The 120,356-nt window shown below is 31.8% G+C and overlaps 3 protein-coding genes across 14 annotated transcripts; 2 read left to right on the forward strand and 1 right to left on the reverse strand.

Moving 5' to 3' along the window:
• Positions 1 to 16,224: 16,224 nt before the first annotated feature.
• Positions 16,225 to 36,071, forward strand: LOC129953423 (microtubule-associated serine/threonine-protein kinase 4). 3 transcript variants are annotated; one of them, XM_056066652.1, is made up of 9 exons: positions 16,225 to 17,261; positions 26,899 to 27,851; positions 28,011 to 28,393; positions 29,312 to 29,934; positions 29,995 to 31,586; positions 31,670 to 31,917; positions 31,969 to 32,659; positions 32,720 to 33,300; positions 33,600 to 36,071. In XM_056066652.1, the coding sequence occupies exons 2-9, from the start codon at positions 27,329 to 27,331 to the stop codon at positions 35,040 to 35,042; spliced, it is 6,084 nt and encodes a 2,027-aa protein (XP_055922627.1). In that variant the 5' UTR covers positions 16,225 to 17,261; positions 26,899 to 27,328; the 3' UTR covers positions 35,043 to 36,071. The 3 variants fall into 3 exon arrangements, with proteins under 3 accessions (XP_055922627.1, XP_055922625.1, XP_055922626.1); XM_056066650.1 differs by having other exon boundaries at positions 16,226 to 17,261; positions 29,306 to 29,934; XM_056066651.1 differs by having other exon boundaries at positions 16,226 to 16,484; positions 29,306 to 29,934.
• A 7,475-nt stretch (positions 36,072 to 43,546) lies between these two features.
• LOC129953310 (ceramide glucosyltransferase) lies at positions 43,547 to 60,498 on the reverse strand. 2 transcript variants are annotated; one of them, XM_056066389.1, is made up of 7 exons: positions 60,374 to 60,498; positions 59,527 to 59,772; positions 51,444 to 51,585; positions 45,451 to 45,655; positions 45,268 to 45,380; positions 43,959 to 44,414; positions 43,547 to 43,890 (listed from the first exon to the last, which is right to left on the reverse strand). In XM_056066389.1, the coding sequence occupies exons 2-7, from the start codon at positions 59,622 to 59,624 to the stop codon at positions 43,678 to 43,680; spliced, it is 1,227 nt and encodes a 408-aa protein (XP_055922364.1). In that variant the 5' UTR covers positions 59,625 to 59,772; positions 60,374 to 60,498; the 3' UTR covers positions 43,547 to 43,677. The 2 variants fall into 2 exon arrangements, with proteins under 2 accessions (XP_055922364.1, XP_055922363.1); XM_056066388.1 differs by having other exon boundaries at positions 59,863 to 60,456.
• A 6,417-nt stretch (positions 60,499 to 66,915) lies between these two features.
• Positions 66,916 to 119,603, forward strand: LOC129953329 (uncharacterized). 9 transcript variants are annotated; one of them, XM_056066430.1, is made up of 19 exons: positions 66,916 to 67,079; positions 67,470 to 67,576; positions 69,302 to 69,545; positions 69,612 to 69,750; positions 77,201 to 77,756; positions 85,683 to 87,615; positions 88,246 to 88,418; positions 88,625 to 92,468; positions 92,528 to 92,659; positions 94,470 to 94,532; positions 95,894 to 97,858; positions 99,617 to 100,650; positions 100,716 to 100,809; positions 101,310 to 101,982; positions 103,786 to 103,907; positions 104,255 to 105,991; positions 116,991 to 117,162; positions 117,276 to 117,709; positions 117,863 to 119,603. In XM_056066430.1, the coding sequence occupies exons 5-19, from the start codon at positions 77,389 to 77,391 to the stop codon at positions 118,394 to 118,396; spliced, it is 13,278 nt and encodes a 4,425-aa protein (XP_055922405.1). In that variant the 5' UTR covers positions 66,916 to 67,079; positions 67,470 to 67,576; positions 69,302 to 69,545; positions 69,612 to 69,750; positions 77,201 to 77,388; the 3' UTR covers positions 118,397 to 119,603. The 9 variants fall into 9 exon arrangements, with proteins under 9 accessions (XP_055922405.1, XP_055922400.1, XP_055922399.1 ...); XM_056066425.1 differs by having other exon boundaries at positions 67,374 to 67,576; positions 117,276 to 119,603; XM_056066424.1 differs by having other exon boundaries at positions 117,276 to 119,603.
• The last annotated feature ends 753 nt before the right edge of the window (positions 119,604 to 120,356 follow it).

The following is a 120,356-nucleotide window of genomic DNA, read 5'->3' on the forward strand; positions in this document are numbered from 1 at the left end:
TTTTTACAAAAAAACAAAAACCTAAACAAAAAAATTAATAAAAGTTGGTAAAATTGATTTTGACTAAAATATCTTTAAACTACGTTTATCTTTTAAAAAATATTGTTGTTAACACTCAGTAAAATTTTAAAGAAAATCTATTTTATTACAAAAAAAAAATAAAAACCTAGCAAAAAAACAATACTAAAACTTGGTAAAAATTTACTTACGACTCAAAACGCTTTTCAAAAATTAAAATTAAAATTATTGTCTTCAAACTCTTTTCATTTCACAGAAAATATTGTTTTCGATATTCAGTAGTTTTTTTTTTATAAAAATCCAACAGTCCGTTTTTTCATACAAAGAAATAAAATCTACATAAAATAATAATAAATAAGATATGCTACTAAAGTTGGTAAAAATTTGTTTTCAACTAATAATCTATTTTACAAAACTAGATCTATAAACTTAACTATTTCTTTATAAAAAAAAATATTTTTGGTAATTTAAATATTTTTAAGAATAATTCAGATAACAACTTTTTTAACCCAACCCGAAGACCTACAAACTTTTAAGCAAGACAAACCGACAAACGGTATGGGAAGTTAACAGTGCGGGTCGCATCCCAGCCTCTTTTTTTAATTGCTATGGTAAGAAAACCCCCCACTCAGTGTTTTTTTGAGAGTCCTTTCTGCATTTTTTTGCATTATAATCTGTATAGCAAAATTTATTGGTATATTTTTAAATTTTTGAAAATAAACTTATTTCGCAGGCATATTTTAGATTCCTAAAATATCGGTACTAGTTTTAAATTGGTTATTTGGAATATAGGACCAATAACTTCGTGCGAGCCAGTCAAGCATTTTATTTTATGTAATTTTCTTAGATTTTTCACTTCGAAAATGTTCAAAAGTCCTCAACTTAAAGTGCGTCTGATTATTAATTTCTTCAATTTATTGCTTTTTTGCTTAATAGCAAAAAGAGATGGGATTTTATGATTTAAGCTAAGATATTAAAATAGGTTCTTGTCTTTATGTACTATTATAAGAACTGGAAATATATTGCCCAAATGGAATTGAAATGTCACCCAGAAAAGAATAGCTTAAATCCTTAAATGATGGGACTGCATATAACCTAGATGCGTTATAACAACTTTTCCTACTCATACTTAAACTTAAAGATGAAAAGCTAACGTAAGAAAAACAAAATATTGCTCCCGCTGGGATTTTATCGATTAACGAATACAAACATTGTGTGGGCAAAGCCAAGCTATTTAATAAATAACCTTTTCATGAACATTGACAACAAATGCATCACCAAATAGAATTACGAAACAGTTTATTGTTCTTAAACTACAAAAAATGTCAAATGTTTTAATAGAATACAAAATGTTTGCATATATGTATGTGCAAAGAATAAACATTATCCCTTGAGCTGTCTGAACCATTAGTTATTTCATATTGAGTTCGATGTGGGCAGAAATACGTTAACGTGGGGTTAAGCGTGATTGAATTTTCATAATATAAATAGCATCACGCTCTTAAATCACATTGGAATATCCTGCTAACGTTTCTTTTACATTTGTTTGGTTTAAAAACCTGTACGTATATTTGAAACCTGGATGTTTTAATAGTTAGGAAACAACGTACATACGTGCTACAGAAAATACATAGTTTTTTGATGAACAATTTATGAAAAGTCTTGTTTGTTTGATAGCGAAATTTTTAGTCGAAAACCTATTTTTACCAATTTTAATAGCAATTCTTTAAAATTTATATTTCTTATTAATAAACAAAAACAGATTGGATTTTCCTGAGAAGCAGATCTTGTGTTAACAACAAAATTTAGCATTGAATGAAATCGTTTTGAAGAGATCATCTTATTCACGAGATATAGAGAACGGAAATCATTTTTTTCCAACATTGCATACTATTTTTTGTAGATTTGAATTTTTATAAAAAAAAAATACTATTATATTTTTATACAAACTTTACTGAATGTTGAAAACAATAAGTATTTTTTATAAGATGAAATTATTTGAAAATAACCTTTGATTTGTAAAAAGATATTTAAATATTCAAAATCGATTTCCAGCAAGTGTGTTCTTTTAGGGTTTTATTTTTCGTAAAAAACTGTCATTTTGATTTTTCCCAATCTTTTATTAGGTGTCGATAAAGTATAAAAAATAATTTCTTTGAACGAAGAATACCGTTTTTGACATTTCGTAAAATTTTGAGATTCGGTTCTCGATATCTTGACTTCAAAATGATGTCATTGGGTGGTAAATTTTTCAGAAAAATCAAATCTGTATTTGTTTATGAATAAGAAATAAAAAATTAAATATTTGTTTTCGACTAAAAATCTCGTCAATAGAAAATGATTTTTTAATACAAATTTTTCATCAAATGTTTTTGGTAGCTTATAGTTAATTTTTTTAGAAAACTTCAACTGACAACTTTTTTAACCAAGCACAAAAACCTATTGATATATATTTTGTCTAAGTCTTAAGTAAAACTAATCGACAGGTGGGATGGGAAGTTAGTCAGAAGTGTGCGACGCATCGCAACGTCTTCTATGTCCTTGTAACGACTTCATGATTTGCAACCCAAGAAATATATACTATTCATACCCTACCAAATTCTATTAAATTGAACCATAAAATAAGATTCTTTTCTAATTATAATGATTTAATATTGAATAATAAACATACGATTGAATAATAAACATACGATCCAGTTATTAAATTGCATCTAAATGTCCTTCTTATACTGATACCAGCAACAACAAAAATTTAGCATGCGCACATATAAGTTTGTTGTTGTTAAAAAATATCTGCTCAAGCCAATTAAATCCACAAAATTCAATTCCAAATTCATTATAAAATTGTTAATCGTTGAAGTCAGATCCCAAGGTATTTTTCAAACTGCTAATTCTTCAAAAAATTAAAATAAAGTAATTTGTGATATTAACTTCGAAGAAAATTAACTGAAAATTAAATTTCATAGAAGCATACATACATATGTACATACACATAGCCCAAAAAGTCTCCGTAGAGCAGCTTTCTTCTTGTTGATTCTGGGATAAAACATTCAATATAACAATAACTACTTTGGTGTTTACATTAATTTCTAGTACTTTTTTTCAAAAAACACTAAAACTAGGCTCTTATACGAAGATTTTTTGGACTGAGTGTATGTATCTTACTGCATGCAAGTGCATTAATACATGTCTATACTTATGGGTCTTCAAAATTTTAAAAATAGCTTGAAATCCTTTATTGCTAAAGTCAAAACATATAGTTGATTTTTAATTAAAAATAACTATATTCCCGTCCCGCTTAAAACTAATCATTAACAGAAATTAATAATTGTGTTTAGTAAAATAATTCTTAATTTACTTTTTTTGTTTCAGAAACGAAACTGTTTTTTTTTTTATAAAAGTTTTGATGTCCTGCTTTTAAATTTTACTTCAAGAATGCTCCATCTGTAAAGTTCCTTTCGGTTGAAGGTATGTATGTATATAAACTCGTGAGGTAGTTTTGGATTTTCGACAGCATTGGCACAAAATTGTAATCAACCTTTTAACAATTTACTAGTTTGCAATTTCCTAAATATTTAGGAATTTACTAACGAATCCAAACATTGTAAATCTTTGCTAACAGTTGATTGCTAACTGGCTTTTATTAAAAAACGAACATCCAAACATGTCTAAAAAAAGACAGTTCGTGAAAATAAAAATAGGAACTATGCTTAAAGGGACCTATTAATCGGATTTCCCAACTGCTGCCTGGACCATTCCATCGACTGTTCTTCTAAGAATACAGATGTCATATGGATTTGGGAAATTCCTAAAAGTTAAAGTATCCATACCGTGTTTTTAACTTTAGCAAATTGTTGAAAGATGGTTAGATGTATGAAATGTAATGTAGATATAAATCATTTAAAAATAGCTAAGTAAATAGCCTAGTAAATAGCTATAAAGAGATTTATAAATTTACAAAATCGGTTAAAATTTTGCGCCATTTAATTTAAAAATGAATTTAAATTTATTGTTTTTGTTTAAAATTAAATTTATCATAAATCACATTTTATAATTTAAAATAATTTGTAAAATTTGTTTATTTCACAATGTTTGACATAAACCAATAATTTTTAAGTATCGAAATAGTTTCTAGGCTATCAAATATACTGCAAACAACCTTAATACTCTCAGCAATTATTGAATAGTTAAACAGTTTTGGCAATGGTTCTCAAAACGAGGTTGTCTGCAAATACATTTCTAAGACATTTGATAACCTATAGAGTAAAATACCAGATAATATCAGTTCACCAGTTCTTCATTTATTCCAGTCAATATTTGTTGGTCCCAATTGATAATTCCAGGCCTTGTGCGGTATAGTTATGGATAATAGACGTTAAGATGCTAAAACGGATGCCCACGCACCCTGGTTGCCATAGTAAGATTACATTTTTTTTAAACCCTCTTATACTATTAAGGCCCTTGAATCTTTTCGGCTTGACAATCTCTATAAGGTTTTTTTTTTGTTAAAATTGAAATGAAAAGCATCTGAAACGAAACAGAAAATTTTACAAAAATTATAATTATAAGTGGAATTTTAGTCAAATTCGATCTTAAATAATCATTCCAAGCAACATGAAATCCTATGAATTTTGTTTTGTTCGTTAAAGTCCTTTGTTAACTTGATCATAACTGTAATACAATTAAACCTAAATTAAGGCACTTAACCAAAACTTTAAGTATGAAGTAATGATGAATGAAATTTTAAGCAGTAAATATCACCTATTTTCACGATTTTTCCCATTAAAATCTAAAAAAACAATGTTTCAACTTTTCGGAGTTTTCACTACGTTTATTGAACGTACAAACAGTTTGCCCTACATTATGAAAACGAAAGGATATTTCAAGACTTATATTCATACGAAACACAAAATTCAGGAAGAGTCTTAATCAGAGAGACTGAAGTTATGATCGGAACTAGAACAAATCAAACAAATTTAAAATTAACAAATTAGCTTGTTTGTCAAACAAAAATAAAATTATAATTTTAGTTCCAAGGATAACCTTACATGTTGTAAACAATATTCAAAAATGTCATGTGATTTGGTTCGCCATGCCGAAAAAAGTCGTTTCGAGAGAAATAAGTTTGAAGTTTGAGGTACAGATATTTATAAAAATTGAATTTTGAATACTTAATCTGCGATTTCAGCACTATATAGGATCCATTCGGAACTTGAAAATGTATGAAATGAAAATTTCAAAGAACTTGTATATTCTTTCGAAATATCGGGGAAAAACAATCGATTTAAGAGGAGTTTAAAATTAATTTACATATATTTATTTTTCATTGTAATTATAATAATTATTAGAATAAATCATATCAAGAACATGTGTAAGTGTTTGCGTTTATCACCGTCTTCAACTTAAGAAACATTTTTTTTTGTTAAATATGGCAACTTTTTCTGTTTAAGGCTTATGTTTTTTAAATATGAAATATTTTTGAACCTTTAAGTTTAGAAACCAATCTAAAGGCAATTAGTATAGTCTTAAAAACGTTCATGTTTAAAAACTGTAGAGAAATAAACAAAACATAGCAATGAAATTAAAAACAGATTTTTTAGCCAATTTTTTGTCTGGTCTAGTTGCGTCTTAATATAGCTTATTGAAGATCTTAAACTGGCGATTTATATAAAACGCATCCATCGCCTTTTTGTTTAGTTACAAAATATATTCTTTTCTGCTTTAAAAGGTTTATTTAAAAACTACATTAATCCTACAATTTAGTTAACATTTTAAAAAGAATATATTTTGATTTTTTAATTTAACATACCTGTCTTCAAAACTAGTGCCTTCGACTGAAAAAATATATAAATTTACATACAAATCTACTACAATTTATAAGCAACTTAATACAAAGTTTGGTATCCTTTTCTTCTTGTCCAATATATGCAGTTTAAAGGAATTACCGAGGACTTGAATGACATTTGTAATCTGGCAAAATGTCAACAAAACAACAACAAATTACTTGTCAAAAAGTGGATGAACTCAATTCAATAAATATTGCTTGTCGATCTCTAGAGCAACACACATATGAAATTTATCAGGCAAATCCACCCATTCAAAGGAGTCACCAAAAGTTTTCGGCGGTTAGTGCTGTTTCGCCAAAACAAGTTTGTGAAAGCATCCTAATCCAAGACACCCAAGACAGTTGGGTAGTAAATCAATTTGAAAAAATAAATTTAGAACAACAGGGAAAACATTTTATTCAAGATCAAATAAAAGAAACATATATTAAATGCGAAAAAGATTGTACAATCTTAAACCAAAATATACTAAGATACGATACTTATCAAGATAAAGATGATGTTAGAGCAAAATCGGGTTATTCGACTGAAGAAGATGGAACTATATCGATGAACACAACAGCGTCAATTTCTTCATCTATGGCTGCTTGGTACCCTAATAATGAATTTCGCAACAGCAAACGTCCAGGTTCGGAGAGCGATAACAATTCTCTTGCGGTGGAGCTCTCTGATGACGAAAGCTTTAAGCAAATGGAAACACCATCAAAATCGTATTATAACAGTTTAGAAGATACCAATTATAAATATGACGTTGAGGATCGTAATGATGATGAAGATCATTCAACGGAAGGTTTAGTACATTCTCATTTACATAGAAGTCATCACAAACGAGCAAAATTATCGAATTCATTTAGAAATCGAAAAGAAATTGAAGCCTCGGCAAGTACGTCACAAAAGAACTTTACACACTATCGAAAAGGACGTAAACAAAAGTGGCAGCAACAGCAACAGGAGTCGAGTGATGAGTCGGCTACACCAAGTAAATTACAGTACCGCCGCAATGAAAAAGGCGATCCGTCATCTACATTCAATCGAAACCCACGAACAAGTTTAACGAGAGTACCGCATTTAGATAATAACTTCAAATTCAAAGCACATCAACTAACTATTCGAAAGCCCCATTATCAACTCAATCGTTCAGAGCAGCTCAATTCTACGTTTGGGTCGATTCGTCAGAATTTTGTTGTTAAATACCTACAACCTATGCAACTACCAATACACAACAATATTCCAATATTACCTGCTGCAAGGCCATCTATGTGGCCTGTTGCTCCAATCTATATCCCAGCCAATGCCCACATGTTTTTTACTTTGGGCCAACCACATCATCATCCACACTCAAATATTCATCATTCACACTCAAATATGCATCATCCACAACAACCACCGCAAATAGCTGGTAATTCAATGTCAATTTCTGCGTCCAATGTTACTGGAAACGTGATTGGGAATCCTATGGCCGTTGCTTCTACCCCTACCACTAGCAGACAATGCCAAGCTCCAATAATTCACTCAGAGTTAACCTGGCTCCACCAAGAACTTATATGTCCCCCAACAGAAATCGGTCCTGATGGCCAACCCATTAAAGTAAGAGTCAAAAGACGACCCCTACCTCATTGGATGGCTGCTGCGGTCGAAAATTGTGATAGCGCAATGGTAGAGCTAAGGTCAGCTCATCATACTTCTAGAGAGCAACTTTATCGTACGATTGTTCAGGAAGAATATGGATTTGTTTCGCAGGATTAATCCTTCAACCTTATTGAATTTTTGAAAACAATTATATAGGTATCTTAGAAAGAGCTCCTCAACTCCTTGGCCCTCGTTTTGATGGTCTAACACTAAAACGACAATGTTTTGGTGACACTGACACCGACAGAAGTAGAATCGAGCTAAAGTCATTTTTCAATCACTGAATCGAATAATTAATATAATGTATTTGTAGTTTGTTATTGTATATTGTATTATTGTATGTATTACAGAATTTTGGTAGGTTAACAATGCATACAATTATAATTTAAGTAGAAGACGTTGGATATAAACATTTATCTCAATTAATTAATATTAAAATTAAAATATAATAATCCAGCTAATTATATTATATAAACAAATTAAGAAGAATTTAAAAAAAAATTATTGATTGAGTGACTTTGGTAGGTGCTCGAAATATAACATAACAAAATAATATATAATAAAGAATTAATTTAAAAAAATAATTTAAAATTTACTAATGTGAATTCCCTCATATAAATAAATAAATAATGACGAAGTATGTTTTAAAGTTTTGAATGTATAGAAGTCAAGTCAGTCAAATAAATTTAAAAAAAGTAAAAACTATGCGTAACTTATTGTGTTGGATTTTCTTGTTAAAATATTAATTAATTAAAATTTAAAATGTTTAATGAAGTTATATTTCAAAACATTGTATTATAACTTTAATATAAGTAATTGTATAAACAATTTTCAAGAACAATTATAAGTAATTAAATCAAGTCAACAATAAAGAGAATAATTTTGAATTGTATTTACAAATTTATTTAAATGTTGTTTGGTATTATTTATAAAAATAAATGTAAAAAACAAATTAAAAATAAGAACGTTTTTAGATATAATAAATAATGTAAGCTGTTTTCACCAACCTTGATACCCTCAAAATCAGTGCTTTAAAATATTGAAATAATAAAGTATTTTTTGTATGATGGATACCGCTCTCCAATTATCATTGACTTTATTTAACTTCCCATCCGATTTGTCGAATTGAAACTATTGACATTTTTCGACTAGAATCTAAATAAAAGTTTTTAGAGATGTCTGTGTGTGCGATTGTACGTATGGAAGTACTTTCGGAAAGCTTTTTTCATATCTTAAGAACTAAAAGAGATATCGGATTCAAATAAATGTTTGCTATAAATGCAATAAAGCAGAAAGATGCAGAAGGGACTTCCAACAAAATTAAGTGGTTCGTTTTTTTTTTTTAGTATATCAGTTATTTGAAAGGGTGAAAATTTGGGTTGACCACAAATATCTCACGAACCAATCAAACTAGCGATTTGAATTAAATTCTTTAATATTAATTGAGACATGGCACCAAACTAGTATCTTTGGAAAAAAATCAATCAACTTTTTGAGTTAAAATCTACACAAAATTGGTTAAAATTGATGTCCGATATTTGATGTCACCTTTTACGAATGAAGACGTTGACGCCAACATGATTTCATTCTGTGCTTACGAAAGGTTATAGTATTAGAAAAATCACACCTGTACCTATAATCAATACAAAAATTCTACTTAAATTGATAAAAATTGTTGTTTAACTAAAAATCTTGTTAGCAAAAACAGATCTTGAAATCAAACTTACTTTGTATCATATGTCAAATATTTTTGCATACTTTTAGTAATTTTTTTAAAACTAAATAACGATTTTTTATACAAAACACGAAAACATACAAAAAAACAAATTAGAAATGGTTTTCGATTAAGTATGAGAACAAAAAAAGATATTTATATTAAAGTTGTATGCAAGTCGACCGGAGGGTACGGATGGGAAGTTATCGGTATGGGTTGCATCCCTTTTTTTTTATTTATTTATCGAATCATTAAGGTATATGAATGGAAAAGTAACATAATTAAAATACACTAATACAATCATTTAATCAGCAAAAACAAAAAATCTCATCCAACCATAAGATATATCTACACTAAACCGTAATTCATCTGCTTTTTACTTCCAACCTATATGAAATATGTATGTACATATGTATACATGACAAGTAGTGCATTTTTATTAAATTTACTCTTAATTTGAATTTTCTTAAATTGGTTTGTTTTAATTTAAAAAAAAATGTATTGCTCCAGAAGATTACCCCCATGAAACCGTTATTATGTTTTCGGTTTGGATTTACAAAACATACAAAAATTTTATTTTCCATCACATTTTTTACGAAAATCATATTAACGATACTCAAAGTTGGTAAAAATTGAAATTCGACTCAAATATCTTTTCAAAAATTTGAGATTATGGCTTCCAACATATTTTCACTTATAAGAAATATTTTTTTTAACATTCTGAAAAATGTTGAGAAAAATCGAATTGACAGTTTTCTTACAAAAAATAAAAACCTAAACACAAAAATAAATAAAAGTTTAGTAAAAATTGATTTTCGGCTCAAATATCTTTTCAAAACTTTGAGATGTTGGCTTTAAACTACTTTTATCTTTAAAGAAATATTGTTGTCAACATTCAATACAATTTTACAAGTTTCTTACAAAAAATAAAATCCTGACAAAAAAACAATTCTAAAACTTGGTAAAAATTTACTTACGACTCAAATAGCTTTTCAAAAATTAAAAATATTGTCTTTAAACTCTTTTTATTTCACAGAAAATATTGTTTTCGATATTTAGTAGTTTTTTTTATAAAAATCCAACAGTCCGTTACTTCATACAAAAAAATAAAATCTACAAAAAATAGTACGCAAATTTGGAAAAATTGATGTTCGGTTCTATCTCTCAAATTAATTTCATTCATCCAATTTGTAAAAATTTAAGATATGCTACTAAAGTTGGTAAAAATTCGTTTTCGACTAAAAATCTATTTAACAAAACTAGATGTTCAAACTGAACTATTTCTTTACAAAAAAAATATTTTTGGTAATTTAAAAATTTTTAAGAATAATTCAACTAACAACTTTTTTAACCCAACACTAAAACCTACAAACTTTAAAGCAAGACAAATAGACAGACGGGATGGGTCGTTATCAGTGTGGGTCGCATCCCAGCCTCTTTTTCTTTTTTATTTACAAACCATACAACGATATGATAGTACAAGTTAGGTTTCTTTGGGGTTTCAGTTTTTTCGTAGGGCAATTTTATTGGGTTCCTTTCTGCCTTTGCCATGCATGCTGAACAGGTGTTTATAATTTTATTAATTAGATTTTCCAGGTTAGGTGTATAATATGCACGTTTTATTTCTAAATATGTTCTTTCAATACCTGTGTGGTTATAGTTCTTAAAAATGTATAAGTAATATTGTACTACATATATTATTTTCTTTTTCCATATATCATCAAATTTTTTAAATAGTTTATTAATTTCAACGTACATGCAATTTAAAACTTTTCTATCTACTTCTTTTATTACATTTATAAATTCTTCTTCTTTAAATTCTCTTCGTGTGAAAGTAATTCTTCTTTTTCCAACATTATTCATTATTTCTTAGATCATTTTCATTGATTTCAAGTATTATTTGTCGATTTAATAAATTAATAAGTTTTTACCAATAGGAATGAGAAATTGACTATATTGTCTTCTAATTTGTTTCTGGAAAGTGCATCTGCTACTTATTTGTTTTATTTTCCATCGCTGAAATTTGCTATTTGGTTCCTTTAAACTGTGTAACCATACAAGAAGTCGATGATCTGTTTTAATTATAAGTTGTTTACCGTATAAGTCATGTATAAATTGTTTGGTTGCCCAAACTATTGCTAATAATTGTTTTTCTATTGTTCTGTAACTGCACTCATGTTGGTTTAAGGTTCTAGAGGCGAATGAAAGGGGACCATGTGATGGGCTTGAAATTGCGCCAATTGCAAAATTTTATCCATCAGTTGTAAATGTAAATTCATTTGAAAAATCGGGATGTCTATTTACTAGATCTTTTGTCATTAAATTTTTAAATGTATTAAAAATTTCAAAATTTGTTTACGTTTTTTTTTAGGCTACTAGTAATTAAATGATTTTAAGAGAGGTCCGTAACTACGTCATTACGTTCGGGAAGCTTTTCTCTTTTTCCATATCTCAAGAATCAGAGAAGATATCGACTTCAAATATATTTTGGTTACACAATTAATAATAATGCAGAAAGGAATCTCAAAAAAATTGAATGGAGTATTAATCCAAAAATGTAGTACCCATGGCATGACAGTTAGTGCGATGGACTTCTAGCTTTAAGATAGGTTTAAGATTGAATAAATAAAAATGAATTTGGAAAAAAAAAAAAAAAGTGCGATGGACTGTCATGCTAGAGGTCTTGGGTTCGATCCCAGCCTATGCCACCTAAAGTTTTTTTCACGGGTATTGCTTCTTGCGAGGAATTAACAAATTCTCCAAGAGTAATTCTTGTCATGTGTAGGTCCCTTCCATCCCTGACAACATTACTCGCACACAGGAATGGTTGAGAATTGTCAGTCACTAGGCCCTAGTTCTCAAACTGCGCCACCCAATTTTTTTTATTAATCCAAAATGTCTCACGAACTAGTACCGCTATCAACTTGAATTAAATTCTATATCGCATATTATGACGTGATACCGAACTAACATAATTTTGATTATTAAATAATCAAACACATTATAAATTATTAAAAACCACAAATAAAATAAAATTGGAAGCAGAATAACGTTTTGACATGTGGTATCATTTTGAGAAAAATCGAATAGACAGTTTTTTTACAAACAACAAAAAAATTATAAAAAAAAAACATTACTTGACAAAAATTGAGCAAATATATTTTCAAAAATAAATATATTATTTACAAACTTATTTTATCTTATAAAAATACTGTTTTAGTAAAACTTTTTTTTTTAATTGAAATTTTAACAAAAATATCAAAAAACAAAGCGTCCACAGATTTTTCTCCAAACCCACCTCTATCACCTCCTACTCTCACCTCCCCGTGGTGAAAACCGGTTGCCCAGTATCTTAACTAGATATTGGGTCCCAACCCCAGTGGAAAGTTGATGGGGGTAGCAAACTAGAGAGGTGGGGTGTTTCCACTGTCATTTCATCCAGACAGCAGCGGACGTTAGGTTGAACTACTAAGTGAACACCTTATGGGGCTACTACGACATATTCGAAGCCCAGGCCTGTAAGAAGTTGTTATGCCGGCGCTCGCTCTTGGAGCTAAATCAAGGACCTGGTTCTTCAGGTTGAAGTTCTTGCGTCAGGGTAACTTCCTAACCGCATATTGAAAACCCAGTTGCGGATTTACTGTTGATAACCCAAGCAATCGAATTAAGGGCAACAAACTTCGGTCTTTTAACAGACCACGAACTTGCAAAGACGAAAGTGGAAACATCATAGTGGAACCGCACTATCATGAGAACATGAAAGGACCACTTCTGCAGACTGTATAACGGCCAGGAAAGTCTTGGAATCAACACTCACAGGACAGCGCAGTAGAGGAAGACCGCTGATCAGGAGGTGGCGGGCACAAGTGGAAAGTGAACTCACCCAACTTGGAGCGCAAAACTGGAGACATCTAGCTAGGGACCGAGCTAGATGGGTGAGGGTCAAGTTCACACAGGACTGTAGCCTCCCCTTAAACAAGTAAGTAAGTATTTACTGATTTGTCGGAAATTACTCACAGAATTTTGTTTCAGAAAGAAGTTAACTGTAAAGGTTATATAACGTTAAAAATGTATTTTTTTGAAAACGTATGGTAGCTATAACTGTGTCCGAAATACTTCACCAATATTACTTCATTCTTCTCTTAACATAAAAATTCAATAAATTTAAGTTAACATTATATACTTATACATATTGAAACAACTTAAAAACATGAAATTTTAGTGACCCATTGTTTATGGACTTTATGTTTTTCTATGGAATTCTTATAAGCATTACATCAGTTTTCTTTTTAACTAAATTACCCAAAAAAAACATACATATACGAACAATATAACAAAATACAGGATACTTTTCAGCCCAAAGGATTGAATTTGTTATCCCTATATTCTTCATTAGATTTAATACATTTTTCCTTATCAACCAATGTTGCAACAAAATTGTCCATTTTAGGTCAGGTAAGCACTATACAATTCATTCCTCGTATTTTAGTAATTTCTAAACAGTCTCGTGAATTTATCATTAATTCGTGGTAAATTGACTTTAGCAGTGGTGAATTGATTTTAGTAGTGGTGAATTGAATTAAGCAGTGGTGAATTGACTTTAGCAGTGGTAAATTTGTATAATGCTTAACGTTTTAGCTCATAGGCAAACCAGACTGATAGATTGGTTTCCGGTCTTTATTACCGCGTTTACAAGGAGAATTGAATCCGAATTGAATCAGGATTTAGCGCCGTATGGACCTGGATCGGATCGAAATAGGATTACTCGATCCGATCCCACTGAATGAGGTGAATCGAATCGAAAATTTGTTTGTAAACCTGAATCGGGGAATCCAGTTATTGGTGTGTAAAATCTTGCTTGTGTGCGTGCGATAAGTTTTTTCTATCTTGTTTGTTCTAAGCAAAAATAGTCCATTTAAATGGAGTATTTTTGGTTATAAGCTGAATTTAATTTAGCGCTCGTCTTTGTGTTGAGAGCATTGTTTTAAAATTTGAAAATTATTCATGTAGCAGTACGCACACAAATACAACCCAAATGTCATTTCGATTCCATTTGAATTCGATTCCTCGATTCAGTGCCACCATATACCTGGATCGAAATCTCAATTCGATTCGATTCGATTCCTCGATCTCCTCTTGTAACCAGGGTAATATATAATATATATATATAGAGCTGAGTAAAAATACTCCATTTACCAAAATGGACATTTTTCGTTCGTCCCACTCTCCAAAAGCTGTTTGTTTACATTGTTTTATTTGTCATTCTGACAGTTAGGGCTAGCGGCACTTTGCAAAGCAACATCAAAATGGGGAGTTTTAATTTTTTTTTTAGATTTTTCTCTTTACTCTTTTTCTATGAAAAAGTCAGTTTTTAGCCTTTCATTTGGTGCAAGAGCAAGTTTTTGAATTCTACTAAATTTTCGTTAATAAACAGCCCAAACATTTTTTTCGCAAGTGATTAAAATCAATTATTATTAAACTAATTAATCCAAGTGTATTAATAGTTCTTTTCTCTTCAATTTAAGCTTGCAACTATTTTTCAAATTAATTTTTTATTAATAAATATTAAATTTAAAGAAAGAGTTATAAGCGAAAAATACCTTGTCTGTAACATTCTTGATTGATGGAAGCATACATGTATGTGCTATCAAAAAACTATGTAAAATATCAAAGGAACACAAATGTGTTTAAAAAACACATTTGACATTTATCATAAAAGGGAAACGTCAAAAATCATTTTGAATTCATGCACAACTCGTTCAAAAGATCATGTAATCGACATGAATGTTTATTATTGACGTACAGAAGCTTTTTTTGTGAATTCCCACAGTCTTACGCGAAATATAATTTTCATTCATGTTAAGTTACCAAAGTTCAAGTTTACTTATTATTCTTTACATGGTATGTTTAGTAAAAATGCTGCTAACAATAAAAAAAAATGAGTTCTACGTATATGTTTTTGTTTTTCCTAAAATAATAAATACTACCGTAGATTACATTATTTCATAAAACAGAACAAAGAAGAAAATATACATAAATAATCGTTTTCAGATATGAAGCATAGATTAGTGTAGACAAATATTTTTGAGAAAGAAAATATTATTTTAGGTATGTTTATTAAACAAATTGCCGCTGCAGCTAACCTTCATCAACTTTTTGGAAACTAGTAGCAGCCAATTATCTCATATCATATTTAATTGTTTACATTGTAAAATGTCTAGAAAATTTCATTTGCTACAAATTTCGTTATTTTAAAAATTATTTAAAATTTAAAAATGATCAGATACTTTTATATGATTTTTTTTTTCAATTAAAAAAACTTTTGTGTTTACTTTCACTTCATGAAAAATGATTAAAAAATAAGATGTTCCCGAAATGTTTACTTCATCCAAGTCGTCATTTTCCAATGACTTACTACATTAAGCCCATTCATATGGTTTTCGGCTTTATTTTTAGTTTTCAAATTGGTTTTAAGTAAATATAGATGTTTTCTACTTACCTAGCTATTAAATGCATTTCCACACCACTTAGGAACAAAATACAACACTAATAAATATGTATTTGGTCAATTTCATTCTCTTTACTATACATTTACAAAATTTATTTGGACTGAAATTAAAAAGCTATACAAATCTTCTAACTTAAGCACATGTCAGCACTTTAAATTCTGTTGGTCAGGATTGTTTCGTTTTTGAACGCTGCCATAAAACTTTCGAAATGAAGCAATCTGATGGGCCCTAAGACTAAATGCGAGAATGTGTTTGGTTTTTGCATCATTTCACGCACACTTTCTCACATTTAGTCCTCAGTAGCTTGTAGGCAAATCGAAATGTCAGTCTGAAATTCCCATCCTGTTAAATGGGGTATTTTTGGAAAAGAGTGTCTTGCTTGATGAAAGAGAGAAATAGAGCGTCTTAATTGCTATATACCAACCTAACTAAACTCAAACTCAAATCGTTTCACATTTACATGAGGTCGAATAATAATTAAAATTAATTTTATTCTATTAACGGGAAAAAAACTACTGTAGACTGCACTGTAGAGTATAGACTAGTCGGCAAGTCTATAAGAAATTAAAGCATCTGGTTATCATATAATTTTTAGTTTTCACTTTTCATTTTCAGTGTTCGGGAAAAAACTGGAATCGTGATAAAATAACATCGGTTATGCAAAATTAAATAGTTTCTTTTTTCTGCTCTTGGCAGTTAACACAGTAATACCTAAAAATCGATGAAAAGAAATGAAACGAAAAGCAATAACTTTTCTAAAAAAAAATAATGGTAATTACTATTTGTTGGCAGACATATTTTATCTTGAAAAAAGTTTATAAATATAGAAGGCTTGGTTGTTGTCTACCCTCTTCTACAGCAACCTCCTTGTTTTGTGACTAACAAAAATAATAAGCTTCGTTGTTTGCATTGCATATATTATATTATGTTTTTTTTTTTTATTAATTGAATTTTCAAGTCATACGTCGTCGTTTACATCTGAGACTCGAACATTTTATTCAAAAGAAATAATGAAAATCGTGTTCAATTGAATTAATATTCATCTACTGTGCTAAACTGTGAGATTATATTATGTTATTTTACAACTTCAACCTCATCAATGAAAATCTATCTAGCATGTTTAACAATTGAGTAATAAAACAAACAAAATAAAAATCAAATGTCTGAATCATGAGGAAAAAGTACAATCTACAATGGAATTAATGTCTTTCAATCGGTTTTCGAATGTTTGTTCTCTTTCCAACATCATCATTTTTTTGCAACAAAGAAGTAAGGAACAAAATAAAAACACTGTGTCTTTTATTTAGTAATAATAAAAATTAAAAGTACTGTTAGTCAGTGATTTTTTAACTTATGGCAAAGTGTAGAAGGCAGATACCGTGGATTACAATCATTAGCCATGTCGCGACTAGTAATATCACCTTCAACATCAACACCTTTCTATTATGTTTAACTAAATTTTGATGTGCGAAGCAAAAGATTATGATTATGAATTTGTAATAAATTATTAGTAGAGCGCGATTAATGGTGAATGCAAAAGAATGTATGGTAAGTTTTCCTATGTCAAGTTTATTAGAAAACATGTATTCCTAAAGAATCACATATAATAATAACAATAAGTAAAGCTTATTGTGCACATTAAAATTCTTCTCGATCGATAGTTTCGTTTTGTAAAATGCTGCTGCGCATGGTATCTACCCACCTAAATTAATTCCTTTTTTCAAATGATTAATTTGAAATATTATCGACTCAATATTTACTATATATTTTAAATAATTGAATAAATACAAAAGCCACAAACAGGAGTAGATGCCTGCACATGTATGTTATATACCACAGACAAACACCCAAGTTATTCTTGTTATTAATTTTTTTTTTGGAAGTAAAGAGGCTATTTGAAAGGGGGGGTTTTCAAAAAACATACTATATATGGATTTTTGGGTTTTTATTTAAAAATCAAGAGGACCTGTGTAAGCTAAAGGGCATAACACTTTGCCAATTTGTTTTTAGTTTGCTCTAAGAAACTTTTGACAATCAATCGGTTTTAATTCAAACTTAATTTTTAGGGACAATTGTAGCTCATATGGTGTGGTAATCACTTCCTTCACTGCTAAATAAATTCTAGTGTGAAGAATTTACCCGAGGATACACTCCTTTTACATTTTAGAAAAGTAATTCTCCTGTGCAATGCAATACATTTCTGTTTATGGAAATAAGATTAATGCATCTTACTACAATAAGCCCAAGAGACTTTAAACTAAGAGTGGATGAAAACAAGCAGAAAACAACACCACGCGCTTGTTGACTTGCATTGAGCCACAAACCATCCACATTTGACAGCCTTTAATTAAAAGAAACAATTACCTACAGTTCATTATTTAAATAACAATTCTAAAAGAAATTTGCTTAAAATTACACGTCCATCAAGTTAAGTTATGAACAACCGCTTTTAAGTTCAAGAAAAAATAAACTCTAGAATAATAAACGATATTTCCTTCATTTTTGTATTTAGATTAAATAAATTATTATTTGTTAATTAATAATTCAATTGTTGTTTTTCAATTCTCGTTGTAAATACATTAATAAATCTTTGGCGCAAGGTTAAAACGTCTTAAGTCAAAAAATTGCATTTTTGGTATTTAATTTGTTTGCCTCTTTAGTTTAATAATAACAAATTGACTTTACAACAACTGCTAAATATTGTATACTTAGTCCTTAGATAATGAGACAGAAAAATTCATATTTGTTTTGATACTAACGTCTTAAGTTAATATAGTCTAAATAAAGTTCTTTTTCCTAGCGTCAAAGGATTATGAAATATAAACAACTTTTATAGTTGGTAGGTAAAAAAGTGTTAAAATGTTATACAAATTAAAATAGGGTTCTTCCATACAATGAAGTTAATTCTAAATTTAAAAGAAGAAACAGAGCGTTTAATTGATATTAAAAGATACATCGCTCATAAATAATTTCAAAAAAACAGCAAAATCGCATACCCCTTGTTAAAAATATATACATGCAAGGTTTCAGGCATATCAAGTTTGCATTCTGGATTTTGTCCATATTACATAACTAATTATCTGTATCATTTTTAAATAAATGTAACAGTCAGAGACAGGATTGTTTACAAAATGAAAACAAATGTGTTAGCTTGACATCGTAGAGTTATGGTGAGCAAAATCGGAAATACTTACAAAACAAAAAAATAACGAGTTGCATTCAGACCTCGAAGTCGAAAAGTTTGATCATTAATAAGACCAACGTCATAAGCAACTAGAAAAAGATTTGACTTTTATAATGTTCCATCAATAATTGACAAGGACATGTGTTTGAATAATAATTTTTGTTTGTTTTCAAAAAAGAAAAAAGAAACATTTTTAAAAAGTTACTTGCAAAACCCCAGAGTCTCAGAAAAGTTATATCACAATAATATAGGTGTCCATTCTTTGATTTGGTATGTCAACTCACTTTTCTGAAAAGTTACTCCTTCCGAATAACAGGGGGATGTATACCACCATTTTGATACTATTTTTTCTAGTTTTGGTCCAACCTTACCTCTAAGATTATGGTAGACTTTATTTACATATTTTACTATTTACTTATCATTTTAAGAAAAAGCATTTTACTTATTCTTGAACAGCCGTATTCTGTAAACTGTAACATCTACATCATTTTTTTGCCTTTAAATCTTAGAACTTAATTGAATTCTTCTTCAGGGTAGTCAATACTAATAAGCGAAATGGTCGCGTTGGGCGCTTAGTGTTGAAAATTTGGACTATTAATTAGACAAACATCATAAACAAGTAACCGATCAGAAAGTATCGGCTTAAACGCAAGGTCTATTATTATTCAAATGACAAAGTTACTGGACAACTATTGCTTTATATTGGCTTAAAGATTCCACTTCCCCATTGCTAAAGATTTTTGCTTTATAAAATGTTGGATTCATTTTCTCACCAGACAATCTTTCTTAAATGGTGGTCTTTTCGTTTTCCTTTTAAGCTCATAACCTCGAACTCAAATTGTTTTTTTTTCGGGTGTGTCCCATTCAAAAGTTTGTTGACCACAAATATCGCTTTAACCAATAGCACTAGCGACTGATTTGGTATTTGATCTGTCAACGTTAGTGCTCCTTTTTAAAAATTAAAATTTAATAGTTCTTTTTTTTTATTTAATCAGTTTTATTGAAAAAAAGTATCTTAAATAATACATGAACATTTTATTAAAAAAAAAGTGCTGCACAACTAAATATATATTTTTTACATTTAAAATTTGTCTCAAATCTCTATGAGCAATAACAAAAGAAAAGTAACCGAACTTTCACCGAAATCAGAAATAACTCGCTGTCACAAAAAAACAATCTAGCATAAAAGAAATGAATACCGAAGTAGTCAAATTATCTGTTCAAGAATTCAACACATTGCTAGACAATAAGTTAAAAAATTTAGCAACTAAAACGAATATTTCATCACTTGTGACAGAAATTGCTTCTCTCAAAGCCACAAATGCACGTTTAAATGAAAAAACTCATCGAAATGACGAATAGATGTGAGCTTCTGGAATAACAAATTGAGCTGCTGTCACGTAAGGCCAACAAAAACACCATAGTTGTGCATATTCCCTTAAAAGAAAACACCAATGTAGATGACTCAGCTTAACAAACTTGGAAGAGTCTTCTCAATCTAAAGGAAAATGATAATTTCCTTGTAAACAAGACGCGGGAATTCACTAATAGCAGAAAAAAGATGCACGGTACTCTTTGACCTTGACTCTACAAACACTGTACAAGAGATTCTGCGCGGCTCAAATATTATAAAAGGGACTGGAAAATTCATGAAACTAGCCTAAATAACTTACAACTAACTTAATGGTCCCAAACGGACACTAATGCCTTTCGGCCCTAAAATCTATTTTACTTCAATTTATATTTTATTTATTTTTGTATTTATTAGAAAAATTGAAAAAAAAAACTAAAATCGATATCCTTTTTTATTTTTACTTAAAAACTACTTAAAATAAGGTCCTTAATATGAAACTTAAAGCTAACTTAATCCACCTATTCTACCTATAAACTACTTAAAACTAGAACAACCCCAGCAGCAAATCTAACTATCTAACCTTTTTGTTTTTCATATTTTATTTTGGTTTTATTTTTTATTCCATGTTTTTTTTTTAATGTTTATTTTTTTGTGTATATTTATTTTGTATATTTTTTTTGTGCCACTATACCTATTCTACTTAAAACTAAACCCCTTAGACTATAAAACAAGTATGTAAGCCGGCCAAGGCTTAAAACCAAATCCCGACTACCCACTATCAAGTGCCGATTGAAGCCACCAAAACTGGTTCTCCTGCTTCACCCTATCAGTTCGGACACAGCCCTACTGAACCGAAGGAGCTCTGCTCAGCCTTGTGCCATGACGTCCCGATTGTACCGGAGTCGCCTATCCACGGTTCGTCGTCTGACGTGGTAGATTAACGGAACTGCCAATCTATCCTGTATCAGACCGCATCTATCTAAAAAGAGGAATGCCTCTGGTGGAATGAAGCCGCTCAAGCGTGCACTTTTCCAAATACTCGTCGTTCTGAAAAATTAAATTGTTGGTCGAAGACATAGCTCTTGCAATGTGACCTCGAACGAGTTTTATCAAGAAATTGTCAATTCTGTTGATTCGTTGTACAGGACTTCGTTGGAATAGTAATGCACGTAAGAAGATTCGGCTGTTCGATTTAAGCCGGTACAACGTCGTAAACACTGCCTCTCGAACACCCGAAACTTCTCCATCTGGGAAGGAGCAACGTTAAACTACACAGGACAACCATAAACGATCATCGGCCGTATGAGGGCCATGTAGCAAATTACCTTCACTCTGGGGTCAAGCCGACTGCTAAAAACAGCCGTTTCTTCAGAGAGAAGGCTCCTCTGGCCCTGGTCAGAGCAGCATTTATATGTCTGTCGAAATATAAATACTGATCTAACCAGATACCTACCACTACACTAATGGCTGCCCGTGAAGATCAACGATGACCATCTTGCACCAATTCTTGCACGCATCCCTAGCCAACGGAGTCCGGAACAGAATCGTCTCCGACTTCTGGACATTTATTTTCAGTCCAGTCAGTATCAATATCGCTGAATCTTGTCGAAATCACGCTGCAAGAGAATTCTAATAACGTCAACCTTTCGGGCCGTTCTGTACGCAATTAGATCGTCGGCGTACGCAATTGCCTTTGTAAGACTACCTATCAGGTCGCTGGTGTTAAAGCTGAAGAGAATCGGCGAATTCACCGCTCCCTGTTAAAGACAATTTTTAATTGAGAATGTTGTGTTAGAAGTTACATTGCCACTTTTGACAACAAACTTTCTACCGTTAAGCATATCATAAAATATATACAATAATGGTTTGCTTATGCCAAGCCTGCTCAGTTTTAGGTAAAGGCCCTCTAACCATACGGTGTCAAAGGCCTTTTCCAAATCAACAAGAACAGCACCTGTGCATTGTTGTTTTGATTTATTTCATTGGATATTAGAAACGAGTTTAGACGCAGCATGAATTGTGTCATGACCCGCCTTGAACCCGAACTGTTTATCCGGAATTATTTTGTTGTCCGCAGCCCACTTAGTTAGAGCCCTATTGATTATCTTTTCGAAAACTTTGCTGATACTCGGAAGAAGACTTATCGACCGAAGATTTACAGTCCAAGGCACTAACCATCACGCTGCGGGTACTACTATCGCAAGAAAAGGCAGTCTTTATTCGAAATAAAAAGCAAATTATTCGGATTGAATCCTACTGCTAAAATTACAATTAAAGTGGATAAAATGCAAATAAACAACAACACGTTTGTTTACCAATTCGATCGCGGATTAGCGTGGGAGGACATCAAACTAAGTGCTCTTTACCCTCAGCTGCGCTTCCACCGGTGTACATTAATCAGGAATAGGAGAACAGTGCCGTCTGCCAAACAACAAGTAGTAGTAGATTTATTAATTAAAGTATTTTAAGCTAAAATGTAGGTGGAATTAAAAACAAGATAATGCTAGCCGATTTTTTTTAATTTAATTCAAGAATAGTTGGAACGTTTTTATAAGAAGAAAGACAAAATGAAATTTCTAAATATTTTAAGGACTTTAATAGCAGCTATATTTCGCCTGTAAGAAATAATATTCACGGTAGAGCAAGTGGGGGAATATTGTTTGGTATTAAATGAAATAAAATTAGTTAAGTTTAGAATAGTAAATTAGTTTTCCAGATAGATGGTAACACAACCCACAAAACTCACTTTATTGTCCCATTATATTTAAACTGTAATAATTAGTAGAACGATTATGAAGAATTTTACAATTTTTTAAATAATTTTAAATCCAAAAATGTAATATTGATCGGTGATTTCAATGCCAGAATTGGGCTTTTTCAAAATTCAAGCATCGAAGAATTGAATACTCAAACGGATTTATTCTCAACTAGAAACTCTAAAGATGAAAAACTGAATTGAAACGGGAGAAGGTTAATTGAATTACTTGAAAGCTTTGATTTTTGGGTCTTGAAACGAGAAGTCATGATTGTGGTGAACTGACCTTTGTAAGTGGGCAGGGAAGTCCAGTTATCGATCTGTGTGCAGTGAATGGTGATTGGCTTCAGGCTGTTAATGATTTTGAAGTAATATTTGCAACTTTTACGTCTCATTTACAAATTCTGTTCATGCAAGAAACACATCGCCTAAGCTATGAAAAAATCCCAAGACTTAAATGGATACTTCAGGAAGAAGAGAGATTTCGAGAAAGATTAAACCTTCACGTCGGTTCGCTGCCACCCCAAAGCCCCTCTTCAATTGACCAAATAGGAGAACAAATAAGCGAAATTGTTAGATCATCTGCTTCCCGTATTAGTAGTCACAAGCAGCTGCAACCCAGAAATAAATGGTTTGATTCCGAATGTATGAGGCTCAGAAAAAAATCTTTTGCTTTACTTAATTTATTTAGAAGATTTAATTTGGAGGTCTGCGAAGCTAAAAAGTTAAATTACATATTAAATTTAGCGACCAGCTTAGAAAGGTGTAAGGAATCAAACAATTTTTGGTATAATGTACGGGAGGTGGGTGGAAACAATCGCATGTCTACAAGAGTGTTACAAGCTGAAGTTCTGGCATCCATTTCCGATCCTTGTTGACATGTCAAGATGAGTTGTACTCGTTTCATTATGCTTGCCCAGGCACAGCTGATGATTTGCTTGGTTCTGTAATAGTCCTTGATGAACTGGAACTTGCTCTTTTCAATATGAAAAACAATAATTCCCCAGGAATTGATAGCATTCCCGTTGAATTTCTTAAAAACTAACCTTTAGATTGCAAGGTGGTTCTGTGGGTTGTTTCGCGAACAGAAGCATCGCCATTTAAGGAATGGACTCAACTTGGCCGGTTGCATAATGTTTCTCTTGAACTGACTAAGTTTAATATAGATAACTGGCAAGAAATCTTTTCGAATGTTATCGCAAAAATTTATGAAAATATATACTTTCAACATCTAAATAGAGCTCCAGTATCGACAACAAGAGAAATTTATAGAAATCTTAGCCACTCCTTAAATACTAATACGACAAATTATTTCAATTATAGACTTTCTGCGAGATCTATAAGTACAATTTACAGAGCAAGGGTTGCAATATTGAACTTGAATTATATTCCGCATCGGTCAGATCTACCTCTCCTTTGCAATTATTGTAACATAAATGTAGTACCCGTGGCATGATGGTTAGTGCGTTGGACTGTCATGCCAGAGGTCTAGTCTTCGATCCCTGCCTATGCCACCTAAAGTCTTTTCACGGGTACTTCCTCTTGCGAGGAATTGACAAATTCTCCAAGAGTAACTCTTGTCATGAAAAAGTGCTTTCTCAAATTAGCCGTTCGGATTCGGCATATAAACAGTAGGTCCCCTCCATTCCTGACAACATTACTCGCACACAAGAATGGTTGAGAGTTGTAAGTCACTAGGCCCTAGTTCGCCAAGGACTGTTGCGCCACCCAATTTATTTATTTTTAAATGAGCGTGACGATATTTACCATTTCATAGCTATTTGTCCGATACTTCCAAAAAATAACATTAACTTTTAACTAAATAGTTCAGTCATGACTGTTTTTAAAGATATTTGACTTCCAAATTAACTTTAACTTTTAAATAAAAAACTTCAAGTTATACTTGAAGTTAATATAAAAAGAAATTAGACTGCAGTTTCTTTGGCGCAACATTTCAAACGATTTAGCACAATTTCTTTTGAGAAAGCCCAACATTGAATTCGCTTTAGAAATAACATTATCCATATGCCCAGAGATAAAGTAAATCAGAAATTAAAATTTGTACAAATAATTACACTATGTTTTGTTCTTCACTCATGAACAATTCACATAAGAAATAAATATTTTTATTTTCCAATGAAATGGAAATTTGTATGCCTTTCCCAGGAGTAAATATTATCAAAATGTCATTCATGTATTCTAAAAATAAGTCAAAATTAAAAATAAAGTTTTCAAAACTTCTGTTTTGCATTTATTTTTCCCTGAAATTTGTATCCATATGGTTTAGAGTTGATAAGTCACTAGTTCTCAACGGACTGTTGCGCCAACTAATTTATTTATTTTATATTTCTATCTAAAAAAATAAATTGGGTGGCGCAACAGTCCGTTTGAGAACTAGGGCCTAGTGACTGACAACTCTTAACCATTCCTGTGTGCTAGTACTGTTGTCAGGGATGGAAGGGACCTACAGTTTTAAGCCGAATCCGAACGGCAAATTTGAGAAAGCACTTTTCAGGTGGCATAGGCAGAGATCAAACCCAAGACCTCTCGCGTGACAGTCAAACGCATTAACCATCATGCCACGAGTACTACATTTATATTCTTATCTATGTTGAAAAAAAAACATAAGATAAACATACTTTCTTTTTTTCTAATACGCGGTGAAAGTTCGAAATTGATGAAATTCAACAACAAAAAATACTTTGTGGGAATAACTAAGGAAGTATTCCACTTCATAATTGCAATAGGTAGAAATCACAGAAATATTGGAAGTAGTGCATTTATCAAAAAAAATATTCGAAGATTTCCTTCCAAAAATGATAAACATAACTTTTTCTTCAAGTTTTGCATTTCCCTCATGTATGTAGTTGTTTCGTTGATAACAAATATACAAACATACTTCCAAAATTATTTGTAATTAATAATTTACAAGCTATTAATTATGTGGAAAATACCTTTTTTTATGTTTAACTTTCAACTAAGAAGAATTTTTTGTGACAGTGTATTTTTCGCTTATTACATTTTTGAAAATTCTAAAAAACCTTCTCCGGATTGACAAACTTTGACTGCACACTTATGAATTGCAATGCAATTGCATTTAAATTGATAAAAAAAAGAGATTGATATAAATGAAAGGAATCATATTTAATCGATAATTTAATTCAATTCAGCGAATTGTGGCTAAGTGATAAGCTAATTTTTCGAATACAGCATAAAAATGATTTTTGGATACGAGTTCTAAAATTTAAAGACAATATTCCTGATTGAAATTATTATTATGAAACAAACAACAATTGTAAGAAGAAAAACCTGAAAAAAACATTAATCTTCTTTTTTTAAAAATTGTATTTGTTGTTGGATCTTACTTTTTCTGATAGACATAATATCAAAACAAAAAAGGCACTATTTAAGAAATCTTAATAGTCTTAATAGTAAGTTCTTGTATAATGTTTTTTAACTATTGCTTTTTAATAAAACTAATTGTGTTTAGAAAGCATTAGAATAAATATTCAACCACTGATATTTGGTTCTTATTTATTTATTATTCTTAATATTATCTATATACTCTGCTTGGAGAAATAAACAAATCAAGGACACTGTTCTTGTCTAAAAATGTGTTGCTCAGGATAACCCCTTTAATATTTGAGCTTTTTGAGGCTATGAAAACGTGCACAGTTTGGTCTTTTTCAATTTTTTTTTGCTTGTTGTTTCGCATTTTATTTTTTAACTTTTTTAAGACAATTTTTGTTTTTAATTATTTTGTTTTGGTTTTATTTCGTCTTTGATTGTAACTCTTTCGATAGTTTCGTTTTTGAAATATCTCTCTTTTTTCATTGCTTTTTATTGCTCATACAAATGTTTTTAAAGACAATTTTATTTGATTAATTTTCAGGAGCGCAAAGTACGTAAACAGAAAGATCTCTATGCATATAAGAACATCTATACTAGAATATCCGCGTATCTCCAGAATAAAAAATATTAATCTTAAAATGAAACCACTTGAAAACAAGTTGTTTGTGTTCAAAGTAAGAACGAATTCTATACCTGATGGTCAGCAAGCTCAGAAATTTTAAATAATTACTGCAAGAAAATATTTCAAAAGAACTAGTCGTAGTAAAACAAATAAATGTGCTACATTTGAAAATATTTACTAACTTGCAGTAAACTTTGTTACAACCTTTACTCAAGACATATTTGTATGAAGAAAAATAAACTTTGTTATAATAAAATTACAAACCTGAATTAAATAAATTTAAAGTAGAAAAACAATTGGATCTCAGTAGAATAAAACATAGAACTAAACATCGTTTCATAAAATTAAAATGAGTGGAAGTAAAGAACAAAGACCGCTTACAGGCAAGGCACAATGTAGTAGTAATTCCAATAACGGTGGAACTACTATGAATTCCAAGTCTTCCTCAAATAGTCCTGTCCATATGCGACATTTTAATTCACCACTGGCAAGAATGCGCCCGCAATCTAATTATTCAGCTAGAGTACTAGTATTTGATGACTCTGATCAAGAGAAGCCATCACCGCCATCGAAAAGTTTGGCAGATAGTTCTGGAACATTAACTGGGACCTCACCATCGTCATCATGTGCATTTGCGGGTAACAAGAAAGGTAGCAGTACACTAGGAACTAAACCTTACATTGGCTCAAGTATAGACTCAGAAGCATTGCCTTCCAAATCGAAAGATCTAACGTCCTCGTTAAGAAATTTGGCAAAATCATCATCGAGTGGATTATCGGGAAGTTCGCTTTCACTACCTGGTCGGGATTATAGCGCTATTTTGCGTAAAATTTCATACCAACATCAATATTCCCTTCGTTCTTCGTCAAATGGTAAATATACAAAAACATTTAGTTTTTCTTTATTTGGGCAAATTTATAAATTGTTTTTAGCTAAAATTTTTCAAATTTAAAATCACGAACAAAAAAATAATAAATATGAAGCCAAAAAATTTTGAACGGTTTAATAGTTTATTCTTTTTACATTTATAGATACCTCCAACCTTACTCGAGTTCGAAACTTAAGCTTAGGCAAATCTGCACCAAATTTGTCAAGTTCTTACTTCAAAGAACAATCTTCAGGAAATGTTAGAAAACATAATGCCGTATCTATACGTTCTGGAGCTAGTTCTTGCAGTAGTGGAGTAGCCCATCATCGCCTTAGTTTGGTGCCTGGCGTTGGTAACACATCACCAAGATCTCATTCTCCATTTTCTGCAAGTCCCATAGATAGTCCGCGAATAAATTCACCAATGCAATTTGCGTTTGCTCCTATTAAAAGAATATCAAGTTGTCGGGGAGATGGTCGACGTTGGTCAGTAGCATCTTTACCATCATCTGGATATGGTACAACGCCTGGTAGTTCAAATCTTTCGGTGAGAAATTATTTTATATATTTTTTAATAATTTTGTCAAGTGTTTTTGATGTTTAAGACTATTTTAGTGAAGTGTAAAAGTTGACCTAGAATTCTTAACCCTATTAAAACCGAAACAAAATAGAATCCAATTATATTATATATAAACAAGAAGGCCCAACAGTCCGTTGAGAACTAAGGCCTAGTGACTTACAACTCTCAACCATTCCTGTGTGCGGGACCTACAGTTTTAAACCAAATCCGAACGGCTACTTTGAAACTGCACTTTTTACGACAAGAATTACTCTTGGAGGATTTGTCAATTTCTCGCAAGAGGCAATACCCGTGAAAAAAAAACTTTAGATGGCACAGGCAAGGATTGAACTCAAGACCTCTGGCATAACTGTTCAACTTGATTGTGCTACTACAAGGCTGTAGCCATCTTCAGAATCTATGGAAAGTTTAGAAATAAAACAAAAAGTTAATGGCAATTATCTGTTACTGAAATTGATTTAATTTATAAATACTCTTATATTCCAGTTCTAACTTTTTGTAGTGCAAACTATATGTTTTGTAGATTCTGAAGATTTCACTTAGTGCAAAAATAAATCCACCGAGATGAAAAACCTTTAAAGTGTTCTATTTTAGAATAATTTTTCTGGCTCCAACATTGCTACATAAAAAACTGATGTTATTTATTCTTAGGTCGTGCTATGAAAAATTTATAATTTTAAATTTATCTGTTATTCAGCTAAAAATAAATTGTCGTTAATCTTTTTCACAATCGTGTAAACATTCAAGGAATGTTGCAATAATAAATTCAAAGAGAAAACTTCACTTACTAACTTTAACCCATTTGTTCTACTATTACCACATTATTTTTTATTCTTCATTCATCATTTGAGAGCATAATTCAATAAAATATTTTCTTAGTCACAGTGCTCCAGCCAAGAACGTTTGCATCAGCTGCCAAATATTCCTACCAGTGATGAACTTCGAATCCTCACACATCAATTTTCGAACGATATAAATGCGTTGCCATCGGTACACTGCAATCATACCGAACTTTGTCAACATCATCATCATTTACATCATCATCATAATCCAGCATCGTTTCATTGTACAAAGCCACACGGATTAAAAGTTTGTGTTGTTGGAGGTAATCAGGTTCCAATAACATGCACAAGTACTCCAGTGAATGCTAATGCATCGAAGCAGAGTAGTATTGCTTCTGGAGGAAGTATTTGCTGCAGTCCACAAAATATTTCCAAGAACTCACCTAATGATTTTACATCAACTCCTGTTGCCATCAATGGTGCTAACAACAACAGTGGCTCACTTAAAGATGGCAGAATATCGCCATATCATCGACCTCGTTCAAGAAGTTTATCTAGCCCCAGCCGATCTCCAGTCATTGACAACGAAATCGCGATGATGAATACTCTTTATAAGGAACGCTTTCCTAAAGCAACGCAGCAAATGGAAGAGCGTCTAAAACATTTTATTAATGAAAATAAAAGTGCAGCGTGCAATAGTTTTCGTGATTCTCAGCCCATTGTTAGGTAATTTTAATTTTCTTCGTATGATTGTAAAAATAAGATAAAAATAATTTCTTTTTACAGATTTGTTCATCATCAAGTTTTAGAAATGGCACGAGATTGTTTGCATAAATCTGAAGGAAAACTCGTTACAAGACGATATTTCTATGAAATGAGTGAAAACTTAGAACGCCTTTTATTAGAAACTAAGGAAAAATCACCTGAAGCTGCTGTTGAACTTACAGGAGTGATTAAGAAACTTCTTCTTATCATTTCACGTCCTGCTAGGCTTTTAGAATGTCTGGAGTTCGATCCGGAAGAGTTTTATCATTGGTTAGAAGCAGCTGAGGGTCAGGTAAAGGCAATGCAAGGCATTAAGGCAGACATTCCACAGTATATAATTCAAAAACTTGGATTGAATCGCCATGCGATTGCGGAGCTTCAACCCGATTATAATGATTCATTTCGAGATTGGACACCTGAAGTTGCTTGTACTCCTCCCACCGTCGCAAATAACCACGCCATTATACCTAATGTAAAAGGTGCAAACAATCGGTCTTTTACAGAACAGAATGACAATGCAGCAGCAGTTGGTGTGGTTCCAGAAGTGCAATCCAATTCAAAATGTGCAACAGTTAATGTTTTGGGTGCTTCTTCAGTCTCTTTAACTACTGCAGCTAGATCGACTACGACAAATCCAGCCGGTCAAATTCAGCAACAGCAGCAGCAAAAATTAGCACAAAACATCCCAAACGAACACGACTTTGACATTGTAAAACTTATTTCAAATGGAGCTTACGGAGCTGTGTACCTTGTTAAACACAAACAGACACGACAACGTTTTGCGATGAAAAAAATCAACAAAAACAATCTTATTCTAAGAAATCAAGTTGAACAAGTATTTGCCGAAAGGGATATACTCAGTTTTGCTGATAATCCATTTGTCGTTAGTATGTATTGCAGCTTCGAAACAAAGAAACATCTTTGCTTGGTAATGGAATATGTTGAAGGGGGTGATTGTGCAACATTATTAAAAAACATAGGTCCTCTTCCACCTGATATGGCTCGGTTCTATTTTGCTGAAACCGTTTTGGCAGTTGAATACTTACATAGTTATGGAATCGTACATCGAGATCTAAAGCCTGATAATTTGCTTATTACTGCTCTTGGTCATATCAAACTAACTGATTTTGGTCTTTCGAAAATGGGTTTAATGTCATTGGCAACTAATTTATACGAAGGCTATATTGATAGTGAGACTAGACAATTTTCTGATAAACAAGTTTATGGCACTCCGGAGTACATTGCTCCTGAGGTAATCCTCAGACAGGGCTATGGGAAACCAGTTGATTGGTGGTCAATGGGTATTATTTTGTATGAGTTCATAATCGGATGTGTTCCATTTTTTGGTGAAACTCCTGAAGAACTATTTGCACATACCGTAAACGACGATATTGAATGGCCTAATACAGACGATTGGACAGTTCAGCCTGAATCGAAAGATCTTATTACTCAGTTGCTTCAACAAAATCCACGTGATCGTTTAGGAACTGGTGGAGCTCACGAGGTAAAAGAGCATTTGTATTTTGATGGTCTGGATTGGAATTCGTTGCTTAGACAGAAAGCAGAGTTTGTGCCGCAGTTATCTAACGAAGACGATACCAGTTATTTTGACAGTAAATTTCATGTTTAGCTTACTTCAATATTCAATTCTGATTGAGATTTTACTTTTATTTTTGATGTATTTTGTGTTGTGCAGCCCGAATGGATCGTTACAATCATGATTTAGGAGGAGAGGATACTGACGACACAGACGATGCACCCCTATTTGGTTCTTTCAGTTCTTATACCCCACAGTATCGGAAGCAACATTACTCTTGGACCCGATTAGCATCGAATAACACTTCCGACGAAGGGGGCTCCGGCCGTTGCGATGAAAGTGGTAGTGACACTGTAAGTTCGAAAAATTCCAAGCCATTAACAACTCCAGAACTTCGAAATATTGATGTAAGTAAATTATTTTTGTAACAGAATTTTTAATACATATTTCTTTTTCAGCTTTCATCTCGTTGTTTAAAAGTTCCATCGACCCCCGATGCTGATTATCTCCCCGAACTATTGAACAAAGTATGTGGTGAAGATGTTAGAATAGTGAATCAATATCTCCGCCAACAGTCTTTGCCTTCTTCATCATTTATACAACAACAATCTCTGTCCTCACCATTACAATCTGCAATGTCAACAAACCCACAAAATGAGATTTGCAATAATCTTTCATTAGCTGAACAAAAACCAACGACAACGGGCCCAGACAATGTGCAAGGTCCAAGCATTCCTAATGAAAATCCAACTAAGCAAAATGTAGCTGTTACTGAAGTAATAAAAATATCTGCCCGCCGTTTAGAGAAGATGGCATCTCTTAACATTCCAGAGAATCGAAAATTGATCGATGCGCATCAAGTGTCTTCTATGGGTGCTCGCAGCACTCCTGAATCTTCACAAACAGATAGTGATGATCTTTCGCCACAAATATACCGTAAGCGAAAAACCATATATGGCCGTGATATTCTTCCACGCTTTTCAATTTCAATTGAAGATGAAGCAAGTGGATCATCATCAGAAAATACACAAGATCAATCACCACTTGCTTGCGAATTACGTAATGCCGATTCTTTCAGCAACAAGCATCGTTCGCGTTCGATTGTTAAGTCTGCATCGGCGCTTGGGCTCTCTTTCATGGTTTCTAATGGTAAAATACATTATCTATTGTTCTTTTCTTTTTTTTTTTAAATCTTATTTTATTGTTTAGAATCGCAAATTGCGCAACAGCTAAGTGGAGGAGTACAGTCGCCTGTTGGAAGTGGCGAAGGAGGAGGTGGCAGTTCAAGTACAGCCAGCTCAAGGGACACATCACCGTGTCGAGAACTATCACCTTTAGTAACAAATCTAAAGCCACCTATAATAATTCGACGAGGGCCAAGAGGATTTGGTTTTACTGTTCATACGATACGTGTCTTTTATGGCGATACCGATTTTTATACAATGCATCATTTAGTAATGGCCGTTGATGAAGGAAGTCCAGCTTTTGAAGCTGGTCTGCGGCCCGCCGACTTAATAACACACGTAAATGGTGAAGCTGTCCAGGGTCTATTTCATACTCAAGTATTACAATTACTTTTGAGTGGAGGTGAGCATGTAACAGTACGTGCGACTCCGCTTGAACACACTAGCATACAAAGCGGAGGTCGTAAACGTGATTTGTTCCAAAGTAAATTAGCAAAAAAAGGCGTAAATCGACAAAAAAAGCAAAAAAAGGAGCACGAGAAAAAACGAAAATCGTCGTTATTTCGACGAATAAGTAATAAACGTGCTTCGGCTGAAATTCAGCAGGTAAGAGTTTAATGTTTTCATTTTTCATGTGTTAAGTATTTGTATGACAGTATTGTATAGTAGCTTTTGATAAAGAAATTAAAATAGCTTTTAATTTAAATTGAATTTATATAGTTCTGATGACACCCTTTTTAAATATTTCTCGTGTAATTTTTTAATAAAAAAAAAAAACATTTTAAAAAAATCTAAAATTTGCTTTACGAAAATGTTAGTCTTATAAATATTTCTTTAGAATTTATAGTGTATGTTTTCTCGATCACTACTAATTTCGCCTTTTAACAATTTTTTTCTGATTTTAGATTGCTGCTGGTATATCGTCTCCAACTATGGTAACACAATCTCGGTCTTTTCAATCGTTTTGCAATCGGCCAGCTGAAGCGCCTATACCAACCCCACCAAATACCAGATTGAGTCTGTCGCCAATGGAAACACAATTCTGTGCTTCAGCATCCAATTCCTCACAGTCGAGTTCACCATCGTCTTCTTGCTCCAATACTCCTGTAGGAAGTAGTGTTGCTGCATCTGTTAATGGGGCTACTGTTGTGGTTGGATCGACTGTGGCTACGTCTGGTGCTCAACTTTACCAACGACCATCTACACTCCATGGACTCAAGCACAAATTACACACCAATGCATGTGCCACTACAAAAAATATCCATTCAAGTGCTGTTTCAGTTACGAATCGTCGAAAGTCAGTTGGACATATTCCTCTTTCTCCATTGGCACGCACACCTTCCCCATCACCTCTTCCCTTATCACCCACACGTTCACCTTCCCCTCTTGCATTTCCTGTTGGACATCAGCCAGGTGCTTCAAACACAACACAATCTTATAGTCCGGGTGGTCTGCCAAGTGCAAATTTGAATGCTGGCCAAGTTTCAGCTACTAAAAAAGGCTTCGCACGTACTAAAAGCTCCGAGCCAAGTTCACCGCTTTTGCGACGGGCATTATCACCCGACCGCTTGCATCCCCGAAGTGCAGAAAATAAATGCACTCTCATATCACCCCTGTGCTGCTCACCTACTGTCAAAAATCAACGTTCAATTGTTGGTGCATGGAGATCAAATAGTAGTGGGGCTGGTGGAGGGGTTGGAACAGTCGTGAATTTAGGATCGATTGTCACTCCTGTTGCTGCAGCAGGTTTTATTCATCCTCAAACTTTAACTATACATTCTAACAGCAGCACTGTGCCACCGGTCGTATCAAGCTCTTCCGCATCGTCTTCATCTGCTATAACATCCACTGCTGCAATAGCTAATGTATCATGCGCTGTCAACACCACCAACTCCTTGGAAAAGTACGTTGAAAATTTTAAATTTTTCCAAGAACCTGATCAACATCTGCACACCGAATACCAAGAACAAAAACCAACACAGAGTACAGTACTTTCTTTGACATTTCAACCACCTGGAGAAATGCTTCCAAGAATTGCCGAAGAAAAGGATTCGCCAACGAATTCAACCACCGATACTGTTGCCGGACTGCAACAACGCGTTGATGAAGCAACAATTACAGAGAAGAAAACTTCAAGCTCGAAGATAGACAAAGCACATGTATTAACAACAGAAAAAACTGTTTCAACCAGTTGTAGAAATCCTCCAACTGCTCCAATAGAAGCGGCTGCTATTCAAACATCACAAATACCAATTACATCTTATGGCACATCGTCTAATCAAAAACTTACACGAAATTTGAGTAATAAAAAAAATTCGAATGCCAAAAACAAGGAAGCACGCAAATAGATTTCTCTGTTCTCTCGCAATGTTATTATTATAAATAAGAAACATTCGTTTTTATACAGCTTGTTTTGAAAATATGCAATGTGTTTTACCTTCAAAAAAACACCTGCAAATCATCTCAATCATGTTTTGTTTTTAAAAAAAGTCAAAATATAATTTTCTAAATTCAAAATACACGTTTTTTTGCAGTCTTTTTTTCTGAAATTAAAAGTTCTGAAAGTTTAGCTAATAGTTTATGAATATTCGTTAAACTTAATATTTTAAGTTGTAACAGTTTGGTTAGCTATAAGGTTAATCATGAATTCTATCGGTATCGGAAACTTACGAACCCCGAAAAACCGTATCACGATATCCGTTCGTAAAGCGAAAATATATGAGATTTTCACTACGAACGTTTTTGATAATAGTTTGTTTTCGGGATTTATGAGAGTTGCCGATTACGATAAAATTCGTCAAAGGGCTGTATATCCTACAAGATTGAGATTTTTTGCGAGCATTGTTTTGAATTATATGAACCAGTCTTACATACACTATGAATATAATAGACTTACTAAATTTTCTATCGCTCATCTATGATTTTAAACTTTTAACCGGAATACAAAAAAAATATAAAAATGTACGCAGTAATGCAATCCAAAATTAATTAAATTCATTATTAATAAAATTCATGAATTAAATTAAATTCATGCTAATGTTCCAATTTTTTTAATAGTATACACAATGTTGACATAAATAAATGAAACTAGAATTCAACTTTCGTCCAATTAGATAAACTGAAAATATCTAATATGCCATATTTAAAACCTTTGCAATGCGATAAATATAACTTTTTGTCTTAATACTTCTCTCCTTTAGATTAAATTAAAATAAAATGTATAAATTCTTTGTATATACTTAAAATAAATGCCAGGCGTTTATTATACGGTCTGCTCTCACAGAGTTTGCTTTTGGAAAGTGGAAACTAATTTTAATTAGAAGTTATAACAAAATAAAAAGCTTATGAATGATTAAAATGCCTGTTCAAAAATAATATTTTTATATTTTTTTTATTGAAACCATAGTTTAAGATTGCACCTTTAGTCCCTCTTCATGACTTATGGAGTATGTGCTCATTGCATTGAGGTTAAACGAAAACACCCCTGTAAACAGCATTTGATTGGAATTAACCGTTAAATTGTATCTCATTAATGTATTGTTTAGCACGAGCAATTAATTAATTTTTCGTGTTGAATAAAAACCCGCAACGCTTTCTATAATCAACACTGGTTTCCTACTATACATTTTGATTCTTCTACTCCGAACCTATTTTTTGAATCTACTTTTAAAAAAAATGTACTTATAAAGTTAAACAAAAGGGAAGGCCTGAACGCCCATATTTCTAAGCTCGCTTCAAGTAGCTTGAAAACAATACTTTGTTCAGCCAATCTCCTGGTGTTGGTGTGGGTCTGTGTCTTCCTGACCCTCTTCCTTCTTTGTACAGTTGTTCTCCTGTCTACAACTTCTTATTAAATAAATGGTTATGCTGACGATATTTTCGTACTCGTTTTTAAACTCAGATCCTTCTTCACACTTGGAACAACATGTGACTAGGTCATTAAATTCTGACCTAAGCAGCATTGTACAATTAGGAATAATCGGCCATATCGAGGATTTCCTCCGAATCGGAGACATTTTGCTTCAAGGTAGTTGTCCGATCAGCTGATCGGACATTCTCTCCGACAAAATTCAACGCATGCGATGCTTTGCGAAGAAGTACTTGTTTTGTTTTATACTTGACAGATACAAACATACAATTTTCCGAAGTCCTCCGACAAGTTCTTGTTGCGGAAAGTGTTTTCTTTTTTTAAAAAATAGTTTTAAGAACCAAAGACAAATACCATGAAGGCTTGGGGTATTTTTGTTTTCAAATATATACATTTATTTTTAATAAATGTTTATGCATCAAAGTTGTGTTGAACTATTTCATTTCGAATTGTAGCTGCTTGGCTTCGAAGCAAATTAGTCTGAATTTCATGAATTTCTTCTTCCGTATTTTTTAAATCTTCATGCTCGAAAATTTCATAACTTGAATCCTATTTTCTTTATTTTGCGCCCTAATCTCATTTGATTCAGCGTCCAAAAATAAACCAACACTATCCGTTTCTTATTATTATTGCTTGAATAAAGTCAAATAAATAAATAAAACTTATGTTTCAACAGTTTTTTTTTTTCAATTTATTCTTTTTCTTTGACACTTCAAATGGAAACAAAAACATATGTTTGAAATAGGGAGGGGATTTAATTCGATAATTTTGATTTAAAAATCGTTGCATCTAATTAAATGTCTTAAAAATGCTAGCGCATTATAATTGAAAAAATTACTTTTTATAAGCAATATATTACATTCTGCCACCAATTTTGTATGGTTTAAAACGCTTATTGTCTTTATTTTATAACATATTATCGAGAATATATCGCATTTTCGATATATCGGTTAATTTACACATCTCTGCCTGAAATTTAAATCCATCGCATTGCGTCGTCTCATGTCCGTAAAATTTCTTCCGATGACAGCTACCTCAAACCGGAATTCCATATCCGAAAAGGGATGCGTTGCGAAGAAAGTTCCGCTCCGACGGTTACCTCGATAGGGCCGAACAGTAATAAGTCTCAAAAACTCAGTATCGGAAAGTTATAACCCAGTTGACATTATTCACAATGAAACTGACCTTGGTAAGATGTTTGGGTTTTCTGCGGCGATGAATAAAATTTCTCTACTTCAATTAACAAAACCTCTATACGTCTAAAACTTGGTACAGCAACTTTCTTTTGTAAGCCTATTGGGCAGCGTTCAAACAAGAGCTTTAAAATGACCAGTGATAGTAACATCATCAACTCAATTTCATCACTTGTACATCTTTCTTATGCTTCATGCCTCCCCATACTTTCCCGTATATTTTAACAGGCTATGCTCTATTTAAAAAGACCCCTTCATTAGTCCGCAACACTCGCGCTTTTACCCACCAGCTTTATGAAACTAAAAGATGTATTCCTCGCATTAAGCATAACAATAGGGTTTCCCAATTATCTCGCGAATTAGCCCAAGGTTAACTTGGGTTAGACCAAAAAAAAGTTTTTCTTTTGCAGAAGAAAGAATTTTTGATTTCTAAAATGTCAATAATTTATGCTATATCAAAGACCTCTTATCTACAATTTCAAACTGAAACCTTCGACCATTGTATATAAAACTTTTTTATATTTATTTTACACAAAGCTTACACGCTATTATTAATTGTTTCCGCCACAGCTATGTTTCCACAGTTTTTGTGCTACGGCCATTGCCTTGACAAATCCTACTAGAGTAATTCTTGATATGAACAGTGCTTCCTTTTCCTTTCTAGCATTATAAAATTATGTAGCGATTAAAATTTGGTAACTAGACGTTGAATTGTTGATGTGGCAGGTAAATGATCGCGCCGTAATAAATAGTCTTGATGTTTTTAAAGTTTTGGTGACTAAATTTGAATTTTAGTACATAATGATGCTTACTTTTTAATAGGATAAAAACTAAATCTCAAATGAACAATTTTTTCGAGATTTTTGTTTTCTAGATTGCGGTTTATGGAATTTCTCGGTAAGCCCATTACAAATAGCATTAGAATCTGTTCATTCCGGTCACACAAAACTTCGAAATTCCGAAAACTCAAAATCCTGAAAATTAAACTAATTTTGTGTATGAGTGAAATGCATTCATATTTTTCAAATGAGATTTATAATAATTTAATTAAAGTATTACAATGAATAATAGTTTTTGGATTATAAATTGGATACATGATGACAGGAAAACATTGGACCGAAACAATTTGTTTCTTTTTTTAATGTTGAAGTTAAAACTTACCCCTCATAATTTTAATTGAAATTACAGTTCCATAGTTAAGACATATTTACATTTGCGCTGAAAACTTTAAATTTCGAAAATGGGTGTACAATTTTACTGTTAGCTAAAACCGGACTTTAAATAAAAAGGAGTAAGATTGTAAACATAGAATAGAGTAGAAAAGTACTGACATTTGTTAGAAAAATACATCCATTTGGCTCAATAGAGTCCAATGACAAGTGTCAAATTAAATAGGTTGTGTTACGCATAGCCTCTGCTTCGCGTTTGTATGTAAAATTCAATCTTGCTTTTAATGAATTTAGAAAACAAGACGTAAGGGTTACCAAATTATCTCCCATACTGCCACGCTATTGTTTGTGTCATAGGCACAGAAGTACAAAATATATAAAATCTTAAACGAATACTGTTTCTCATGAATACCTCCTATCTTTTATTATATATTTCTTTTACGATCTTTCGCACCATCATTAATTAATCGGTATTAATTATACAAAATTTACAGTTACAATTTTATTGACTCTTAATATTTATTTTTTTTTAGCTTACAAAAATCTTACATTCGTAAAATTGGCAAGAGAAAAAAAATTAGAGATATAAAATCACAGCATAAGTTTATTTTTGTGTCATATCGAGCCCTTCCCGCCATTTTATCGTAAGCAACATTTTCAATCAAAAAGAAAACTTAATTATTAAAATCTGCTAATAACACATAGAGCCTTAAAGGCTATTGTCATCTCTTAAGTTAAGCAAAATTAATAATTTCCAAAACTGACTATGGGTACAAGTTATTTCAAGAAACAGCAGTAAGCTTTTAATTTGTCGTTTATGATAAAATTTATTTTGGTGCTTACGATAAATTTGCGGGAAGGGCTCGATATGATGATAAGTTATTAAATCAGTTGGACTGTAATTAAACATTTTGTTAACTTTTTTAAGAATATAAATCAACAGCTTTGCTTCTTAGAAACACATATTAAATATACCTTAACTGTTTAGCTCAACTATTTACATTCTTTTTGAATAATATTTTAGACTTTTCTTAGTAACATAAAGTCATACAATAAAATATTTCAGCAACGTAATCTTTTTTTTATAGCAGATTCCATGATATAAAGGAGCCTTTTGTGATGGGCATATAATTAGAAGACAAAATTGAATTTGTATGAACCGAATATTTATCTTATTTTTAAGATATGATTACCTACTTGAGAATTATTTAAGTGTTGAGTTGCGAAGCCTCTTTGTTTAAGAAGCTCCAGGAGTTCTTTGCGCGACACAATTTTTTTTTAATGAGAAATGTAAAAATGAAAAATTATTTTATATTTTTTTGATGGATTTCTATCAGTTAAGTTTTATTGAAGGCGATTTAAGAGCTTAATCCTTCACTAAATTAATAATTTATGTGCAATAATAAACTGTTGTACTAAAATATATAATCTTTGATGTTCCTAATTCGAACATTGGATAACCTTGAAAGAATATAATTCTAGACCCTGTAATATTAAGAAAAACCTTATATATTATTAAACAAAAATACCATTCAATTAATGCGAGTAAACTTTGTTCAAAGTATGTATATACATACAATCTGTGTACTTGACAGGGACGCCAAAAGCTCAGATTTCAGCTCGGCTTACTCAGTTGAGCCGAATTGTGAAGTGAGTTAAACTGTAGAGTTAGATAAGCTGTTAGGTGGGCTAAGTTTAAGTTACACCTAACGGTGAGTGAGAGACCATTCTGAATATAGCTATATTTGGTTAAGAAAAATTAATTTAAAAAAAAAAAACAATTTCGAGTGTTTTTTGCTTTTGAGTGTACATGCATTATTTGATATACAGTGGTGCAAAAATAACTAATTCTAATCATTTCTTCACACAAAAAAAAATCAGTTCTCTTTCTGCTGCTATTGTGCAGTATGCTTTTGGTTTCATAAACCTGTAAATTTTTTAATGTCGTCAATTTAAATCAGCTTACAAAAGATTATTTGAAATCTAAGCTTGGAAAAATATTAGATACAGTGATGAAATATTGAAGAAGTAATATTATTTAACGGTAAATCTTTGGTACTACATTTTCGCAAAAAGCCACACGTTTCGAAAAAAATTAAAACGTCTATTAGCATTTGCCACAGACATGGACAAAAACCATTAGCGTTTTGGAAAAAACGTATTCTGGAGGGATGGATCAAAATTTAATATGTTTGGATCTGATGGTCAAATATTTGTAAGACGCCCAGTTAACAAAGTACTCGATCATTAGTAATCAAAACGATCAAGCATGGTGGTGGAAATGTGATGGTTTGGGGAGACTTTTCGTGGTATGGCGTTGATCCACTTGTACGCATCGATGCCTGAATGGATTAGCATATGCATAACATATTGGAAAACGAGCCATATGCTTTTAATCATCTGCCAGTAAGATGCATCTTTCAACAGGATAATGATCCTAAAAACACTTTACGTTTAGTGAAGTTTTGGTTTAAGGAACAAAACATCAATTTTTTAAGCTGGCCAGCACAAAGCTCTGATCTGTATCCAATCGAAAACTTATGAGCTGACGTTGAGAGAAGTTTGGGAGTCAAAACTTTCAAAAACTCAAATGAGTTGTTCAAAAACACGCTGTCAAGATTTGGTAGTTAACCGGTGTTACCCTACAAAATATTTATTTTTTAAATCGAACAAAGTTATTTTGAAGTAGAAAATATAGTTTATTTTACTTTTATTTGTATTTTTCTTTTTCAGTGAACTGATGTTTATAATTTTTGTACACACTTTTATTTATTCTTTTAGAATAAAGTGCTATTTATGTTATAATTTTTATTTTTTTAGTAACTTTTTCATAAAAGTATATATATAAATTAACATCGTTTTTGTTAGTTGTTGATATTTATTTAGTTTAGGTTATCTACCTTTTGTAAATAAAAAAGTAAAAAAAAAAATATGTTTCTAATTATTTTTCTACCATTGTAGGTATCTACAAAAATATATATTTAAGGTCTTATGTTTATTATTGATTGATGGAATTAATTAAACAAAAAAAAAACATATGTAATGATTAAAGTTAGAAAAAATATAATTAAAACCATTTATTTCTATAAATATATATGAAGCGAAAATAGTACTTCCTATATTCCAGTGATATGACACTTTTGGTTTGACTTTTTCTTCCTATATTCCAGTGATTTGACACTTTTGGTTTGACAGCTTTCCACAAATGTTGTTTTGTTTTGATTGAATTTGTGAAATATGCGTTGATTTATCCAGTAAAGAATGTTAAATTTAACAAATAGAATCAATTATAGTGTATATTTATTCTGAAAGGGAGGAATTTAAGGAATCCCCGGAATCCTCAAGATTACGGGTGTCCAAGAGAATGAATGAATTTTAAAATTTTATTGTGGATTAATTACAAGAAAATTAAAACAAAGCTAACTCACATTTTTATATATTTACAATCAAGAAAAAAATCCACGAAATCGAACATTGAATAATAAAAACACTTTCGGCTGTAAATGCGCCAAAAAAAGCTGTAAGATTTCATCTCGCCAATAAACATTATGACATTATAAAATAGCAAACTCGCTACCAAAACGATTTGCCGCGAATCCCATAATCAGGCCCCTGCAAAAACCACCTCAAGTACATTAAGCAAGGAAAAAAACTTACTCATACAGCAATGACTAGTTTGCACGACGTTGATTTTTACTTGAAATACGAACTTAAGACCAAAGCACATTTATTGCCTTTATAATTATATAAGCAGTACTTTGGCCATTAATAATTGTTTATTAGAAAATCATTTGTCTATTTTACCGATTCCGTAAAGAATTCTCTTTGCAAGTTGGTACTTCCTAAATACTATATATATTTTTCTATATAGGGTATCGAAAATGTACGATACCTGAACATGCTTCTAAAGTCAATCCATAGCAAAACATAAATCTTTGACTTAACTCATTTTTACATGATTCATCTTTTATTAAATCACATTGTAGCTCAGTTCATTTTCTTTAACGCAAATGACGTTACAGCTCAGCTAACTTTTGAGCTAGCTCTAAAAAAAAACAAGAATGTGAGCTGAGTGCCACCCACTTTTAGGCTTGCTTGTAACTCTGGTTTCTAGTAAATTGTTCACAGATGTATAAACAAACTTGTAGTTATACTGTTTTTTTTTTTCTTATTTATTTCAAACTGAAAATCTATTGTGACTTTTTTAATCATTTCTCGATTTTCATTTTTAATTTACAATTATGAACCTACATATTTCGATATCTTTTTAAAATTTGTATTTAAGAATTATAATATTTGCCGAGTAGTTTTATTGAATTTTAAATCTATGCTTATATCACTCTCGAATTTTAGTTATTTATTATTATTCATTTAGATGTTTATTCAATTTGCATAGCTATTTTTTTAAGTATTTAATTACTTTATTATAATTTCACAAAACATATGAAATACTTAAAGTACCTTTGGATGTTTTTGTTTGCCTTGTGATAAAAATATTTAAACAAAATTGTTTTTTTTTACATACAAATCAAGCAAACGAATGGATAGGCGCAAAAACGAATTTATTAAAATAATCAAACCTAAGATACTGACGAATATGTAAGAAAAAAATGAATTACTCATTCAGTCAATCAATTCAGAATCACACTCCCATACATTTTATTTTATAAAACTTAACAATTTTTAGTTTAATTTAAATCTCTAGTTATATATACTCGTTTAATAAAAAAAATGTTCTTTCTGTCATTTAGTGCTACGAAATGTTATTTAGAAATCCAATACTACTAGAGCAACTACTGCTAAGAGGCAACTCCTTGGCAATGCCTCCCCATTCGAGTTTATAAATACGAGTTCTCCATCGTATCGCCGGGTTCCACAAGGCTTGTAGAAATAGATAGGGTCCACTGATCTCCCGAAATAACCAACCGATCACAAATTCGAATTTGTGAAAGGGTAACGACCCGTTCTAAAAACAGAAACCAAAAAATTAAGCTTGAGACATAGTGCCGACAAAAATAGTGGGTTATTTCTTACCTGAACAACAGACAATAGTATATAGTCGGAAAGGAACCACGTTAAAATGTGTACAAGGTAAAAAACTAATGAATCATAATTGAAAAGCACATTTACAGACCAGGAAGCAAAGGCTCCTACTACCATGCACTCGGATAGTGGCTCTAGCAGTATTGTGGTTGGAACCATTGCAACACGTAGTTTTGCCCATCGTGTCAGACGTGCTTGGAAATTGCTTATATCACAAATACCGCTATTTTGCCATGCTGGCTGGTTACTTATCCGCATTTTCCATCCATGATCGGTAAAACATTTCGCAATAAAAAAATCTTCGGCTAGGTAACATCCAAACTTTTGTAGACCCCCAACTTGATCCATGACATTCTTGCGAAACAAACACGACATACCTGTGTGACAATTTATGCCAAGCATGTCGGCACTCAGGTAGATGCGCGCTTGTACCGTTCCAAAATATATCTAAAAAGATAAAATGTATCTATTATAAAATAAAATACTTCAAAGATAAAAATATTTAAATTTAAACAAATGTTCGTTATTGCTGTTTGCAATTTCGCTAGGAATGCACCAAAAGTATTAACATTTAGCTGTAAGATAACAATGGTGGCCTACAATGGTGTAACGCGCAAGTATTGAATAAACAAATTGTTTAATTTTCACATAACTTTTGAACAAATCCGCAAAGCTTTGATATTTTCAAATGTTGCGATATTCTGTAAAAGGTTAAAACTTTTGGGCGGCGAGTAATGAGTCTCTTCTATTTTATTTCTGAGAGTATTCTTTTAATTCTTTAACTCTATCTTTCAAATCATTACAAATTCTTCACATGACAAAAATATGACTAGCAGAATCAACGTTTTATTTAGGTATGAAGTGTAATGTTAATTAAACTAACAGGACAAATTTTCATAGCGTTGTTAATTTCTTGATATACATAAAATACTTTTTGGTAAATTTCCCACTTAGTACAGTCATATACTTCATGAAATTCTTTCTTTTCTTGTGATAATTGTAAAATAATTTTTTGTATTTTATAGAATACAAAACTGCAAAAGAAACACGACTTTCTTATATGCTTTGCAATATACAATCATCTAGATATCAGGCAAAGTTATGTATATACATTCTGGAAGTACAATATCTAGTATACAAAAAAAATGTCTGATCCGCGAGTGACATAATATATTTAAGATCTGAATTATTCCGAATTGAACTTAGGCAAGAAAATACTATTCTTAATTTGGAGATAAGATGCTGGAACTATTCACAGATAAATGAAGACATAAATTTATTAAATATTTAAAATATGTACTTTTTCAAATGTTGCTGCAAATCCATCACGGTCGCAGGTAAATGGCATTTGATGAACAAGTCCTGTTTTCTCTGTCATGTTTTGAACCATATCCAGAAGGGTATCATTTTTCACTAAAAAAAAGAAGAAAGACATCGAATATTTTAGTTTGAAAGTATTCAATTTATATAAAACAAAACCTACTTTTTATACCGCTATCTGAAATCATGATGAACTCATGTTTAGCTGCTGCATAACCTGGAAACATGTTATTTATTTTTGGATTAACGCCAACTTTGGAACCCCCAATAAAAAGATTAGCTTCTACCGATGGATATTTGGTCATTAAACGTTCAACAATAAGCACAACTGGATCGCATTTTTCTTCAACACAGAATAGAAGCTCATACTATGAAAAGTGAAATTATATAGATGCCATTAGTCAAAAGCATTAAAATTTAAAGCTGACATAGAAAAAATTATAATTTAATGAACATTAATAAATAAAAATAAATAAATTAGGCGGTGCAACAGTCCGTACAGAGCCAGGGCGTAGTGACTTACAACTCTCAACCATTGCTGTGCGCGAGTATAACTGCAGGGATGGAGGGGATCTACAGTTTATATGCCAAACCGAACAGCTTATTTGGAAAAAAAAACACTTCCCATGACAAGAAATACTCTTGTACCACATTTGTGGAGCATTCTCATATATCTTACATTTGACATTTCCCTAAAGAAATAAAGCGAACGATTTTGTCGCATGAAATTGCTCTTTTATCCCAAGACACTACTTCCAAAACGTACTTCAATTTTAAAAATTTACCCATAAATCAAATCAATTAAATGCCATTTAATTGCTGAAAGAACCTCAGTTTATTATTTTTTTTTTGTTTCGCTATAAGAAGCGATTTATCTGGTCCCGTGCTTTGAGTTATACTAAGGATCTAGCACTCCAGGTTGGGAGCAGTGCCGTCGGGGTCTTCCTGGCCACATAAAAAAAACTTTAGTTGCGAAGCACCAATAAGCCTCGGATACGAACGGATTTACTGTTGACAACCCCCGCAAACGAAATAAGGACAACGAACTTCGGATCTATACATTGAATGTCCTTTAACAGACCACGTGCAGCCGAGCTCTTCGAACAGAAGAGGAATACCAGCTTCTAAGATGGAAAAAAGAGAGCATGAGAAGCGCGCCATCGAGGAGATAGAGGTATGTCACAACAGGAATAAGGTTCGTAAATTTTACCGAAATTTAAATCACCTCCCAAGGGTACCAGCCACGAACCAAAGCCTGTAAGGACGATCAGGCGAACATTGTTGTAGAACCGCAGTCTATGTTGAGAATATGGAAAGACCACTTCTCCAAATTATATAACCGCGATGACGAACCGAATTCCTCTGTAAGGGAGATATTCTTGTTTTGGCATCCCTTTCAAACTTATCCATTTGTGCAGAATGACGATGGAGAATGCACGCTGGTCTATCAAGGTCGGAGAAGATGTCACCGATGCATTTGATGTTAAGAAACGTTTTATACAAGGCGATGCACTGTCATTCGACTTCTTCAACATCGTTCCGGAAAAAATTGTGCAAAACTCAACCGTGAACACTAGATGCACAATCTTCCAAAGGTCCACTCAATTATTCGGCTACGCAAATGATATTGACATAATTGGAAGATCAAAGCGTGGTGTCAGTGGAGCGTTTTTGAGCATTGCGAGGTAATTGAGGACTTTGTCAACCTAGCACCGCTATAAACGGAGACAACGACAAGCGCTGAAATCAAACGAAGAATAACTCTTGTATATCGCTATTTCTTTGAACTTAGAAGGCAATTCGTCACTGGAGCATCTAAAATCACTATCTATAAGACACTCATCATCCCGGGTCTCATTTATGGAGCTGAGGCCTGGACCCTGGCAAAGAAATATGAGAGCGTCTTAGGGTGCTCGAGAGAAAAATTCTTCGGGTGATTTTTGGTCCCGTCTGCATAGATGGTGAATGGAAAAGATATAATGACGAACTGTACGAGCTGTTCAGTAACACTGACCTAGTTAACAGAATTAAAGTCCAACGATTTAGATATCTAGGTCATGTAGAGCGAATGGACATCAACGCTCCAGCCCGAACTCTTTAAATGCAATCCCGAGGGACGGCACAGTAGAGGAAGACCGCAACTCAAATGGCGCACGCAGGTGAATAAAGACTTCAACCAACTTAGCGTGTGAAACTGGAGACAGCTAGCTAGGGACCGAGACGCATTTTGGTTGATGCCCAGGTCCACTACGGACTGTGCGCCACCCTCAGTCAATAAGTAAGAAAGAAATACAAAAATATTTGTTGTTGAAAGAAGCCAAATGGAGACAACAAATTTAGAGAAAATTGAAACAAAAAATATCGGTTCGAATTTTCGATATTTGACCACAAACTTTGTACGGGGACTATTGTCATTTTTTGTCTTAAAAAATTAACGCCTAACGGCATCGGCTTAAAACCTTAGTTTCCAAATTTAAAGTTAATCGACGCAATGATTTGGGCTGCAGGGGCGAGGACAGACAGACGGACGGATTCGGGGGATCCACTTTTTTCCAACCATCGTAATGTCCTGTTTGAAATTACATTACTCGACGTTTGTCCCTAGAATCTAAATAAAATATTTTTATTTTTTTGGTTAACACAACATATATCACGAACCAATAACGCTAATATTATTAATACAAAAAGTCGATCACCGTTCTTTTTATAAATAAAAAAAACTTTACAAAATAACTATCACCCCAAATATTTTACGAACAAAAACTGATTTTATCTACAAAATAATTGTATACAACGAAAAATAATGTTTTGGACATGATTTTATTTTCTTAGAAAAACACAATCTGTATTTTTAATAAAAGAAACAACAACTTTCACGAAATGCTACTAAATTGGTAAAAAATGGGTTTCGACGAAATCTCGTTTAAAAAATTGATTTTGAAATCAAAACATTTGCTAAACCGGTAATCGGACTCATACACCCATTTAAGTTTTCGTGTTATTTCTCCTCTGATTTTATGAAATTCATATGAAAAAACATAGTAGTTGATTTTATGTATGCGTGAAAACACGTCAATGTTAACAAATGGGTTTTGGAGGGTCATACGCACGAAGGATTTATATAGTGTTTTTGATGGTAACTGTGATCCTGTGATGCTTTATATTTTTATATTATTCATTTTGTTATTCTTATCTTAGAGCTTGAACTGTGCAAACGTGCCCAAACAATAATAACTGCATTTTATAATAAATAGTCACGTATTCTTTCTTTAAAAGCGGGTGCACAATTTCGCCAATACGAGATTTTATAGATTCATGTTTTTTACCGTTGATTTACATGTACCCAAGTCTATTTGAGTATTTTTTTTTTGAACCAAGTAGAGTAGAGTTAAATTCTTCAAAAACTCATATCTTGAAATAAAGTTTAAGATTTGGAATGAAAAAAGGATAATTCATCACTAATTTTTAAGGATATTTACCTACAGCTTAAAAAAAGAACCTAAATCCGAATATCTTATTTTATGCAGAATGGAGAAGGATATTTAAGCTTATGTTTTATATTTAGGAAATATACCCTTCTACATATTTTCCACACACTATACTATACACACTATTTAATTTAAATTTTTAAATGATATCCTGTTGACATTTACAGTTCAATTGCAACCAAAATAAGCAAAATGTGTGCCAAATTTATTGTCAAATGGCATTAAAGAAGATTATTAAGTTTATTTTTAATAAAAATATTAATGGCTTAAAGATTAAGTGAATTTTCAAACCATTTTCAATTATTGGAGAATAAAACTCCAGCGCTATATGACTCGGATTGATCCAATAAATATTCTGAAATAGGACGAAATCACATAAAATCACACTCCGCTTCAACCGAATACGTGCAAACATTTTCCAAAATGCATTTTACTTTTTTCCCAAATATTGAGAGTTTTTGTGTCATCTGTCGAGCTAACCATTACATTAAGATGGTAAGAAAAAATTAAAAAAATAAATATCTAAATAAAACTGCTAGTCACATTTTTTGTGTACAATTCTTACAGATAAAACATAAAGAGATGTAAAAAGAACTGTTAACAGCAGCTCGAAGACAACGAATTTTAAGGTGTTAATCTGATTATTGTGATACTGTTGCAAAATTAAAACAAAAAACTGGCGTGAACGCCAAGTCTCTCAATAGTTTAAGAGTTATTAAAATTTGAGCCATCTCAAACGAATTAAACTTAAGAAAAAACCGCTAGTTGAAAAACAACGAAAAGTTGTGCTATTAGAGTTTTTCAAAATCCAAATCATCTGGAAAGAGAATGGTATCAAGTGGTTTTTTTCAGACGATAAATAAAAAAGGTTTTAAAAGCTTCATCACAACTGTGAAGAAGGTTTTGTTATATTAAACGCGTCCGATATTATGGAACAGTGCGAATTCAGTTGAAGCATAGAGTAAAAATGTTCGGGACTATCTTCCAAAAGCTTAAGGGTGAGATTACAAAAACAAGAAAGGGCCAAACACACAAAATATTTTCAATGAGATATTATATTTGTACTAAGAACCAACCATATCAAGTAAGAAGTAAGTCTTTGTCGACATTCAAGTCAAACGATAAGCTACCACCAGTCCGATGTCCAAAATGCAGCGTCAACATTAGGAAGTCAAGTAGTGGGTACCATGCCCACGCTTTGGATATCCGACGAAACATAAGGGAAAATGTGCCGAAACCATCAGCAATTTTCAATCGTAAGCGAATTGCCGTGTGTTGTTTATTTTTTCTTTAAAGAACTGTGTTTGAAACGTAAGTATGCTGTTGTATTTAGCTATTGTAAAGATAGGGCATCGCTGATAGACAACGACAAATATCTAGTGTCCATACTCCAGTCTGGAGTCTGAACATATCTATTTCTATCCGTCGTTCGTAAAGTGGGTGAATATTCTTATAGTCATATCAGGTGTTATCATGTCGTGTCGCATGTGTTCCTGCGTAATCTCTGCAGAAAAGTATATCGCATCATACCTGAACAGTGGGTTACGATTTCTTTCCACGCTATGTAGCTGGTCTATGCACAGGAATCTATCTTAACTGCGTATAGTGCTAAGTTAACATGGAATGTGCGTTGTATTTTGTATTTTATTTGTATTTTATTTATTTCAAAAATCGGTTGAAAGGTAGGATATGAAGGTTATAAAGTGTTGTAAGCCTTCACATTAATTTCAGAATTTAAATAGAAATTATATAAATCATATTTATATAAAGGAAAAAAAATTTAGCATCTATTTGCATATTTATATAAAGAAAAGGAAATTAAACATCAATTATTTGCCAAATAGTTGAAAAGTAAAAATTTAAATCTACTTATGCTTCTTATTCTTCGCATAGCGATGGGCAGAGAGTTCCAAAGGCGTACAATATGAATACAAAATTGACGCTCAGTATTTAGAAAATTGTATCGGGGTAATATAAAAGCAAAGGACCTTGTTGAATGAGGGAAATTCAGCATAAAGATGAATTAAAAAATGTTTAGCAACTTGTGGTAACTCATTTATGTAAAGTGAAAAGAGGATCGGTCCAAGGATAGATCCCTGTGGCACTCCACTCAAAACATTGAAAAATGTGGACGAGTATCCATTGGCCACCACGCATTGTTGCCTTCCGCTGAGATACGAAACAACAAGCTTACAGGACTCTAGAGAAAACCCAAAGTTATAAAAAAAAATATAAATCTCACAACTTATATTACTGATTAAATGTAGGTTTATTTATTTTCAGGTTTTTTTTCACAACCAGAAATTTAATCGGGGATCTTTTTATATATTAAATACATAACAAATGGTAGTCATTTTTTTTTGACGAAAAGGCGTTTTGGAGGTAAGAACATTCCCACATAAATGAATTATGTGGTTTATTAACCACTTGATGCTTTAAAGACAACATTGCTAACTTTTCTAAAATTTGAATGTTACTGAGCTGCAAGTTACTTTGACAATTTTAAATTTTGAAAAGATGCTGGACCTGATGACATAACTCCTTTTCAAATAAGAGTGCAAATACTTTTACTCATACTCATTTAGAAATACATTTTCTTATTTTTTTAATATTATATCGTATATATCGTTTTTATAGACATTCAAATTTTTAGCAGCGAGATACTTACAAGTGGATAGTCCATAGTGAAAAAAGTTTCTAAATTGTGTTCCAAGTTTGGATCAGTGCCCATTAATGGCTTAAGAATGGAAACACCCGGAAGCGGTTTTTCTGGAGGATAGTTGCAGGATTTCCTTTGGAATTTGTATTTTCTGAAATATAAATTAAATAACTTTTAATAATGTCATTACATACAAAATAAAAACTATGTATTTTTAATCTTGTTATGAAGAGGGGAGTATTTCAGGGTAATTTTTCGTATGGTTGAAATCCGTAAAATTTTTGCTTGCGATATATAGGAAATTTTATTGACAGAGATATAGCACATCTAACGGAACAAACATTGAAACAATTTTTTTTTCATGGTAAATGTTTTTTTAATGTTTTATTGTTGTTTTATGTTGGCAGCAATTGAAACAACATCTACAAATTTAAATTAGCACGTTATCACCTACGGGTTTTTGTTGTTGACTTTTTTTGTCTTTTACAGCTAAGTAAGGTATGGCGCAGTTATTTTGTTTGTCATACATTTTCATAAGTTATGCAAAAAAACTTGTTCACAGTTTAATGGGTCGATGATACGAAGATAAACCGCTTTGGACATCGGCCTAGAGATCAAGCATACAATCCAAAGTATACTTTGATGACAGCCAAAAACGGAGGAGCCTGCCTGATGTTTTGTGAAGCTTTTTTCTTCTTGGCGTGGGTCCGTTGGTAAGAATAAATGGTACGATGGATAAATTTTCTATTTTTGAACATATTAAGCAACAATATTGAGCCATTTGCATCTGAGTCAATGCGAGTTAATTGGAATTTTATGCATGATAATTACCCAAAACATGCAGCAAATATCGTGAAGAAGTGGCGAACCAATGAATCTATCAACGTTTTGAATTAGTTGGCGCAAAGTCCAGAAATTAACCCTATAGAAAATCTATGGAAAGATGTTATGGTAAAGAACCGGCATCAAAAATTCAGTTAACATTTGGATTGAAATTTAAGAAGCGTGGAATTCCATTCCCCAGAGTAAGTTGATGGAAAGTTCAAGCTTACGAAAACTTTCCATATTGATAAGATACTCGGGAGTCGGAATATAATTATTTAACGGGAGCGAAATGTAAGCTCTTTAAGGAGGATAACATACAAATCAAGATTTTCAGGGGCATGCTTTATATGAAATTTTTATAAGTCTTGTTCTCTTGTTTCGAAGCATTTTAAACTCTTTCGTACACCATTGATGACATAAACTGCGATATGTTTAAGGGACCGATGTCTTTTATACAGGGTCCGGCAAAAAGATATCTCATATTTTAAAAGGCAATGACATACATATAAACAATTTAACAGAAAAAATTTATTGAATTTTTTAAATTAAATACTATGCCATTTTACATTAAATAATAATTACTTAGTTTTAAACATTACCATTTTATCTATAAATAGCTTTAAATATAAACGTCTAAGAATATGGGAGGTTTTTTGCCGGAACCTGTACAGGTTTTCAATATAAAACTGCTAAAGCAATTCCTCGGAAGAACAGAACCCGTGAAAAAACTTATAGGTAGCGCAGGCAACGATTGAAACCAAGGCTTCTGAAATGTTAGTCATACATATTAATCATCACGCCACGGGTACCTTAAGAAAGAGAGAATAAGAAACGAGACATCATCAAGCGCTGATATAACGATAGAATTTTCGCGAACTGACACTTCTTTGTGTACGTGAGCTTAAAACTTATAAAATAAAGATACAAGAAATATGAAAAAATGTTGAATCCTATTGGCGGTGGTTCCCCTTAAAGGTTATTAAATATGTTGTAATGATGAATTTAATTTTCAGATATGTTACAGATAATTCATTAAATAAAAACGACAGTGTGGCACGAACTTGCTTAAAGTTCAGTTAATTAGTTCTTGAGAAAACATAAGAACAATATAAAGGTTCTGTGGGAGGAATCTTAAGAAAAGAGAGCAAAGAAAAAAATTGAGAAAGTTTATAAAAAATCTATCGGTTTAATTTTAATAAAAACCCTCATGCGAATCGGCTCAAAACCTAAATTTCCAAGTTTTAACTCAACTGTCCCAATGGTTTGTTCAGTAGGGGCGAGGATAGACAAACGGACGGAATTGGGATATTTACTTTTTTTCGACTAGTGTCTACTATCGTAATGTCATGTTTGATGAAGATCTAGAGTTCGACCTTTTTTACGAATGCAAGACATATACATATTTCCTATATGTCGAAAGTATAAAAAAGATCTACTCAGAATATATGACCCTTTCATTAAAAAATATTAACAAAATTTGAAAAATATATTCCTATACATATTCAAATTTAAAAAAGTAGTTTATTGAGTATATTTGATAACGTATAAATAACTGCTCATTTATATTAACGTGTAACAAAAATTTGGCTTCGTTATACCTCATACCTAAGAAGTTTTATCGAGCAGCACACTTTATCTTGCTTATCTTCATTATAAACCAAATTCCGTGTTTTACTATGGAAAAACAATTGCCAATTGAAAACGACTATCTCTCAGATTGCAGTTTTTTCGGAAATTAATGTTATACCAAAAATCAGGGAAGGAATCTTGACATAATATTTGAGGCTCACTCCCATCGTCTATCAACATTGAATCGCTTTCATTCTCAATTTTCTCTTACTAAAGCCTCACAATCCACGAAGAATCAGATTGCATTTATTACACTTCCACAGACCAAAATTCACCAAATTGAATAAACTTTAATGTCAACTCCATATAGTAGATCTGAATTTGTCCCCCTATCTCGTAAGAACAACTTCTCATCTCCTTCTTGGTAAAACATAAAAATTGTGCAAATTTAGGAACAGACGTATCAAACTTTGGAAAATCTACTTTTCGTTAACGTCTTTCTATGACTCTATATGTGGGTTTTTAAATGATTGGTCTCAAACTTCGTTCACGTAAGTTTAAAAAAGGGATTTAACTATTGATAAAATAAATTTAAGATAATTTCAGTCGTAAACAGACAATTATTAATGGAAGACAAAATATTTTTAGCAATTGTTAGTCGGTTTTCTAACAAATTTTTGTCTAATATTAGGACAAAATCAGCCAACCGCATAAACTGTCAATTTTCACATTAAAGAAAGTTGGCAATTGTCACCTAATTGGATGAGAGTTCTACCAATATTGAAAGATCTTCCATCAGCTGTGTGAAGTCAGAACACCGTACTCAAATTGTTTCAACCGTGTATGTCCTATTCGTGTGTCCACCATTTGTTCAGGTTTGTCCACCCCTTAGAGAAAACTAATCAAGCTCCTTTTATTTAAAGGAACTTACCCAATATTAATAATGACGATCATGTCCGTCAAGTAACTATTACTACTTTAAAATTTTAGGAAACTATCAGTTTGATTAAAAAAAGTTCACTCTTTAATAAAACACTGCCACCTAAACTATGTTAGAAATTTGAAATTATTTTGTTTTTATAAAATTTTTGTAATACATTTTTAAAAGTAAAAAAAAAAAACAATTACATTTCGGGACCCACTTTTTCGACTTCTCTACCATCTTAATGTCATGATTAAAATATCGAGATCGAAAAAAACTTGACATATAGTTCCTATTTATATGTCGCAAGTAAAAACTGAAACAAAATATTTGTCACCGTAACCAAAAATGATATTACTCGAAAATAATTGTATGCATCAAAAAATAAGATTTTCGATATCCAGTAAAATTTTAGGAAAAATTAAAGTAATTTTTTTTAGAACAGAATCAAAACACGACTCGAATATTCTATATAAGTTACAAATCTAATAAAAAAAGGATCAAATATTTCTATATAAATTTTATCTAAACATTAGATCGTTTAGTCCCTGCCATTGTAATTATATTTTAATTATCTTGTTAATAAATAATAATAATAACAAAAAAATGTTTTTTTTTTTTAACATTTAGAAAAAGTTTTAGATAAACCATCGTCAGTTTTTTTTGTGTAACAAATAGAATCTACAAAAGCTAGCAAACAATAAAGATAAAAATTGATGTTCGATTCGAATGGTCTTGAAAACAAAAGAAGGTATTGACTTCAAAATCATTTCGTTTTACACAAAATATTATTACCCGTGTTTTGTTGGGAAATCTATCCATAGTAACGTAGGATTTTACACGAATAACAAAAACAATATCCATAGTGAGAATAACACCGATAAAAGTTAGAGTAGAATCTCACTATGGATAGGTTTTTGACATTTATACGAGCCTCGAATGGATCTTATGTGAGATTTCGTTCTCAAATGTTGATACGATTGATATTGCATTTGTATCTCGATGGCTATGTTCGTTGAGTTGTTCTGCATTAAGAATCATGTGTGTTTTCCACGAATCTATTACTGTTGATATTATTTAGTTTTGTTAGTTTAATTGGACTAACTGGTCTTATTTTGCATGAAAAAACAATAGAAAAGATATTTATGTTTTGCTATGTTTCCAAAAAAGGTTTATATCAGTTTAGAATAGATAAATCTCAACTCGATTCAGGTATATAAAGAATTGAGGCGAGCTTCAAGCTCGCTTCAACACCACATGTTAATGTAGTAGTCTACGAACAAACCCCCTTTTTGAAGTTTTTATTATTATTTTGATAGATCTGCTTTCAGTTGTATCAATTTTTAAATACAAACATCTGGCCACTGCGGATCCTTTTTGTTGGGAATTTCTCACTTTACTACATATGAAATGCGAACAAAACGCAAGTATTGTTAAACAAGTAGATTTTTTTTATCAAATAAAAACTTAAAAAAAAAATATACTAAAAATTGGATTTCAACTGAAGTATCTTAGGAACAAAAACAGAATTATTTTATCATATGCAAAATATTATTGTCAACTAACAGGTAGTTTTTATAAAAATCCAATTGACTTCTTTTTTATGAGACCAGATAATATTGACTCCAAATTAAAATTGCAAGCTTATATTATATCAACGAGCCTAGCAGCGGATACTTTTGGCTCAATTTATCAACTTATTATATAATTTTAATATAATTATGCTTGCGTAAGTCATTAAATTTTAAAGAATTACATAGATTGATTTGCTATTAAATAAGTTATTGATTATGGGTTGCAATACAGAGCAGTGTTCAAAATTTGGGTGAGGTCCAATCTGGTATTACAGGACGCATAAAGAGGTGGAGTATTTTTATTAAGGAGGTGCTGAGAATAGGCTGATGTGTGTCTTATTCTTACAAAGTTAGAGATTTTGCATTTGGAGATGTTTGTCGCGTAAACGGGGAAGATTTTATCTGTGTTGACTTTCTTGTAGTGATGGCAATATAAGCTCCATTGGTGTTTTATGTTGATTTTTGATGTTTTTTGTATATTTTTTAGCAAATCTTATTTGTTGTGGGTATTGAAACAGAATACTGGTGGTCGAATTAGGTGCAATATCAGCAAACTCATTTGCCCGATTCCTCACATGTCCAGGGGTCCACATTAACTTTATATTATTTGGCGATTTAATGAGTTGTATCTGATTTCAGTAACGATTTCAGTGTTGTTGTTGGGGTTTTGTATGGCGTGAATAACAGACATGCTATCGGAACATTTTATAATGGCAAATACTTCTGCGGAGAAAATTAAGGCGAATTCGGGGAGATGACCAATGCTGGCTAGGGATCCATTTTCATGTGTCACAGCGAATGATGTGTTTTCTGTTGACTTCAAACCATCAGTAAAGATGAAATTCCACCCAAACGAACTATGTAGTTTTGTCTTCCATTTCCAGGGCATTAGAGGTGTCTCTAATATGCCATCTTTTTCTGGCCATCCCTATATTTTCTTGGTCGTTTTCACTATCTGTGTCACTATCGCTGAACCATAATTCTATTTCACTCATTTTAAGCAAATAAATATTCAAATTTAATAATATTCGATTTAATAAAACACAGAACAAACAAATTACTATTTCAAGAACAAACCCAATAAAGAACTGTAAAATCTGAAATATTCACAATAAAGACAATATATTTCTGAGTTGATTCACAATAGCGCATTGGTCCACAATACCAAACTTGAAAACCAATCGAAGCAATCAAAACTCTTCGATTTGATTAATGATCGACAGCGACAATCGGGGCCTATATCTCTTCTCTTCTCAATGCTGGGTAGTCCTGCTTCTGGATATTCGTTATGGATGTAGTAAGGAACGCGTTGATACTTCTTGCTGAGTCCTGGTAAACAGGTTGTATTTTTTTTTAAATTGTTTTAGGACAGTGTCCATATATATACAACCCATAGTCAATTTTGCTTAAAATTAATTGTTTTTAATTTGACATTAACTTTTATAATTGTATTTTAAGCAAATAAAATATGTTGTTTTTTTGTTTATCCTATCGAGTTTTTAAAATATGCCGCTTTTAAAATGTTAAAATTAATTAATACAGACTCTTTAAGGCTTAGTTTCGAAACCAGACTTTAATTTTGACTATTTGCTCAAGTTTTAAAAATACCGATTTTCAACATTATTTTTATATTTTTAATATATATTTCAAAAAAATTAATAGAATTGTATAAACAATAGATTCATTATAGAACAAAACGTACTTTTAAACCGTTTTGCCTCCCCTGTTGAAAAACATTTTTTCATGAATGGCTGGCTAAGCGTTTCTTTCAGATTTTTGTAAGACAGGTAAAATCCAACAACTTCTAAAGATTTTGCAATTTTTAAGGGAAATAATAAAAAAAGCCTCAAAAAGCCTTATGCATATAGCATGCAAATATTATAAAAATTAATCCGTTTGCATACGCCAAAGGAAAAAATAGGTCTTATTTGCAGACAAAATATAGGTCTTGGAGTTCATCCTTGGTTTGAAGGTATGCTAAAAAAATATAGGATATATTATGAATTGTTCAATAACTTTTGAATTAAGGGAGGACAAACAACGGTTTTTGGTGGCAATCTTCGAGGGCGGATGGACAAATGATGCTGTAAGTTGATTTTTGAGGGTTTTACACAACTTTGAATTTTTACAAAGGTTAACATTTTTGTTTATTTGCTGGATAGCCATAATGTCTCGATAGAGAGTTCCTAAAGAAAAATAAATGGTTTATAACTATTTTCCTGGGGGTGCACAACCGATTTTATTAGATGAACAAACGGTGGATAAAGGAATGAGACATACCAAATTATAACATTTTCAGTTCAGGGTTCTAACTTCACACATCTATAGCTCTTAGAAAGATCAAGAACCTAGTAACTTTACAACATTCAATTATTCCTTTATGCAAGAAATTCGTAACTGTGAATCCGTAGCACTTTCCATGACAATTGCTCACACAAGGTAGAAACCGTTAGGTGTGTCATATGACACATAATTTTGTTCAACACAAATGGAATGTGTACTGCTTTTTGAAGGTGAATCACTTCACCAATCAATATTAAAATCACCAATGATAGAGATTTCGTTAATCACGTTATCAGCAACTCTATATAGCCTATTTAAACCACTATTAATGACCTTTTGCCAAATCTTTGCAGTGAATTCAACAGTTCTATATTTATTTAGGATCCTTTCTATTTTTTTAAATTTGAAATTAATCAACACCTTGGAAGCTTAGAAATAAAAGCCAATCGGCCTTACTACAAAAAAAGTGCCTCTAATTTTGAATTTTGTGGCAATATTTTGTTTGCTGCCATTCCTAGTACGAATGTTTACCGACTGTGCATGAGATAAGGCGGAATATTTAAAGAATTACAAAACTTTTTTATAGTGAAGCATGATCTTTTGCACCCTATAACAGCAGTTTTTGTTTGGATGTTATAAAAAGATCAAGTATTTCTTAAAAGATGCTTACAAAACATTCCAAAAGAAGTGATTTATCTTAAATTTAGACAAAACTATAACCAAACCAATTGAAGAATTGAAATAAGTTCCATTTCTATGTCCAACTAGTATAATTAACACCGCCAACTAGGGCTTTCAAAAAAAAAATAAACAAATAAGAATACAAATTAAGTTATATTATGAACGACAACTTAATTCTGGAATACAAAATATTAAATACGAATAAACAAACCAAATGATGAAAAAAAATTGCACTTACCCATAAGTAATGGCTAATATATGAATACACCAAGTTCCGCACCAAAATACAAAAAAGAAAAATGCAAAACCATAAAGTGTAGTAATAATTGGTGACATCTTTTGTTATATATTCCCTTTGAGTTTAGTTTTAGGTTCACTGGGTAAGCGGGTTCCTTTATATCTGAGTTAAAATGTATTTTCTAATTCAAATTTCATGTTTTGTTTACGATTTATGTTTCATTTACATAAAGATCCGCAATCAAATCTATTAAAAAAAAAATTAACAAAAGAATTACATGCGGCATTTGAAGAAAGCATGGAACACACGGGTGATTACGATAACAATGATATTAACCAGCGATTTTGATAAAAAAGCGGCAACCATTAGCTTGGCTCACAAGACCCGATTCTCTTTTTATATGATATAAGAATCAGGAAGATATAAAGCTGATATTAGGAAGAGCTATCTTATCTGGCACATATTGGGTCTGATAAGATTTTTTTCACTCCCAGCTTTCATTAGTTTATGTACACTTTTTGATGGAATTATGACACTGACCATTATGCCAAGGTACAAATTAGTTTACTGTATCACAGATATAAAATCATTGTTGAAAGATTTCCTTTCTTTATTTTATACTTTTTTATAAACACTTTGTTCAACTGTTTGTCACAATGGCTCAAGAATATAAATTGGGTTTTTTATTTTTTCTTCGTACCCGAAGTGTCACAATACACAACACAATTTTTAGTAGGCAATGCGATCACACATCATATATTACAGAAAAAAATAACGCGTATCGAAGGTTAAGGATAAAATAAATCTTCAAGTTCTATACAAGTCAAATATCTGTGTAAAGATATACCTTACAAAACAAACAATCCAAAAAAGATTTTTTTATTGTTAAGCGTACTCAATGGAGTATGAAAATGGAATATTGCACCCACGAATAGTGTAGACCAAAAACACTTTAACACAAAGATAAAACACCTCGCCTGTCATATCAGTTTGACAGCAAGCTTTGGAGAACTCAATCAAATGGGGTAAGCATCTTGCACAGAAGCTACGCCCCAAAAACACTCGCTACGAACTGCGAACTGTGGATCTGGAGGTTCGCATATTTTAACTTTTCTTTCACATTAGCTTTATTTCTATTCGCAACGAGCGACGAATTGTGAATTTAAAGTTCCCCTTTTCAACAAACAAAACAAAAGTGGTATAATTTTGAGGTTAAGTTGAGCGCGAACAATTTATTATTTGCAGTGTGGATGGTATGTGGAACGCGAATAGAGTTTGACAGTGACAGTTCGTTACAACCACACTGCGGTTCGTTACTACCAAATTGTTTGTACAAAATTGTCTAGCTTTAGACAACAAAATGCAAATTTTATTACCATAACATACAAAAGTGTCAATTGGTTTCTTATAATTTAAATATGTTTTTGTTTAAATTTGACTGTTCGTCCATTCGTTCATACATTGTTCGTAGTCACGGTCAAGGCCCTTTAGATCCGTCAAACATAAAAATGTCCCTTGTTTTTGCAAAGTAATAGATTTTTTTTATATAAGATATAAAATCTATACATCTGGGTTCTTCGGCAGATCACCCCTCTTTGCATTAATACAATGTTTATATGTCAGCTTAATTTTATTTGACTCTGTAAAGGAGGTTGAAAATATACATTCCAAAAAAGAAGCAAGTGGGCCTTCCTAATAACCAAGCACTAATGTTGACAACAGAAAAGTAAAAGTCAATATAAAGTTAGCAGCTTAAACATACAAATGTCAAACCCCAAGCTACTTAAGTAGTATTCACATGAGCGCGACCAACGAACGACGAATGAATTACAAAATGTGGCTTTATATGCGTTTGAAAACATATTTCCACACAATTTTTTAACAAAACGATAGCAATATAGTTTCTATTTGATTTATGATGCCTGCTTTTACTTTTCAATATCATATATCAATAAATTTAATAAAACAAATTTATTCGTTAGAAAAAAAATTGAAGTTGATACGAACTGTCAAACTTTTTTCGGGTTCCACAATATCCACACTCACAACGAATAAAATAATCGCGCGTACTTAACCTAAAAAAAATCATTCTTGTCTTGGTTCATTAGCGACGAATTAAAAACTCTCATGTGTTTTTAATAATCTGAAATACTCGCTCATTTTTTTACCACACCACAATACATTCCCCATGTAGAACATGTGGAACGAACTGTTTAAGCACTATTCACATGAGCACGACCAACGACCATCGAATGAACGAATATTTGTCAAATTTGACATTTCTTTCACATGAGAGTTTTTAATTCGTCGCGAATGAAGCTGAGTGAGTGAGTGTGGATAATGTAGAACGCGAATAAAGTTTGACAGTTCGTATCAACAACAATTTTTTTCGTGATAAATAAAGTTATTAATACATGGTATTGCAAAAGTAAAAGTATGGATCATAAATCAAATAGAAACTATTTTGTTATCGTTTTGTTAGGAATTTGTCTGAAAATATGTCTTTAAACGCATATATAAACTCACATTTTGTAAGTCATTCGTAGTTCGTTGGTCGCACTCATGTGAATGCTGCTTATGTTGGAAACTGGACTGCAGCCACTCTTTGTGCGAAAATTTTGAATGCAGATTGATTATGTGCTCAAAATCATGAATATGGAAAATTACCGGTTAACGAAGATAGTGGCACGTCAAACTATTTGAGGGAGGTCAGTATGGTATGCAAAATGGATGAAACTTGCTAGGGACAGTTACACGGACCTTAACATAGATAACTTTCAATCCATGGAAAGAATCATTGTACCACCTAATTGCAAAAGTGGATGATATGTTATGGGGAATATACCTTAATGAAGCAACTGGGTCTCTCCACAGAGCAATTAACAGTCAACTCAAAAACAATTTGGTGGCAAAATTGTTATTGTAGAGGAGATTTCGATGATGGTAGAGGTGCGTAGTGAACTCTAACATTTTAACTTCATTCCACATATGGAGAATTTACCAATATTATGCTCCTTATGTAATCTACAAAGTGAAAGAAGACGTATTTCACTTCATGGGTAAATGTCCAATTCTTCTTGAATGAAAATGAAATTGTATCATTATTGAACGAAGGCAACGTTAAAAAACTGTATATGTACTGCAAACTGGTCCTTAAATATAGGGAAAGAATTGTTAATAAGAGTTTTTGAAGATAATATTTAATTTCAATAATAAACTACAAAAAAAAATAAATCATGTAACTAATTTGTTAATTTCTATATTATATTTCATAAAAAATAAGTTTCCAATTTATGTTTTGTCAACTAGGCAGACGGCAGAATGCCTTGCTTTTTTGATTTTTGTAAACAATGCAAATTATTTAAGACGAGCAATAAAAATCTATCTAATCTAAAATCTTAAAAAAATCTACAAATGTCAAAAATCTGCCTAGCATAAAGTCAAAAGTAAAATTGCATCCATTTGCACTTCAACTTCGCAGAGCAGATGTGTTTTTGTGTCCGACGGCTAATAAAGGAAAGAGTAAAGGTTCTTTTTACACTCGTTGGGTGTCTTCGGCTACGAAGAATTGAAATCCTCGTTAGTCGAGGCATTTGGCAGACAGGTCTATAAAGCTATGGAAAATCGAAAAATACGTGCGGGAGAAACATGCGTCAAATTTGTCATCACTATGAGAGCGATTGCGTCAAAAGTCGATGTTCATGAAGCTCAGTTGATTTTATTCATCATTGACGGATTCAATGACGACAGCCCAAACATTGCTATTATAAACGATTGCAGATCACATAAAGAAATTCTGTCACGACTGGATCGATATGAGCAGAAGAGATTTTCCAACCCGCAGTCCAAAACAACCTTCGCTGTCACCGCCAATACCAGTAAGTCAAAGGCTCCAGTCACTTTTCGATGTAATTTGTTATAATTGCAGCAAATTTGGGCACAACAAAAGCAATTGCCCCAAACCAACAAGACCAGCCAATGAGTGTTTCAATTGCAATGGGGTTGGCCACTTGCATTACAACTGCCCAAAATCCCAACAACAGCACCAAATGATTTTCGCCGCCGTCACCGAATCCTGAAAAGGAAGATGATTGTATCAATGCTATGCAAATGGTAAGTGTTGCTTTTGAAATTGAATACATTGAAATTATTACATCTCACAATAATCATAAACAATTTTGCTTGTTTTTGCTTCGCATTTATTAAAAACCTTACCTGAAAATAGAATAATAACTTGGTCTGACTTGTGTGAAAACTGAAAGAGTAATGGCTGAAACACAAACATGCTTCAGTTTTGACTTCGTCTGCGTTTTATTGGGCCTGCTTTGAGGTTGCTTTGAATGACACTTCCAATTTGACATTTCTAAAATGGCACTTCTGTCACTAGCAGCTGTTTTTTTTCGAAATAAAAAAAATATGAGTTTGGGTTTCAGTCATTATGTGTGATAGTGACGCTATAGATATGGAGTGTCAGACTCGCGTTCAAAAAATTAAAGATCCTAACCAGCAGAATGTCACATGCTGATATAATCTTTAATCGGTTCTTTTAAATCTCAAGAAGTGTCTAGTATCCGGATACTAAAGTAGTATTCACATGAGCGCGACCAACGAACGACGAATGAATTACAAAATGTGAGTTTATATACGTTTGACGACATATTTCCACACAAATTTTTTACAAAACGATAGCAATATAGTTTCTATTTCATTTATGATGCATACTTTTACTTTTCATTATAATGTATTAATAAATTTAAGCAAACAAATTTATTCGTCGCGAAAAAAATTATAGTTGATACGAACTGTCAAACTTTATTCGCGTTCCACATTATCCACACTCGCAACGAATAAAATAATCGCGCGTACTTAACCACTTAACCTAAAAAATCATTTTTGTTTTGGTTTCGGTGGTGAATGATGTTCGGCTGTGGCTTCATTCGCGACGAATTAAAAACTCTCATGTGAAAGAAACGTCAAAATCGACGAATATTCGTTCATTCGTTGGTCGTTGGTCGTGCTCATGTGAATAGTACTTAACTTAGTGCCTTAAAATTTTTTTAAATGTTTAAAAAATGTTAAATTAGGTGGGGCGGAGAAGTCCGGCGTCTATTTGGGGAATATTTTTTCCAGATAATTGTTGAACTATACCAATATTATCATTCTTATGCCAAACTCTGTCGAAAATACTTTGCATGTCAAAAAAGACCTTACCTGTGGATGATTTTGTAATTTTCATCCCTTTCAGTTCATGGTTTGTTGGATGATTTCTTCTGAACCTCAACTCTTCTCGTAGAAGAAGATTTTGGTCTTAATCAAATCTATGCACCAGATTAAATTAACTTTTCGAAAGCTTTTTTACAAAAACAAATTGGTAAATTGGGCCCTTACGTGAGAATTCTATATCTGGTTAAGATGGTTTTAATGATGTTTAAATGGTAGACAAGAGGACAAAAGCGTCCGCAAAGTTTTTCTCAACCACCTCTACCTATCTACCTATCTACCTCCTTGCGGTGAACATAGGGTGCCTGGTATTTCAACTGGAGATAGAGTTCTAACCCCGGGGTAAAATTGTTGGAGACATCAAACGCAATAGAATGGGAGAGATGTTTCCACTAAGGCACCGTGGCGTCTACAGTTCCAGTAAAGTTGAACTACTTCTTTTAGAGCTTGTGCGACATATTCGGAGCTCAGGCCTGTAAGGTGCGGTTTATCCGACTCCCCGTCGCTGGTAGTTAAGGACTTTGACTACCTAGGTACAGCTTTAAAAACAGACAAATACTCCAGCGCTGAAATCAAACAAAGAATAAATCTTTCAAATCACTGCTTCTTTGGACTTAGAAGGCAATTGAGTAGTAAATCCTCTCTGGAGCATCTTAAATCACCATCCATAAGATACTCATCATCCCGGTTCTCATTTATGGCGCTGACGCCTGGACCTGGTCAAAGAAAGATGAGAGCGTCTTAGGATGCTTCGGGAGAAAAATTCTTCTGGTGATTTTTGGTCCCGTCTGCATAGATGGTGAATGGAGGAGAAGATATAATGATGAACTGTACGAGCTGTTTAGTGACACTGACCTAGTTAACAGAATTAAAGTCCAAGGACTTAAATGGCCAGGTCATGTAGAGCGAATGGACATCAACGCTCCAGCCCGAAGGGTCTTCGAATCCAATCCCGAGATACGGTGCAGTAGAGGAAGACCGTGACTTAGGTGACGTACGCAGGTGGGTGAAGACATCAACCAACTGGGCGAACAGAACTGAAGGCAGCAGCTCAGGACGAGCTGCCTGGAGTTGCATGTTGGTTGAGGCCTTTCTTTTCCTTTTATTTTTTCGAATGTCTTAAAGTTTTTAATATCATATGTCCCATGAAGTTTCACCCTGCAGCAAATGATATTATAGATGCATTTGCTGCAGGGTGAAACTTCATGGAAACCAGTTTGTGTTCCATATCATCCCGAAAGAACTTTTAACTTTCCAGATCAATTGGCCACCGATAGGTTGACTGTCTCATCACTCAATGCAGATTAAATAAATGTCAATAAGTCGTTGCAAGTAACTTCTCTATTTAAGTTTTGTTTCTTATTTTATTACCTTTTAAACACTGTCATGAATCATTGACACATTCTTGGAAACCTTATCCCAGCTAACTGGCTGATTAAAGTTGGAAAGTACGAAAACAAAACACAGCGCTACAGTACCAAGTTAAAGCCGAAGTTGAACCGCTAGTTGGGTGAACCTCTGCTTTTGACTTCATGTAGATTTTTGACATTGGCTTATATTTATAGTTTAGTGAACTAGTTGAAAACTTTTCACTTGATATTGTGAACATTCAATTTTTGTCATGCTTCACTATTGTGGACGTTCTCTTCTTCAAAATAGAGGTTTTAGTAACAGCTTCTGTTTCAAGCGTTTTTTAAGCTAAATACAAGCATTAACCCATATGCTCAGGCTGTTGAATTGGACAGTTTATGTATCTGAAATTTCTTTGAATTTTCTCAGATATATTGATATAAAGGTAGAAAAAAAAAATATAAACATAATTCTCTATTCATTACGACTTATCAATCAAATTAGCTTTGATTTCCTATTCCTCCTCTTGCAATAGACAATTCTCTAAAAATCGAATCACAAAAATTCTGTTCAAACAGCTGAAGTAAGACATTTTATTCTTGGGAGAATACGGAAATCTCTGAAAACATAGAATTATAAACTGTTCAAATGTGTGCGTCTGTAAGTTTCGCGTGTCATATTATGACGTTTCAGCTTATAGGCAAACCAGAATGACAGCTAGTTTTCGGGTGTTAATATGGACATATGGAGTATGTTTCATCTTTATGTTGAGTGTCTTTGGTATGATGTGTGGTTAGCTCCTATTGATTTTATATTGAATGCAGTTTTATTTTTTCTCTAGCCTAAGGTATCAGGCCTGTGACATGTGAGCCTTTGAGTTTTCGACGAGAGTGATCAGGGAACTTACATTGATTTAGTTTATTTTTTAATTTCGTCTCGGTACTTCAATAAACACTTAACACTCCAGCTCAAGAACCCGTTCGGTAATGAAAATTTTTAATCGTGAAAGAAAAGTTAAATCATAAATTATTGCAAGTTAATAAAACTGACAGAAGCAATAAGCAAATAATAATAATAAAGAAAGTCCCTCATATTTGTAAATCCAGAACATTGTTATGTCTCTATCTATTGGTCATTATATTCGCTTTCTTTTTCTTCCTCAAATAAATTGTGTTTTTGTTGTTGAATGTGATTTTGTAATTAAACCTATTTTTGACCATATTTTTCCTTTTTTTATTTTATAGTATATTTTGATCCTTTAATTGTTTTTTTTTTAGTATGTTTCTTGGTTTTATATTTTGAGAACTAGTTATTGTTTTAAATGCACTTGTTTTGAGTCAACTTCCTTTTAATCGAATCAACAACTCTTGCAGTAAATAAAAAACAAAATAAAAATGGACAGCTAAATCACTAGGAAATAGAATTTATTATTATGAGAAAGAAGACAAATATACAGTATTTTGACGAAGCAGTGCGATTGGTAAGCGAAAATAATTAAATTCCTCAAAAATAATATTATCGTACATCCGTTTAAAAATCCAAGCTTAATATTTATAATCTTGTGTTTTATTCTGATAAGACATCATAAATTTTTGATTTAATTATTTTAAATTTCCTTACTAGCTTGTTGATTATGAAGATATGGTAAATTATCAATTTGCAGTGTAAAGTCTTACATTATTTTCGACCAGGAATCACCGAAAGAACTTTTTTCCAAATGCATAATTTATATTAGTGTGTTCTTTCTTTTTGTAAACAAAATATGATATTATTTTATCAACAGAATCTACTATTTTGTGTTTTTTTTTTGTATTACGTAGAAGCCTTATGATCTATCACTTTTAATATGTGAACATATTGCAAAGAAAATCTAAAAAGAAGATTAGACCTGTAGAATAGCAAGTTTGTGTGAGGTGTTCCACAACGATAAGTTCAACCGTAATATCCATGTAACATGGGTTTGGCTACGTCGAAATTCTCTCCGGAGATTCCGCAGATGGATTCTGTTGTTGTTATGATAACCATCCCAATTGGTGTCTCTAAGTCAACAACGCTTACTTTCTTTGAGCTGTTTCTGAATGAACTGTAGTCAGCTGCGTTATCAAAAGGGATAACAACGCAACAAGTCTTTCCAAAATAACCTTGGTTAACAACCAGATGCGTCACCTGAGGTGTTAACATGAAACCAATTTTTCCTGCATAATTTGACTTATCTGTAGGATTTGCATACAATTTTGGCAGTTTTTAATTCTAGCAAATCATTTAGGTTTAGTCGACCATTGACATTTTTGAAAATGTATTTACATTTATTTCTAGAAGCGTAAGGCTGCATCTAAACAATAAGCTTTGTAAGAAAATTTATATTTTTTGTTGACACTTTGATTGAATATTTATTGCAATAACAAAATAAGCAAGATCTTACAGAAACATCAATATTTAGCTATTATTAGCAAGTTTTTAATAATTTTTTAATTATTAAAAAAATATTTAATATTTGAAATAGAAATGGTAACTCTATATTTATATTTACTATTTTATATCGACATATTTAAATGTGGCTTATCGTTCAATTGAAATAAGCCCTTCAATTTATTTTATGTGTTTGATCTAAATGTACTTTATTAAACCTTAAGAAGAAATAATTCTGCTTATTTAATATAAAAGGATGGTATTCAAAGCGGAGTTTCTCGTGGACAAATCAGTTATGAAGTGCGCTACTTCCCAAACATATGTATGTTAGGCCAGTTCAAACACATACGTGACATATAAACTGAATGACATTTAAGCAGGCCTTCCTTATACGATTGACAAAATGCTACCCTTATATGAATTCAGATGTTTAATAGATATCGGGTCGGTATAAATCTCGTTGATTGGTACAAAATTATGCACTTTCAAAATGTTCTGATACTTTCCACCGTTAGCAGCTATAGAAATTGTAACTTAATTCCATTGCAGAAGCTATACAAAATCCTTTTAATGTAATTACATATGTTTATCAAGATAGTTTTTTTTGTTTTAATTTTTCGCCCAAAACCAACGTTCTTCTTATGGTCCGAACAGACATTTACAAAAGAAGTAATTTATTTACTTTGTTTCCAAAAATATTGCTTACTTTTCCCTGTGTATCAAATCAGTTTTAAAAAATACAATCATTTTTTATTTATTCTTAATTCCCTTTTCCTTCTTTTCTTTGTCTTTTCAGAATTTATATAGCTTACAGTAAATTTATATCAATAATAATGACAAATCCAAATATGATGGGTTAATTTTTACATATATAAGAATTTTTATAATTTGACGAGCACGAGGAATATTGTATAACTATGCATACAACTTGATGTTAATGATAACTTTCAAAACTAAAATTTAAATAATTAATTGCTAACAAATTGACAAAAATATAATAATACGCATATATAACTGGAGAAAATTAAACCTTAATTGTTGTGAGTATATTGCAATTCCATATGTTTAGATTTATTTTTTAAATTATAATTTGTTTATTTATACAGAAACCTAATTAGAAGAAGCTCTAGCAACCATTGGGCAACATTTGTGTGAACTTATTCAGCGACAAGAGGATGTCACTGAGCTCCCCAACAATGCTACCGACAATTACCAATCATCTTCCAAAGGAACCCCTTCCAAATGGTAAGCGAATTTGTTTATTTGTTCAGTTAAATTTATTCGTTCTTTTTATTTTCTGTCCCTTTAGTTTGATTTATATTCTTTTATTATGCTTTCTTATTTCAATATCATATATATTTTCAACTTATCTGAAAAGCAATGCTTTTGTCTTTTTAACTTAAATCAGATATAGTAACGCGCAAAATTGATCAAATGCTTGCACTCATTTTAAAATCTATAAAATTGATAAAATTTGTCTTTACTACAAAGAATGCAAAACTTAGTCTTAATGTTTGTTCCAAAAGATTTATATTTTTAAAACCGAACTTCTAGTAGTTCACTTGAAAAGTAAATGTTCACTGTACGCATATATTTTTCATTTACTTGAAATGAAACGTGCCAAATTGCGCAAGTGCAAAACATTGCATTTTTATTATTTTGCGTGTTTTTTTTTATAATAAGCGCACAATCCAGGGGATACTCTTATTATGTAGACACAGTGTGAGCAAAGGGGGAGAGGTGTTGAAAGGAGGTGTCGGTGCACATTGGTTTTGAATTCCTGAATATTACAATGGCTGGGAATGACAGTGTGTTGTAAGGTGTTAGATTATGCTTTAAAATAAGATTATCAGTTAATAATAATCGTACATTTAAGATACAGTTAGGAATGAGATCCAAATTTCATCAAAACCATTCCCTGAAAATTTTAGTTCTTTTTATCAATATTTTATACTCGCCCATTGCATTTTAAGTTGTCGTATAAGAAATGCACGTCAACTTTGATCTTTTTTCATCTCGCCCAGTGAAGCGTTTTACTCAGAATTGAACGCGCCATTGCGGTTTATCTTAAACTCTCACCAAAGGCGTGGTAAGGCTGGGTGTACCGTTTTTTTTTTTCGAAATTTAATTTCCTACAAAAAATCCTCAGCAACATTATCGCTAGTATCTAAACACTACAAACTTAACGAAAAAATATCAAAATGTGTGTGTATTTTACAAGGTAAATCTTATAGTTCCGCGGGCGAGTATTTAATTTAAGGGCTTAAATTGTTCAGGTAATTGTTTATTTTTGTTTTAAGATTTCATACCAATTTTCATTATGGGACTGTTAAAAAAATATTTCCTTAATACATGTATTAATAACATTTTTTTTTCGTGGGACAAAGAGCAATTAATGTATTTAAGTTTTCTATTAGCGCATTTTGCGTGTTAAACATTTATTTTTTGTTTGGACAGTTATTAAATGTATCGAAAATGATAAAAACTTTGGGTTATTATACTTTTTATGCGTCCTTCTAATTTTGCTCTAAAAGGATGCAATTTTAGTGTAAGAAATATTTCTTGTCACTGGTAGCTTAAGTGATTTTGAGGTTTTTTTAGGGCTGACAAATTTTGATAAGTTTCATATAAAATTCTCATATGTGAATATAGAGTTGAAGTTCTGTTAATAAAAACTTTAACTAAATTAAAACCACAAAAACACTGGGTAAGAAGTAAGAAGAAGAATTAATCTTGTTCAAAATTTTCAATAAGAAGTTTTATGTTAATAGGAAAAAAACAAGTACTTTATTTATAAAATAAACATCGTCCTCATTAATATCCCCAATCGCGACCATACAAATTGAATGTCATATTAAGATAGTGCGATAAGAGAGTATTTTCAACAATCATTCTTGAATTTCTAGAGTTCCAATGATTTGTAGAGAAAATTCTGATTATTTGTTGGCATCTTGTGATTGACCAGCTTGAGTTCTTCAGCATCTGATGTTTTGATACATTTTTAACCGACGAGGTACATTTTTTCGATTCTTCACATTATTAATTCGTCGCACAGCTCAAATTTTTTAACCAGTTTCTCTGTTGTGGGCTGAGAAAATGCTTCAAGACGACTTTTGTCTTGTGGATTGTGACTTCTTAATGTTCATCAGTTTAATAATTACAATACATTGTTGAAGCGTTTATTGTTCCATTAAATTCAAAAGAGTAGGTTTTACTTCTCAAATGTGAAAATATGACAGTTTCAAAATTGACGGCTTACCAAATTGTAAGCTATTCAATATGAAATCTCTTATTGAAAAACATTTATAACATTCATCAGTTAACGATTATGAATTTTAAGATAACTTAATATTCTTTCTTTAAGTAATCTATAATCTCTATTATCAATATTCAGTCTAAACATTTTCAGTAATTTTAAATTTATTTGAAAAATCCTGATCCTTGTTCCACATGAACCTTAGAAACGCTCAACCGTTTATGCTAATACGTTTTTAACAGAAAAGGCAAAACGGTTTAAAAATATTTTCTATTTGGAACCGTGTGTAAAGACCGATATATGATATGTTTGTATGACCCCATTTTTCATCTGTTTATATGTAAGACTTTTAATAGTATGTCCCTATAATCGAAAGAAGCCCTTTTTCAGTTATTACACTGTACACGCCAGTTCTATCACAAATATATCAAAACTTACTGCCGAGAGTAATATCCCCAGGGCTGCAGTTGGTTTATTTCTTTAGAAGAAGTAGTTTCTATACATGGTATTCTTTGAATTGTTCATGCTTTCAAAATTGGTGATCGTTTCAAGGGCGGTGGCAAGCTCTTACTATGGCTCGGTACATGCACAGAATGGTCTTGGAACTTGCAACCCTTCCCTTCTTCTTCCAAAAATTCTTTTATAGGTATTGGAATTTATAAAATCATAGACAAGAATTTACTTTGAAAGGAATAAATATTTCTATTTTTTAAGTAAAAAAATAAATAAACATCAAGAATATACATAAAATAATACCTAACACATTTTTTTTAACGTCATTATGTTGTTCTATGTATATATTCTTGATCTTTCTTTTCACCAAAAATGTATAGAATACATCCAATTTTACTACATTGTGTTTGTGAAAGAATTTAGGGCTTGTTGTTAAAGGTAACATCTAAGTTCAAAAATGCTGCATTTTTTGAAGTGAATTGATTTTCCCACTTCACAACTTCATAAAATGCGGTTTTAACTGTTTAGTTTTCATGTAACCATCTTGCACAGTCATTTGTGGAATCAATGTCATTATAAAGATTAGGCCAGGCTGCTCTTTTGCATAAATAGTTGTTTTTTTTGTATATATTCTTACTGATTTTGAATTGGTCCCAATCAGCAGGTTGTTGTATTGGTTAAATATCTCCCTTGTTTTTTTCCTGGTTATACTAAGTTCATTGGACTAACAACCGGGGTTGAGCTTTCATAGTTATTTCAACATAAAGGTTTTACTTGCGAATTATAGGAACTTTATGACAAGCATTGTATTCGTAAAAAGTGGGTCCCCCGATTCCGCCTGTCTTCTCCCCTTTAGCCCAAACCATTGCGTCGATTGACTATACATTTGGAAAATAAGCTTTTAAGCTAATTCGCGTTAGGGTACAAAATGTTTTGCCAAAAAGCGAACATTTGAATTATCTCAGAATCGAGGTGATAGACTTTTTTAAAACTTTCTCTAAATTTGGCTTCTTTCCATGAAAATATTTTTGTAAGAAAGGTATCCGCCTTAGAACCGTTATTTTGTTTTAAGTTATCTATATGATCATCAAAATTTTCAAATTTAAATTTTTCGATTTTAAACTAATATTAAACATTTTTATTTCGAAATACTTTGTCTCGAAAATGAGTCGTTAGTTTTTTTACGAAATTGAAATGTTAAACATATAGTAGCTCACTAAAAATATATTTAAATTACAAACATTTGTGTATAAAAAATGACGTTTTTCAAATAAAAATTTGGAAAAATAACGGGTTTTTGAGAAATAAATGGCATTTAAATTTTTGAAAACAAACTTTTTTTTGTTAGTACATTTTAAAATTTAAAAATACAGGAAATATATTTGAACAGACTTTTTGGATTCATGAGCAAGTTCGTGCGATCTAGCAGTGCACATTATTTTGTATTCAATACCTTGAAAAATATACCAATTCATTATAAATGTATGCATGAACATCGTATTGTGTTAGTTTTGGTCTCATTTTATTGAAATTTAAAACAGCTTTAAAATTATATACTGATTACTTAGATATTATACTCTTGGCCACGGCTTCATAGAATTATGTGCATTTCTGTTCATATAAACTATAGCTTTTTTTCCATACTTTTTTCTTAAACTGAACTGACCTTTGCATGTTTTTTGGATCACAGCAATAAGACTTTTCAACGATATTTGTATATATTATCGTTATTGTATAAGAAATACACGGAAGGTATAAGTTAATTAGGAGTTACAGCAAAAGACATTTACTAAGCATGTGAAAAGTTTATTTAATTATAAATTTTTTTTAACAATTCCAAAAGTCGTATTATTTAATTTTTTTTATGTTAGCCATTAAATTTTGTGAACTGTTAGAAACAATTTTTTAAGAAAAGTGACATAAAAATACCCAACTTTTTTAAAAATTGAAAATTGTGAAAAGAAATATTATTTTTTTTAAATTTCTTTATATAAATCTTTAAGATTATGAAATACTTAACATAAAACTCAACACAATTATTAGTATCCGTTTTCATAAATTTTCACTCTTCCATCTCCATGACTTGCCAATCCACATTTTAAAAGTATTTTTAAGGAGTTATCTAACGTTTTTTTCGTCAAATGGTGGTTAGTTACGTTTGTTGGGACTTTGAGTCTGGGGGGTCAATTTTGAAAGAAATCTTAAGTGTTGCACCTTCAAAGTGAGAATTTTAACTTTACTTTCAAAAGCAGCCCGAGAAGGTACTTTCATGGCTTACCTCGTTGGTAAAAGTCTTTTATCACATCATTTGACGTTGGTCGCTGAGTTGTTTCGGACGCTACCAACTTTTGTCACTCCCAAGGGCTAAACCTTTTTTTTCTTAGAACTTGCATATATCGGTGCTTGCTTCTATTCTTATGACGTAGAGTGTAGGAGTATATCTGCCTTTCAAGTACTAATACATTCATTCTATAATTAACCAGGCGGCATTGGCGATTAATATTTCATCTTTGTATTAGATTTTGTCGCAGAATCAAAATTAAATTTTAAAATTAAAAAAGTAAACATTTAAATGGTTCAATAAAATATTTACTTTAAGTAAAAAGTGCGGAAACAGATTGAGACAAGTCTTAAATATTTTGATACTGAGTGTCAAGAAATCACCATTATTTTTAATTTTGTTTCGCATTTCAACAATTTATTTCGAAGGAATGGGAGTTCAATTGCCAGGTTTTTAATGACAGACACAAAATTTAATGTATGCAACAAATTTCAAACTTTTAATTCCTAGTTTTGAATGCGGTCGACATACCAAGAAAATGGGTTTCAATTTTAAGATTTTCAAAAATAAGGAACACATTTTTTGTAAATATTATGAATATTTACATTTTTTTGTAAATATCATTGATATTTTTATATTATGTTCTAAACACAATTTTCATATAACATTTATTGCATTTTTATGTACTGTATATGACTTCAAAAAAATTATAGAAAAATAAAGTGGCTAGAAGTGTTTCTTATTAAATTCAATCCTCAATGCTAAGCAATATTAATAAACTTTAAAAAGTTGTTTATTTTTTTATATAATTTTATAGATAGGCATAAATTACAATTAAAGTTTCCAGAAACTGGCTTTCTATACTGTTATGGTGTTATTTCTTGAATAAACACAATATTCCAGTTTGTAATAACCGTGGCTATTTTTAGTGCGTAGGATTATCATGCTAGAGATCTTCCGATCAATCTCTGCCTGCTTAACCTTAAGCTTTTTTTAAGGGTACTGTCTCTTGCGAGAAATTAACAAATCCTCCGTAAAAAAAAGTGCTTTCTCAAAATTGCCGTTCGGATTCGGCATAAAAAGTACATCCCTGAAATGACTAGCACACAGAAATGGCTAGTTCTCTACGGACTGTTGCGCCACCTAATTTATGTATTGCAGTTTAAATAGCAATTACGGACTCAACAAATCTTATCCAATTTGCGTTGAAACAGATACAATTTGAATTAAAATAATTACTTTTGTTAAATAATAATGAATAATATCACATGATTTTCGCACATCTTCATATATCTATACAAAAATAACTTTCATTTGCTGTATAAATCTTGCAAATCCTTTGATTGAAAAATAAAAGACCTGGTGTGGAATAGGCTAATGTAATTGTTGATAAATAACAGTCAAAATAAATGAATTTGATCTATGTAAGGAGATAGTCATATTGATACCTAAAAATCTGTCACAATATAAATGTGGCAGTCATTTTCTTACGAATGTGTCGTTTCTGAATAGAGCTACCGCTTACAAAAAAAAGAAAGGAAAATCATTTCGGTTACCTTTTTGAGTTACAAAAACACATTCTTGTGACGGACAAAGCTTACGACCTTCGAAAAAAACACGAGAAAAGTTAGAATGTAGTTAAAACTCAACCAATTTGATACTTTTATTTATATATTTTATAGGAATCAATTTAAAATTTCACCATAACAACAATGAATTGCGACAATTATAATCTTAAATTGTCCAATAATTGAGTTGAATCATCTTACCCAGACGAAATGAAAATTTGTTAGTTTTTACCGAAATTTTGATATAGAATGTTGACCAAAACTAAAGCAACTTAATTTTGCCTGTATTTTGGGTTGAAATGTTTGTGCATATATTTGTATTATTAAACGTCCTTACTGTATTACAATACTAATAGTTAAAAAATAATTTGTTTGGAATATATCGTTTATGATGACCCTTTGGTTATGTATCAAAATGTCCTAAGCATACTCACCAGATGACTTAACACAATATGATCTGGAATAATATTGCACTTTTCATTTTACTGGGACTTCAATTTGTGTAATTTTTTGCACTTTATCATGAATCTAAAATATTAAACAGATTTATATGTGTTTCAAATTAAAAGACTAGCCTTGTTTTTTTTTGTATTATTAATATTTTTTTAACTGATATTTGGTTCTGATAGAGATATAATTTAACTTAAAAAAAAAGGTTCCTTGAAAGGTTTTCCAATTGTTTTATTTTAATATTTTAACAAAGAAATAATTAGACCCTAAAAAGTAATATTTTTATTTCAACGTTTTTAAACTTGGTTTTAACAGTGAGACACAAATGTATGATATACTCTTGTTAACCGGCTTTGCTATCAATTATAAGACTTATATTCTTAGCTTCTTTTGTACAGTATTTTTCTTTCAATCTGCGAAGTTTTTCTAAAAGCACAAATTAAAAAAAAAAAAACATTGTGCACAATCAAAAATCTTAAAATTCTTAGAATTAGTAATTTGTAAACCATTCATTTATTATATATACACACTTAAACCTAAAATCATTATAACTTCTTAGAGTGAATATTTTAAGTTTATACATTATTTTATATTATATGATTGCCAAATCAATTTTTAAATCGAAAATCACCAACATTCTTCTTCTTCTTGATGACACACCAAAATGAATTGGACTATTCACATCAGATTTGTTGATATATATCACACATTATACTCAATTTAATATTATGGAAAACTGAAAACATACATACATAGTTATAGAATAAAATACATGTCTCCGCGTTCAACAAGAAAATTTGGATCAGGACTTTCCAAGAATCAAGCCCAGAACATACCCGGGCAGCGAAATTCAAAATATTTTTGTTTTGTCAGACATGTATGCCGAAAAACGTTCAAGCATACGTAGAAAAGGTATATCTGTCTTATCTGGCTCAACTGTACTATCAACCGAAACAGCCTCTAGAAAAATTGACAGCGATATTTTGCCTGCGAGTAATAATGACAACAATTTAGCGACGAAATCGAAGAATCAACCACACCACCAACGAGTCGTCTTACCTGGAACGGGAACTGCTAATAGTACTATAACTAGTGCACGTCGTCCTAATTTGGTTAGTCGTGATTTGGAATTTCTGGCTCATAACACATTACCCTTGAGTCGTACGATTACAAACAGCAGCATATGGTCTACAACACCCTCTAGTGGCATAAACACAACAAAAAACGTTCATCAAAGAAACAGGTGTGCACCCGTTATTCAATTTTGTTATTGTAAACCTAAACTATTTAATTGTGTTTTATTTTTTGTTTTCATAAATCTTTAGATGTTTTTATTTACTTAATGAACTTTAATATTTTTCATTATGTTCTCTCTCAGAAAGTACATCCTTAATTTATATATTTTTGTTTATTCTTTTTATATCTTGTTGTTTTAGGTAAGAGCTCATAATCATACCCTTCACAATGCTTTTTGCTTGTCTTATCTAAACAATCATTAAAACTATTGCCTTCAATTTATTTATGCATAATATGAGAACAATGCAGATTTAAAGGTTTTGAAGAGACTTTAATCTTGAAACCGGATTTTGCTGTGTGAGACTTAAACGTTGTAATTTTTTTGAATACTTAATATTTCAGTCCAAAAAATTTCAAATTTTAGTATATGAAATGAAATTGTATGTATTCAAACGAAAAATACCGAACAAGATTTGCTATTATGAGACACTAAGCTAATGTCTTATATTATAGTATGACCTTAGTATATTTAGCTGTTAAAATGTATGTATGTAAAAAATATCAATAATACAATTGAAATCGTTAGTAGAAAAAAGTGAACAGAAGATTTCCTGAATTTATATATACATTTTGGAACAACCTTTAAACTGAAGTGTAATTTTAATGGTTTATATACTAAAATTTAAATGATTGGCGTTTTATGCAATTTTTATTTTTCTTATGTATTTGTAATTTGAATTTGTTTCTGCTCTGCATAAATTGAGTTATTCTTTATACAAAAAAAATGAATTTGTACAAAAGAAACTTACTCAAGAAAAATTATAAAAACACTTTTATGAGAATTAGGGCCAGTTAATTTTGTTTTCGATTTATTTAAAAAAAACGATTGATTCCATAGAATATTGCTTAATGAAGTTAAGTTTATTTTATAAATTCAAGTGTATTTCTTATCCAACAACGATACTATACATAAAGTTAGAAAGATCTTTTTTATCAAAGGACAACAACGGTTAGCTTTTACTTTTGAAGTTTTTTTATTTTGAATAAAATTAAACCGGAATCAAATTGATCCCGCAAAAAATTATAGCTCTTTTAGCATAAATATAACAGTCTATTTAAAGATATTTTTGCCAATATGATTCGCCTTTGGGAAGAAAAATTACATCTTTTAAAGCTAATACAACTATAAGTTTGCATAAGAACATCGTTGAGCGTGATTATGTTCTTATTTTATTGCAATGAAAATAACTTCAAAAATATGTGTAATTCACTAATCGTACAATGTGCATTTCTGTTCATATAAATTGTACTGACAGAACAATAAAAACTGTAATATACTTTTTCAATCAGAACAAAAAGACTTTTTTAACGGAATGTATGTATGTATGTATGTTGCCGTTATTGGATAAGATAGACGCAAATGCCATTTTGTTTGTATAAATTACATTGGTCGACAAGGTTTTCTCTTTGCCAATAACACTGCACTTTTGCAAAGGGTTTCAAAGGGGTTGGGGTCAAAATATACTACTGTATTTTAAATACTGTGTCTCAAAACACTGTATGTAAAAAATACTGCATGATCAAAATACTGAATCCCAAAATTCTGTATTTCAAACACTTTTAAAAAGCTGAAAAATAAAAGCCGTTTTGATAATGTAAAAAAGTGCGCACATTATCAAACAGATTTGTATTTTTGAGACTATTAACAGTATTTTAAAATATAGAATCCTTAAAAAAATATATAATATTTTTTCATTAGCATAATATTCCTCCCTTACACAATAACATATGTACCTATGATAATTCACAAGCCTACAAAAATCAATGGTATCTTGTTCTTATCATAATCAACAATTGCACTAAACTATTGGATTTGTCAAAACCTTCCAGTGTTATGAGATACAGCATTTTGAAAATACAGCATTTGGAGATACAATTTATTAAATTTACAATATTTTGAAATACAGAATACTAACCATACAGTGTTATGACCATACATTTTTTAAAATATAGCATTTCGACCTGCCCCCGTTTCCGAGGTCTTAATTCAAATTCAACCTCAAAATTAATGTATCACGTCAGGTTGGTGAGTACTATTTAAAATTCGAAAAAACACTAGAAGGCTATTTGAAGCTATATACATTTATAAAGTAGGTTTTTTTAATTAAATCCGTATATATATATATAAATATATATATATATTGTTTCATATAATATTGAAAACTTAATCATTAGTTAAAAGATTTCACCTGTCTTACAAAAATCTAAGAACAAACAAAGCAAAAGCCAAAACGGTTTGAAAATACGTTTTGTTCTTGTAACAAATCTGTTGTCTAAACTGTTCAATTATATTAAGTATTTGAAATTTAAACATGTTGAAAACGCGTATTTTAAATCATCACTCAAAATTAATTCCAAAACGTATTTATTAAAATTATTAATGTATTATATTTAAGGCTTGCTCAAAACTTCATATAGAGTCAAGCAGGACGCAACGAGAATTTCGAGAAACTTAGTAAGATACTAAAATTATTTTAATAGTATCTAGAAGGGAAATTTAAGTACTTTGTAAAATCATCATGCAATTTATTGTTTTTTTGTTGTTTTTGTTTTTAACATAGATAGAAAATTTTAAAGGCGAAATTCGAATTTAGGACATCTTATCTTAATCATTTAAAAAAAGTATTGTTTTGTTTATGAGACAGAAAAAACGTAATTTTGTATTTTCTTGTATTGCTTGATTCAAACAATTTTTAAATGAAGAAGTCTTACAAATAAAACCTAATTTATTGAATTAAAGCTTCAAGGTACGAACTAAATAATACTGAATATTTCATATTGTCTCCATGTTTCAAATGCTGTCTCCGTACAGAAGCTTTCTTTTAATTGATTCTGAGATAAAATATTTACTATAACAATATATTAAAAACAGGTTTTGAAAATCACAATTTTTTCAAAATTTGGTAAAAAGATGAAGGTGGAAACTAACTTTTTTCAATATTACCACTTTGGTTTTTACATTTATTGTTAGTACTTAAAAAAAAAACATTAAAATTACTTTGCTGTACGGAAACTTTGGACTTTCCGTATATTTCATTTTAATTCCTGTTTCTTAACTTCGCAACTTTAAGTTCAAGTTTAAATGTTGGTACTTAACAAGCATGTGAGGCCGGGGTCAGCAGGGTCACTAAGTAGTCATTGAGTTTACCACCATGCATCCTTTAGCAAACAGCCAAAAAACATGCATTAAAAATAAGAAAACTTACTTAATTTATACACATTTTACGTTAAAAAATAAGCTTCAACAACGTATTTTAAATGAACTTCAAAGTTGGTGACTAAGAAGATTATGTTTCTGTTAAAAACAGAATTTTTTTTTTAATCAAACGAATAATATGTCAAAAACAAAAACCAAGAAAATAATAAATGCTTTCTATTTAACCATTTTAAAATGAGTTTTTAACTTAGTTTAATTAGCACCCAACTAACAGGACAATCCTTATGATCCAATGTTGCTATAAATTCGCAAACCTCTGATAACAACGTAGACACCTCTTAATCCAGCAATTACCCTTATACGAATCCAACGATAGATGAACCTCTACATCTTTTAAATTTGTCATTAATAATAATAAGAAGGTATTACCTCTTCTACTAAAGACTGCCTCCCAAATATTATCCTATTAGACTGAATATATCTTAAATGTATACCGTGTTTCTTTTGTAACCAAAATCCTCATAAGGATTAATCAGTTCGCCTGCATGTAGTGTAAATTTCTTTTTTAATGTCATCTTACACCATCATTTCTTTTGTTGACAAAAGACCAAACGACCCGTAATCATTTCACAATTTTGCCAGCAAAATTATATCCAGGGCAATTTTGGCAGCAAAATTATATCCTGGACTAATGGTCCCATAATGTTTAACAATATTAAAAACTTTTTTGATAATTATACAAATTTGCGTCAAAACAAACAACTGCTTTTGATATTATTACCTCACCTTAATAAAATTTACCGTTAACAGTTTTACCATTTGAAACTGCTTTTGTCACTAATAACACCCACAACTCTATTTACAGGGATAACGCTTACATAGTTTGACTTGTTGTACTTGTTGTACTTCTTCCGTCGCCATGTGCATAGCAAATTAAATGTATTATTTATTTTTTAGTTGTGTATTAAAACAAAATAATACTTATTATAAGAAAATGATAAAATAATTACTCTCAATGAGATTTTATATTAGTTTTTAAACTATGACTATAATCGACACTTTCTTAAAATAAATTATTTACTTAAATGCAGGCCTCCACATGCCAAATTGAATAGTATACAAAATCTTGAAATTGTTTTGCATTAATTTATATAAGAACTTGAGAAATAAGAACATTTTCTTTCTCTCAATATGTTCAAAGAAGTGATAATTGAATAGGAGCAAGTAGGACAAAACAATTTTTATGTGAGCTCAAGGCGCCTCTTGCCAACATAATAAGCTATTGTTTACTTCTCGTTTTTATAGTGTGGGTACCTAATAAGTGGCATCTTTGCTCATATGAAGGCATTGATCATTGTCACTATAGGTTTTATGTGTACAAATCTTGAATTCGTTTGTAAACAGCAAACCATCAGAATTTTGTATCCATTTAGTTATGGATACAACTTTAAAAGAAAAAAGGTTGCCTAGCTTAACAGGCCACAATAAAACTTTTTTATGACGACCCATTTGCGTAAAATGAGCGAAGAAGCAAGACTTGCTTTAGTAAATGATAAAATCTTCGAAAGCATAGCAATCCTTTTGTAATATCTTTCGTATAAAGCTTAATTATTAAATAGTTTCATCATATCACTTGCATTTCTATTTATGCTCATTAGTTTACTTTTGAGTTTAACCTTCGTCTTACCATGAAGTACTTTTTTTTTTTAAATTTAATTTACTAAGTGAAAGTGGAATGCTTTACCATACTAGGACTTTCTCCGTCGTTGCAATGCTCGAGAATCCAAAACCAATGTACACCTACATCTTCTTTCTTTTGTCTTAATTAAATGAGTATGAAAACCTTAGCCAAGTTTTCAACGTTTTTAATTTGTTTGCATAGCAATTAAACTTAAATTATACATTGCAATCTTTTCTGAATACCTGAAACATACCTGACCTCCTCAATAAACGCAAAGCAAACAAATATTACACATTGCTATGTATAAACTTATATGAAAATGCCTTCATAAATTTAAAACTTGCCATATTCTTAGATCTTATTACGTTGTACGACAGACTTATTACCCAGATAGCAGAACTATATATACTGCAGAACTTGGTTCCTTTTTTTTTAATTTTAGTTATTGGTTTTTTTAGTTAAAAATGTCAAAACGATTTCAGCAATATAATTTAATTGTTTACTTTTCAGCCAGCGGCATTTTATAAAGGTTGCTTCTTTTGTCAACTGTCAAGTGGTTTGTTTTTAGTTTGGTTCAGAATTTGAACATAAATACAATGATTACTCCAAAAACGTTTTTAAATTGTCCAAATTTATTTTAAAAATTCTAGTTATTTTTTTTTATTTTTTTCATAAGAGAATATTGTTTTGGTGAAACAATTGATCCTTAAGAAAAGTTATTATACTGTACAGAACGTTACAGTCAATGGAAACCGCTAAAAAGCCATGATTACAGGCTTTTGCGTTCATATACTGAGTAACCAATTTCAATTTACGGACCCGTTAATTTGCCTTCAAGATTGTGCGATTAAACGCCGCTTGACTATTTTTTGTGGGCGTGTGTAAAGTTGCTAGTTTTGGCCACAAATGTTGAAAAAAATAATTTCCAGCCGTGGATGTTATTAATTATTATGCTATAACGCATAAAGTAAATTTCATGTCAATTTAATAAAATCTTTAGATTTTAAAGTTTTATGAATCTAAAAAACGGGTTGGGTTCGATATCCCGGTTTTTATATTTACGTTTCTTAAAATCCCCTTTTTTATAATCCTGGTTTATAAAATCCCGCTCAATTTTTGTTTTAAATCGCGCGATTTTTTAAAATTAAGCAACTAGTTTTGATTGCAAATTATAAAAAGCGGGATTCCGATAATGTCCCCTAAAAACACCCATCAATAGGCACAGTATAGGGTATTTCTCAGAACTGAATACACTATAGAAATGATAGTACAGGCCCATACAATTTTCTTTTTTTTTTCATTAGCTGGCAAAAATAAAAAGAAACGTAAAGGACAGCTTTATAGAAAATGTCATTTTTTACAAAAAAAAAAGTCCTCAGCACCAGGCCTATAAGGATTGATGTTTTTCTAGACACTAGACTCCGAGAGCATTAGAATTGTATGAACTCTTTTAAATTTGAAAGCAATTAAATTTTAAAATTCTGCAAAAAAGCATTTAATTTAATTATTAGTTTATATTGCAATAATAATATAATTTTATTTGTTATTTAAATGTGAATACTTATGGACTATGAGAAATTGTATTCAAAAAAAATATTTTAGTTTTATGTATTCATTCAAAATTAAGAGAAAACCTTCAACAAATGTACTTGGATACAAAATTCAACATACAAGCATTATGTATGTCAAATGAATGACAAATTTTACTTTGACAACTATTTAGAGATGTTTAAGCAGATTTACCAAATATGCATTTTCTTTTTAATGTTTACTATATTTTTTTTATTTTTGTTATGAATTCGTATTTGGTATATGCATCCAAGCATATAGAGTTACGAGCAAATAATTCAAAATGATATTTCTGCGAAAAATGCGTCATTTACATTAATATTTTGAATGCGAGTTTCTTGTTAGCTTAACTGTTAAGTCAAAGTAATATTGTCTATCTGGAATTGCTGTTTGAATTAACAGATTAGCTAGATTTTGAGAATGATTAAACTTGAAAGAGCGGATAATTGGAAACGAAACTTATTTAAATATACAATTTTTGTTGAATCAAAAGAATTGACTTAACGTAACAAAAGTTATATTTTTATTTAAACATATTTAATTATCTGCTTCCTAAAGTTTAACTTTGCTCAAATTTTTCCTGAGCTATTGGTTCAAAGATCAATTTTATTTTCTTGAGCAAAATATTTCTATGCTAACAAAAAAATTCACATACAAAAATTTAATGAAAAAATCAAATCGTAGTGTTTTTCACAGATCATCTTTATTCTTCGAAATATTATTTCTCAATTTTTGCTCGTAGCTGTTTATTCTATATGGATATATGTAATAGTCTATATTTATTTTATAAACTTACTTGTCATTTGTGTCATGTCAATCAAAATCAAAACATTTAACTAATTCTTCATTGTTTCAATTGATCAAATTTCAATAACATTTCAGCTAAAATAAAAATGATAAACATTTCTACCATGTTTCGAATTTTAATTTTCAATTATAACTCACAACCTCCAATCTCTACTCTTTTACTACCCTTAAATGCCTACTATCAAGTAGTGTTTTTGTGAAAGGCAAACAACACTATTACTCGAGTGATATTGTAAGCTGCCTACAACTACTAGTTTTGCTCTAAGTGATTATCCAGAGCACACAATTTATATAAAAAGATACCATTACAAAAATTTGAAGCAGCAGTTTAAAAGGCTGGATATGCTTTTTCTGCAACAACAAATTGACTGTTTTTAATTTTGTTTTTTACATATGCATGCAAACATTTATCTTTGAATAAATATATGTCTATGTTTATTTTGTATATAAATTTATGTATCTATATTCATTTAAATTAGACGAATTCATTAGCCAATCTTTTTTCATTGCATTGTGGACACAATATATTACTTAATATACCTTTCCCTTACAGTATATAGTTTTTGAAAAAGCTATTAAAATTAATACATTTATTTTTAACTGTTCTCGTTTTGTCTTTTCTTTCTTTGGCAATTTGGATATCATTGATCTAAAACAAGCGGGCTTTGTTCCAATAACAACAATAGCATCAAATTTCAATTTAATTCCAAGGGGTTGCTACGGCAAAGGAAAAATAGTACAGTGAGTTTTGGATCAAATCAATGCCATCCGGCATCATCTATTTCTTCATCAATAACAAACCCACAGCAGCCAAACTTTCAAGTTGGACAATCATCATCAGTAGAAGACACCGAACGCACTTCGGATCAACATCAACAACAAAGTTCACAACACCATCATTCAGAGCACATAAATAATTTTGTATACTTTGAAAAACAAAAAAGCAATTCATCTTTGCTACCATCGACAAGTGGTATTCTTTCAGTAGCATTTGCTACAGTCAGCTCGTTAAAAAATTCAACAAGCCATAAGCCAACAGCCGCCATAACGGGGAATTTGTTGAGCCGAGTTTTATTGGAATTCTCTTCGGCGACCCGATCAATTGCTAATACCAACGATAATCTAAGTAATAGTGTTGCTAGCACAACTGCTTCAATTAGTAGTGTAGGTACCACAATATCGATTGGTAGTGAGGCCGCTGAAGAATCATCCAATAATTTGAATTCTGTTTTAAGAACTGAAAGTGAAATAAACAATCAACCAATATTGAATGGGGTTAGGGAATTCAATCTTAATAATAATTACAACAACTATATTTATACCCAACAACAGCTACACCATCAAGTACATCATAGCAAAAGCAATAAAACCTCTCCAGTTAAATTAGTTCAAAGACAGAATTCTGTGCCTTCAAGAGGCAGCATTAGTTGTGGGGGGGGAGGCAACACAGTGAAAAGTACCATTGACTTACGTTCCAAGGTGAGGTCCACAACTTTAGAATCTAGTGGTGGTAATAGCAATCCAAATTCCTCATCAACAAATGCATCAAATCTTAGGCTTTCCGAAGAAAAAAAATCTGTAAGCAGTCGTAGGACTCTTTCAGAACAGTTTTCATCAAACGAATGTGGTTCTTCGTCACGTAAAATTGATGTAAAACACGTCTCTGGTAAATTTGCACCAAAAAAAAATCAGGATATGTTTCAAGATAAAAAAGCCAAAGAAAAAAACTGCGCCTTATCTATAGGGGGAGGGGACCTAAAACGAAGTGAAGATGATAATACTGTCAGTAGATGTGATGATTCAAAATGTGCCGTCACACTATTGCCACCTAAAGTTTTATCAACAAATGTGCCAAAAACTATTTCAGATACAGCCGTAACCCAAGATCTAACATTAATTACAGCTCGAACATCAACTGAAACCACACCAACAAAAAAAAACAATGTTAAATCGGATACCGTTTTAAAAGTCTTTCCATCTAGAACTAGTTGTTGTAAAGATGTCAGTGATGAAGTAAAAGATGGTAACATTGGTGGTGGTAATACCAACATACCCACCACTGCTAGCAGTGATGACGCATTTAGTGATAAAACTTCCCTCGTTCCTATGCCAATGTTGAAGCCTCCTTCTTCAAGCTTAGCTGTTACAACATCTTCAGCGGCAACGTCAACGGCCGTAGAAATATTTCGTCCAAACAATCGTTTTGTACGAAAGTCAGTCGATAACAATTTTTCGCAATTCTCGAAAGGTGGAAATTTTTTCTTAGACTCAGCTGATATTGAGACAGAATTTCCAAGGGACTACGATGACAATATTGAAATATTATCACGTGAAGCTGAACACTTGGAGGAGCAGTTTCATAAGGTGGGAGAGTCTGACAGTCTTTCATTCGAAGATCCGGATAGAATTCCCGAAGATCGACTGAAAAAACAAAGCAAGCCCTTAGACGATGAGGACGACGAACCAATTGGAATGTCACCGTGTGGTCGATTTTTCAAATACGACAAAGAAGTTGGAAGGGGTTCATTTAAGACTGTGTTTCGTGGTTTAGATACGCAAACTGGAGTTGCAGTAGCTTGGTGTGAATTATTAGTAAGTTTTTAGGAATAAATACAAATAATATATATATAAATAATACTTGACATAATATACATACCTGCGGTCAAAAAATAGCAGTGATTTTTTAAATCATATCCAATTTTAAATAAAACACGTTTCTTGTGGTTTATCTGTTGTTTATTTTTATATTATGTACCCAAACCGTTTTTTCGATAAAAGCACATATGTATTTATGGGATTAAATCAGGAGATTGAGCAGGCCATTCCATAAGGTCAATGTTCTTATCTCGAAAACCATTGCTAGTCTTTTCTATAAATGCAGTCTCATAATCTGTAGCTGTTTTTCTTACTATTGTTTTGACTAAAAATTATCAAAGATTAGCGCCCATATGTACAAAAGAAGAAGAAAACCAGATGCTACCATACGTTGACGATGAGATGCCACTCAAATATCCACCCACACGAAAATAAATCACTGTTATTTTTTTACCGCAACCGTATATAAAATAAATATAATATGTTTCAATATGTATGCAATATAATATATATTTGTACATATATTGTATAATATATATTTATATATATAAAATATAAAAAATATTTATATATATATATAATATATACAAAAAGTGTATCACATGTTTTTTTAAATTATAATTACAGGATAAAAAAGTAAATAAGGCTGAACGTAATCGTTTTCGTGAAGAAGCTGAAATGCTTAAAAAACTACAACATCCGAATATTGTTCGGTTTTACAATTACTGGGAGGCAAATGTAGGAAAAAGAAAAAATATAGTTCTAGTCACTGAATTGATGCTTTCAGGAACACTAAAAGCGTAAGTATTTGATTTAAACTGAACTCTGGAAAACTAAATAATTCTATAGAAATTGTTTTTATGTAATAATACAATGATTTACAAAGTTCCTTTCTTGATAGTGTGCTATAAACAAACATATTTTGATTCCTCAAAAATCTTTATTATTCTCATTTTAATAAATGTTTAAATTTGTGTACTTATTTCTTAATTTTCTAATCCAATAGATATTTGCGACGATTTAAGAAAATAAATCCAAAAGTTTTAAAATCATGGTGCCGTCAAATTTTGAAAGGCTTACATTTCCTACACTCTCGCACACCGTCTATAATACATCGTGATTTAAAATGTGATAATATATTTATAACTGGTACAACTGGTAGTGTAAAAATCGGAGATTTAGGTTTGGCCACCTTAAAAAATCGTAGTTTTGCTAAGTCCGTGATTGGTACACCGGAATTTATGGCACCCGAGATGTACGAAGAACATTATGACGAGGCTGTAGATGTTTATGCGTTTGGTATGTGCATGTTGGAAATGGCAATATCCGAATACCCATACAATGAATGTTCAGGGCCAGCTCAGATTTATAAAAAAGTTATATCCGGAATAAAACCGGCTAGTTTTGACAAAGTTGAGAACCCAAAGGTTCGTGACATTATCGAAAGATGCATTCAATTAAAGAAAGAAGATCGGCCGAGCTGCAAAGATCTATTAAATTCAGAATTTTTCGGTGAAGATATTGGAATTCGATTGGAGCCAACAACAACGGAAGTTTTTCTTAATAATCCAGATAGGAATGATATTGAATTTCGGTTGAGGTTAATAGATCCAAAAAAGAGATCCTTTAAACACAAAGAAAACGAAGCAATTCAATTTGAATTTGATATAAAAAATGATGATTGCGAAGCTGTTTGTATGGATATGTGTAAGGCTGGTATATTGAGTGAGGAAGACTCTCGGGCTGTAGTAAAAATGCTGAAAGTTCAGATTGTCTCTTTGCAAAAGGAACGCAAGCAGAGGCAAACTCAATTGCAGCTGCAAAACGAGAAATCAAGACTTGAAAAATTGGCACTTATTGCCCAGAGGGAAATGTATGAGAAACAATGGGGAAACAATGAAGTCATGCATATAGAAGAAGAAGACGAGTACGATGAAGATGATGGCTATGGAGGGGCGGCAAATGCACCAACAATTGTTGTAGATTGCGAAGAACAACAAGAAGGCAATTGTGATACTGTTGCTGGGCAGCGTATAGCAGATGAAGTTGGTTCCTTAATTACCAAGGAACAGTATGGCCTACCTCCTGTAGGCAAGATTTTTGATAAAACAGATACGGTAAATGCCATCGAACATGATAAAAATCAAAAAACAATAATTTCTGATGGACAGAATCAACCTCATATGCAGAACCTAGCAAGCATTCGTCAACACCAGGAATCCGAACAAAGCCAGTATTTGGAAATGAAACATCAACAATCACAACAGGAACAACAAGAGCAACTACAAAAACAAAAATCACAACATGAACAACAACAACCATCACAACAGGAACAAATACAGCAACTTCAACAGGGACATCAACAACAAATACAACATGAACAACCAGAGCATCCAGAAGAAAAGCAAAAACTGCTATTGATGCAACGAGAAAATGAGCAACAAGAATTTCAACAAGAGAAACAGCAACATATAATCCAACACCATCAAACACAACAACAATCCCAACAGCATGCACAACAAATAACACAGCAACAACAACCACAACAGTTAATACAAATACCACAATTAGTATCACATCAACAGCAACCATTAACACAACACCAACAACAACAATTAACGCAACAAATACAAATTCATCATCAACAACAACAAGCACAACAAATACAAATACATCATCTTCAACAACAAACACAACAACAACATCACCAACAACTACTTCAACAACAAACACATCAGCAACAAGCACAACAACAACAAACACCACAACAGCAAACACAACAACAGCAAACACAACAGCTACAAACACAACACCAAACACAACCACAACAACAACAAACACAATCATTACACCAACAATCACAACAACAATATCAGGAACAAAAAAACCAAATGCAACAGCAATTTCACCATTCACACCAGCAACATGAGACCCAACAACAAGTAGCACAGCAGCATCTACAACCACAACCTAACCAATATGCAGAGCAACAACAAACCCAAATCTATATTCAACAGCAAAATCAACATCTTCAACAACCGCAACAACAACTACTACAACTGCAACAGTCACAACAACATCAATACCAACAACAACCAGGACAAAACCAACAACATCAACTCACACAACAGCATCTTTTCCAACAACAACAACAATATCAACAACAGCCTCATCAACAATCACAACATCACCAACAAATACAACAACAACAACTTCAGCACCAACAACAACAGTCAAACCCAATGCAGCATCACGAAAAACAGCAACATGCACAACAAATTCAACCGCAACAACAAGTACAACCGCAGCAACTACAACAGCAGCAACAACAACAACTACAACAGCAGCAGCAACAACAACAACTACAACAGCAGCAACAACAACTAAAACAACAGCAGCAACAACAACAACTACAACAGCAACAAAAGCAGCAACAACAACAACCGCTTCAACAACAACAACAACCGCTTCAACAACAACAACAACAACCGCTTCAACAACAACAACAACAGCAGCAGCAGCAACAACAACTACAACAACAACAGCTACAGCAACAACAGCTACAACAGCAGCAACAACAACAGCAACTTCAGCAACAACAGCAGCAGCAGCAACAACAACAACAACAACAGCAACAACATCAAAAACAGCATCAATACCAGCTGAACCAACAACAATTTCAACAGCAACAATTTCAAAAGCAGCAGCACCAAGTTCAAGAACAACAAAATCTAACCCAGCAGTTTTCAACACATCTTCACCAACAACAACTACTATTAATACAACAACAACAACATCTACAAATGCAACACCAACAACAAGCGCAGCATCAACAAAACATATTTCATCAACCACAGCAGGAGCAACGACAAGAGACACAACAACCACTGGATAAGCAACAACAGCTTCAACAACAAAAATTAGTTATTCTGCAACAATCGCAAGACGAACAGCAACAACAGCTTAAGTTGGAAGAACAACATCAACAACATTTATACCAACTAACACAGATACAGGATGATAAAAAACACCTTACATCAGCACAAAATACGTATCAGCAACATCAGTTAGTATATGGTCAAGACTGTACATCTGTTGCTGCACAACAAGCTCCGCAAAACGTATCGACACCACCTCAACAACAGCAGCAAATTCAACATCCCAACTTAAACCAACAGCAAATAGCACAAACTTCGAATGTTTGTGAACAAGCTAATTACTCTAACCAAGCTACCATATGTGATGCCCAACAACAATCTACGCAAAATAATAAAAACCAACAGCAGCAACAATTACATCCAAAACAGCAGCAACAACCTAATGAAAGCGTACAACAACTGATTGATCAAGGATCATCTGAACTCGAGCAACACGTCCAACAACCAAATAATTCACAGCATGCTCTGCAATCTGTAGTGCCTTCATTGCATCCAAAAGAACAAGCTGACCCAACAATTTATCAACAAAAGGAAGTTCTTCATAATGATTTTCAAAGCAATATTCACCAGCCACAAGTTAATCGTCAAACTACTCAAGCAATTCCCCAGAATGTTCAGCAGCAAGAATCAGAAAATGCCACACATCATCTAATAAAGCAGTCACAAATACAAAAACAGCACAGAACTCCAGCTTCTTCACCAACATTACCTAATAACTTTGTTTCCCAACAAAAGCCTAGAACAAGCAAAACAAAACGTACTAATCGTGGTGCAGAAAGAATTCCCAAATTGAGTGTGACTAATATAGAAAATGGTACAGTAGTGGATTGTCATATGGAGAACAAACCAAAAACCATCACTTTTAAGTTTGATATCAGCGATGTTAACCCAATTGATGTCGCTAACAATTTGGTATGATATTTTAAAAAAATGTGTATAAAATACGAATTTTAACCTTCTTTTGTCTATAGATATCACAAGATCTGTTGGCTCAAAGTCAGAGCACCGTCTTTGTTGAAATGATTAACGATATTGTACGTCAAGTAAAACAGAACCCTACACAAATTCCAGTGCCTACCACCTTCCGTCGAAATATTGAAAAAGTACGTATAAAATTTAAAAACGTTTGTGCTCTGTATACAAAAAATGAATGGCATTCGCAAGTGCTACTCAAAATGATTTCAAGGTTTAAGCTAGATAAAAAGTCTTTATTCTCAAAGAAATATAAACCCTCAACCATAAAATTTAAATTTCTTACTCCGATCGGTGGCAGGTTTGAAAAACACACAAAGAACATTGGAGAACCAGAAAAATGTAGTATTTGAATAAATCTTAAAACATAAAATGTTATAGTGTTATAGTAATGTTATAGTTCTTTATTATTTTAATTTTGTAAATTGTTCAAATATTAAATGATGGTGGTTAGAAAGATCCAGTTATCAAGTAGCAGTAAAGATATGATTAATAACTTCTACGTAGCTGAATTGCAAAGCATTAAGTTCACAAACATTTAGAGGCAGTAGGACGCCGCCGCACGCCACTGAGAGTATGAAAAAAGATAATTTTAAGAAAACGATCTTTTAAATTTAACGATTTTAGTCCACATCGAAAAACGAGAAATAATGGCACTCTTGAAAATGAATATTCGTCTGATTCCCATCAAAAACACATACAAAACACAATTTTATTTCCAGTTATGTTGCATCTCTTTAATTATTTCTAATGATTCATTTTCCAGTGATCAATATGATCAAAATGTTACAAAAATCTTGACCTATTGGAATCTGAATTAGGTGTATGTCTGATCATAACAAACCTCCGGATAAACATTTATTATATACAAGACTGAAAAAAATGTTTTGTTGTTGCTATGGCAAACTACTACAGTAAAAGGCATAACAAATAGCACTTATAATCAAGTCATTCACTGACATCAAATTTAATAACTTTTAATCTAACAAATACATGTGTAAACTTTATTTCTCTAAAGACGTCTTAAAAGAAGGTAGGTTGTAGGAAACAATTATTTGTAAAGAACAATATATATTAACTTAATATTTCTCAGACCATTAAAAACCACCAGAAGTCTCAGATATTTTTGTTGCGATGAAGATTTTAATCAAATTGAAAAGAAAGACTTTAACGCAATCTTCAGTGGATGTATTTCCATTTATAAATTCAATGATTGCATTTTCAATTATATAAATGTACCACTACGATTCTCAGAAGCTCAGTGCTGTGAAAAGATGATCATCGAATTTCAAATTTAAAAATTTTGCGAAAGACCTAGTCCATTAAGTTGGGGGTATTGTCTGTATATTTGTATACAAAAATTGTGAACTTAAACGAGAAACTAGGTTATATATCATAGGTCTCTCCCATGAAATTAAAGTCATATTTTAAAGAATATTTTCCATCTGATCGTGGTAGCTTATTAAGTTTAGCTGGTGTGAAGCCCATAAAGTTAGTGGATGTATCTTGTTCTCTTTTTATTATCTCGCACTCCTTGTCAAAACAGATTTATTTAAAACGCTTTGAAGATTAAAATCGTTTTAACTCTAAAGAATTCCATACGCATTGCTTCATATTTTGCTTGCATATTTCATTACGATTTACTGATAAAGTATCAAAAGCAGAATCCTAATGTTTATCGAGACTGATTTTAAGCAGAGAAGCTGTGGATACAGGAAACTCTTCCTTTCTTTTCTTATCTCTTGAAGTTATATTTTTTTAGTATTAGCTTTAAAGTATCGAAGCACAACACCGAATTGGATATGATCACATGAGTTTTCTTGAGTTAGAAAAATATTTTTCATTTAGTGATTAATAAAACTAAGTTCAATACAAAATTAATTTTATCTATTTTATTTCTTTTCTTGCAAACAACCATAACTATATGTGTATATTATTTAGGTACGACATGCGTCCCTGACACGCCAGCGATCCATATTTAGAACACATCAAAGGCATCGTTCAGTAAGTCAAAACATATATTTATTCCTTTAAAGGAAATAATATACTATTCTTGTTTTCTTTGTTAGTTTTTCTATTTTTTTTTATAAAAAAAAATTGTAAGACGATTATAAATATTGTTAAAAATTATCTTAACTCAAGTAAACGTTTTCTTGGTTGATGAGCACGATTATTGTCTTATAGAGCTTATTGTATTATTTGAAGGTTAAATAAATATATTGATTTGCTTTTTCTATTTTTGCCTACGAGTTGTAAAAAGTTGTTTGTTTGTAAGAGTGTGTGTTTCTTTTTTTTTATTTGTATTTCACATTTTGTATTAACACTATCGTCTTTGCCGAAAGGGATATAGGCACATCTTATATGAAAGTATCAAAATATTTTTTTTTACCAATCTTCTTTTCGTTTTCTTTTAAATTTCTCATTTAGATTTATTTGTTGTCATCTTATATTTCGATTTGAAAATTTGAATCAAGATCAAGAACAAGTAAAGATATCGATAAGTTTATTTTTCATATAGCAGCATGAGGCGCTGAAAGTTATGTCATATATTTAAATAATCAAAGTTTTCTTTTTTATTTTTTTCCTAAAAACATTATGTATATACGTAATATTGAAAGGATATGCGAACGATATCGACATTATTGATCCCCACTTTTATTTAATCTCTCGCCATTGATTGGAATATTATTTTTAATTGAATGAAGAAGAAGGTTCATGATTAGCATTTAATTTCTACTTTTCCGCAACAAAATGACCGAAATCGTATTAACCTCCACCTTTTTTATTTTGAGTTTGTATAACTTCAATCATCGTGGATAATAATCCTCTGATTCTCGGTCGTGAAATAAGAAAATACATATTTTATATTGATTCCGTTAAACGGTAAAATTGTTAGTAAGAAAACTTTGATACGTTTTCGGGGCTCAAATGTAAGACCTAAGTTAAACTTTTTTTCAAAAGGGCTACGAAACATGATATAAATATTTTAGGATGACATGTTAAGAAATTGCCTTTTGGAACGAAACGTTTCATTGTATCTTATAAAACATGGCAATAGACGTGGGGAGGAATATAGTAAGCTTAAAAGTAAATGGTGGTTGGAAGTAAGATGAAAAGTTTCAGTTTTCTTTTAGTTTTAAGCTCATAGCTTTCAAATTCGCACGCTCTGTATTTTTTATCATTTATTTAAATTTGATGTTTGTGACATCCGATTTTTTGCTCATAAGCATTTTTTTATTACTTAATTTTATGGTTTCGTTTTGGGTTTCGTGTTTCGTTTCATGTATTTCATTGACTTAGCTTAAATCTATGTAATATTCCTTAATGTTTTGTTTTTGCTTTGTTGAACTCTATATATAACAAAGGTCTTATTTTCTCTTGCTTTTGGATATAAATCAAACCAAAAACAAAAGCGTGATGAAACTTCTTCTGATTTGTGCAAAATGTTTGACTCGCCTATAAATTCTATGGAGCCAGCACTATCATCGTCCTTTGGAAACCTTATGTCCAGCCACCAACGATTAAATATTTTAGCTGCAATTGACAAACAACAGAGTGGTCACTATCAACAGTCTGATGCACATCAGCAATTACGTCAATATACAGAAGCAGGGCCTGCGGCTGAAATTGACTTGACTATAAAACCATCTGAAACTTTGTGTTCCCAATCGGAACAACATGGACCTTCTTATGCTAAAACAACTACGACACCTACTGTTCGAGGAGATTCAGCATCATCTACACGTGCACGTGACGACGATGCTTTTATAACTGTTGGTGACCTGGTTCAAGGCGAGTCTGGTATAGTAATAGATTTTGGCTCGTCACCACCACCCCAAATATCCTTATCCAGAGGAGAAGGAACGTCAGAGGTAAATTATAGTGAGAATGTAATCGGATCACGCCCTGCTTCACGAAAAACAAGCACAGCTTCTGAGTATACTTCATTTTCGTCTGATTATACTCCGGATAATACATTAACATCTTCATCTTCACCTTCCACTATCGAACAAGGCCACATGCAGTCAACAGAGCCAGAAGGAGATGTCAGCAGCGGGGGAAACTGTTATAGTGGAGGTGGAGTCGAATTGGTTCTAGATTTTCAGCAAATCTCGTCAGGTGGTACTATTAGCACTGATGTCGATATTCTTGAAGCTGGTTCACTTGATGATGCGACCCCAAATGGAGACAATGACTTAACTCTCGACGAGGAACTGCAAGATCAAGCATTGCCTACCAGCACTAACCAATGTCAATCTTGTGAAAAGGTTGAAGAACCAAATGAAATAAGCGGAGGAATAAAAGATATTCCTGCTGCTAACATTCAACCTCACTCCCACCAGCAAGAACAACAGACAACGTACCCAAAAGGACGAAAAATTTCAAGATTTTTAGTTAATCCTGTTATCGCGACATCATTACAATCTGATGCAATCGAAGTATTAGCATATAAATCGGATATCATTCCCACTGAACAAGAGACAAATCAGAAGGAAACAGAAACTCACACTACGGCTGCAATGCCTGCTCAGATACAAAACCATGCTGCTTCTACCCCAGTTGTACAACTACAGAATATTTCACAACCTTCAAATTTCCTAAATACAACTCAAACTCTAAATCCAACTAATGTCCTTGCTTCACAACAGTTGCAACTCACTGTGAATCCATCGCATCAACAATTTCAAGATAAAGCTCAGATTCAAATGAAAACTGAAATTCCAGTACAACAACAAGGTTTTTTCCACCAGCCTTTAGATACTGCAATTACACAGCAAGACCAAGATCCTTTAGCTTCCTTTCAGGTATTGCAAAATTATGCACCAGAAATGGTTCAAACTCAACAGAGTGACCTGCCAGAATATCAACCATATACGCAACACACCGAAGTCAAATTGTTTGATCCCCCTTCGATTCAAGCGCAAAATATAGGTCAATCCTACGATCCTCCAAAATCATCACAGCCCATAGTTTTAGCTAAGTCCTCGGCTGGGACAGAATCATCGACGACAAATACATTGGAACAGTTGAAAATTGGTCTGGAAAATATTACACATGCACATGTTGCTACCATTAAGTCTAATTCCTCTTTGCAACACAATCAAATTCAAACTCAACAAATTCAACAGCACCATCAAATCCAAACACAAATGTCATCACCTGAAGATAATCAATTTAGTGGTCGAGGTGTATCATTACAAACTTCTGTAGTTTCACCAGATTCAGTTCTACTGAAGCAGCAACAACAGGTTTTAGAATCGGAATCAATAGCAGAGCAATTCAACAATACCGCACTTCAACTTTCACATAAGATATTGGATCAAGCAGAGGTAGTTTATATTTTTGAAACTTCTAATTGTACCTAAGATATTTATTTGTTTTTTCATAGCTAATCGTTATTTGTATCCCTTGCGAAATTATAATCCATGTCGGTTATGGATTCTGCGGTATTATAAACGCAACACTTTTATTTTATTTTTAATATAAATAGGAAAGATAAGATAGTTTGCTAAAAAAAAACCTGGTTTGCAGATTCCACCATCGTTTTACAATATTTTTAAATAACACCAGGTTTATACGAACAAAATCTTCTTTTTGGTTATCAAATTGACTAAAATTTGAATAATAATAATACTCTTTTCTTTATATTTAAAGTTTTAATAAGTAAAAAAAAATTTTAATTTTTAAAATATATCATGGATTGATTTTTAAAGAAGTAAATGGTTCTTAATTTTAAATTTTAATCATAATTAGAAATCTTTAAGAGTTGATAGCTAACAAAAACTAAAAGGGATCTTTAGAATTTACCGTGAGAATTTGAAAATTTCATCCTAAGATTTTGAGAAACTGTGGTATGATGGTTAGTACGTAGGATTGTCCCGCTGGAGTCCTTTTTTTCACGGATACTATCAAGAGGAATTGAAAAATCCTCCCAGATTAATTCTTGTCATAAAAGCGCTAGTTTGCTTTTGAATCACTTGTTTTGAACCTTTACAATTTCTTCTGTTTAGTGGAAAACATAATTCATGCCACTTTCCATAACTTTACACAAGATTTCTAGTGATGTATGTAGTCGTGATATAAATTCTGTTACAAAACTTCAAGACCTTGTTGGCCAAAACATTTATTTGATATAAATTGATTATCGTATTTTTCTAAATATTTACATTAGTAAGCAAAGAATAAATGTAAATTTGGTTTCAGTTTCGCTATTATTACCATTAACTGAGGCGTTAAACACAATAGAATAGCAATAATTCCTTAGGAAGGAATGTGTTCTGATCTACAGATCATAATTTAACAACTCGACTGCAAAAAGTTATCGAAGGAAGAGTTAAAGGTCTTTTACTGCATGGGAGAAATGAACATGAAATAATTTTTTTTTTCAATGAAAAGATTTTTAACGTTAAAGGAGTTAAAAACAAAGAAAACGATAAAATTTATGCGACATCATCATATAAAACTAAAACTATCATTCTAAGGGTCAAAATTAACCATCACCACCCTTAATAATGATTTGATTGAGAGTCTCACTTCAAAGCGTCAAATAACGCAAGTTTTTTGAACAAATGTGAAAACGGTTGACAAGTTATGTTATATAGAAGTGATAGAGGGTTTGGTTAATTGTTTAACAAATACCGTTTTCAATGCAGATAGATGAATTCTACAAGATTCTGGTGAAACAAACAAAGCCAAGACAACACAAAATTACAGTAGGGTCAAAGAGTAGGTTTTAAAATTGGATCTTGGGAAGTCAATATTTTAATCCCTAAGTTTATTTTTTCTGGTCTAAATTTGAGAACGTGCCTCTAAGATTTTTTACAAGAATTTTTAAACTCTTTAGATAGAGGCAACGAAAGCAGTGTCAAAAATATTAGCAGAAACAGAGCGTGCCACTATAGCTTGATGGCCACACCGTTTAAATGATTTCATTAAAGCTAACAAAATATAATAAAATAAGAATAGAAAATATTGTATAATTCGTATTTAATACCTGTAACAGAGCTTATGGCACGACTACGTATATATATTTCTTTTACAACTTGTTTAATCAAAATAAGCAATTACAATTACATCTGTTTTAATAGGTGATAACATGGCAGCGAGAATGTGACCAACAACAACTAGGACAACAACAAAATAAAAGACATGAAAACCAACAAATTGAAAAAGAATTAGAACTGCCAGTAGACTGCTTAAACAAAGAAGAACACCAGCAACTTATAGGACAAGGACAAAAACAAGACCAAACAAAATTAGAAGAGCTAGATCAAAATAACGAACAATATCAACGAGTATTGGAATATGAACAAGAACATAATGAAAAACAAGAACAAGAAGAAAATGAATTACAAGATCAGGGACAAGAAAAAGAAGTACAACGAGGAAAAGATCAAGAACAAGAATGGGAACTTAAAAACGAACTTCAAAGAGGAATAAAGCAAGAAAATTTGAATCTGGGACCTGGCCAAGAACTGAATGCAGACTTAGAAATCCAAGTGCAACAAAATCAAGAACAACCAATTGTTCAAGATCTGCAAAAACAACCACAACAAACACAAGAAAAACAGCAAGCAGTAAACAATAATGTGCAACAGCAATCCTCACAGCAACAATATCAGCATTTTCCAATGCAACAACATCATCAGCAATATCAACTTAAACAACCACAAGAACAACAGCAACAACAAGAAGAACAGCAACACTACCAACAGCAACATGGGCAAAAACCCCAGCAACCAATCCAACCACAACAGTATGTGCAAGTTCAATATTTACAACAATATTATCCACAACAATCATCGCCTGTTGGTTTTAGCACTCCAACAGGCGTGACATCATCATCAGCTCGGGGATCATCAGTTTACAATTCTCGTCGTACTTCAGTCGATAATAGTGGTTCTGATTTTTCTAATATTCCTACGAATATTATTGAAGGTATTGAAGCAGACTATGAAATTCCCTCTTCAACTGATGGAGGAAAAGAAGTAGATCTAAATTTAGCACAAGGCGGTTACGACGGTTCAAATGTTCCAACTCCAAACGAAATGAATTCAGACCAACAGTTTAAGCTATCTAAGCAAAGAAGTCTGGAGAAAACCGAAGCAATTCCATTTGGAACGTAAGAATAAAACTTTAACTTTTTTAAATAAAGAAAATATATGATTAAATCATTTTATTTTTTAGAATAAATTCCAGTTCGCTTGCTGATCTTGAGAAAAAGTTAGCATTGCTAACCAATTCTAGTGTTGGTGTTGTTAATCAATGTGCAACAACAGACGTGAGTTAAACATTTATAATTGTAAACACAAATTTGTGAAAACGTTTGTTTCAATCGTTTTTATAACTTCTATTAATCACGGATATTGCTATTGTTTTTTTTTTTACTTTGCATTATTATAAAATAAATAAAAATCAAGCTTCCATGTTTTAGAATAATCATGGCCACAAACTTATTATTTATAACGTGTTACTTTAGTTATTTGCTTCCCTATATTTTTTTAATTTGTAAATAAAAAAGTATCATCCGCAAGCATTCGTCGATATCTGATGGTGACGTGCTAATGTGTTTTTGTTTAACAGATTGGAAATGTTTAAAGATTTAATATTAAATGTATTATGTCTAGCAGACAAGTCCATGGATATTATCTCATCCTACACTTTTTCAATCTAATTGAAACAAATCATTAATTTTAATGCACCACACCAATTTTCCATTCGATTGTAATTTCTTAATAGCTTCAATTATTTTTTCACAACCGATTTTTTGTTTGTATACAGGTTAAAGAGATTCCACAAAAAACATCAACACCCGCAGGATTATCCAGTGAAATATCAGAAAAGCCAATAAACACACGAAAGGTGTCTCGTTTTCGTGTTAGTATTGTCTCAGAGGCACAACCTAAATTAACAATTAATGAAAGTGTTTCGGCACCAGCATCTCAGAAAGTTTCTCAAACGGCCCCAACTCAAGTACATAGTGCAAAACAAGAGTATACACAGCATGAACAGCAACAAAAAGAAATTCAATTGCAAAAAATGCAACACGATCTTCAAAAATCAACTCAACCAATTCAAATCTTACAAACACAAACAAAACAAGATTCCCAGCAGGACACCACACAACAACGAACAGAAATGACAATGCAGCAACATGTGCATCAAGCTCAGCAAAGTAGTTTGCAACAACAATATTTGCAACAATCATTAACTGGACTGCACATTGACATGACAAATATCAATCAATCACCACAGCAATTTGGAGGTCCATCACGAAGCAGTGTCCCTAATACACCTTCCAAAGAGTACATAACTTTCGTAAGTGGGCAAAGATTACCGTCGCAACAGTTTCATCCTTCGCAACAGCAACATAACATTGGCGATATTATGCCAAAGCAAATGCAATCACATCCGCAACAACATCAAGGAACAGCGCAAACTAATGATAACATAGGTAAGCGACTTAATTATTTAAAAATAATTGAATAAATAATCTTAAAGAAATTGATTTAATATTTTTGTTTCACATACAACTTAAACATTATCAGTTCGATTATACCAAATGTAGATTTTTAAACTGCTTGAAAAATTCTTGTAATAAAATTAAGACTTCAGGCTATAACCGATAAGGGTTCCTAAACAGGATAAAATCCTTTCCATCGATAGGACATATTTTTGTCTGCATACAACTATAAAGATAGAAGAGAAAATTTGGGTTTTACCATCCGAAAACCGTAATTTTTCTTAATCTTATTCTAAAAGGTCATGGCCTAGCTTATTGCCATAGAAAAGAGCAGTACATTGTCCATTTTATGATGAAGAGTTAACGACTTTTTTTCATGTTTCATTTAATACAGATACAATTTCTAAACTTATAGGTCTTGTTGGTTGATACAAATTTAATGTGGTTATTGTATTGCTTTATTGAATTGAATATTAGCTAGTGTAGAATTTGGTGTATTTATTTTGGATTTAGAGTTTCCTTGGCAAGTCATAAACATTTTCTGGAAAACAGAGCATGAATGGGCTGGAATATTGAATATTAAAAACACGTCGGCCTAATCTTTTACAAATCTTGCATCTCCAAGAATTGGTGGAATAGTCTTTTACGCGTACTTTAATCCAATAAGACTTTTGATGTTGATTGTAAAGGTTAAAAATAAGAAGCATATTGTCTACATATTTATAAACCCAGTTTACGCCTTGTGAGCTCATTTCACTTACGATTACTTCTAACTTGGTTACGATGGGAAAGATTTCGCCGCCGAGTTACTTTTAATAGTTTGAACATTTGTTTACTACTAAAGCTAACGTAGAGAATTTCGCCTTCAACGAGGGTTCCAGAATGGGCACTTAATAATTTACGTTGCATGGTTAATTTGTCAAATTATGACAAAGCACGTGGGTATAGGGAAAGAGAAAGAGATATATTTAATTTATATGGTATACTATGAGAGAAAGTAGATCGAAGTGATCGCAACAAAAGCTAAACGATGACTGATGTTCATTATATAAGTTAATAAATACATCAACAAAACGGATAGTAAAGCAAATAATTAACAAATTTGCTGAATCAACCAAACAATACAATCTAATAAAAAATATAAATAAATAGAAATAAAAACAAATAATGAAAATTAACGAAATAATAAGTAAATAAATAACTAAATAATATATATGCATAAGTAACAATGTTAAAGATAATTATTTTTGTATGTGTGTTTCTTGTCTTGCATTAAAATTATTTTGTATGTTTGGTTATTATTATTTTGTCAGGCCATAGAAGATATGTATTTGGCGGTAAGGTTCTTCAATATCAGTTTTTTTTTTAAACTAAGAAAAATGTTATTCTAGTATTATTATTGTGCAGAACCCTATTTTATTCTTAAACTGCGTTTAAATAAAGTTGTCCTGTCTCTGTCTTAAGGTATTCAGTTTCTAGTTAATTTCATTTTAATTGCTCAAAATCATTTTTTAAATGGCTGTATTTTTACTTAAATTGTCTATGCGTTACTTTAATAACTTCATAATGACAATATTTCAAATGTTGGGTAAATTAATTGATACAAATAAATAAATCCATTGAAGCGAATGGAAGTTTGTTTTATATATTAAAACGTATAGATGCATTTGTTTAAAATTTTTATTTTTTATAGATCTCCATTAGAAATATTCATTCTTTTTTTATAAAAAAAAATATTTCAATTTTTTGACTACATTTCGCAATGGTCTAAGTTTTATTTTTTATTGTTTTAAGCGTATGATGCTAAAAAGCCCACGGTAGAGAACGTAAATATTTTGCCAGTGCGCATTGCATCCGAGGAACAACTTTCTTTGGCAGCAACAAACCCATCTATGCTTCCGTCTGTGATACAATCGGTGAGTTACCACTTTATTTATATTCCTTGTTTTTACTTTTTTTTTTAAATACAAATATTTTATAGTAAAATGTAAAGCTTTTTATAATTTTCCTTATTTTAACAATTTTTCTTGTAAATGTTAAATGTTTTTCGTTTTGTATTTTTTTTTATTTTTGTATTTACATGTTTTTTCTTATGTCCTATGTCCCTTCAATTTAATAAACTCCATTATCAATTATTTAAATCTCGTAAAAAAACGAATCGAATTTAAAATTAAATTTATCATTCATGACTTGAAAATAAAATATAAAATTTTCACCAACACAAATGTTTCTAAACAATTCCGACGTAATGTTTTCTCACAAGAAAAAACATGTGATACAGCATTTTGAAGTACCCAACGATAATGTTGGACAATCTGGAGGATCAATCCTAGTTAATGAAACAGTGAGACCAATATCATCATCTTCGTCCACATCTTTAATAGGAGCATATGCAACCGCACAACACCAAAAAAATACATTTTCACCGATTAGAACTCCATTCCCTCCAAATAAAATTGTATTGGGATGTAAAACGAGAACCCTTTCGCAATCTTTGCAGCAGATCTTCCAATCTCCGTCGGGGTCGATTCAAAACATTCCACAGGTTGCTAAAAATTCAAGCAGTTGTGCTCTGACTAGTCAGTTTTCAAAAATGCCCAATCCGATTGTGTCAACAGCAAAGCAATTGATCGCGGGAATAGACCAACCAAGAAAAAGACGTAATAGTATAATGGGCTTTGCCCCTCAGATAAATGTTTGCCAAAAAAAACAACAGCCAGAATATATAAGGACAAACTTAAATAAAAGTAAATCATCCCAACCACTGCAATTAAATATTCTCGATCACTATTGCCGTGAAAAAAATATAAAATCGGAAAACTTGGCGAAAAAATTCAGGTCAAGGATTGGTTGCGATTGTTTTCAACAAGCTAAGCAAAAATTGAGGATTAGAAAAAAAAATTATTTACGTTCAAATAGTGACGACGACGGTGGATATCAGTTTAAAACTTTTTTGGGTATTTCACAAGGAATCTGCGAAGAATCGCCAAATCAATTTGCACGCAGCGCTTCGGATATTTTCGTTCCATACAGCTCTATTGAAAGAACACATAGAAGCCAGGCCAAAAGAAAATGTTTAATTAAACGAAGTACTAGGGAAAATAAATATCAACATCACAATATACCTGGTGCTTCTGTACTATGTAAAAATATTGTGAATCGGATGAAGACTGCAAGCTTAAGCCTAGACAATTTAAAAAACAGTTCAAATCCGCGATTAGCTTCGCGTTCTATTCTCAGTACAGCTCAGCTCATGCAACACACACGTCATAATTTTAGCCTGCCAAGTCTGCGGAAAAACCATTGTTATTCCGATCAAAACTATCAAACTTACCATGGATTGTCTTCTAATTTTGGAACATTTACGAGAAACCAAAACATTAGTAAATCAGAAGACAATTTTATTGCGTATAGTGACATGGAAATGATTCGCCCTCAATATAATCGCTACAACGCAACTGGAAGTAGTGATGGTAGTGACATATCTTTGAGTACAAACGACGAGTTGATTATAAATGACGATGATGAGGAAGATCATAGCTACCTGAGTGGTGACGATTTCGATAACTCATCCAATTCCACATCGTCGTCTGTTAAATCGCCTTCTTTGAATTCGAACGAATCTTCAGAGTTTTTTTTTCATAATTCATATTCAATGAATAATTTTACTAAATGCTTACCAACCGAATTATCAGATCCTGTAGCCACTCATGAAGCTGCAATTTCAGCAGAAAATGTTGTTTCCCCGCAAATTTCTCAAAGCCTAGCAAACACCTTCCAAAAACAGCCAATATTACATCATCCATACCCACAATCACCACAATCGACTTCCATAATTTTTCATCAACCAAAATTTCATCATCATACTCCTACAATGAGCCCCTTGCAGTTGAAGCAAATAGCTGGGTCCTTCAGCAACAATTCCAATCAACCGTCACCTATTTTACAACCACATTTCACATGTATGGCGAATGTATTGAATAATTGCATTGGCCCACTGGTAAGAATGAATAAATGAAAAAAAAAACACAAATCAATTTAAATAAAATTTCTCCATCCTACGTATTGAAAGGCTCTTCCTTCGTCAAACATTAATTATTATTCATAGTTTTAAGAGTTACTCATCAACAACTTTTCTCATAAGATATTTCTTTTTCTTGTTGCAAATTTAATTTATTAACTCATCGAAATTCCAAAAAATGTGCTCGCACAAAATATAAATATGTGTAGTAACATACATATGTGTTGTGTATATTGAATGACTTGACTTAATTTCATACAACCGGCAATTGTTTTGCATGCGAAGAAATAGTGGTGGTCACTAAAATAGTGCTTATTTGCATGAAAAAAAAAAACAATTTCTAATCGTTTGGAACTTTTATTAGTTTAGAATTTTTATTGTTGCTTGAACTGCAAACAATCTCGTGTGGCGCAAAAGTTAAAAAGTTAATATCACAAAATGAGAAAACAAGGCAAACAGATTAAAACATATTTTCGAACCAAACAATTCCGTATAAACTTACCCTTGGTGGGAGCGTTATTTCTTCGTCCTGGATTGAATCTGGAGTGGATTAAAAATAACATTAAGGGGTGAAAGGGGATGAATTGCCTTTTGATCCAAAATACTTGAAAAGTATTGGAGATGCCATATGAAAATTATGTTTTCCAACCCGCATTTCAATAAAAAATAAATAAATTTCGACTGAAATAACTTGTGAATGAATAGATGCTTTCAATGCTTCATTGTGGAGATAATTGTATTATCTCATATAATTTTGGAGTTATCAAACAAAGTGCAAATCAAAATTTGTCCATATAAATAAATTAGGTGGTTCATCAGTCCGACGAGAACCAGGCCCTAGTGACTTGCTCATGAGGGGAATTACAGTTCATATAATGAATCCGATCGGCTTATTTAAGATAGCACTTTTCAAAACAAGAATTTCTCTTGGCGTATTTGTTGATTCCTCGCAAGAGGCAATGAAAATTAAATTGGGTGGCGCAACAGTCCGTTGTGGAAAAGGGGCTAAGGACTTACAACTCTCAACCATTCCTGTGTGCGAGTACTGTTGTGTCAGGAATGGAAGGGACCTACAATTTTAGGCCGAATCCGAACGGCTAGTTTGAGACAGCACTTTTTCATGACAAAAATTACTCTTGAAGGATTTGTCAATTCCTCGCAAGAGGCAGTACCCGCGAAAATAATTTTTTTTTAAATTAAGGTGGCACAGGCAGGGATTGAACCCAAGACCCCTTGCATGATAGTCCAACGCACTAACCATCATACCTCGGGTACTACCGCAAGAGGCAATACCCGTGAAATAAAATGTAGGTGGCATAGGCATGGATTGAACCCAAGCGTCTGGCTACTTCAAACATAACCTAAAAATAAATATATTCCCACCGCAAAAAAACAAAAAACAATACAAACAATTTTCCCCTGCAACTTTTATTGCAATTTAAATACATATATATTCTGAAGAGGAAAATGTGGAATAATCTTGACCGTCTAACTAAAAAATATATATTTAATTTGTACATTTTACAAATGGATACAATTTATATATAAATATTTGATGCTTTTATAAATTTATTATTTTTTAATATATTTTCTATGGTTTGAGTTTTAAAATTGATATAATAGATTTATTTTTAAGAAAATCGTTTATAATGGAACTAGGTAGGAAATATTAACCTGAGCTCAAAATGTATTTTATATCGATGAAAACGTTGCATGTTGTGCAAATCGGAAGGTTTTCTTTACGGAGCAGATGTTGGTGAGTGGAGGATATGTGACCTAATCGAAGTCTTATGATACAATTATATTTCTTGAAAGGCAATAAGAAACATGGCCACCGATAGCGGGGAGCTTTAAGGAATCCCGTTGCGTAGCTTATATGTTGAAGAGTAGCAGTTGTTAGTTCTTACACAGAATCTTCGGCTAGTTAAAAATGATTTTACATATTACATTATTTAAGGACCTACCCTCCAAGATTGTAGCGTGTTTAGAACAAGATGCATCCCAATTTTATCAAAAGCTTTCTCGAAGTCAATTGACAGGATTGAAACATAATTCCGGGATGATAGAGCGTTTGTTGTGTAATCATCAATATGTAAAAGTACATCGATGCAACCCTTTTCTGGTTTGAGACCAACTTGATTATGGCTAATTGGATTTTTTCTTTGTGTAAACCATTGCAGACGCTTCGCAATTACTTTTTTCATAATTTTTGAAATACATGGGATACGGTAGCTTTTAGGTTTTGGAATTGGAATGAGTGAAGCAATTTTCCAACTCCAGTTGAAAAATATTGTTATATAACATCAGTAGCCTACATTTTATTTCAAGGGGTGGGTCGTGTAAGACACTCTATCCTGACTTGTGGTTTTTGCCTTTGGGTTTAGTAAGGCAGCTTTATATAAAGCCGAGTTGTCAGTTGTGGGTATTTGCATGTTTTAATTGATGTAATGTTTTATTCTACACAATAGCTGACCGGAAAATTAATATCACTTGAGTCTTCAGAGCAAACATTAGCAAGTTACAAATTTCAAATGGATTGAGATGGTGACACTATACATCTTATTATTTTCGAAGAAAAATGTCCTGTTAAACATCGAATGTTTCTCCATATTTTTGCGGTGGTTGAATTTCTATTTGTTGATAAAGTAATTGCATTTAAATTTTTAGCTTTGCTGATTTTTCCAAGGATTTACCTTAACTAATCTAAGGTTAGCTATTTCCGAAAGCCACCACTGTTTTTTGGGATTAGATTGCGGTATTAATAAGTAAGCGAATCGCTTTTACTATTGATTTGGATACTTTGTTTATTTATGTTAAAAAGAGAGCATGAGAAGCATGCGGTCGAAAATGTAGAACCGAAGGCTGCAAAGAAAAATTGGAAACATCATAGTGGAACCGCAGTCAATGCTGAGACTGTACAACGGCGACGAGAAATCAAATTTCGCTGTCAGGCGGAACATAGACGACGAAAGCCAACAATGCCTTATTCCCGACTTAGACGAAGTAAAGATTGTCATATCAAGTCTAACATAGCCGCTGCGGCAGATTGCTTCAATGCCAAGGCTTTCAAGGCAGATGGAGAAAATTTGGAGAGGATCATGCACCAACTTATCTGTAAGATATGGTCGGAAGAAAGCATGCCCGATGAATGGAACCTCAGTATTATTTTCCTGATTATCAAAAAAGGAGACCAACTATAGAGGCATCTATAGTCTTTTCATCGATTTCAAGGCCGATTATGACAGCATCTACAGGGAAGTTGTATGGAGCCATGTCTAGTATTGGCATCCTTGCCAAACTCGTCCAAGAGAACAATTCTTCGTGTGATCTACGGTCCCGTATGCATAGAAAGGAAGTGAAGGTGAAGAAAGCGGCGATACACTGACGTAGACTTAGTCAGAAGGGTATAAGTCCAACGACTAAGATGGCTGAGTCACGTAGAGCGCATGGAAACCAATGCTCTGGCCCGGAAAGTCTTGGCATCCACACTCACAAGAGCGCAAATCAGGTGGCGCGCAACAAAGTGAAAAGTGACCTCACCCAACTTAGAGCGCGAAACTGGAGGCATCTAGCTAGGGATGTTGGGTGAGGCCCTAGTTCACACTGGATTGTAGAGTCACCTAAAGAAAGTAAGTGAGTAAAGCCAAAACTAGGCCAGCTTGCTCGATCTGCTATAAATTTGGGGGAGTTAATAACTTGTGTATTGAATATTCCAAAATCAAAGGTTGAAATTAGTGGAAAGTGGTCACTATTGTGAAGATCGTCTAAAGTGTGGGAAGTTGCTTTTGGTAGAAAAGAGTCAGAGAAGCAGCTAATATCGATGTGGGTCAAAGTATTGTGTGTTGATGAATGCGTGGGCGAACCATTATTTAAAACAGAGTGGTTGAAGCTCATAATGAAATCTTCTATAATAGAGGCTTTATCATTAGTTTTGGACGATCCCCATTGTACACCCCAAGCATTTACGAGTACATCTCTTGTTAGTAAAACAGGGGTGTTTATATGACACAGAATATCAATTAGGTCATTTTTGTTAAAATTTTGATCAGGTTAAATATGAATAGAAATTATCGATAATTATCTTGCTATAGCAAATGCTAATAAATTAGAGTTCATTGATATCTGTTTGTGGGGAATGTTATTGTTTACTAAAACAGCAATACCCTGTTTGGAAAATTATGAAAGTATCATATAAACGATTTTGGAACAACATGAGTAGTTTGGAAAGAGCAGTGCGTTTTTTGGTGAATGTAATTCGACCCCGATGGGGGGGGGGGGGTATTGCATTTGCGGATAGTTTATTATAATTCGGGTACTTTTTCATCATCATTTACAGATGAGGGTGTACAATATTTTTATTTTTTGTTCTAGGAGAGAGTGAGTAATAGAGGATATGGAAGATGCAACTACGTCAGTAGAGCTGTCCATAATTTCAAGCTCGTTGTGTTTTGATTGAGTTTAAGAAATTGAAGAAGGTAATTGAGTAGTTTTGGTTTTGGAATCAGATTGAGTTAAATGTTTTTGAACTATATTTTTGCTGCGAAGTGATGTTGTTGAGTAAAAGCAGTTTGATTATCTGATGTGTTTGTTGGGTAAGAGGGGGAAAAGAAAGTTGATGCATTTGATAAGCTTGAGAGAGATTTGATTTTTCACGGGAAGCGGCATTATCCTAGGAATTGTTATTTTCTATCTTTACAGTTTCAGTGTTTGAGTTAGTATGAGTTTTATTACTAATTTTATATAGGCGTTTAGCTTCGGGCATTTTAGTTTTTATTGTCAAAATGTCGGCAGTTGGGCAAATTGCGCACATCACACGTGTGCAACTTTCAGCGTTTTCACGAGGTGGGAGATTGCAGACTTCATCCTTGGAGCACCTTTTGGTGATATGACCAAGAATTTGGCACTTGAGATAGCGCTTTGGGTTAGGGATGTATTCTTTAAGCTTTTCTTTATAGGTAAGGGGTTTATCGGGAGATAACACCTTATATCTGTTCCCATATATTTTAGCCCGTTGGAAAGGGCTGTATAAGCAATTAAATAGGGTTATATATGGAAAGAAAGATAACAGTTTTCTTGGGAAAGGAACAAATATTACTAAAAAGCAAACCGGTTTATAAGAAATGATAATGCACTTGAAAGTGAAAGATAGGATTAGAAGAAACGATATCTACGCAACGAAAGCTAGACAGAGACTGGAAGGAAAAAAATAATAGAAACTTATTCAGAATGGTATTTTTTTCGAATACTATTATTTAACGGTTAAAATTGTTTTTCATTCTTTTAAACTTGCTATTGCAGCTTCATTTTTTGCAACAGAATCACATCTTTGTGGCGTAGGGTGGGACACAATTTTTATTTTTGACCATAAGATAAATTTGTTTTCACTAATCCTAATCTTTCTTTTAAATTCTTCCCATTACTTCAATATTAAAGAACCATTTTAGGCATTATTATTTAAATCAGATAGCATACATTCTAAAACGTTAAGAAATACTTCGTTATATTATCTTGCTTGAACTGGAATTGAATCGGCATGTACCATTCGCCAAAGCTTAATGACCTCAAAGCCGGAGCTTATCCCACACATATTCGAATAATGAAAATAAATGTTTAAGTGTTTTACCTGAGTCGCGACAAAGACAAATGGAAACAAATAAAAATAATGCTGTTTGTTTTGGACTATTAATTTTGACACATTTTAAGTATAATGCGTTTCGAGCAGTCAACATAGTAGGGTTCATGCTCTATCTTTTGATGCTCTCTTTAGATTGTTTCAAATTGCATAGTGCAAGTGTTTCATTTCAAAAACTAACGGACAGGACTCAAAACTAAACTAAACGTTATAAAAATGGTGCATGAATAAGAAGGAAATATTTTTCTTTTTTTGTCTTCTTTTTCTGCTTTGCATCTCATATGAAATTCTGTGGACACTACTTTATTTTTGAGCACTTTAAGCTCTGTACTATTTGTGTACATTATTTCTTGTTCTTGAGTTTTTCATTTATAAACATTCAAACAATTGAAGTTTAATCAACAACCTCTTGTTATAAATGTAAAAGAGAAAGAATAATTGTGCTGGTTAGTAAAAAACAGTCCTAACTTGACCTTAAATAGATGGATGCCATTAAGTTTTCTCAAGATGAACGGAAGGTAAAATGACCTATAATCAAATATGCAGATCTATTGGATTTTGAAAACCGGATAGTATCGTAAATTTATATAAAGATATATGAATTGCACAGTAGTATAGTTTCCGAGTAATCTGGAAGAAAAAAACTAAAATTCATTCCCTTTCATACCCCTAAATTTTATTGATCCACTCCAAATAAGAACGTGTTCAAAGTTTGACTTTCTGGGATTTTTTTTCAAAGTGAATGTATATTTTTCCTGGAATAGTAAAAAAACTTCAGCGAAGAACAAAAAAAAGGCCAACAATATTCTGCTTTTCTCCTCTTAATACTCAGAAAATATTTACGAATTGTTCAAAGGAACTCAATCAAATTTGTATATTATTTTCTAAAAATGATTCATAAATTGTGAATCGCTGGCTCGAATGAAGCTACAGTTGGTTTCGGATTCGATCCAAAAATTACTCGCAAAGTGTTTGAAAGTTCCAGTCATTAGAACCTCAGCCTACTTTGTTTTTTGGAAATATGTAACTAAATGCGTATGCTTCAAAAACTATTTTTTATTTAAATACTTCCTCCTAGTTTTTTAATTTAACTTTAAGGCCAAAGCGACGCGGCGATATAAAGATAATAAACAATTATTAAAAGAATCATTCAAATAAATACATATATGTACTACATCGCTATTATCTTTTAAAAAACTAAGGTGGATATTGTTGTTGTTGGTTGGTGGTCTTAACTGAAAGCTGATGCTTAACAACACAGAACTCTTGTGCTTTGAATGGTGGTTGCTAACTTAATTAATAAAAATATATCATTTATATTTATTGTAAATGCACACAGATTATTTGTATAAAGTTTAAAAAATCCTTGCTAATGTCGTATTTTCTTATGTAAGTTATTATTAGAATTATAATTCAAACATTTCATATTAAAAAATCTTGTATAAATATAATTTTTTAAATCAAGAGTATAATTTACTGAAGGGGAAAGGGGATAACTTGGATTTGAACTTAAAGTTTTGTCTATTGATGTTGTATGACTTTTTTTTTCAGAATATTGTTTCAGAGTAGTTCTCATTTAGACTTTTTCATGCAATCTTTTATACCTTTAGATATCCCTACCATCTTTTGTTGAATATCCCGTTAAATAGTAGTTATAATGTTAAGTTTGAACTTATTTTATATAATTGCACTGATCTGCAAATTTTATCTAAATAAAGTTCACCAACTGCAGTCATGATTCCGAACGAATGAAACAAAAAAATCAAAAATATTATTAAAGTTGCAAGTATTTTCAATACAATGAACTTTCAGTTTTGAAAAATATCAAAAGTTAACAAAATGGCTTAGTTCCGAAAAAAATTTAATTCTTTGGGTACACAATTTTCGTTTTTAATTTCAAATTCACAATTTTCAACCAATCGAAAAGATAGTATAGTAAATATATTCAAGAATACTGAGTTTTAATTTGAAGTTGATCGGTCATGATACCAGATATTGAGTTATGATGTGAGCAATTTTGGAAAATGTCGTTTCAAGAATTAAGATTTTATAGTTTCAACTATCGATTTTTGCTAGATAAAATTACATTTACCATACAAATTGCTGATATGCTCTACCTGGCTCATACAATACACCTTCTTCCAAACAAAGACTATCGAATAAGCGAACAAAAAATTGATCTGCTGTGTCACATTTGTATAGCCCCTCACATAGTACGGCTAATGAAAGAATCTCTGTACTTCACAGTACGACCTAAGTTAGGCTTCATTCCTAGAATTGTTATTAAACTGTTTAAGAAGAAAAGAAGCTGGCTATTTCACTAGAGCGTAGTCTATTAAAAAAAGGGTAAAAAGGAAACATCGGATAAACGTGATTCTGGTTAAATTTATTCAAATTAAAAAAGGCTTGTGTAATCTATATATATAAAAATCAATGCCACTTTTCGTTGTAATTTTATAACTCAACAATGCCTTTACCGATTTGGCTAATTTTGGTCTTGAATTATTCGTGGAAGTGCAGAGAAGGTTTGTACGTAGAGAAAATTTAAAAAAAAATATCTTGAAAAGGTGTAAGATCAACATCTTTCTATACTCCCATATACAAACAATTTGTACAAATACTTAAAGAAATCCCGATTTGTTGATTACCTTGGAAATGTAGAACGAAGGCATTGATTTTAGCGACTATTTGATCGGAATAGAAAATTGAATTAACACTTGCATCTTCGGGAATTGCTACTGCATTTCCTGTCCTTCCTCGATAAATTCCTACTGATGAAATAAACACCTGTTGTTAGAAATTGGTGATGGCAAAATACCAACCGACAATACCAACGGATTGATCACTTTACCGAACAATTTTTGTATACAATTGCGCAATCTATAGATTGGTTGAGAGAACGCACCATTTTAGCACCGAAAAACATTCATATCAATGCTATTAATTTTCAAATTCAATCGAAACTGCCAGGTGTCGTCACGACATATAAATCAATTGACAGTGTTATGAATCAAGATGAGGCAATGAATTTTCCAATTGAACTTTAAAATTCATTCGAACCAACTGGTATACCACCGCCTTGCTTGAACCTACAAATTGGTTCTTTATTAATCCGCCCGAAACTGTGTAATGGCACCAGATTGGTAGTGAAAAAGTTATTTCCAAATTTGATTAAAGCTACAATCTTAACTGGCAAATCAAAAGGAGAAGGTTTTTTGATACCGTGTATTCCTCTGATTCCAACTGATATGACATTTGAATTCAAAATATTACAATATCCTGTGCGTTTATCATTTGCGATGTTCATAAATAAGACCCAAGGGCAAACACTTCACGTTTGTGGTGTCAATTTGGAGGAATCATGTTATTCATATGGCCAACTTTATGTTGCCTGTTCGAAAGTCGGTATACCCAACTGTTTATTGATTCATGCTCGAAATGGAAAAACTAAAAATATTGTTTATCCAACTGATTTATACTATCCCATATAGACCCACCATAGTAAGAGCACCCAATTCTTTTTATTTTTTAGTTTTTACTCTTTGCTGATAAATATAATATAAACAATATATCATTTTTGTCATTTGGACTTTTAAATAGCTAGCAGTTTAAAATATTTTTTTGTTTGAATAAATGAACTTAATAATATTTTTTGTTATTACTATGCGAATACGTATTTATATACGTAGCGAAGCACGTACCGAGCCGCTAGTTAATTTATATAAATCAAATCTGATTCGCAATTTCAGAATATAATGTGAGTTTCTGTTTATATCTACATATTTTCGTGGACAACTGTTTTCTTAAAGTTTAAGTGATAAAAACTGTATAAAGAACAAAAAAAAAACTTCTTAACAATTAGAACGTGATCGGTTAAATGTGACCTTGTTTTATTTCATCTAAAAAGCAAATCCCTGGTTTTCTCCAGATAAACATTTGACATGTGTCACCTTCTCGAGATTTCGCTATAAAACGCTAAATTACCTAAGCATTTTTTTCGATAGGACTTTTAGAATAAATACATCATCTTCAAGTTGTCGAAATTGCTTATGGAGTTCATCGATGACTGTGACATACAAAATATTACTTTTTTGTCGGTCTTTTGATGGACATTTGTTTTGTCTTTCAAAAAATCTACAATAACTCAGCCTCCCCAACAACATTTTGTAATCCGGGGTAAAACTCTATACATTTTTTTGTTTTGTTGTGTGTTTCTCACAATCGCTGTGTTGATGAACTGTGATAAACCCACTGCCCTAAAATCATTATCTGGGTAAGCTTTTTTCAATGGATCTAAAATGTCTAAAGGTTGAAATTGCAAACCCCCTCCCACCCAATGCGTACGCCCTTGGGTTTGCGAATACTGCCTCTTGCAACAAAATCCTCGAAGAGGTATTGTTATTATCCGTTTGGATTCGGAATAAAAACTGCCTCCATCCCTGAAATGACAGGAACAATTGAGAGTTCCAAGATCAGTGAAAGATTTTGAACGCTCTAGAAAAGTATTTAATGCGATTTAACCTTAATTCTCACTAATGAGGTATTATGGACCACTATAAAACCTTTATTGTCATACATTTCTCATTTTGCTGCCATTTTATGAAAATAACAGGACGCACAGAAGGAACAATACTTTTCCTATATTGTTCAGGTTCTGAAAATATATACAGAAAATTAATTTATGTATCCATCTTCTTTATTAGGCTATGGTTTTATTTTTTTTATGTTTTTTTATTTATGTTTCTAGGAAAACCTCTTTCTCTTGCCCTAAAGTGTTAAATGTATTTCGTATTGTTTTTCTTAATTTGGAAAAACTACTAATATTCTTTTTTTTTAATTTTAAAAATGTAATAATACTATGCATTATATTTTCATCAAAATTAAATGTTTATGAAGGTGAAGAGTTTTGTCAGTCATAAAATATTAATATAAGCTAAGTTTAATGGTTCCGGGAAGTAGAAATCCATCGATAAACTATGTTCATTAACTTTCAATTTGATTGAAACAACTCAGTGTTGAATATATATTTATGAGTTTTGTTGTTTAAAATATTTTAAGTTAACAATATAGAGTGGTTCCTGCAAGGAAATGACATCGATAGATTATGTTCATTAACTTTTTGGTTTTGTATTCTATTTATTTTGCATTTCACCCTCCATATATATTTTAAGTCCCCTGAGCTTTGACTACTAAAAAAAACTTGTCTGCTTAAAACTAAAATTCTAAGTTACTTTCAGTTCCTTATTTCCTTAACTACTCTGAATAATTTGTATTAATTCATTGTACTAATAATAATAAAATGTGTTTCATGATGGTTTTTAAATAAAATTTATGTTTTTTTAATAGGATATTAAACATAATCTTGATACTGCTCGCAATCACTTATGCGGCATAAGATTGGAAACAAATGTACGACAACGATTGCTTCTCTTATTACAACGTCAACACATCGAAGAAGATGAATTGAGATTAAAGCATTTTGTTGAGTTGGAGAAATTTCAAAAAACCCTTAGGGCAAGTAAGTTCCTATTTACGTCTTTTAAATTTACTTTATAAACCTAATTATTGCTTCATGTGCCACATAATTATTATGTATGTTAGTAAGTAATTTATAATTTTTGTGTTTCTTAGCTTACCATAATAATGAAAACAACGAAGGTTACATTATGCAACACACACCGCCAACATCGCAACATCAACCGCCGACTCCATCCTCTGCAACACATGTAGAACAAGGCAGTGTGGATTCAATTCAAACGCAATCCAATCAGCAGTATCAACAACAACAAACACCAAGTCAACATAGTTGCTATTCAGAGAAAGATTTAATAGCTCAACAGCATCAAATGATGTTTGTCAGACAAATTCCACAAGCCGCATACGCCGTCTATGGGCAACAACTGTCCCAAACTTCATCATCACCATCCCAATTAAATACGTTTCCTAGCCAGCCGCCATCCGGCTCAATGCAGGGTATTACTATTCCTAACAATAGTTTTAAAAGTGGAAGTCCTTCCGTCCAACAACATTATTCAAGTTCATTGAATGTTGGACAGAATTTCGGAGTAAGTACAAACTACACAAACACCATACCACCATTGTCATCGGCTAATGCTAGTAATATGCCAAATCAACTCCAATTTTGTGATCAGAATCTATATCAACAGCAACAAACGTTGCAAAATATAACAAAACTAAAAGAACAACTATTAACACAGGTCAAACAACAACAAATGCCACCGTCTCAACAACAAATCACACCCCAACAACAACTTCATTATCATTACTCAACGGCGCCAGCCACAGCTCTGACAATAACGGCTCCGGTATCTGTTACAAATTCAAATACAGCTCAAGGAAGTTTTGTTTATTATGATGCTGCACAGCATAAAATATTGCAACCGTCAATGCAACAGCAACCTCAATCACTCCAACAAAAACAACTACAAAATGAACATCAAGTTTCACATCAGCAGCTTGTAGACCAACAGGAAAGGCAACAATCTGCACCACTTGATGTTGGAATGTTTCCCTTAGTTGATCAATTTCAAGAGCCACAACAGCAACAGCAGCAACAACAGCAACAGCAGCAACAACAGCAACAGCAGCAACAACAGCAACAGCAACAACAACAGCAGCAACAACAGCAACAGCAGCAACAATATCTCACAAAACAAATTGAAGGAAATCAGCCGTCTGGCTTAGCACTAAACAGCTCGGAGCAAATATCACCCATTACGTCAAACAACTAAAATAATGCATTAGAAATATGCGTGTCAGAAGTTCACGAAGTTTAATTCCTCACATTCTTTTATTTTGTTTCGCAATTTTACGCATGGAGATATTATATGTAGCTGCTGACTTGCGGTTTTTTGTTTTGACATGTGAATTATGTATTTTTAAAATACAAACATATCGTTTGTACAATAAAACATGGCTATTTGTATTCAGTTATATTAAAATAAATATATTCGCTTTATAGATTCCTCATCGTTCCATACCTTCATCCTCACACGCTACAAACATTGTAAACATTAAAAGAAGAAGTGTACATCTACTTGTACACATAAGATATAATACTATAATTGTTAATCTGAAGAATAAAAGTTATGTTTATAAATAAAAACGGAAAAAAAATCAAAATGATACAATATTAAAAATTTTACATTATGTGGATTCAAACACAACATCGATATTTATATTATTTCTATCTTAAACAAAATTATAACCACACACAAAGAATAATCCAGTTTTGCTGTTTGTTTAAAAAATAAACATTTTTTTTTGCCATACATTTTAGTTATATTGATGCGCAGTAGTATTATATTTATCTCTTTTAAATTTTAATTTAAATGATACACACAAATAAATATGTTACTCCAGAAACCATCATTATCTTAATCAAGGTGTTTTTATTAAAAAAAATAATAATTTAAAATTAAATATAAGCAAAATGACGAAAAACAATACTTTAAGATTTTGGCAAAATATTTCTTTCCATCACTATTATCATGATATGTAAAATGCAATTGTATGTATAAAAAAAAATATATAATTATATATATAAATGTCATATATATGTTGTAAAATAAATTAATTTGTAATTAAAAGCTTAGTTTAAGTAAAAATAGCAATACATATGGGTGTATATATATGGATGCATATATATATACATAAATACAGGTATATATATATACATACATATATGTATATATATATACACATATGTTTATATATAAATGCACACATATATATAATATTCTTTTAATTCCCTATTCTTCCTTTTTTTCATGGTGATGTTAATTAAATTAGCCCCTAAAATAAGTAAGAGAACAAAAATCATCCTTAATTGAAACCAATAAGTAAATAAAACTAAGAAATATTTTATTTTACTACAAAATCATCCATAAAAATACACAGTTTTAAGAATGCCAATAAATTAAAACTAAACTAAATTCACATCTTTTGTAAGGTCTTTTCGTAATTTGTATTAAAAAAGAAAAGAAAACAGAGACAGAAATTTTCATAGAGTCATCGAAAATTAAATTGATTCGTTTTTCAATTTTTAAATTAACTTACATATATAATTTAGAAATTGATCGTATCATTGAATATTTTAGGTTCATGAATTGATAGAGCTACGAGTCCATTATTTAGATTTGGTATTTAATGAAAAACGTTTACTAATTTAAATTACTAACTGATTAATTTGGTTAATTATTAAATAATTTTTTAATTTATTGAAATATATTTTCTAAATAAATAATCTATACGGAAATTTAGTGAATTAAAAAATTATTATATTTGTCGCCTGAATAAAATTAGTATATAAATGAAATTAATTAAACCGATAAATAGTGGCGGCCATAATGCATAGATCACGACGATACAATGAAAACAAAATTTTTCGTAAAAGACAATTTTCTCTTAAATCTTTTCTATTTAGGTTTTTATATATCAAAAGGAAGACCAAAACTATAAAAGAAGTACCCGTACCATGATGGTTAGTGCGTTAGACTATCATGCCATAGGTCCTGACTTCGATCCTATGTCATCTAAAGTTTTTTTTTCACGGGTACTGCCTCTTGCGAGGAATTGACAAATTCTCCAAGAGTAATTCTTGTCATGAAAAGTGCTTTTTCAAATTAGCCGTTCGGATTCGGCTTAGAACTATATTGGTTGAGATTTGTAAGTCACTAGGCCCTAGTTCTC

The sequence above is a fragment of the Eupeodes corollae genome, chromosome X (genome assembly GCF_945859685.1).
Source record: "Eupeodes corollae chromosome X, idEupCoro1.1, whole genome shotgun sequence".
Taxonomy (NCBI): Eukaryota; Metazoa; Arthropoda; class Insecta; order Diptera; family Syrphidae; genus Eupeodes; species Eupeodes corollae.

Excerpts from the sequence above, each read along its gene's own strand:
- LOC129953423 (XM_056066650.1), top strand. The coding sequence starts at position 27,329 with ATGAGTGGAAGTAAAGAACAAAGACCGCTTACAGGCAAGGCACAATGT. Across the intron at positions 27,852-28,010 it reads CCTTCGTTCTTCGTCAAATG|ATACCTCCAACCTTACTCGA; the intron begins GTAAATATACAA and ends TTACATTTATAG. Across the intron at positions 31,918-31,968 it reads CAGAACTTCGAAATATTGAT|CTTTCATCTCGTTGTTTAAA; the intron begins GTAAGTAAATTA and ends TTTCTTTTTCAG.
- LOC129953310 (XM_056066389.1), bottom strand. The coding sequence starts at position 59,624 with ATGTCACCAATTATTACTACACTTTATGGTTTTGCATTTTTCTTTTTT. Across the intron at positions 44,415-45,267 it reads TTGCAGCAACATTTGAAAAA|ATATATTTTGGAACGGTACA; the intron begins GTACATATTTTA and ends TTATCTTTTTAG. Across the intron at positions 43,891-43,958 it reads TACTATTGTCTGTTGTTCAG|AACGGGTCGTTACCCTTTCA; the intron begins GTAAGAAATAAC and ends TTCTGTTTTTAG.
- LOC129953329 (XM_056066425.1), top strand. The coding sequence starts at position 77,389 with ATGTATGCCGAAAAACGTTCAAGCATACGTAGAAAAGGTATATCTGTC. Across the intron at positions 92,660-94,469 it reads TCCGTCGAAATATTGAAAAA|GTACGACATGCGTCCCTGAC; the intron begins GTACGTATAAAA and ends TATATTATTTAG. Across the intron at positions 101,983-103,785 it reads GCAAACTAATGATAACATAG|CGTATGATGCTAAAAAGCCC; the intron begins GTAAGCGACTTA and ends TATTGTTTTAAG.